The sequence below is a fragment of the Marmota monax genome, unplaced genomic scaffold, assembly GCF_021218885.2.
Source record: "Marmota monax isolate L192 unplaced genomic scaffold, Marmota_monax_Labrador192_F-V1.1 WCK01_AAM20220418_F8-fsc00052, whole genome shotgun sequence".
NCBI lineage: Eukaryota > Metazoa > Chordata > Mammalia > Rodentia > Sciuridae > Marmota > Marmota monax.
Genome location: NW_026693473.1, coordinates 7,951,195 through 8,095,373, shown reverse-complemented (window position 1 = coordinate 8,095,373; position 144,179 = coordinate 7,951,195). Strand labels below are relative to the sequence as shown.

General features: G+C 36.7%; 3 protein-coding genes and 2 non-coding genes across 8 annotated transcripts; 2 read left to right on the top strand and 3 right to left on the bottom strand.

The window, feature by feature from the left end:
- Nucleotides 1-23,935: 23,935 nt before the first annotated feature.
- LOC124101897 (U4atac minor spliceosomal RNA) lies at nt 23,936-24,061 on the top strand. The gene has a single exon (XR_006854737.1). It is a non-coding gene; the product is annotated as a U4atac minor spliceosomal RNA (small nuclear RNA).
- A 2,935-nt stretch (nt 24,062-26,996) lies between these two features.
- Pak2 (p21 (RAC1) activated kinase 2) lies at nt 26,997-101,443 on the bottom strand. The gene is made up of 15 exons (XM_046457932.2): nt 101,309-101,443; nt 67,197-67,404; nt 52,897-52,997; nt 52,383-52,530; nt 50,696-50,727; nt 50,239-50,346; nt 48,389-48,521; nt 46,258-46,321; nt 44,488-44,536; nt 43,888-44,000; nt 42,518-42,635; nt 39,416-39,515; nt 36,740-36,936; nt 31,257-31,394; nt 26,997-30,814 (listed from the first exon to the last, which is right to left on the bottom strand). The coding sequence occupies exons 2-15, from the start codon at nt 67,381-67,383 to the stop codon at nt 30,728-30,730; spliced, it is 1,575 nt and encodes a 524-aa protein (XP_046313888.1). The 5' UTR covers nt 67,384-67,404; nt 101,309-101,443; the 3' UTR covers nt 26,997-30,727.
- Nucleotides 101,444-106,570: 5,127 nt separating this feature from the next.
- On the bottom strand, nt 106,571-137,402 carry Pigx (phosphatidylinositol glycan anchor biosynthesis class X). The gene is made up of 8 exons (XM_046457846.2): nt 137,399-137,402; nt 136,850-137,151; nt 136,583-136,778; nt 132,364-132,427; nt 126,111-126,252; nt 118,904-119,117; nt 108,877-108,977; nt 106,571-106,864 (listed from the first exon to the last, which is right to left on the bottom strand). Exons 1-8 carry the CDS (start codon nt 137,400-137,402, stop codon nt 106,721-106,723), a joined length of 1,167 nt encoding a protein of 388 aa, XP_046313802.1. The 3' UTR covers nt 106,571-106,720.
- LOC124101899 (small nucleolar RNA U13) lies at nt 121,703-121,806 on the bottom strand. The gene has a single exon (XR_006854739.1). It is a non-coding gene; the product is annotated as a small nucleolar RNA U13 (small nucleolar RNA).
- Nucleotides 136,998-141,901, top strand: Cep19 (centrosomal protein 19). 4 transcript variants are annotated; one of them, XM_046457955.2, is made up of 4 exons: nt 136,998-137,345; nt 137,424-137,506; nt 139,800-139,939; nt 140,610-141,901. In XM_046457955.2, the coding sequence occupies exons 3-4, from the start codon at nt 139,810-139,812 to the stop codon at nt 140,966-140,968; spliced, it is 489 nt and encodes a 162-aa protein (XP_046313911.1). In that variant the 5' UTR covers nt 136,998-137,345; nt 137,424-137,506; nt 139,800-139,809; the 3' UTR covers nt 140,969-141,901. The 4 variants fall into 4 exon arrangements, with proteins under 4 accessions (XP_046313911.1, XP_046313910.1, XP_046313913.1 ...); XM_046457954.2 differs by having other exon boundaries at nt 136,999-137,345; nt 139,776-139,939; XM_046457957.2 differs by lacking the exon at nt 137,424-137,506 and having other exon boundaries at nt 137,206-137,345.
- The last annotated feature ends 2,278 nt before the right edge of the window (nt 141,902-144,179 follow it).

The following is a 144,179-nucleotide window of genomic DNA, read 5'->3' as shown; positions in this document are numbered from 1 at the left end:
CAGGTCTCCCAACTCTGGGTTTCTACACACATGGGCAGGGTTCCCCAGGGAGTGGCGAGGCTGCAGCTTTCCAGAAGGTGAGGAGTAGCAGGTGTGCACTGGGAGAGGGGTGTCTGGGGATTGCACATGTGTTAGGGGAAGCCCATGACATTGAGCTGGACCTGAGGCTGAAATACTTGGACCTGGAAGGTGCAGAGTCCAGGTCACAGGGCTTCAGAACACACCCAGGCATCCTAGGATAAACAAAAAGATGGCACTGCTAACTTGCTGGTTGGCCTTGGGCCAGTGCCTTACATTTCTGAGCCTCAGTTTCCTCAGCTATTAATGAGGACTGAGACTAGTCTAGTAGTTTATCATGTTTTAAAGGAGATTCATTTTTTAAAGGAAATTTTTACTTAAAGTTGCATGTGAAACATGGAGTGGATCATAGGAGTGCAGTGGGGGTGGGGAACCCACAGTGCCCCCACCAGGGGACCATGCAGTGACTTGTGGTGCCAGCCCTCTCCTTTGTCCTACCTGCAGGGGCCCAGGCAGGACAAAGGACTGGGAGCTGTGGGGTGGAGGTTAGGGCAAGCCCCAGTGTACTGACTCTGTATTTAACTTCCCATCAGCCCAGTGCTGCAGCAGGAGGCCCCCAGTGGAGGCTTGGCCTGGCATTTACCCCTTAACATCCCTCAATGCCAGGATGTGCACCTGAACTTCATTTCCTGAGCCCCATGTGGAGGCCTTTTGTGCCTGAGCCCTCATTCACTCCCCTATTGTGAGTGCCAAGACCCCCATGCCTGTTAAATCTTCATAAATGTTTTTTCCTGCTTCCTGTGGCTGCTCTGCATGTCTCTTCTAGGTTCAGAGAAGCGTGTTTCCTGGGAGTGTGGGGGAGGCTCTGAGGGGCTGGGACAAATCCCTCCTGAAAGGGAAGCTCTTTGGTCTCTGGAGACCTGCGTGGGCTCTCTCTTTTCCAGCGAGGAGGTCCATGGAACAGGGTAGAGGAGAGTGTGGCTGCGGAGTCACTAATCAAGACCTCTGGAGACCAAACAGGAAACAGGTCTGATTTTATGGCACAGTTACCATATATATATACTCAGGCAGTAGCTAAGCAGATTACAGGCAGCCACCAATGCAATGTCTGCTAACTGTCTTTGTAGCGACCAATCCAGGAGTGGAATATGGAGCAAGTGCAGGACTGCAACACATGGCCTCATGCCCAGGGCTGTGCCTACGGGGTAAGCAGCCTGACACTCCTAGCATGAGGGGAGTTGTTTGCCACTCAGATGCCCTTAATGTATGCCATGTATGCAGTACTCCATGCACTTGTCCCCACAGAGACCCAAGCTCAGAAACCAACACTACTGGGCTCTTTGACCTTGGGAAAGACACTTGTCTTTTTTCTCATCCTTAAAATGTGGCAACAGTAATAATCACAGTGACTGACCTGGCTGGCTTCCTGGCGAGGGATAGATATGAAAGGAGAGAAAACCCACCAGCCTGGATAATACCAAGTGCCCCTCAAACTATTCCATAAAATAGGAATGGAACTTATTTATTATTAGTTCTAATTTGTGTGTGCATATGCATGTATTCCTTAGGATTTTCTTGTGTGAGTGTGTGTGTGTTTGTTTTGGGAGGGGGGTTTGTTGTGTGTGTGTGTGGGTGGGTGGGTGTGTGCGCGCACGTGCATGTGTTAGACAGAAAGAGAGAGAGAAGGAGGGAGGGAGAGAAATAGAGGGGGAGATTGTGTGCAGTACTGGGGATCAAATCAAACCCAGAGCTTTATGATAGGCAAGTACTCTACCACTGAGCTACATCCCCAGCTCTTTTACATTTTCAGACTTGGTCTCACTAAATTGATCAGGCTCGCCTCCAACTTGTGATCCTCCTGTCTCAGCCTCCCACATAGCCTCCCAAGGTGTCCAGGAGTTCACTGCCATAATTGGCTTAGGGTTTTCTGTATGCAAGATCTTGCCATCTGCAAATAGATAGTTGTTTTTTTTTTAATTTTTATTGTTGGTTGTTCAAAACATTACATAGTTCTTGATATATCATATTTCACACTTTGATTCAAGTGGGTTATGAACTCCCATTCTTACCCCGTATACAGATTGCAGAATCACATCAGTTACACATCCATTGATTTACATATTGCCATACTAGTGTCTGTTGTATTCTGCTGCCTTTCCTATCCTCTACTATCCCCCCTCCCCTCCCCTCCCCTCCCCTCTTCTCTCTCTACCCCCTCTACTGTCATTCATTTCTCCCCCTTGTATTTTTTTCCCTTTCCCCTCACTTCCTCTTGTATGTACTTTTGTATAACCCTGAGGGTCTCCTTCCATTTCCATGCAATTTCCCTTCTCTCTCCCTTTCCCTCCCACCTCTCATCCCTGTTTAATGTTAATCTTCTTCTCATGCTCTTTGTCCCTACTCTGTTCTTAGTTACTCTCCTTATATCAAAGAAGACATTTGGCATTTGTTTTTTAGGGATTGGCTAGCTTCACTTAGCATAATCTGCTCTAATGCCATCCATTTCCCTGCAAATTCTATGATTTTGTCATTTTTTAATACAGAGTAATACTCCATTGTGTATAAATGCCACATTTTTTTTATCCATTCGTCTATTGAAGGGCATCTAGGTTGGTTCCACAGTCTTGCTATTGTGAATTGTGCTGCTATGAACATCGATGTAGCAGTGTCCCTGTAGCATGCTCTTTTTAGGTCTTTAGGGAATAGACCGAGAAGGGGAATAGCTGGGTCAAATGGTGGTTCCATTCCCAGCTTTCTAAGAAATCTCCATACTGCTTTCCAGATTGGCTGCACCAATTTGCAGTCCCACCAGCAATGTACAAGTGTACCCTTTTCCCCACATCCTCGCCAGCACTTGTTGTTGTTTGACTTCCTAATGGCTGCCAATCTTCCTGGAGTGAGATGGTATCTTAGGGTGGTTTTGATTTACATTTCTCTGACTGCTAGAGATGGTGAGCATTTTTTCATGTACTTGTTGATTGATTGTATGTCCTCCTCTGAGAAGTGTCTGTTCAGGTCCTTGGCCCATTTGTTGATTGGGTTATTTGTTATCTTATTGTCTAATTTTTTGAGTTCTTTGTATACTCTGGATATTAGGGCTCTATCTGAAGTGTGAGGAGTAAAGATTTGTTCCCAGGATGTAGGCTCCCTATTTACCTCTCTTATTGTTTCTTTTGCTGAGAAAAAACTTTTTAGTTTGAGTAAGTCCCATTTGTTGATTCTAGTTATTAACTCTTGTGCTATGGGTGTCCTATTGAGGAATTTGGAGCCCGACCCCACAGTATGTAGATCGTAGCCAACTTTTTCTTCTATCAGACGCCGTGTCTCTGATTTGATATCAAGCTCCTACTAGATAGTTTTTCTTTTTTTCTTTCTCAAGTGAATACTTTTAAATTTTTTTCTTGCCTAATTTCTATGACTGTAACTTTAATAAATATAATGTTAGATTTTTTTTATAAATACCCTTTATCAAGTTGAGGAAGTTTCATTTTATCTTTGTTTTTGTGTGTGGTATGTGTTTTTTTTTTAATCATGGAAAGGTATTAGATTTTGTCAAATGCCTCTTTTCATCAAATGATCATGTTGATTTTCTTCCTTTAATATTACTGTGTTGTACTTCATGATTGACATTATTCCAGGTTTTTGTGTTTAATAATTAATAGCATGACTGACCATGAAGACACGAGGATACCATGTTCAAGAAACTGCAGGGTGGGGGGACAGAGAGAATCACTCTATAAACTAACTACATAGTATGTGATAAGAATGCACATTATAATATAAAACACATAGTAGTTAGCTGCAAAAAACCATTCTTAGATTAGGAAAACAGTGTTCCAGATTTCAGTGTAAACTACTTGCAATCTTCATCTCTTTTGTGCGGCAAGTATCTTGGTCTGTTTTCAAATTCTTCCACTCAGCCTGAGTTATGAGGTCTGGAGTGTTTTTCTGCAATCACTGATTTGCTGCACAAATACTGTGTTCAATTCTGCATTAAACTTAGATACATACTGATTAATTCACCACTGAACTGAGGCAATTCCCATCCTTTCTCCTGGTCTTTGTTAAAAAGAGAAAGCATGCTTGTTGTGTATTTCCTTTATATAATGGCAGAATACTCCTCTTTCACACATATCCAGAACTTGCAGCTAAGAGAGGATCAATAAGCCTCATCATGAATATCTAATCAGGTGTCATTCCCAAAGTCCTTCATGCCTAAAAGTCACATTCTCAGGCTATGAACGATCATCTAGTCCTTCTCTGGTGTGCTCCTCTCTAACACATCTTTCATCCTTGGCCACAGGAATTAGATTACAAGCTTTCATCACCTACTGTCTGGCTCCTGAATTGTTTGAGGCACTTTTCCTCATCAGCCTGCAAATTATCCTGCTCTAAACTTTTTATTGATTTTTTAAGGTACCAGAGATTGAACTCAGGGCACTTGGCCACTGAGTCACATCCCCATCCCTATTTTGTATTTTGTTTAGAGACAGGGTCTCACTGAGTTGCTTAGTGCCTTGTCATTGCTGAGGCTGGCTTTGAACTCATGATCCTCCTGTCTCAGCCTCACAAGGCACTGGGATTACAGGCATGCACCACCATGACCAGCTATTGATTTGTTTTTTGAGACAGGGTCTCAATAAATTGCCCAAAATGGCTTTGAGCTTTCAATCTTCCTACTTTGGCCTCCTAAATAGCTGGGATTACAAGTACTTGCCATGCTGCTGGGCTCCAAACCTTTTTGAACAATTTTTCCTTCTTCTGTACTTGGACATCCTCTGTTTGCTTTATCCATTTAGAGCTGGTGACCTAATCTTGCATTTATTAGTTGGTTCCAACATCCCACTTCCTGAGATGTTGGTTTCAGGCACCACAAACCCAAGAGCAAACAACTGCTAGCCCAACCCCTGCCCAGCACTCAGCTCTCAGCCCATCTCCCCAAGAGTCTTCACACATGGACATGCTGGAACTACTTCGTAGATCCACCTGGCCTGTGTGACTGGGAGAGGCATATTATGTGAAACCCCCATAAAATTAATGTGAATATCTTGAACATCTTCTGGAGACCTGATGGTATCACATGCCAAACATTGGGGATTCAGAACAAAGACAATCAGATTCACTTTCTTAAAAATCCAATAATTATTGGATTATTATTATTGTATTTGGATCAGACCCTGAAACTGAAAGAGGACATTAGGGGACAATCTGGTCAAATCTGATCAGTCTATAATTAGTTATTATACAAATTTTTTTTGGTTTTCATAAATTCAACAATTAGGAAGATGCTACTATTGGGTGAAGCTATGTGAAGGGTAGATGAGATCTCTCTAGACTTTTTTTTTTAGTACTGACGATTGAATCCAGGGGCACTTAACCAGTGAGCCACATCTCCACCCCTATTTTTATATTTTTTTATAGAAACAGGGTCTCACTGAGTTGCTTAGGGCCTCACTAAATTGCGAAGGCTGGCTTTGAACTCAAGATCCTCCTGCCTTTGCCTCTTGAGCCCCTGGAATTACAGGTGTGTGCCACTGCACCCAGATGTTGCAGCTATATGAATTGGCTAATGTAATTTGAGATGCTGCAGGCTTTTGCATGAACAGCATGTAAGAAACCTAGTGAGGCCCGCAACTCAAACCCTTAGGAATGGTCCTCATCAATCCCTTCATGATCCAGGCTACTTTGGATCCAGCCACTGGTCAGGAAGATGTCTGGTTACATGATACCATCTTTAAGGGGAACAGAATCCTGGCCTCTGTAATGTTTCCTTCTCTGCCTCAAGTGAACTTTTCAGGGAAGGTTGTAGGCAGAACACTTCACAGGATCAAGAGCCCCAGATTATAGTGAGCTCCAGAACAGCTGGAGGAAAGCTTTCACTGCAATGTTTGCTAAACTCTCTTCTAGGTGTGTGATAGAATTTGGTCTGACACTTGCTCTCCTTGTAGTTGGTACTGAGGTTGTAAGTTATATACTAATGTTCATCTGCATGGGAAATACTCAAATTTGCACAAAATTATCCTGAACAAGATGGAGAGGAGTTATGAAGTGTCTGCTTGTGTCTTTGACTCTCTCTCTCTCTTTTTATTTTTTTCTCTTCCTCCCAGAAGCATGATGATAGGGCCTGAATTGGGGATTTAACTCACGGGTGCTTAACCACTGAGCTACATCCTCAGTCCTTTTTTATACTTTATTTTGATACAGGGTCTCTCTAAATTGCTCAAGGCCTGGCTAAATTGCTGAAGCTGGCTTTGAAATTGCTGATCCTCCTCCCTCATCCTTCAGAGTTCCTGAGATTACAGGTGTGTGCCACCAAGCCCAGCTTAAATGCAAATGGATTTTTTAAAAATATTTATTTTTTAGGTGTAGATGGACACAACACAATGTCTTTATTTTTATGTGGTGCTGAGGATGGAACCCAGATCCCGCCTGTGCTAGGTAAGTGCTCTACCGCTGAGCCACAATCCCATCCCTGTTTTTTCTTTTAATTTATTTTATTTTAATATTGTGGTAGTGGGGATTGAACCCAGGGCATCACATATGCTAGGCAACTATTCTACCACTACTTTATACTTTATCCAGTTTACAGGCAAGCTGTCAAGGTCCTCCTTACCTTAATTACCTTTCCTACTCTAAGCCACACTGCCAGGCCCCAACATTTTTTAACACTAATTGACACCAAAATCCTACCTAAGACTTAGGAAGCAGGCAATATCTGTCAAGACTATCACTTCTTTCAAAAATATTGCTCAGTAGCTGGGCATGGTGGTGCATTCCTGTAATCCCAGCTGCTTGGGGGTCCAAGGCAGGAAGATTGTGAGTTCAAAGCTGACCTCAGCAACTTAGCTGAGGCTCTAAGCAATTTAGTGGGACCCTGTCACAAAAAAAGGGGGGGGCCTGGAATTGTGGCCCAGTGGTTAGCTGTCCCTGGGTTCAATCCCTAGTACCTAATAATAATAATAATAATAATAAATTGCCCAATTTTCTGCCAGTTTACAGGCAAGCTGTCAAGGTCCTCCTTACCTTAATTACCTTTCCTACTCTACAACTCAATTCCAGCCTCAAACAAAACATTCATTCTCTGAAAGATAAACAATGTTTGCACTGTAATCTAGATTAACAGATTAATGACATTTACAACAAAAGAAGAGTGGTGGTGCTGTCTAAATCCCTGAGGGATGTTGGCAATGAAGAGAATCCTAGTTCAAACAAGTCTCCTGTTTGTAGAATTGAGACATAATTTCAACCAACACTTATATGCTAGAGGAAAATACCTGGAGTTGTTTTTCTATTTTAACTATTCTCTCATATCTCTTTAGCAAAAGGAGATCCCAGGGGCTCCAAATATAAGTGAGAAGAGGCTTCCAGAATTTAATCAAGTTTCTTGATTGGTAGTCTGGTTAGAAAGAAGCTAATAAGAAATATGTCTCCATAAGAAAGCAGATCTTCACAAACAACTGAGAGCAACAAATGGGTGGGTGCGTTCCATGCTGACTGAATGACATACTGTAAACCATGGTGCAAAGTAAAGACCACCAACTCCAATTTTAAATCAAATTAAAGCAAGCTTGTAATTCTGGCCAGGACTGTCTCTCCCAAAACACCTGGGCTAGAGAACAGTACCCCAGCTCTCTAGGAGCATAGTTTTATAGCACAAAAAGTTGCAAAAGGGGGGTGTCTTGAGAACTTACAGATAACAGGATTTTGACAAACATTATACAAAGGCAGATAGTAGGATAATGATCTAAATTGTTCAACATTTCAAGTTAGGGAGTAAATTTAGATCCCAACATCAGAATTTATGAGGCACCACTGAGGTTTCAGAGAGGGTTGTTATCTGGTCAGGGAAAGCCAGGCATGAGTGAGTTCAAGGCACGGGCAGGCATTCCAAGCAAGTTTAGAAATCCCAGTAATTTATAGTAAAACAAAAGTTAACTTTTCATGACTTTGTGATGAGATGGCTCCCAATCTTAAGATGGAATTAGGCTGGGTTTATCAATACACAAACCAAAACTGCTATCAAAAGGGGCTGGATTAGTACACATATCACTTTATGGCTTCTAGGAAGTTCTGCTACAGTTTCTAGGGACTACATGTTTCAACTTCAGTGTTTCATAAATACTTGATGGGCAAGTACTCTACCACCAAGCTACACCCCCAACCCCAAATGGTTTCATTTAAAATTTTATTTTTAACAAGTGCAACAATTTAAACTATCCCAAGCATAAATGGTTTCCAATTCAAAATTAAAATCTTTCAATAAAATCTTCAATGTTCTCCATAAAGCATTATACTATTTTGTCATTTATAAGTAGTTTATATTTTTGCTATAGCATAGATTCTTAAGATCACATTTTTTATTTGTTGTTAGCATTTAATGATATAATTAACTTTTGCACATTGATTTTTGTATCCAGTAAACTTGCTAAATTTCTTAGTAATTCTAATAATTTATCATGTGTCCTTTTGGGTTTCCTGTGTTCTCATCTGAAAATAATGATAGTGCTTTCTTCTTTCCCAATTCTTAAGTCTTTGATCTTCAATTTGAAATTTTAATTTAAGTGGTGATAGCAAGCACCCTTACCTTGTTCTGAGTCTCAAAGGAATACTTTCAGTACTTCACCACTGAGCATGATTTCTTGCTACAGTTTTTTTGTAGGTACACTTTATCAAATTAAAGAAGTTCCCTTCTAATTCCCTGTTTAAATATGTATTTTTAAATTAGAAATTGATGTTGAATTTTACTAAGTGCCTCTTCTTCATCTATTGGAATGCTCATTTAATCTACTAATATAATAATTTCTATTTTTAATTTGTGTGTATGTGTTGCTGAGAATGCAACCAGGACTTTGTGCATGCTAGGCAGGCACTCTATCACTGAGCCACATCCACAGAATGATGAATTACATTCTTAAATTTTTCTAACCTTGCATAATCCTATTTTACTATGATAAACTATACTATATTTTTATCATGTTTTTTGAAATAATGGGGTTTTGTTTGTTTTGTTTTGTTTTGTTTTTATAAAGAGCATTGAACTCAGGGGCACTTTAACACTGAGATACATCCCCAGCTGTTGAGAGCCACAGCCAAAGGGGCCCCAGCAAACTTCCAGCTGCCAGCAAACTTCCAGCTGCCAGCTGATGATTGACTCACAGCGGCCCCAGCAAGCTTCTAGCTGCCAACTGATTGGCTCCTCTGCAGTGATGTTCATTGGGCTGTTTCCCCGCCCTTTCAGACCACAGAGCTGCTCACTGGGGGACTTTTTTTGGCTCCGCCCACGCGACCCAGCCAATCTGCCTCAAGAGCAGGAGGAGTGGGGGGAGGATGAGAGGATTGTGGGAAGCCAGTGGTGGCAGTTGGGCTCTGAGGGAATTCCTGAAGAGCTGTGTGGTGCGGTGTGTGTGTTCTAAAAATAAAGTTCGTTTCTTTTGACAAGTGGCTCCTGAATTGTGCCCAGCCAGACTGTGGCATTTGGTGGCCCATATGGGGAATGACTGAGGGTAAGTGATAAGGTAAACTGCTCGCCCCTGAGGGCAGGGCGAGAGGATGGGTAGCCATTTTAAGATTCTTCTATTGTTTTGCTTCACATTTGTTTTAAGTTGCCTGTCTCTAGAGATGTGTAAGATGGAAGAAAACCGCTCACATATGAGGAACAGATAGGGAGAAAGGACAGATGGACATTTCAGGAGGCTATTATGATGATTTTTTGTTGTTCCAATTTTGTTTCACTCTGTTTCAGTTTTGTTTGGCGTTATCTTGTTGGATTGTATTATAGTTATAGTAGAAATATTCAAGTAAAAGAGAAGGTCTCTCAAGCTAGTCAGACAGAGGAAAAAAATTCAAGTAAAAAAGGTCTCTCGAACTAGTCAGACAGAGGAAGAAAGTTTAGAGCAGAAAAAACCATCAGGGGAAAAGGAGACTGCTACTAACACCTTTCTATCACCAGAGGACGTAAGTGTCCAACCAACAGTGCCACCTCCATATGCTGGGAGGCCTCCAACCCCCGCAGTTGATAGATGGGATCCTGAGACAAGACCTCAAATATTAACATGCCCTGTATTTGAGCAGGCAGGAGGGCAGCAAATTCACCATGCTTTAGATTTCAAAACAGTGAAACAGCTAAAAGAGGCTGTAACAACCTATGGTCCTCAAGCACCCTTCACTATAAGCATAGTCGAATCCATTAACAACTTGAACATGACGCCAGCAGATTGGGCTAGTATGTGTAAAGCTGTGCTAAATGGAGGACAATACCTGTTATGGAAGGTTGCCAATGAGGAATTTTGCAAGGAGACGGCTAGGCAAAATGCAGCAGCTGGTTATCCTCAGAGAAATCTAGATATGTTGTTAGGAAAGGGACCTTATGCGGATCAGCAGCAACAAATTGCATATGATCCTGGCGTATACTTACAAATTGCTGTTGATGTGGTTAGGGCATAGAAGACTTTACAAGGACATGGAGGTTTACAAGGTCTATTATCTAAGGTAATACAAGGAGTTAATGAACCTTACGCTGAATTTGTAGATAGGCTTATTCAAACAGCTACCAGAGTTTTGGGGAATACAGAACAAGCAATGCCATTAATAAAACAACTGGCTTATGAGCAAGCGAATTGTTGGTGCAGAGAAGTCATTAGACCATGGAAACATGAAGATTTAAACACATATATTAAATTATGTAGAGACATGAATGAACAAGGGCAAGTCGTGGCAGCTGCAGTACAACAGGCTTTAGATGCCAGGCCAAAAACATGCTACAATTGTGAACAAACTGGACATTTTTAAAGGAATTGCCCCATAGGAGGAGGGTTTTACAAAGCTAGGTATCAAAGGAGTAGAATACCGTGTATTTGCCCACAATGCCATAGAGGGAGACATTGGGCTAATAAATGCCGTTCTCAAACCACCATAGAGGGTACTCCATTATCAAAAAATGAACAAGGACCAGGTGTCAATCCACGATATCGTGGAGAAAGGCATTGGGCTCCATTGCCAAAAAATGGACAGGGGGGCCCAATGCTCTGGGGCCCAAGACCACAAATATACAGAGCACTGGAGGAACCCAGCAACCCCATCAGGGTAGTGCCCAGGACACATTGTCCATTAAATCCCTCACTAGACAAACCAGAGGAAGCGCAGGATTGGACATCTGCGCCTCCGCCAGAACAGTACTAACTCCAGAGTTGGGAATTCAAATCATTCCCACAGGGATAAAATGACCTCTTCCCAAAGGAACAGTAGGCTTATTATTGGGACACAGTTCTTCTACTCTAAAAGGACTTATGATAAGTCCTGGGATAATTAATCCCAATTATGAAGGTGAAATAAAAATTATAGCCAGTTCTCCAAAGGGTGTATCAGTAATTTCACCAGGAGATAGAATAGCACAGTTACTAATAATACCCAGCCTACATGATAAATTTTCCAGTCGTATTGTAGAAAGAGGTTCCAAGGGATTAGGCTCCACAGGTGTAGATTGGGCTATACTTTCTTTAAATTTAGATTCTCGCCCCATGCTAAAACTAAATATTCAAGGACATGAATTTAATGGGCTACTGGATACAGGTGCAGACCTTAGCATCATCCCTTGTCAAGAATGGCCAAAACATTGGCCGTTACAACAAGCCACTCAAACGCTTCAAGGCCTAGGAGTGGCAACTAATCCCCATAGAAGTGCAATGGTATTAGATTGGAAGGATCCTGAAGGATGTGAAGGAACTATACAGCCATATGTATTGGATCATCTTCCTATAAATTTATGGGGACGAGATGTCCTAGATCTTAGTTTTGACATTAACAAATAACATCAATTCAATTGCACCCACTATTAGAGCTAGACAAGGTTTTAGGAAAGAAAAAAGATTAGGAGAACAAAAACAAGGTATAGCAGCACCAATTCAAATAGATCAAGGAATAAATAGACATGGATTGGGTTTTCAGGAGGGGTCACTGAGACAATAAAAATTACTTGGAAATCAGAAAGACCAGTGTGGGTTCCTCAGTGGCCCCTGACTAAAGAAAAGATACAAGTAGAACATGACCTGGTCAAACAACAATTAGCGGAAGGACATATACAACATTCTGTATCTCCCCATAATACTCCCATTTTTGTCATCAAAAAGAAATCTGGTAAATGGAGATTATTGCAAGATTTAAGAGCCATTAATAATGAGATGGTTATTATGGGACCTGCTCAATCGGGGATTCCTCAATTGTCTGCTTTGCCAAAAACCTGGTATGTTTTAGTTATAGATATTAAAGATTGTTTTTTTTTCAATTCCAATTCATCCTGAGGATAGTCCACATTTTGCATTTATTATCCCTGCACTGAATCCTGATCAGAGATATGAATGGAAAGTACTCTCTCAAGGGATGGCTAACAGCCCAAATATGTGTCAAATTTATGTTAACAAAGTAATCCAGCCACTTAGATATCAAAATCCTGAACTACAAATATTTCACTATATGGATGATGTATTATTAGCACACAAAGATAAAAACACATTGCTAGAATGTTATGCCACACTTACAAACTTATTAAAAAATTATAATCTAGAGATAGCAATAGATAAAGTACAATTAAATTTTCCAATTAATTATTTAGGAGTTCTATTATCCTCAACCATGGTCCATCCACCAAAAATTCAAATATGAGTAGATCAACTCAAATCACTTCACGACTTTCAAAAGTTATTAGGAGACATAAATTGGATAAGGCCTTATCTAGGCATACCAACAGGAGAGTTGGGACCTTTATTTGATTTCCTAAAAGGTCCATCAGATCCAAATTCACCCTGAATGTTAACACCTGAAGCAAGAAAGGCATTAAAAATCATTGAAACATATATGGAAAACATGCTTTGGATAGAATTGATATAAGTTTGCCTTTATTATTTATTGTACTACCAACAAAAAATATTCCTACAGGAGTATTTTGGCAAGAAGGTCCATTATTATGGATACAGTTATCTTATTCTCCTAACACTATTCTTACTAGGTATCCTGAGGCTGTAGGACAATTAATACTCAAAGGAATAAAAGCAGCAAAGGGAGTGTTTGGAATTTCTCCCAATAAAATGATTACTCCATATACTATGGATCAAATTAATGAGTTAGCTAATGAGTTAAATACTTGGGCAATAATCATGTGCAAATCTAATGTTTCATTTGATAACCACTTACCATCTAATCATTTATTGTCTTTTTGGTCATTGCATCCTGTAATTTTTCCAAAAATGACAAGAAAAACACCTATCATGAATGCTCCAAATATATTCACTGATGGGTCAAATAATGGTACAGCAGCAATAGTTACCCCTGATCAAACTTTTACATTTTTAGTACCCAAACAATCAGCTCAAAAGGTAGAGCTTAATGCAGTATTACAAGCTTTGTGATGTTTAAAGATTCTGTATTTAATTTATTTTCCGATAGTCAGTTTATAGTTAATGCTATAGTATCCCTGAAGATGCTGGTAGGATTTCCCCTTCCTCTACTGTTTTCTCTTTGCTTTCCACTATACAAAGTCTAATCTGGGTCAGAAAAGATCCATTCTTTATAGGACATATCAGGGCACATACAGGGTTGCCTGGAGCCCTAAGTTTGGGCAATGATTTAGCAGATAAAACTACACATGACATACATATTTTCTCTACACTAGAAGAAGCTACAACTTTTAATAAAAAGTTCCATGTCAATGCTAATACTTTACAAAAGCATTTTAAAATAACTAAGGAACAAGCTAGACAAATAATAAAACAATGTCAAAATTGTGTGACCTTTTTACCACAAGTTAATCTTGGAGTCAATCCTAGAGGACTGATACCTAACCATATTTGGCAGATGGACGTCACACACTTGCCAGAATTTGGAAAACTAAAATATTTGCATGTTACAGTTGATACTTCTTCCGGATTTTTGATGGGCTCCCTTCATGCCGGAGAAAAAACTAAAGATATTATAGCTCATTGCTTACAAAATTTTGCCACCGTGGGCATTCCAAAACAGTTAAAAACAGATAATGCCCCTGGTTACACTTCTACCTCTTTTAAACAATTTTGCTCATCATTTGGCATTACTCATATAACAGGAACCCCATACAATCCACAGGGACAAGGCATAGTTGAAAGAGCTCATCAAACTATTAAAATGTACTTATTAAAGCAAAAAGAGGGAATTGGGAAGGGGTATATATTCCCCAAAGATAAACTTAAAATAACCCTTTTTCCTCTAAACTTTTTAAATTTGGATTCATCAGGGCTTAGTGCTGTGGAAAGGCATATGTGTCCAAAAAATGTACATAAGCCCAAGGTACTTTGGAAGGATATTCTAACAGGACAATGGAAAGGTCCTGACCCAGTGATTGTCTGGAGTCGGGGGTCTGTTTGTGTGTTTCCACAGGGAGAACAGCAGCCGATTTGGATTCCAGAAAGATTAACTAAAGCGATTTCTACAGACCAAAAAGAAGATGATTTGGCTCAAATCCATAACAGTTGATCTCCAAAACTCCAGTTTGGCTATTCTTACATTTGCGACAGAACCAGGATGCTTTTTTCAATATCTATTTTATTTTTACCCTTTCCCACATCATGAAGTTCTATTTTGTTTTTTGAGCTCATACAGACCTAGGTTAATGTTTTGATGATCAGTTCTATTTTTTGACTATAGAGTTTTTAATCATTGCAATGGAGATTTCACCTGTAAAAAGTTATAAGGCCTTTACTATTATTATGTGTTGTATGTATTATATTATGTGTGCACACTTGTGTTTTGTGTTGTATGTTTGTATGTACGTATGTCCATATATCATATATGATGAGCACGCATGAAAAAATGGATCCAAATATTTTTTTTTATTCACATGATTTAAATGGTTTAATTGGGTAAACAGCTGTTGAGGATTGTTTTAATATGTGAACAAAAAAGGAGGTTAACAGATCTGTTTGTTTACTTTCACCTTTCCTTTTCATTATATTTAATAATTCTGTTCAAGACAATATAAATTGTTCAGAAAATTGTTTTATTTTAGTGCCTTCTGGAATGTTACATAATTTTTTCTTTAGCCATTATTGCCAGAATTCCTATCTTCATCCCAGTGCCGGTGAAGACAAAGATAAAACCAATCTACAGTTTCTGCAATAGCTAACACTGAACTGCTTGCAGAACTTGCCTGGACTATGTATCACTTGTATGCATTGTGAACTCACTTGTATGCACTGTGAACTATCTGTTGGTGCAGCGACTTGTGGTAGTGTTGGGGTATTTTTGCTGATGGTGTCATCGGTGGTACAATTTTTCCAAAAGGAGCCGTCAATTGACTTGGTGTATCTTCCTCCCTTCTGCTTGTGATGCTCATTCAGCTAAAATTTGGGGGCCAACAGAGGTGAGGCAAAGAACCTCACCCCCAACCCCCCCGCTGGTACAAAGACCTATCCACAGGTGTGGCTGTATGCTGGACCAGTAGTCAATGACGGGTAAGATCCAATTGCAATGGTACCAACCTAAGACAGGAAGCTGACGCCTTGAGGTCAGCTCATCCCATGACGGGTAAGGACCATATGTAGTATTGGACAACCTAAGGCAGGCACGGTCCCTAAGCCACATGCTTGTTGTTTAAACAGAGAGGGGGAGATGTTGAGAGCCACAGCCGAAGGGGCCCCAGCAAACTTCCAGCTGCCAACAAACTTCCAGCTGCCAGCTGATGATTGACTCACAGCGGCCCCAGCAAACTTCTATCTGCCAACTGATTGGCTCCTCTGCAGTGATGCTCATTGGGCTGTTTCCCCGCCCTTTCAGACCACGGAGCTGCTCATTGGGGGACTTTTTTTTTGGCTCCACCCACACGACCCAGCCAATCGGCCTCAAGAGCAGGAGGAGTGGGGGGAGGTTGAGAGGATTGTGGGAAGCTGGTGGTGGCAGTTGGGCTCTGAGGGAATTCCTGAAGAGCTGTGTGGTGCAATGTGTGTGTTCTAAAAATAAAGTTTGTTTCTTTTGACAAGTGGCTCCTAAATTGTGCCCTGCCAGATTGCGGCACCCAGCCCTTTTTATTTTGAGACATGGTCTCACAAAGTTACTTAGGGCCTCACTAATTGGTGAAGCTGACATCAAACTTATGATCCTCCTGCCTCAGCCTCCCAAGTTTCTGGAATTTACAGTTATGTACTACCCTGCCTGACTTTTATACTATCTTTTTAAGAGATTGCAAGATTTGGTTTACTGGTGACCTGTTTATTAATTATTCATTTACAACAATGGATGAGATTACCCCATCAATTTCCCTTTCCCATGTAGTTCTGGGATCTTGGTTATGTTTTTATCATAATAGAATTTGGAGATTGTTTTCATATTATGGAATATTTTGTGCAGGACTGGAATTACTTTTCCTTTAATATTCGTACAACTCGCTGGCAAAACTGCTTGAAATTTTGCTGTAAATTTCATCCAGAATGGAGAACTATCCATATACCAAATGGTTATAACAGAGGGAGAGAAACAAAAATAAATTTTTTTTGTATCCTTTAACAACTGCTCCATCTGGGTGTGGTGGTACATGCCTGTAATCCCAGTGACTCAAAAGGCTGACCTAAGAGAATCACAAGTTTGAGGCCAGCCTTGGCAACTTAGTGAGACTTTATTTCAAAATTAAAAATAAAATAAAAATAAAAAGGTTTGGAGTTGTAGCTCATGATAGAGCACCCTGGGTTCAATCCCTAGTACAAACAAGAAAACAAAAAACTGCTCAGCCTATATAATTCACAACTGATCAATATCCAGAAGTTATGAACAGGGAATGGTCTGAAAAGATAGGAACCAGTAACGGTTTCCTTCCTGGATAGAATTGTATTTGGGTTGAAGAAAATTACTTTATTGCTGAAATTTTAAAAATGAGAATGTATTTCTATATTACTTAAGTACCTAAGCATTTTTTTTTCCATGCTGGTGAATCCAGGGCCTCATGCACACTAAGCAAATGTTCTACCACTGAGCTTTAGACTCCCAGTCACCCATTTTTAAAACATTTTTTTAAATAGTAAAAAATATTACATCAGCTAGGCACAATGACACATGCCTATAATCCCAGCAGCTTGGGAGGCTGAGGCAAGAGGATCACAAATTCAAAGTCAGCCTCAGCAACTTGATAAAGCCCTAAGTTAATTAGCAAGACCCTGTCTCAAAATTAAAAATTTAAAAAAGGGCTGGGATGTTGCTCAGTGGTTAAGCATCCCTGTGTTCCATCCCAGGACAAAAAAAAAAAAAGATTACAACAATATAAGATTTCTGGAGCACTGGGAAGTTGGTGCCCTGGGCCTATTTTTTATCCATGAAAGAATGTGGCTTACGATTCTTTTTTTTTTTTTTTTTTTTTAAATTTTTTTATTGTTGGTTGTTCAAAACATTACATAGTTCACGATTCTGAATTGACTCAAGAACCGAAGGCACCCCAGCTTCTGGACAGTCAGAGGGTACATTAACATTCTTGGTGTGAGTCTGAGTATGGTGGGCAATGCAAGCATTGGGTTTCTTTTTCACTTCTGATAGGATGGATCTATCTTACGAGAGAATGTCAATGTTACCAGCGCCCCCTAGAGGGATCTCAGGGGCCAGAAGCTGCCATGATGAACTAGCTCAAGGTCCCCTATGTCCTGTTTTGTGTGGCTGCCTCCATTTATTTCAGCTAAATCAATCAGGAGTTTTTAGTTGGGTCTCCTCCCACTAAATGTGCAACCCTGAAACTATTCAAATTGCATTATGGCTTCAGAGGTTATGGAAACAATCACATTCCTTCAAAATAAGTACACAACTGAGATGAGCTCTGGAGAGTTGAAAAGTGGTTTCCTGTTAACTCAGAGAGGCTTAAGGATAGTGGGAAGGTCAAAATGCTGGCTGAGAAATATTGAGCAAGTTCTTTAATCACTCTTTCCCTTTTCTTCATATCTAAGTGTGGGCATAACAATCCCTATCAACCATGTCTAATTATCAAAGGAGCCAATAGAAGTGGAAGAAAGTGCCTATGAAATGTTAAAGGAAGAACTATAAAAAGTTGAAATTAAACAGTTTTCATATACAAGCTACGGTGACCACTACTATGCATTATTTCCATTTCCTTTCTGCACTAACACTTCTGATTTGCCCAACTTTTTTCTTTTGAGACACGAGGATTGCAGTTTCAAAGCCAGCCTCAACAAAAGCAAGGTGCTAAGCAACTCAGTGAGACCCTGTCTCTAAATAAAATACAAAATAGGGCTGGGGATATGGCTTGGTGATCGAGTGTCCCTGAGTTCAATTCCCAGTAACCCCCCCCCGCCAAAAAAAAGAAGGTAATTCTATTTTTAGTTTTTAATTTTATTTGAGAGCGACTTGTCAGGTTGCCCAGGCTGACCTTGAATTTACAATCCTCCTGCCTCAGTCTCCTGAGTAGCTGAGGATACAGGGGTGCACCATAGCACCCAGCTGTACCCAGCTTTTATATATGTATGTATTTAGTTGCTGATGGACATTTATTTTATTTATTTATATGTGGTGCTGAGGATTGAACCCAGTGCCTCACACATGCTAGGCAAGTGCTCTACCACTGAGCTACAAACCCAGCCCTGTACTCAGCTTTTAAAAACACTCTTCCTCAGGATGTCTTGCTGCAGTGTGGTTCCAGGTGAAAATTCTGACCAGTGGGACTGCAAGTGAGGGTTTCTGGGAAAGTTTCTGCTTTTTTTTTTTTTTTTTTTGACATAAGTACTACTCTTTCCTTTTTGTCTCTTGCACATCCTTGCCCTTACACCTGAACTTGAGGCTGGAGGTATGGGTATGGTAACAGGCAGAAGGATACAGGCCTACATACTAAGTATGGACAGAGCCCACGTTCCTGGTGGCATTGCTGGACTATATGAAAATATTACACTGTCTACCACTGGACTTTCTTACATGTGAATTAAATAGAGTTTTGTGTGTGTCTGTGTGTGTGTGTTGCTGGGGATCGAATCCAGGCCCTTACACATGCTATGTACACACTTTACCACAAAGTTACATTCTCAATCAAGTCCTATTAGTTAAGGTCACTCTTGTGTACCTTTTACTTACAGTCATTTGTCTTTTTTTCTTTCTTTTTGTATTGGGGATTGAACTCTTGTTTACCACTGAGCTCCATCCCTAGGCCTTTTTTATTTTTTATTTTGAAACAGGATCTTGCTAAGTTACTGAGGCTGGCTTTGAACTTGAGATCCTCCTGCCTCAGCCTCCCGAGCCACTGGGTTTAAAAACGAGTACCACTGTGCTCAGCACAATATAATTTCTTAAGATAGAATATGAATACCCCGCTGGGCATGGTGGTGCACGCCTGTAATCCCAGCAGCTCCAGAGGCTGAGGATCATGAGTTCAGCAAAGGCGAGGCACTACGCAACTCAGTGAGACCCTGTCTCTAAATAAACTACAAAATAGGACTGGGGATGTGGCTCAGTGGTTGAGTGTCCCTGAGTTCAATCCCCAGTACCCACCCCCCACAAAAGAAGAAAGGAAAAGATAAAGTATGAATACAACTTTTTAACAGATGAGAGAAGGGAAAGGACACACAGCTCTGTGCAGTATTCTCAGTACATTTATTATCCTGCATTTATCATAAAGTGTTGTTCAAGGATAAAGTTTTTTAAAAATGGCAGGGGTATAGCTCAGCATCAGAACTCCTTACCTTCCATGTACAAGGCTGCAAGGGCCTGGGATTTGATCTCCAGCACTGGGAGAGAAAGAGAGAGAGAGAGGAGATACATAGAAAATCACATTTATCAAATCCTTACTGTGTGCTAGGTACCATTTTAAATATGTGAAATTACCTCATTTAATGTTTTAAAAAGCCCCTATGATGTAGGCCCTTGCATTATCACCCAAGACAAAATGAAACAAATAAGTAAAACCCCATCAATTTATGTACACATAAATTATGTATACATAATGTACACACAAATTATGTATATATAATATACACATAATGTACAACAGTATGTACACATTTTTAATGTACACACTATTAGAATAGTTACTAACTAAAAGTATCACTGGATCTCCCATTGGCAGCAAAATTTTAAATTACATTTTTATTTATCACTCTTAAGTTCAAACATGACTATATGATGAAACCAAGCAAAATTAAGCTGTAATCAAATTCTATATCTTGCAGTACTTGGTGATGAAAAAATATGTGGCCAGAATACTCAAATACCTCTACTCATGGGGGCCCGTGTGCAATGGCTACAAATAGCAGCATCTGTAGAAGTGTACAGAGTGGTTGCTTTTCTGATTTGCCATTCAGACCTTGGAAATGGCCCATCCCAGGGCTCTGATCCATGTATCTGATCTAGTGCTATTCCCAATCTAGGCTCCAGACAGGACTGTAGGTGCCTTTGGAAAGCCCCTGGGCACAGTGGCCAGCATTCACATTGGCCACATCATTATGTCCATCTGCACCAAGCCAAAGAACAAGCACACAAGGAGGCCGTAGCTGGGCCAAATTGAAGTTCCCTCGCAGCCAGAAAATCTACATCTCAGGTAGAGTTTTACCAAGCATAAGGAGGATGAATTTAAAGACATGGTGGCTGGGATACCAGATGGCTATGGGATCAATACATCCCAAATCACAGTGTTCCCTGGACAGGTGTTGGGCCCTGCACTCCTGAGGGCTTTCACTGCCCTCTCCTTAATTATACACCCACCAAAACTCTGAGATGAGCCCCGGAGAGTTGAAAAGTGGTTTCCAGTTAACTGTACTAACACATCTAATTTGCCCTTTCTAAAAAAAAGAGTCTTCTAATTAATTAATTAATTAGTAATAATACCTTGATGAGCTGTGCTGTCATAAAAAACAAATTCTGAAACAGGACAGAGAAGGACACATGAATATATCAGTAGCAAAACATGTATGGATGAAAGAAAGTAGAAAAATATTTGCTTTGCTGACAATGCAAATTATATAAAAGTGACCAACAGACACACACATTTTTCCCCCTGTGGTGCTGGGATGGAACTCAGTGCCCCCTTATGCATGCAAGGCCAGCACTCAACCACTGAATCCCACCCCTCATCCACCACTTCCATGGCCTAACCTTATTTTTCAGTGACACATCATTATCTTGGGACATGCCCCAATAGATCTACAGAGGAACAAAATGTCAAACACTTAAACTATTCTCATGTCACCAAGAGTGTGAACAAAATAGTGACGATATCTGTAGTAAGAACTCAGATGGTTGTTTTTAGTTTATTGAAAAAAAACTGTCCAACAAAGTTACTAGCAGCAAATACTAAAGGATCCTGACATATAAAGAATATTGAATGTAAGATGTCTTCTAGTTTCAAAACACCTCAAAGATTTTTTTAATATTTATTTTTTAGTTATAGTTGGACACAATATTTTATTTTACTTATTTATTTTTTTGTGGTACTGAAGATCAAACCCAGGGCCTTGCAGGTGCTGGTCAAGTGCTCTACCAATGAGCCACAACCCCAGCCCCACCTCAAAGAGTTTAATGACAGTATATTAAAGCAATCAGAACCAGATTTATTGTTAGACATTCTTTAATGTCATGACCCAGATCAAGTAAAATCTGGAAATAGTGAACTTTTATTTTTAAATATAGGAAAAGACAAAGTAGTTAAGAAACAGAAAAACTTTTTTTTTGCAATGCATTTAATGCTGTATATAACTACAAAGCTAAGAATAAAAGACAGGCATGTATGGCATCCTTAACTCTATTTTTGACTGTTAAAAAGACCCTGTCTCAAAATAAAAAATACGAAAAGGGCTGGGGATGAGGCTCAGTGGTAAAGTGGCCTTGAGTTCAAGTCCCAGAATCAAAAAAGAAACAAAACAACTATGAGTTAAGCATCCCTAATTTGAAGTTCCAAAATGTCCAAAATATGTGACATGATCCCACCAGTGGAAAATTCTACACTTGCTCTCATATGATATGTCAGTCAATGCAGTTGCATTAGAAATATTGTCTAAACCAAGCAGGGTGGCACACGCCTGTGAGCCCAGGAATTCAAGTGGAAGGGCAGAACATTCGCAAGTTAGAGGCCAGCCTCAGTAATTCAGCAAGACCTTGTCTGGAAATAAATTTTAAAAGGACTGGGCATGTAGCTGAGTTGGTAAAGCACCCCTGGGTTCAATCCCCCGTATAAACACATACACACACACACACAAAAAAAAAAAAAAAAAAAAAAACAAAAAACTACCTTCAGTTATATGTTACATGAAACATAAACTTTGTTTAGACTGGGATCTCATTCCCAAGATATTTCATTATAGATACGCAAATATTCTGAAATCTGAAAATGTCAGAAATCTGTAATACTTCTAGTCCCAAGCATTTTAGACAAGGGGTACTCAACTTGTTCACCAGAAATTATATATCTAAGTGTTGTTCCTTTCCAAATAATCAACTTTTAAGTTACAATATAAATGATGTCATTATTTACTGAACAAATTTTCTAGAAAGGCAACATTTAGTCTTTTCCTCTAACCTTAAACTAAAACATGTATAGGTAAAATAGCTATACTTGTTACTGAGATTAAAAACCTCTTACAAAGATATAGGCACCTATCAACTTTTATTTTCTGACCAGGAATACAAGCTGGGTTTGAAGGCTGGGCCACTTACCAAAATCCTAGGTAAGCCTCCCTCTTTGGGTGCCCACATTACTGTGCTCAGGAATGAAAACTTTGTGGGGCAGTTACCAGGGACTGAACCCAGGGGTGATTAACCCCTGAACCACACCCCCAGGGCTTTTTTTGTTTTTTGTTTTTTGAGACAGGGACTCACTATGTTGCTGGCCTTGAACTTGTGATCCTCCTGTTTCAACCTCCTGAGATGCTGGAGGTGTGCACCACCATGCCCAGTCTGAAGACACATTTAATATCAGACTATACAGAATTACCTGGAGGGCATATCTGCTATACAAGTAGTACACACTCTAAATTTGCAAAGAAAGTTTAAATAATTTTCTCTTTTTGATTGGGTGGGATGGTACACACCTGTAATCCTAGTGACTCAGGAGGATCACAGTTTGAGATCATTTTGAGCCACTTAGACCCTGTCTCAAAATAAAACAAACAAACAAAAAAGCTACAGACTTAGCTCAGTGGTAAAGCACCCCTGGGTTCACTTCCCATTGCTAAAAATAAATTTTAAAATTTTGCTTGTTTTAACCATCCTTACCACTGCATCCTCCCCATTGCTAAGATCACCAGGAGGGCTTGCATATTGTGTGTTCACAGTATATAATAAAGACAGTCCTTCTGAGGAAAGGCTTACCAAATCCATACTAATTTCATATCTTAGATCCTATCCCCAAATGTCTGGTCACAGTACCTAATGCCATGTGCAGCAGTGCACTGGAGGCAGCAACTCTGGAGGCTGAAGGAGGATTGTAAATTCAGGCCAACCTCAACAATATAGTGAGACTTCTCTCAAAATAATAAATAAGAAGGGATGGGGTTGTAGCTTAGTGGTAGAGTGCCCCCAGGGTACCATCCCCAGTATGGAATTGGGGGCTTAGCTAGAAATAAAGTCCTTTGTTTCACAAGAAAGTCTGATGAAAAGATTCAAAAACTTTGAAAAATCTCCATCAGTGATCACATCAGCTAACAGGTGGAGGGAGCCATTTTTTTTTTTTTTTTTTTTTTGTACTGGGGATTGAAACTGGAGGTGCCAAAACACTAAGCTACATACCCAGCCTTTTTATTTTGAGACAGGCTCTTGATAAATTGCCTCAAATCGACACTGGCCTCAAACTTGTGATTCTCCTACCTCAGCCTTCTAGTTGCTGGTATTAGAGGAATGTGCCACCATGCCAAGTGAGCCATCTTTCAATGAAAGAATCCTCTGGAAATGTAGTGAAAGTTTAACAACCTGAATCTCTAGAGGAAGAACCATCCTTTTCTTGGGGTTGCGTTACTGTCCAATGAACATCTAATGAGGGCAGTACTGCTAACGCCTACACAACACGCTTGCATCAATTAGAGCTTTGTTTTATTTTGGTGCAATTTTTGGAAAAAAGAAAAACCTCTTTTCCCTGAATCTCTAGAGGAAGAAAAAAAAAAATTGAAGCTGTTCAGCATTGCCAACATTACCCTCCCTTGAGCCCTTTCACAGTCTCCTCAAAGAGTCAAACATTTATACCAAAGCTCAGAGATTGATATGCAAATCTGTGCATACTATAAATCTATTTTAAAGTAATGAAATAGGGCTGGAGCTGGAGCTCAGTGGCAGAACACTGGCCTAGCATGTGTGAGGCACTGTGTTTTGACCCTTAGCACTATAAAAATTACAAAATAAAGGTATTCTGTCCATCTAAATACAAAAAAAAAAATCAAAACAATGAAATAAACTAAAAAATAAAAATCAAATGTTACTCCTTTCCTGAAATGGGGGGGGGGGCGGGGAATGCTATTTCACAAAAATGCCTTAGGTCTGACTGCAGGTGGTCACAAGCCCAGAGTAAGCCAGCCAACTTTTATTGAAAGTCTCTTGCAAGGCACACATTCAACATGAAAGTACTTTTGCCAGTGTGAAAACAGCAGACTCCCAGAATACCAAGAAGTTGAATCCATGCCAACTTGTACTTCAAGCTGCTTCATGGTCACATGGGATCTCGGAGACCACCGTCCTAAGCTCTCAGCCTCCCTGCGTCTCCCCTCCAAGGTAGGAAACTGTCTTGCTTACAACAGAATCAGACAACATCTGTATCAGATTTTTCTTTTCTTTAAAGGAGAGAAGGAGAGCTTGTTGTATCAAAGGCTTTCCTATTTCATTTTGAAATAACAAGTAACTCTTAAAAATTTTTTACTGGGACCAGAGATGACCCCGGCAGTGAAGACTTTTAGCCATGCTGAAGCAGGAGTTTTTATAACTTAGAAAGGTCACTCAACAGCAGTGTTGCCAGAATGCAGTGTGATGAAGAAAAAGTAGTTATAAAGCTGATGCAAAAATAATTCAGCCTACAATACCCAAGGGACAGAGAGCAGCAGCTTCAGGAATATTAAGGAGGTAGAATCCACAGGACTTGCGGTTTTCAGACATGATATCAGAGAAAGGGCACAGCCCCAGAGGAGTCCAAGGGCCGATGGCAGTGCCAGTCACTTGGTCTTCCCAAATAGGAATGACTGACACATGAAGCTGTGCATGGAGGTGTGAAAGGTCTGTGTGATGTCCAGTATTCATCTCAAGTGCAAGAGAGGTCTTTGAAAAGGTAGGCTTGGAAGTTAAGTGGTAGACAAAAATCACAAAAGTCAGAGGCACAAAAGTTCAATTGCCTGGGAACAGCAAATTGGGGGAATCCACAGAGGCAGGGGAGGAATGGCCAGAGGTGCAAAAGGAAAGTCCAGAGAAGGGTACCTCAGAAATGGAGGGACTCATTTGAAGGAGGCAGATTAACAGTGCCCCGTGTCACAGAAGTCATTCAAGAGTACTAAAAAGGGCCCAGTGAATTTAGTATGTGGGTGTTGAAAAAGGCAGTTATCAACATGTTGAAGAGGCAGACACATCATGACAATGAAAATAGTAAGTATAGTCTCCTCTTTCCAGAACTTAAGCTAAGAAAAGTCCAAGGAATTTTGTTTTAGATGCAAGATTTGTGAACATGCTTTGGTTTTGCTGAGGGTTAGAGAGAGCACAGGAACAGATGGCAGGTGCAGCAGAGCTAGGAAGACTGTGTGGCCTGAGAACCTGGGAGATTACAGAATATGGAGGGGCAGGTCCTTGGTGACTTAGCTGTTCAGAGGAAGAACATCTTTCACTAAGACCTGAAAATGGCTAAGATGGAAACTCAGAAAATTCTGGCAGTAGAGTAGAAGACATTAAGGGATGGGATGGAGGGATACAGGAGTTGGGAATCATGAGATAGCTTTGGAGAAAAGAGGGAGAGGAAGAAAGACCTAGAAGCAAAATCAACAATTGCTAGATAATATCAAGAGGCTAACATTTATCTGACTCAGGTGCAGTGGCTCAAGCCTGTAATTCCATCATTTTGGGAGGCTGATGCAGTAGGATTACAAATTCAAAGCCAGCCTCAGCAACTCATCAAGGCCTTAAGCAACTTAGTAAGACTGTCTCAAAATAAAAGAATAAAAAATGGGGTGTGGATATAGAACTCCCCAAGGTTCAATCCCTGGTACTCTGGTACCAAAAAAAAAAAAAAAAAGAAAGAAAAGAAAAAAAGTGTGCATGAGACTAGAACTAAACTGCTTGATAGTGACAAATATAAGAAGTTACTGCCTACACCTCTCACCCCAGCCTAAAAGTGTGTATATTGTATGCTTTTTAGTAATGAACCCTCAATAGTGCAGGTGTTACCATGTTAGAGAATCCGACCTCACAAACTAAATTTGTATGATTTCAAATAATTTTACCCTTTGTGCTTGTGGTACTGGGGGTCGAGGCCCCTGGGGTGCTCTGCAGCTGATCTACATTCCCAGCCCTTTTTCTTATTTTCAGAGAGTGTCTCACTAAGTGGTCCAAGCTATCCTCAAACTTGTGATCCTCCTACTTCAGCCTCCTGAGCTACTGGGACTATAGGTGTGTACTACCATAAAGTACTATATTCAGCCAGGCATGGTGGTGCATGCCTGTAATCCCTGTGGTTTGGAAGGCTGAGGAAGGAGTATTGCAAGTTTGAGGCTAGTCTTAGAGAACAGTAAGACACTGTCTCAAAATAAGATATTAAAAAGGGCTAGGAATGTAGCTCAGTGGTAAAGTGCCCCTAGAGCCCTGGTTTCAATTTGCAGTACACACACACACACACAAAAAAACCTCTTAAATGACTTCGTACACACATTCAAAATGGTGCCATTACACCATTAAAAGCTTTCAAATATTTATTGCTAAAAATACCTGTAATCCAAAATATACTCTTTGGAAAACTTTTAGACTTTTAAACATTTATTATTTTTATACTATTCTGACCAAAAGAAAAAATGGAAGTTTAGAAAAGGTAAAAATGGACATTAAAAATGTTTATTTCTAGCCCTGAAAGAACAAAATTAAATGAAGTCTCCAATACAGCAGTTAATGTCAATGTAACAATTAAATATTGAATGGGATTAAATTAAAATAGAATGTCATATAATATTTGAAGATAAAACAGAAAAGACAACTACTTTCATTGAATTCCATTTCTACCTACAAAACAAGGGGTGGGGGGGAAGCCAACACATTCCAACCAACAACGATGTAATTCTTTTTCTTATGAAAGTTTGTCAGGATTACCAGACATTTCTTTCTGCCTCTTGTCTTGGCAATGTTTTAAAATGGTGAATGATACAGACTTCAGTTCTTTCAAGGCCAGGCCACTGCTTCATTCTTCTTTCTAACACAAATACCCAACATAGCATCTGTGCCAATTTTCAATAAATGTGTTCAGTGAGAAAAATAGTGGGCATTTTGTACTCATGCTACGGAAAAGCTGATTTTAGCTGTTTAAGTATCCACTGACAGCATAGAGACAAGGAAGACAATTTTTTTATATTACTATGAAATCCCATTATAAAAGCCAAAAATTAGTATTCATCTGAATTTTAGATAGTCTATGATATTTGGAAATTTCACTGGATAGGCATCTCAGTATATTTAATAAGTTTTAGATTCCAAAAATTGATGTAAATTCCTTAAGCCTCTTCCCCCCCCCCCCAAACTATAGATATTGCCTAATCCCATCTAAAGTTATTCTGGCTAGAATACAGAATATACAAACAAACATGTATTTGAGTGAGCCCTACAGAGAAGTACTCATAGGTAGTTTAAACTCGTTTGTTAAAGGCACAGTTTGTTTAGGACTGGTGGTTACTAGATAAAACTGAAGCAGTTCAATATTTATGTTGAAAGGCAGAGCATTCCTGCTTTGTGCCAGACACTTAACAAAGACCACAAAGACCACCGTGCTATCCCTGGTTTCTTTACTTAACAATGAGAGTTGTTCATTATTTCTAGGTAGTGGGGAAAAATCAATATTTTTATAGTTTCCCAGTTTCAATTATCCCTAAAAGCAGCAAAAGGAACGAGAGAAGATAACTTTAGGACCAGAAAGTCTACAATGTAATAAATAAGTACTACAGTAATATTGTCCCAATAACACAAAAGGACTCCTACTGTACTTTTAGATTTAAATAGGAATTCTCATTTTAAAGTGATAACAAAAGGGTAAATACAAAAGGTAATGATTAAAAAACATGAATCTTGATTCATATATAATTGTTCTTTCACGAGATCTGAAAATTTTAATTTAACTAATAAATCACAATTTTGTATTGCTTTTTAAGATTATTTTGTTTCAAATGACACATTTCAGAAGTAACCAAAATATATTTCTATTACAGGTTAGTTTACCCAGGTAAGTAAAAGGAAAGAATAAACCACAGTGCAGCTCCCTTAACCTAGGAGGCAGGTTTTAATGACAAAGTCCGTTGCCAGCAATGGACATGCAGGTAACCATCAAAGAAGTTGTATACAAATCCCAAATTGCTTCTATCAACGGAAAAGCCCTTTGTTGAGTCACAGCATAAAATGGGGGTGCTGGCACATATCCCATGACTGAGGATGAAAGTGCCTTCTTGAGTGGTCATGATGAGCAGTCTTATTCAGTCAGGTTCATTTTCTATTCATTAGTAGCATCTTCTTTATCATAATCCATCCAACTGTTTACAAAGAAGGTTCAAATTTGGAACTCAAGATGCATTGTAGCTTTCCTCAAAAAATAAACCAGCTTCTTTCTGTAATTTAGTGACAGCTATAGAAGACCAAATACAGTCCAGAGAAAAATGAAATCAAGAATCATACTGAAAACAGAGGCCATTAAGTGCTTTAGATGAGTTTCATTAATTATTTTACTCATTTTTCTGAAAACCTTCCTGTACTATCGATAAAAAGCCATTTCTCTTTATACCTGAATTTAACACAGATACAGTGGAAATAAAATGAAACCCTGCTAATTTTCCCAATATATTCCAAAACAGCAAAATTACTTTTATTCATGATTTGTACTATTGCAGGATATCAAACAGGTGTGAAGAGTTCATTGGGAGAAGATGGTGGGAACAAAATGCCAGAACCAACCACAGATTTTTCTCTGTATGTGGTTCCAGGCATGTCAGGATGGCCAATACCTCCTCCAAAAGCAAAACGGCAACAATAATAACAACAATGAAAAGAAGAAGAAAAGAAGGGAAGAGGAAAGACGGGGAACTCTAATATAATGCTAAAGGTCACAGACCTTTTATTAAACCTTTTTAAAAAAGCATTACTATCATTAAGCACATTTTTCTTCCTTTCTCCACTTTTTTACACGAATAGTTTCTACTTATTTGAAAAACAAAAACTAAAGTAACTCAACATCTCAAGTGATCCATATTAACAACTACTTTGTTATTTAAGTTCTCATATATAATGAAACATTACTAATGGGTTGGGAGAACAGTGAACTTAATGACAAATCTTTACAGTTTACTGTTTGTTCATAAGTCTCATCTCTATAATATTGACATTTCTCTTTCATGATTTAAATTATTTTAGAACTCACTAAGGTTCAAGACTTTCACTTTTGTTTTTGCCCGCCCAAATGTAAGAGGGGAAAAAAGTTAACTTTTCAATTCTGAAAATTCGATGGTTATTATATTATTTGTTCCAGGGGTTGGGGGAGGGGTAAGTGTGGGGAGAGGTTAATTAAAAACAAAATAAAACAACTCCCCCAAACCCAAAATTGCAACATATACAGAAACTTATTTCCAAAATGAAGGGGAGAGAAGAGGGAAAGGAAAGGGGAAGGCAGCGGCACCAACCAAAGTCACGAGGCCCAAGTTGGAACAAGCACAAATCACTGTGGTTCCTAAAGCCAAGTCTAAAGAAGAAACAGGCAGAAAGGAAGACAAAACCGTAAGGAGGTACAGTTGATGGGATTCCTTTTTTTGTTTCAATGATTTTAGTTATAAATATAGATTAGTTTTCTTTCTATACATGTAACAAATGCCAAACTCACTACCATGAAATTTCTAAAACTGACTCTTTCACATTTGTTAAAAAAGGTAAAAATCACATACTTTTCTTCCTTGCTTCCTTCAGTTCAAGTTCTGAACTGAAATATTACATGTAACAGTAGCTGGTCGTAACTTCTACAAAAAGTTAAGCCATATCAGCCTCCTTTGCCAATATAAAGAGCTACATAATTTCTATCATACTTGCCTTCAATTTAGGCCTGAGAAGAACTTCTCAAAGCAACTCAGAAGGAGCAAGTCAAGGAAAGGAAAGGAAAAGTTATGAAGGAGAGAAATGAAGACCAGCAGATAAAACACTCTGAAAAACTCAAATCTGCCATTCAAGTATTGAAAATATCCCAAAGGAGACAACGAATGGGATCTATTATACCAAAGTCAGCAAAATAAAATGCAAATCTCAAGCATGATAAATGGCCTCAGTAGGCTGTCTGCTGAAAGATGTAAGGCTAGTGATTCAGTCCATTATTCCTTTTTGACCCTAAAAGAGGGATTCACTTGAAAGTCACAGTTCTCTTTTTGCATTTTCTTAGTTGTCTTCAGGGAATAGTAGTTTGTTTTTTTCCTTCCATGTTATGCAGACCATCCATCTCTTTAAACACACAAAAGAGAAATAACTTTCATATATTAAAAAATTTCTTTTTAGAAAATGGAAAAAAGAATATGAAGCCCCATCAATGATGTTAACGGTTACTCTTCATTGCTTCTTTAGCTGCCATGATCAATGGTGTCAAGCTAGATAATGGTTTGGCCAGTTTCAGGAAGGGGTGCTGCCAGAAAGAGGGGAGAGAAGTGCATAAATGTTATCAATTTAGAAACAAAATATTTTCCTTCAACTAAGCCCTGAAGAGTACTTATGAATGCAATTTACTTAACACATATTTTAATACCTGCCCAAACCCCTCATAATCAGTATGTAACTTTCTTAATTGAAAACAGAGTTGTTTTTCTAATTTCCAAAAATCTACAGTTAAACAGCCCATAAATACAATCATGCCAGCATTGAATGGGCAAGATATTTGATAATATACAAAAACTTACTATCATGATACTAAACTTTTATTCCTGGCAGACAAAAATCCTAAAATGTAGCAGCTGCCTTACTAGCAGTGACCAATGAATAGTGAAATGTTATTAACACTATGAAAATTTTCTGTTGATTATTCAAAAAGAGTCAACATTTTCCAAAAAGGGCATAATTTCCAAATTTACCTGTAACAATTCTTTGGCTGAACCCCTTTTCTCGACGTCCATTTCCAAACATCGATTTAAGAAATCTCGAAATATTGGGGAAAGTTTCTCTGGATTCTGAAGTTCTGGAGTTCCATTAGTTGCTATCAGGTATAAGGCCTAAAAATAGAACAACATCTGTGACATTCTACTTTTTTTATGGGAGGGGGTTGGTAACTGAGGAGTGTACCCAGGGTTGCTTTACCGGTAGGCTATATCCCTAAACCTTCTTTTTTATCTTTTTGGTACCAGGGATTGAATCCAGGGGCACTTAACCACTGAGCCATATCCCTTTTTATTTTTTTATTTTGAGAGAGGGTGTCTCACCAAATTGTTAAGCTGGCCTCAAACTTGTGATCCTTTTTTTTTTTTTTTTTTAGTTTTATTGATTTTATTTTTTTAAATGCACGACAGCAGAATGCATTACCATTCTTATTACACCCATAGAGTACAATTTTTCATATCTTTGTATATAGAGTATGTTCACACCAATTCATGCCTTTATACATGTACTTTTTTTTGCATTACAATTCTTATTACACATATATACCCCAATTTTTCATATCTCTGTTTATATATAAAGTATGTTGACACCAATTTGAATCTTCATACATGTACTTTGGATACTGATGTCCATCACATTCCACCTGTGATCCTCCTCCTCCAGCCTCCTGGGTCACTGGGATTACAGGTGTGCAATCATCGGATACAGTATTTGCAACATTCTGAAGAAGGCTCAACAAAATTATAGTTTACTATAACTGGAACTCTGTGTGTGTGTGTTGGGGGGTGGGGTAGTACATTGAAACCCAGGGACTGTGCATGCTGGGCAAGAACTTTACCACTGAACAACATCTCCAGCTCCTCTTTCTTTCTTTTTTTTTTTTTTTTTAAGTTTTCTTTTCAGTTGTTGATTTATTTTATTTATTTGTTTATATGTGGTGCTGAGAATTGAACCCAGTGCCTCATACATGCTAGGCAAGTCCTCTACCACTAAGCCACAAGTGCAGCCCTCCAGCTCCTCTTAATTCTTCAAAGACAATTACCATAAATACTAACATGAGGTTATCATTATCTCCACCTGTTTGGATTTTGCATCCTCCCTCTTTCCCTTCCTTTTTGTTTTTACTGGTGTAGGAATTGAACGCAGGCATATGCTGGACAAGTAAGTGCTCTACCACTGAACTATACCCAGCCCTCTTTTTATTTTATTTTGAGATAGGGTATCTCTAAGTTGCCCAAGCAGGTCTCAAACTTAGAATCCTCCTGCCTCAGCCTCTCCAGAAGCTGAGATTACAGGTGTGTGCCACCAGGCCTGGCAGCTTCATCTTTTCTGTGTCAAACTATAAACTGCTTAAAAAACAAACAAAAAAACCCAAAAAACAACCCAACAACAACAAAACTGACGAACACTTTCAGCCACTCACTATACTTGGACAGCATCTAGCCTTTTTAGACTGAATTTCTTTGCTAAGCAATATGCACTTAAAGATCTTTCAGTTTAATATACCTATGCCACAGGCATATAATAAATTTTCCACATTCCTTCCCTCTAATAAATAAATAAATAGATAAGATAAAATTCTCTCATGTCTTTTTGTGGTCTCATAGCTCAGTTTTTTTTTTTTTTTAAATCAACGAATAACATTCTATTGTATGGATGTAATACATATATATCTGATTTTCTTTTATTTATTTTGTAGTGCTGAGGATGGAACCCAGGGCATGCTAGGCTTGTGCTCTACCACAGAGATAATGCACAGCCCTTACATTCACTTTTTGAAAGACATCAGAGTTACAGATTTGGCAATTATGAATAAAGATGCTATAAACATTTGTGTATACATTTTTATGTGGACATGTTCCAGTGCATTTGGATAAATACCTAGGAACACATTGCTGGGTTAAGTGGTAAGGTCATGTTCAGTTTTGCAGGAAAATGAAAAACTGTCTTCTGGAGTAGAGCATCCCACTAGCAATGAATGAGTGTTCCTGTGGCTCCATATCCTCACTCAATATTTGGTATTGTCAGATTTTTTGGACTTGAGCATTCTAACAGGTGAGCATTCTAACAGGTGAGGTATCTCATTGTTATTTTAATTTACCAATTCCCTAACTACCCGAATGTTTAGCTCTTTTCATACGTTTATTTGCCGCCTGTGTATCTTATTTTGCGCTCCCCCCACCCCCACTTTTTTTTTTAAGTTCTTGGAAACTGAGGCCCTCACATATGTTAGGCAAAAGCTCTACCACTGAGCTACAATGTCGGCCCTAAAAATCTTCTAAAGGAAGTCCAATTTATTTCTTTCATGGATGGTCCTTTTAGTGTTGTACCTAAAAACACTGCCAAACCGAAGGTGAACCTAGATTTTTCTCCTGAATTAATTTTACTCTAAAATGTCATGCCTTGGATAGCAATTAATTTCAGGTTAAGATCAAAGACTGTTGGAAGCCTCCAAACCTCCAACAGAATGGATAGAGACAGAAGCCCATAAAACACTCTAGCTAAATATTACCACCCCCCCACCATCACCAGTACCCCACCCCTGCTCACAATCTTCTCACCATTTGAGATCAATCTCACTATATGCTTTAACTTCATTTATGTTAATGATCATAAGCAGCCCAGGACTCCCAGGCATCTCCCCAGTTTCTCCACTCTAATGCCCATGTGGCTCGGAATATTCTCTTTACTTTCACCAGCAGTGCTTTCTAGGGGTGATTTTTTTTCTCTCACAACTCTAGGTCTAGAGATGAAGCAAGTATCCTTTCAGCTTTTCGTTGCTCTTTGAAATCTTCATCATTCTTTTCCTCTACAACACAGGCTTTTGACTACAAATCTACCTTTCCCTGTTTTAAATACCCATAAACCTCAGGCCAGTCCCCCCTTATTCAACTTCAAGATGTTAGCTCTTTGCACTGTTATCTCTAACGTTATTTCTATCATGATTCATGGCGATTTCAATAGCTACACAGATGCATGTTATAGTTCCTCATCTTCTTCTCTTATGTGCTAGCCTTTCTCACCATATACATGTATGTCCTACCCTCCACAGGACAGATACCAGCAACTGCAACTCTTAATTGTTGTTGCACTCCACCTTCTATCTTTTGTATTCCTAGTACTCCAGGTCAGCAATCTTATGACTCCACTGGACCTTAAATCTCATAGGAATCTCAGTGTCCATCATTCCTTTCACATGTCACTTCCATGACCCTCTCCCACTCAACTTATAGCATTTATCTGATTAAATGTGGTTAAAACTGTGTATTCCTTTCTTGTATCCATGCAGCTGAATGTGGTGGGATAAACCACTTATCTACAATGATTGACATCACTTAAGATTGACATCCACTAAGCTCATATGGGCTCTTAGTGCTTTCAGCAATCATGCTAGATTTCCCTACTCCATTTTCTCTCCTACTCTCCTTTCCTGTTGTAAGACAAATACATTTAGTTGTCATGTCTCTTTAGATGCCCCTTGGCTGTGACAATTTCTCAGACTTTCCTTTTTTTGATGACTTTAGACAGTTTTGAGGAGTACTGATCAGGTGCTATATAATACTACTGAAATGTGTCTGACATTTTTTTCATGGTTATATCAAAATATGGATTTTTGAGGAAAATCACAGAATTAACAGTGCCATTTTCTTTTCTTTTGCAGTACTAGGGACTGAACCCAGAGATGCAGAGTTACAGCCCCAGCCCTTTTTAAAAACTTAAAAATTGTGAGACAAGGTCTCACTAAAATTGCTGAGGCTGGCCTCCAACTTGCAACCCACCTGCCTCAGCCCCCCAGATAGCCAGGCCACCATGTCTGGCAACAGTATCATTTTCTCTGCATCATATTTAAGGTACATACTAGCAATATGAATTATTACTGCTGATGTTGACCTTATCACCTGGCCAAGGGCTTGTTAACTTTTTCCACTGTGAAGTTTCATTTCCCTTTCCATACTGTATTCTCTGGAAGTCACTATGTGCAGTCCATACTTGAGTTATGGTCTACTTCCTGCAAAGTGGAGCATCCACATAAACTTTTAGGATTTGTCTGCAGGGATGATTGATCTGTCTCTTCTCCCACATTTATTTATTAAATCATTTATATCAGCATGGACTCACAGATGTTTATTTTAAATTTCAAGTTATAATTCTTTACTACTTTATTTTGCTGTTCAAATTCTCCCAGCTTTGGTTATTAGGAGCTCCTTCACTGCCCCCTATGATACATTTCTCTCAATGTGCCCCCACCTCTTTCTTTGATAGTAGGGATTAAACTCAAATAATACTGCTATGAACACATTTGTGCAAGTTTTTTGTGGACATATGATTTTGTTACCTTTTTTTTTTTGGCAGTGCTGTGGATTGAACCCAGGCCTTGTGCATGCTTGGCACTCTAGCATTGAGCTATATCTTCTACTCCATGGATATATGCTTTTAATTCTCTTGGATATATACCTAGTAGTGGAATTGCTGGGTCATATGGTAACTCAATATTAACTTCCTGAGGAACTGTCAAATTGTTTATAAAGCAGTATAACATTTTACATTGTCATCAGCAATATAAGAGGGTTCCAATCTTTTTTTTTCATTTTTATTTTTTGTAGTACTAGGAATTGAACTCAGGAGTGTTCTACCTCAAAGGTATATCCACAGCCTTTTTGATTTTATTTTGAGACAGGGTTTTGCTATTGCCCAGGCTGGCCTCAAAATAGAAATCCTCCTCCTTTAGCCTCCCAAGTCCCTGGGATTACAGACAGATGTGTACCACTGTGCCTGGCCAACAATTCCAATTTTTCCACATTCTCACCAGTACTGATTATTGTCTGACATTAGGTAGAAAAAGGTATCCTCTGGTTTTAATTTATATTTAAATTATATTTCTTAATTAAAATTTAATTAAAATTAAAATAATTTTAATTTATATTTCCTTAATTGGGCCACACATGGTAATTTAAAAGGAGATGGGAGGATGGTTGAAATTCTTCACCTCAACTGCTAGAATATTTACTTATTCAAAGTCTACTCTGTTTGAAAATGGGCTTGAACACTGTCAGTTATAGAGTTTTCTCAGAGATATGGTTCTATTTCCCGCTTTTCTGAACCTTGGTGTACAGAGGCTGAAGTTCAAAGTTGATAACTTGATTTCTATTCTATATCCAGAAATGTGTAGGAAAAATACTTTAACTGTGTAGAAAAAGGCATCTAACTAGGGTACTTCATATTCTTACTTATACCATACAGAAACCATACAGCTGACTAATAAATACCTATAGTTTTAGCTAACACTTTCAGCTCTGTAACTCAGAAGCAGTATGACTTGTAGATACAAAGTAAGGGCAGAGATTAGGTTTTGTCAAGTTTCAATTCTAAATTCTTAACCAATGAACATCACAAGAAGTTTTAACTACACTTTAAGGAACAGTATTTTCTTACACTAAAGCTGGTGTTAAACTGGTCTTACCCTCAAAGGATTTTCATTGAGGTATGGAGGCTCTCCTTCGACCATCTCAATAGCCATGATACCCAGTGACCATATGTCAACTTTGGGGCCATAAGCTTTCCGTGTAACCACTTCTGGTGCCATCCAATAAGGTGTTCCAACCATGGTACTGCGTTTACTCTGCTCAGGGGTGATCTGGGCACAAAAACCAAAGTCGGCTAAGAAACAAACAAACAAAAAAAAACAACTAGAGTTAATAGCTTCTAGTGATGGTTTTATAAAAGAGTTCACTTCAGATGACACAATTACATTTTGACTGTTCATGCTTCTTTAAATCTTTGTTAAAAAAAGAATAATAAAGTAATCCAGAATGGGATTAAAATATGTTGATGATGTTATATACTGCCACTTTTTGCTTTTTGTTCCTACAACAAAGTGTAAATTATTACAATGGCTTTTATTCTTAATAATAAATTCTATCCTAAAAAATTTAATAAAACTTAAAAAGTCCAAAGGGGAAGAGGGAATCACCAAAAGTGGACACCAAATCTAAATGCAGGCAATCAGGCAAGGGTCAACACTACTTTAGAATAAAATAAAGAGAAGCTAGAATCACTAAGCATACAACTTAGCAGACAGCTCAGAATTGAGGGCAATTGTATTGACAAGATACTCACTAGCATTAATCTACTCCAACTATCTCTACTATAACCAAGGAACAGAAAACTTACTTTAGTACCTGATGTTAATTTTGTAGAAAGGTCAGGATGAGAATTTATAATCTTTTCTTCCCTTCTACTGTTAAAGCCATTCAACTACTATGTAACTACTGGTATCAGGTCTGTAAACTTTAGACTGTTTTGTATTTGGATAAGAATGTATAATAGCTATGAATTGCTTGGTTTGCTTTTACTTAACTAGAATATTTTGTTAATTGTTTCTGTAAGAAATCCTTCCATACTGGAATATTTATCTGCCTCATTTTAAAAACCATAATATATTACAGTATACAAAAATACCAAATTACCATTCACTTACTGTTTGACACTTAAGATAGTTTTAGTTTTTCTTTACAATGTTGCAGGGAATATCCTTTTATTAATTGTAATGCATATATTTAGTAATTCTATAGGAGTTAGATAAAATAATTATAATGAAAATGAGTGTTTATAAAAGCCAGGTACTGTTCCAAGTACCTTATAAAAATATCTAATTCTCATGATAAAGATTTTTTTTTGTATTTGGTTCAGAGTAATTGATTTTTTTTTGGACCAGGGCTTAACCACTGAGCCACATCCCTAGCCTTTTTAAAAATTTTATTTAGAGACAGGGTCTCCCTAAATTAAGTTGTTAAATTGCTAAGGCTGGCTTTGAACTTGCAATCCTCCTGCCTCAGTCTCCAGAGCCACTGGGATTACAGATGTAGGCTGCTGCATCCAGCTTAAATAATTTATTTTAAAATTTATTTATTTTCTTGTGGTGCCAGGGAATTAGTCACTGGGGAAATTAAACCCAGGGTTTTGTGCATACTAGGTAAGTGCTTTACCATGATCTATAATCCCAGACCCAGTTTTCTTTCTTTCTTTCTTTCTTTTTTTTTTGTTTTGCATGCAGTTTGGGTGGGGGGAGTTTAACCAAGGATTGAACTTAGGGCTGGTTAACCACTGAGCCACATCCCAAGTGCTTGTTATTTTTTTATTTTCAGACAAGGTCTCACTAAGTTGCTTAGGGACTTACTAACTTATTGAGCTGGCTGTGAACTTTCGATTCTCCTGCCTCAACCTCCCATGCCAGTAGAATTACAGGCATGCACCACTGTGCACAGCCCCAGGTATATTTACTATTAAAATTATTCACATTTACAAATAGGGGAACCAAGACATATATATTTTTAGTTAATTTACCTAAGATCATTCATCTACTTAGTAGCAGTCACCACAAAACACTATCCAAAAAAGTCTAATTCCATTTTTATATGTCTCCACCAAAAATGTATGTGATTATCTACTTCTAATTTGTCCACTAAGATAATTTAAAGATAGAATCTTATATTTTGATGACCTAATTGAATAACCTTTAGAGGACACAGTTTAATAGCTCTGCTTGATTCCTCCAGAGGGCATGGCAGGAATTCCAAGATATAGACACAGAGAAAAAAAGTTTAGGATGTTTTTCATGACTCTACTGTGTCTCATACAGAAGAAAATTAGAAAAGTAGGATATTTTATTTGTCATCTCTGAGGTTACAGTCATATAGTTATATAGATTAGGCTATACTGTACAAAACTCAAGAGAATGCTGAAGAGTACAATGAGAAAAACCAGTCTAACAGATGGCAGAAACAAATACAAATTGATCTCTAAGACAGCATCAACACTAGGACAGGCTCAGGCACTGCTTCTTAGTCCTTTACATTTCTAACCTCCCAAAAAATCCTGAGATTGGTTCTATTATCTTCCTCAGTGAATAAATGAGAAAAGACACACAAAGAGATTAACTTGCCCAAATTATTAAGCAATTAGTAGCTAATCTGCTATTTAAACTCAGTCCAGTTCATAGTTCGTAATCTTTACCATTAAATTCCCCCCATATATTAATTATTTAAAATATTAACAGAAGAGATTTGTTTTAATTAAAAAAGCATAAAAGTATATTAAAAAATAATGAATGAATGTTTTTTCTTCATTTGTTACTCACTAAGTTTAACTGATCCTTCCATTCCCAAAAGTACATTGTCACTTTTGATGTCTCTGTGGATCACTTGATTGGCATGTAAAAACTCCAATGCCTGTAAACACTGAACAGAAGCAAACATATATCAATGAAATAGTCCCAAAAGGACTATCTTGCTAGTTCACATAGAGTAGTTATGTGTCTAGTATCCAGCTAAACACCCTGCAATACATTTACATTAACATTTATAAGAAAAAACATCCTCTCATATGCAAAGTTCTGAAAATAAAATACCTTAATTAGTAAGCAAGATCCCTTCCCACATTCTGATCTCTAGATATCTAGAGACATTATTAAATGATGTCTTATTAAGTCCTTTTTTTCCCAATGATTCTTTTTTTTTTTTTTTTTTTTAAGGAAAAGGCCTTTCTTTGATGCCCAGGTTGGCCTCAAACATTCCTCCTGCTTCAGCTTCCTGAGCAGCTAAGACTGCAGACATCTGCCATGTGCCCAGGTAGGTCATCCATCACTGATTTCTTCTTCTTCTTCTTTTTTTTTTTTTTTTTTGCAGTGCAGGAAATCAAACCTAGGGCATTGTGGATGCTACATAGATGCTACATATATAGTCTACTAATGAGCTACATTCCCAGTCTCTGACATGGATTTTTAAAACTTAGTCTTCAATGGTCTCTTTTATAAAATGATGGACGAGTCCATATAACTTCTAGGCCTTTTCAAGTTTAAATCCCTAGTAGTACACAGTACTTGGTCAATAAACATAAGTTCTTTAGAAATTATTTCCAGAGTAGAGAATAAACTTGTGATTATTTGCACTTGAAACCTGAGGTACTCAGAAGTCTAATCAATGCGAGCCACTAGGACAAGCAGGTAAGATTGAGGGTAGTCTGGTTGCATTCAGGGGTTCATTAAGGTAATGTACTATGTCTTCATCATTTCTTCTATGGTGGATTTTATGTCATGCTATATCCACAGCCTAATACTAACAATGAAGGAATATGGCTAGAGGTAGAGAGCTCAGTGGTAGAGCACTTGCCTAGCATGTCCGAGGCCCTAGGTCTGATCCCCAAAACTGAAATAAAACTAAACAAAACAAACACATAAACCAAAAACACTATTAAAAATAAATAATAAAACAAAGTTATTGTGTCCATCTACAACTAAATTTTTTTTTTTTAAATTAGGGTAAATTCCTCCCTTCCTTAAACACAAGAATGAAATTTTAAATATTTCTTTGTCCCATAGTTTTTCGTTGTTGTTTTGTTTTGGGTTTTTTGGGTACTGAGGATTGAACCCAGGGGTACTCAACCACTGAGTCACATCTCCAGCCCTTTTTTTTATATTTTATTTAGAGACAGTGTCTTGCTGAGTTGCTAAGTGCCTCACTAAGTTGCTGAGGCTGGCTTTCAACTCGCAATCCTCCTGCCTCAGTCTCCTCAGCCACTGGGATTACAGGCACATACCACCATGCATGGCACCGCCATAGTTTTTTAATATAAACTGAGACAATAAATTATATACTTGGGAAAAGTTAGATGTATTTTTATTCTTATTCCCATCAGAGTAGAACAACAAATAAAGTCTGCACATTATTTGTAACTATTAAAAGTCTCATTCAAAATATTCTACTATTATACAAAGAAAAAACAGATAATAATGGTCATGTTATTTTTTACTAGGCATTTAATTGGATTCTGGAAAAGAATAAAACCACAGAAAAATATTCATACAAATAAGTAGAAATTAACTTGTCATATTTTAAAAACTTTGATACATAAAAGAACACCCAAGTGAATGCAGTTAGAACAACTCCTAAAATTATTAACTATGAAAAAAATTGAGAAACAAATAAAGTATAAATAAATTCTTATTAAATTTTTATTAGTTTTTAAGTGATACTCTGTTAAGGGATATAACTATGTTCAGAACTATGAAAGAGTTCTTATTTCCTTAATCACTCAGGTGGGACACCACTCAGAATTAAATTTTCAAAGAATATTACCTTAATAAAAATAATTCTCCATATATTACACAAAGTTTATAATTCACTGTGTATTACACAATAGTCTCTCATAAACTTTTATAATTTTGTCATTTATGACAATGATCTCTGTGACATCAGGACAAAGTACTATCAGTTTCAATGACAATGAAACCATTAACCTAAGTCTTCTCTATTAAAAAAAAAAAAGGGACAGACAGATGAAACACTTGCTTTTGCTTAGACTTAGGCAATTTGGAAAATTCTACTAGCTTAAGCAAACAGTACATCTATAAATTCATTAATAAATATGAAGAAACAACCAATTTCTTCACCTTCAGTGAGCTCAATAAAGCTAGAAGCAGACTTAGTGATATTAAAGGTAATCACATTATCTTGTTTGGTCTGTGATAGTTCTAGTTCCCAATTTGGTGGGTGGGGAGCACAAGGAGGGATACCAGGGCACTTTACTACTTTACTTTAACCCAGAGGTACTTTACTACTAGGCTACAAACCTAGCCCTTTTTATTTTTTATTTTGAGACAGGGTCTCACTAAGTTGCTTAGAACTTGCTAAGTTGCTGAGCCTGACTTTGTACTTATGATCCTCCTGTCTCTGCCTCCTGAGTCACTGGGATTATAGGCATGCACCACCACACCTGACTGAGTGGCATATTTTTAATAGCACCTACCCTGTCTGGATGATAAACTATTGTGATGACTATAAAGAGATTTGAAGATGAACCTAGTTCTTCAAAGACCTTAACCAGGCATGTGTGTAACCCCAGCTACACCAGAAATGGAGTTACAAGGACCACAAATTTGAGGCCAGCCTAGGCAAGTTTTGAGACTGTCTCAATATAAAAAAATAAAAAGGGGATGCAGCTCAGTGATAAAGGGCCCCTGAGTTCAATCATCAGTACCCCCCCAAAATTAAAAAGGGCCTAAATTTCATTCCCAAGGTAACTTACACCTGAAGGGCTGAAACTCTCATTTGAGATGAAACAGTATGGGATAACTTGCAGAGAATGTGTACAATTAAAATTCCCGGTGCAGAAAAACTTTCCTTTAATTTATCTCTTGCTGACCACACATGACCCTTCTTTATCCCAAAGAAAGCAAACTCACCTCTCTGCACACAGCAGCAATCTGCGCCTCATCCATGCAGGTTTCTGTTACAACATCAGTAAGTGACCCACCAGCAAGGTACTCCATTACTACAAACAATTCATCTCCTACCAGGTAACTAAAAACAGAACATATAAAACATGTATTTTTATTTTTCTAAGCATATTACACTCTAGGTTCAAGATTTCAAGTGTTACGCACCATAATAATAAAACTAAAGAGCTGATAATTTGAGAGCTAAGAAGAAAACTGAAAAGTTACTATGTAAGAGCACAAAAAAATAACTGAGGGTCATTATGATTTTTAAGTCATAGTTTGCCCATAATAGTAGTCTAGGTGTATACATAACCAAAATAACCCTAACGTAAGGATTATTGATCTTGTTTTGCAGACACAGGGACAAAGGCTTGGAGAGGTTATGTAACTCAGACAGTAAGTGACAGAGTCAGCATCTAAAGTCAAGTTCTAATGATTTCAAAGCCTATGGCTTATCTTAACGAGCATTATATGATGACTTGAAATACTATTTTAAAAAGCAGAGAAATGTACCTGAAAAGTTTATTTTCACGAACACAGACCCCATAATTAAGGCTAAAGTCTCAAAATATATTATCATTTCTCCATCCTCAACAAACTTACATATGGAAGAAAATCACCTGTAACTCTAATACGACACTAGTATCATATTTTTACTAGTTGTCTTTCATTCATACAAGTGAATCACTTTTTAAAAAATTGAATAATATACCTAATTTTCCATTCTGTTTTGTTTTTTTGTTTTTGTTTTTGTTTTTTTAACATCAATGTCTGGGGCTGGGGTTGTAGCTCAGTGGTTGAGCACTTGCCTTGCGTGCCTGAGGTACTGGGTTCGATCCTCAGCACCACATTAAAAAAAAAAAAGTAAAACAAAGATATCATGTTCATCTACAACTAAAAAAATGTTTAAAAAAAAAACACATCAATATCTGAACTACATGCACTTTTCATAAACATACAATTTGCCCACAAAGAACAGCATTTGAAATAAAAACTGATCTAAAAGTTTAAGAATTGTGTGCTAGTCACCTCTGTGGGTTAAGACATGAATCCCAATTGACCATTCCTTAATGTTTCAGCTTCTGATCATTTGCATGAATATATACACCATCAGCAAAGTCCTTCATTTAGCTGCCTTCTCTCTCTTGCCAAGTAATATCCTTGTAGCAAAATGACCTTCTAACTTGGAATATGCTATTTTCACCTCTCCTCTTTCTCTCTTAAGTTTATTTCTCGGTATTGACACTTCAAAGTGGATAGCCTCCATCAAACCACGAGACTACAAATTTCCATATTTTTATCCCCATATTTAAAAGAACCTCAAACATATTTACCTGTCTAAGAAGTTAACTATGTTGGGATTCTTTAATTCTTTCATCACCAAAATCTCATTAATGATCAGTTCCTTCTTTGGCTGTTTCTGTAAATTAATCTGTTTGATAGCAACCTAGAAGGGAAATAGAATTGGAGGAAAAAAAAATCAATGGTTTCCCTAATTATCTTAGAAAGTAACAAACACCAACCAGTTAATAATTTATAGTAACACACAATATTACATAGTAAGATTTAACGGACAAACAAGTAGTATTTTCACTTGCACACTGCCTATGCACAGTGTTATACACTATATGGACCCTAAATATGTTCAGATTTATCCTGAAGTTGATTAACCAACCTAAGGTCAATACAGTGCCAGGAATTAACCCTCTTTTCACTCCAACCTGGGAAAATATTTTTTTAAATATTTGCTTATTCATGACATAATTCCTTCTCTGTTCCCCTTAATGTGAGAATGGCTATAAAATGACATAGATTCATTCTTACAACATATCTAACTTAAAAAATATATTCCTACTGATTATGCTTAGCTTTATCTAGTATTTCTCCTACACAAAAAGCTAATATAACATCTAGAAGTATGAAAAAGTTGCTACCTCCTGTCCCAGAGCCACATCAGTAGCCGTAAAAACTGTACCAGAAGCCCTAGGGGAGAAAAGACACAATTAGAATTAAGGTTTCGAATCACTGCCATTTATAATATCCAAAGACTAAAATTTTTTACCCTTCTTACAATTGAAAAAGGATGAAAGAACACTTAAGATTCAACATCTTAAGAACCAAAAGAAAAAAAAAAGAGGAAAAGAGGAGGCCATCTTTCTGGACAAAACTTTTACTTTGAAATATTTCAGGCCTACAAAAATATAGGGAAAAAAAGAAATAAAAAAAAAATAACAAATACTCATGAATACAATTCCCTGCTTAAGAAACAAAGAACTGCAAATAAACTTGAAAATTCTCAGTAAGCCTTTTCCTTCAGCATTCTCCCTCCACCCAATGGTAACCTGTCCTTTTTATTTATCCTGTATTAGATGAGCATCGTTTCCATGCATTTTTGTATACTATGACGTTTCAGTTTATGTATTTCTCTGCAATTTGCTTTTTTAAAATTCACCTGGCTGGGTGTGGTGGCACACACCTGTAAAAGGGCTAGGGATGTAGCTCAGTAGTAAAGTGCCTCTGGGCTCAATCCCCAGAACCATAAATAAATGAATAAACAAACAAACAAATATATTCAACTGGATTTGTGATACCTATCCATATACATAGGTATTAGTCTTATTCATTATTAATTATTCAATATATAACATCTATATGTTCAAAATATTAAGATGATTTTCAATTTTTTATTATTAAAATCAGTGCTGAATTGAATTTAGTTGTTAAAAAGAAATTCAAAAGGAAGTTTCCAAAAATTCTCATTCTAAATCCCACCAATTATTTCTAAATCCACAGAACATTTTGTAGAGATTAGTAACATTAAAAATTCAAGATGTTGGGGCTGGGGATGTGGCTCAAGCGGTAAAGCGCTTGCCTGGCATGCGCGGAGCACTGGGTTCAATCCTCAGCATCACATAAAAATAAAGATGTTGTGTCCACCGGGGGAAAAAAAAAATTCAAGATGTTCATTTGCTTTCAAGCAATAGAGGAAAGAGCTTAATTAGTACAGTTTAAAAACAAATTACTAAACAAAATCTGATTGGCAGACTCAAAGATCAATATTCAATGATATGATTCAAAAACATTCATTCATTCATTTATTTATTTATTTTTAATTTTATTTTTTAATTTTAGTACTGGGGATTGAACCCAGGGGTGCTTTACCACTGAGCTTACTCCCAGTTCTTTTTATCTTAGGATCTAACTAAATTGCTGAAACTGGCTAAAAACTTGAAATCCTCCTAACTCAGCCTTCTGAGTTAGATTATAGGTGTGCACCACCATGCCCAGATAAATGTGTGGGTTTTTGCTTTGCTTTGCTTTTGTTTTTGCATTGCCAGAAATCAAACCCAGGACCTCATGTATCCTAGACAAGCACTCTACATGGAACTACATACCCAGCCCCAAATGAATGTTTTTATGGCCTATAATCCTGCAATAAAATTGTCTTTTAAATAAGTTATGGACAACTTTTCCATCTAATACTCCCTTACCATCTATGAGAAATAATATTTAATAAGAAACAATAATGTAAAGTCATTGCTGACATGTAGGGTTTTTTAACAATTACATTATGTATTTACACAAATCCCCTAGGGTACCACTCATAGAATACAGTGAACGCTCAATGTCAGGGGGAAAAGAGAGATCATGCTGAATACCCAGTAAATAGTGAATATTATGACAATACAATCATAAACACTTACCCCTGTCCAATTTTTTCATATCTTGTATATTTTTTCTTAGGATCACCTATGCTCACAATAGTTCCTATTTTAAACAAAAACAACATTGAAAGCTCAGTTGAACATTTTAAACACAAATTAATTTTGGTATAATTATTTCTTTTAATAAACTCTGATTTTAAAACACTGGTTTTCAAACACATCAAATTTCAACAATAATTTTTTTCAAACAAAACACTGAAGAAACTTAGTAAAAAAAAAGCAAAAAGGTATTCGAAACAAGAAAACACATACTCTCCATTAGGTTAGGACTCCTAACTAAATACTTTCTCAAAAATCATGACATTCCAGAACAACCAATTGTTCTAGTCTGCCTGAGATTTAAGGGGATTCTCAGGATATACAGCTTTACAAATGGCAATTTCAGCTGAGGCAAAAGAATCATAAACTCGAGATCAGTCTTGGAAACTCAGTGAGACCCTGTCTCAAAACAAAAAATAAAAAGGTTGGGGTGTAGCTCGGTGGTAAAGCACCGCTGGGTTCAACCCCCAGGACCCAAAACAAACAAAAACTTGGTAATTCCTGGGAAATTGGTCACTCTACTTTTCTACCACACTGCATATATTACACACAGTGATAAGTTATGAAACTACTTACTATCAGTAATAATAAATGAATGATATCCAAATGAAATAACCCTAAATGGCTTTTCTGACTATTTCAGTATATCTTCTTTTAATATATTTAGGAAATCACCTACTACTAATATGAACTAATTATGTATGTATTTTAGGAATGTTCAAAGTCATAATTAAGAAAAGATCAAAACTTAAATTCTATGACCAGTAAGTCAAAACATAAGAAAATCACATTAAATTTTCACTTAGTTAAAATAAAAGAAGACAGGGACATATCAGGAAACTCACATACATAATCTTATATAGGTACTCAATTTCAAGTTAGCCACTTAAGTTCAAGCCAAGAAGCTAAGGGCAAAAAGATAGGGGATGTGATAACTAAAGGTCACAAATGAATAGCCACAACTATTATTCTAGTTCATTTTTTTAAAGCAGCAGCCCTCCTAAGTAAGATAAGGTCTATTATATACATAAATATCTATAGGATACCACAGTCAAAGCAGTTTTATATTGGAAAGTACTAAGGAATCGAGAACAAATTAATGTAGAACATGTGATTATAACAACCTGTCTTTACAGTATTTTTCCTTGATCCTTCTATGTCACATGTTCTTTCTAACTATAGTTACTGGAGCCTTGTAATCTCCTTCCTGGAACTGTTACATTATTTGTAATGCTTGATTCAGGCCACTGATAGTTATTAAAATTAAAAGGGAAAAGTGTTTTTCCCTTGAATATATTTTATGACTACACATTCTATTTTGAAAAGCTATAGGTTTGGACAAATATATACAACCTCTTTTGATAAGGTTTGCAACTGTGTCCATGTTCATATCCTTCAGATTTGGCCCACAGAAAAGAAGTACTGCTCTCAAAGGGACTGACTTCACTATCAATACATAATATGTTTCAACAAACAAACTGAATATTACTTTGCCTTCACTTTTTTTTTTTTTTTTTTTTTTTGGGCAGGGAAGTACTGAGGGTTGAATCCTGGGGCACTTCTTATATTTTATTTTGAGACAGGGTCTCACTAAGTTACTCAGACTGGTCTTGAACTTGAAATCCTCTGCAATCTCCTGCTAGGATTATAGTCATGTGCCACCATGCCCAGCTCACTACATTTTAATTGAAGCATCTATTTCTGTAAAAAAACAATTTTTCTTTCTGCCTTGAGGCAAAATAATAAGCATATATTACAATCCAACTGGGTCTTTTTTTTTTTTTTTTTTTTGCAGTGATAGGGATAGAATCCAGGACCTTACTTACACTAGGCTAGTGCTCTACTACTGAGCTATATCCCCAGACTTGGGTCATATGTTTTAAGAAAATTAATAAATTAATTACATAATAACATAAGGTGGGGGTTGTGGTTCAATGGTAGAGCACTTGCCTAGCATGTATGAGGCACTGGGTTCAATCCTTAGCACTACAAAAAAATAAATAAAATGAAGTTACTGTCCATCTACAAAATATTTGTTTTTATAAAATAATGTAAAATATAGGTAACATACTTAATTTCTCCATAATCTCTTCATCTGTCATCTTTGTCTTCTTTTTCTGTTTGTCTGAAGATTTGGCACCACTGTCGACATTGGAATCACCAACAGGTGCAGGAATGGGGTCAATTACAGACCGTGTATAAATCTGCAGAGATATAGTTCATTACTGAGATTTGAAAAAAAAATATTTTCAGATATTCTTACTGGAACACTAATTTTTTACACAAAACTGTTATCTCTTTTTGTTCTAAAGAATGCAATATTTTCAGACTATAAAAAAACATGTATTGAAAAAAAGTGTGAAACATTTTTCTTTGCCATAGAATAAATTTATTTAAAAGTATATCTAGCAGCCAGGCACAGTGGCACAAGCCTGTAATACTAAGGACTTACGAGGCTGAGACAGAAGGATTCCAAGTTCAAAGTTAGCCTCAGCAACTCAGTGAGGCACTAAGCAACTTAATGAGACCCTGTCTCAAAATAAAAAGTTAAAAAAGGGGCTGGGAATGTGACTCAGTGGTCAGATGTCCCTGAGTTCAATCCACAACACCAAAAAACTATAACTAGCAAAACAGTAGGTCCATGAATAAAATTTATGTGTACCTAGATCTAAAATAGTAAAATGGGCTGGGGGTGTAGCTCAGTGGTACAGTGAGTGCTTGCCTAGCACTTGTGAGGTACTGTGTTTGATCTTCAGCACCACATAAAAATAAATAAATAAAGGCATCTACAACTAAAAATATTTTTTAAAGTTAAAAAAAATAAAATAGTATAACAACATAGTAAAAAAAGCAGCTCAGTTTAAAAATGTTTTTAATAAAAAAGATGAATAAAATGCAAAAGAATAAAACTTTGTTGTTGAAATAACTATTACTAATTTCTATAAAACACTTTACACAAATATAATACTTACTCTCCCTTTCATTTCAAAGAGCCAGTTGTAAGGATTATTGAAAACTCAGCCATCTGTCATGAGATGGGATCCAATGGCAGTTCTCGGAGCCACCACATCACAGTCCAGCCCCCTTAGTAGTTCTTTCCCTGGCTCCATCTGAGCTCATTACTGCTGAAATTCTCCCTCAGCTGGGGAGGAATTTCACTCTCAACTGTCTTTAGAATGCCATCAAGGCTTTGAGAGAAATGTCAAAATGAGAAATAAAGTACATAATCCGGGGAAGAGGAAAGATCTAAGTTTTAGATAGAAGAGTCACCCACATTATGAAACAGAGAAAAAAACAGATAAATGGATGACCTCTCTGGGAAAGAGGGCAAAACATGGAAAGAAAAAACCCAGGGGCTGGGGCTGGGGGGCTCAGTGGTAGAGCACCTGCCTCACATGAGTGAGGTATTGGGTTCGATCATCAGCACCACATAAAAATAAAAAAATAAATGAAGATATTGTGTTCATTTACAACTAAAAAAATTAAACAATAATTAATTTAAAAACCCAGTGAAGGGGCTGGGGATGTGGCTCAAGCGGTAACGCGCTCGCCTGGCATGCGCAGGGCGCTGGGTTTGATCCTTAGCACCATATAAAAATAAAATAAAAGATGTTGTATCCACTGAAAAACTGAAAAATAAATATTAAAAACATTCTCTCTCTAAAAAAAAGATAAAACCCAGTGAATTAAATATTCTAATTTTAAAGCAGCCATTAGATTTTTATTTTTCAAAAAAGTAGTTTTTGATGAGTACTCTTTAAGTAAAACTCTTAATTCAATATTAAATTAATTTTCTCATACTAAAATATTTTAAACTTGAAGGCTTTTTGAAATAATTACTGAAAGTCAAATGCAAATAGCTGTTTTTAGAAACACATACATACACAGATGCACACACCAGGTCATTAGCCAATCACTCACTGATTTCGTATGATCTGGTCGTGGGGCAATGACAGGAGGCGCGGCCTCTTCATCATCATCATCTTCCTCTGTTACTACTGCTGATGTTTCTGACCCCTTGGTGTTAAGCTGTGTTCATCACAGGAGCAAAGGAACACAAGCCAGTATAATAAAAAGGTTAAAATGTGACCATCTCTCTTTTTTTAAACATACTTCAAGAAGTTGTTTTTTCAATAGCTAATTTTTAAATTTTTAAACCTTACTGCTTCCAATATAATCAATTAAAGAGTAAAGGTGATTTCATGAAATATGGAAAAATAAGTATATGAAATAAACATATGATAAATATTCTTGAGTACTATTTACAAACATAGTAGTTATTTACCTCTGATGGCTGAATTTATTTTAAAAAGCAAAATAAAAATTTGGTTTTGGTAACCTAAATTAGAATAAGAACAATAAGAAATCATGAACTTACTGCTGGTGTTCCAGAAGGGAAGCCATCCTTCTCTGAATATGAAAAAAGAAAAGTATGTTAGCAATTCAAGAAAGAAAACTTTTATATGACAAAAAGAAAAATAATATAAAAGAGGAGCAAGTGAAATTTCTTAACCTGATTTCATTTTAAGTTGAATTACCTCCTGAGAAAAATGACAATAACAGTAATATAAATAATAATTTTTACAGAACTCAGCTAATAACTCTCAAATCTTAATGAAACCTCAAAAATACTTTTTTAAAACACATGAATTGATACTTAAAATGGGTGAATTTTATTGTAAGCAAATTATACTTTTTAAGTAAAGTTATTAAAATGTAAGGAAAACTATGACTATCAATCTATTTTAAAAATAAAACATTTAGGGGCTGAAGCTGAGGCTATGGCTCAGTGGTAGAGTGTTCGCCTGGTGTGTGTACGTCACTGAGTTCAATTCTCAGCACCGCATAAATAAAACAACAGGCTATCGACAACTAAAAAAAATAAAATAAAACATTTCTTGTTTAAGATAGTTTCTCCAAAGAATAGCCTACAAGGGATATAAAACCATCATTCAAACATGGCAACTGCGAAAAGCAGATTTTTTTATATAAGTTTTGTTTCTTTTTAAAAATGCAACTTACTTACTGTTTGACACAAAAGTTCTAGGTAAAAGTCTGAACTTTTAGTAAGGATATACCAGATTAAAGTAAAACAGATCAAGACTAATATTACTTGCAAAGAAGTCTACTTCTTTTTTGAACATAGCCTTTATCTCTGTGATGATATAAACATATTAAATACAGTTAACTCAAACCACATATGATTTTTACATAATTACATTATTTTTAAAAACTAGATATATGACTTTAGAGACAGAGAAACATATTAAATAAAAATAATATCCTGGGGGGTGTAAATGGCAAAATCTACACGAGAGAAACAGGACAAATGATTTGCATCTTCTAAAGTACAATGCAAGGAAGAGAAAGCAGGAGAACCAGCATGGGGAAGGGGAGTCTAACTAAATCCCAAAAGACATTCTAGGGACCACTCAACCAACTGCACCATGTGGACTTGATTCTGATGCTGATTTAAACAAACTATTTTTAAAAATCCAGTATATTCCAATTCTTACCCACTGATATTCTAATTCTGAGGTATAAACCTTTTAGTTATAATGTTTATTTTTATGTATTTACATTTTTTATTTATTTCAATTTTTGAGTAGAAAACCATTTTTTACTTCAAGGTCTATGCATTTATATAGCAAAACTTCTTTCCATGCCACTGACAATAAACATATCTCTAGCATAAAGATGTCTATAAATCTACATCTTTTCCTTCTAAACTGAAAATCATTTAAAGCAGCGAGGAGGAAAAAACCCCAAGTACATGTAACAACAAATAACACTATCACATTTAATTATAATGTATAAAAAAATCTGGAAAAAATTTAAAACATCCAGTTCCATTTCTAACAAACTATGACAGTAATGTAATCCTCAGACTCCAGATGATGTTCAAGAGCCACCGGATAGTTAACAAAAAGCAGATTCAATACAGAAGAAAGCAGGGACAAGAAATACAGCTTAGCCTTTTATTTTTCCAGAAATAATCTTTTTATCTAGCAGTGCTTTACAATTTTCCATGTGATTCAGTCTTTTACCACCATCTGATGTCTTACCAGGAGGAGTAAAACTGAGATATTTCTGCTTTACTGTGTTGGAGTCATAGAACTTTAAGACATCTAGCACAGCTTGAGGATTCTTCTTTTGCTCTAGTTTGGTGATATTGGAGGTCTGTAACAATCGAGCCCACTGCTCTGGCATGCCCTAACAAAAAGAGATTCAGAAATGAGTTGTGGTTTGAATTGCTCTAATAAAATTAATTTTCAAAGATAAATATCAAAATACATAAAACAAACCAATACACATACTTTTAGATTTGAGTAAATTCTAACTGGTCTAGTTTTCTAAAGGTCTACTTTTCCTATATTTATTCTGCATAATTATAACTAATAGGCTCAGCTCCCCTAGGGGAAAAAACACACACTACTGCTAACACTTATAAGAAAAAGCAATAAGAACTAATAATTAACTTGTGGGCAGAAAAGTTAACTTCGAAGTTAATACCACAGGAAAAAGTTTGAATGATGTTCTAGTGTTATAATAAACAAAGTCTAACGAGGTAAAACTTACAGTAAATTCTCCAGTAACAGCATCAAAGCCAACATGGATGGTGTGCTCAAAATCAGATGGAGGCGAAATCTCTGGCCGTTCCTTTTCTTTCTTTTTACTTCCTAGAAGGCATTCAGAAAAAAGAAAAAAAGTATTTAAACAAGGTTAATAAAGGCACTTATAATCATATGTTGACATTTTTCCTAAAACAGATTAGGAATAAAGTTATTCAAGGAAAGACAATTTCCTTAAAATACTGTCTGAGCAGAAACCAGTAAATGAGGTAAAGTAACCTATACTGTTGTAAAGATGTAGGGACCTGACAAACAGTTTGGAGACCACTTCTTTATAGCACAAACTTAATCCCTCCTTCTTACTTAACAACTGCTGTATTTTAAAACTAGCCAGTTTTGGAATGATCCTACTCTTGTACTTTATGTAACATTTATACCCCACACCTATCAATTACATTCTCTGTAAATTCAAACACATTAGTTCCCTTTCTCCCTCCCCAAATTCCTCTGCTTGAATCTGCAGCTGATATATGTGTAGGTCTATTTCTGAATGTCCTGCTCTGTTACAATGACCTGCTTATCCACACCTTTATGTCAACACCAGTCTGCCTCAATTTCTGTCATTTTTAATAAGCACTTTACGTACACAGTGTATTCATCATCCTGTCTTTGTTCTCCTCTTATTCTTCTTCTAATTCAAAACTACTTGGATATTTCAGGTCTGCCTCATTTCCATATGAATTTTAGAATAATCTTGTTAAATTTCTATAAGAAGCCTGCTGGGATTTTGATTGAAACTGTCTGAATCTATAGAACAATTTAGAAAGAATTGATTTCTTAACATTGAGTTTTCTCATCCATGACAACAGCGAATCTCTCCATTAGTCGGGACTTTTTGAATTTCTCTCAGAAATGTTTTACAGCGTCACAGTTTACAGAGTACAGATCTATCACAGCTTTTGTCACATTTCTGCCACGGTACTTCTTACTAAGTTGCCCAATCTGGCCTCAAACTTTGGGATCCTCCTACCTCAGCCTCCCCAGTAGCTGGGATTATAAGCATGTGAAACTGTACCTAACTATACCTTCACTTTTTAATATCCATAAAATCTGCAGAGATGGGATCTACTTCTTTCATTCTCTCTCAATTTGGTAATTTTTATCTTCTCTCTTCCTCCACCAGTCTGGCTAGAAATGTATTCATTTTATTGGTATTATAAATTAATCAGTTTTTAGTTTCATGATTTTACTACTTTTTCTTTCATTTCACTGATTTCTGCTTTGACTCTTATCATTTCCTTTCTTCTGCTTATTTTGGATTACATTTGCTATTCCCTTCTAGTTTATGAAGATGGCTTAGCTGGCCAGGTGCAGTGGGCTGAGCGCAGCTCGGGAGGCTGAGGCAGGAGGACTGCAAGTTCAAAGCCAGCATCAGCAAAAGAGAGGCACTAAGCAACTCAGTGAGACCCTATCTCTAAATAGGACTGGGGGTATAGGTCAGGGGTCAAGTGCCCCTGAGTTCAATCCCCAGTATCCAAAAAAAAAAAAAAAAAAAAGATGGCTTAGCTAAAGTCATTGATTTGAAATTTCTTTCTTTTCCAATACTGTAAAACTTCCTCCAAGTGGGCTTTAGAGATCTCTTATTTTAAAATTATTTTCAGTTGTAGATGACACAATATCTTTGTTTTATTCATTTATTTTTAATGTAGTGCTAAGGATGGAACCCAGTGCCTCACACATACTAGGGAAGCACTTTACCACTGAGCCATAACAACAGACCAGCTTTAGATATTTTACAAATATTGATGTTTTTTAATTTTCACTTTCATTCAGTATGTTTTCTAAATATCCTTTCTTTATTTGGAAGTGTTTTATCTACTTTCCAAATATTTTCAGAGGGTTTCCTGTTACTAATTTCTAATTAAATTACATGTGTTCACATAATACACTTTATATTGTTTAAATCCTTCTAAATTTATTGAGAATTTTTTTTAAATTTCCTCAAATATGATTTATCTTGGTGTATGTTCCATGTACACTTAAAAGAATTATGGATTCTAACTGTTACTGCATGGAATGTTCTATAAATATCCATTAGGTCAAGTTCGTTGTTATGTTCAAATATTCTAAATCCTTACCAATTTTCTATCTAGTTGTTCTATCAATTACTGAAAGAAGTGTATTAAAATCTCAGGTTATAACTGGATTTGTCAATTTTTTCTTGAAATCCTTTCAATTTTTATGTCATGTTTTTTGAAACTGTTAGCAGTACATGTTTAGCTGCTATTTATCTAAATGATCTATCATGAAATAATTTTCTTAATCTGACAATATTTTTTGAGCTCTAGAATCTAATTTGTCTGATACAGAGTCAGGCCAAGTTTATGATGCTAACATAAGTAGCCCTTAATTTTTTGTGGTACTGGAGATCAAACCCAGGGCTTTGAACATGCTAGGCATTCTACCACTGAGCTATACCCCCAGTTTTAGCATACTTTTTATTTTAACCTATCTTATGGCTGGATGTAAAAAAGCGAATTTCCTGTAGAGAGCATGTAGTAGGACTACTTTATCAATCTTTTCTGCCTTCTTTTGGATTAACCAAATTTTTAAAAATTTTTGTCCTTTACTGTTATTTTTTAATATGTGGTGCTGAGAATTGAACTCATTGCCTCACACATGCTAGGCAAGCACTCCTACAGAGCTACCACTCCAGCCCTAACCGAGTATTTTTTTTATCATCTCCTTTCATCACCTTTGTTGTTATGTTAGCTTTTTAAACTACATAATATAATTATGTAGTTTATAATTCAATGGCTTCAGTACATTTTTTAATTTTGCAACCATCATCACACTCTAACTAGAATATTTACATCATGAGCAGAAGAAATCTTGTACCCATCAGTGATCATTACTCCCCATTCCATCGCCTATGTCACCACAAATCTTAGGGATATCACTAATCTATTTCCTGTCTCCAAAGATTTGCCTATTCTATCTAATCATATAAATGGGATCATATAATACATGGTCTTTTGCAAATAGCTTTTTTTTTACTTAATATTTTTGAAATTCATCCATGTTATAGGATGTATCAGTACTTCATTAAGAATATGATTATTTTTAAAAAATATTTAGGTAAGAGAAAAATATAAGCACCAGGCACAGTGGCGCATGCCTGTAATCCCAGCAGCTCATAATGCTGAAGAAGGAGGATCTCAAGTTCAAAGCCAGCCTCAGCAAAAAAAGCGAGGCATTAAGCAACTCAGTGAGACCCTGTCTCTAAATAAAATGCAAAATAGGGCTGGGATGTGGCTCAGTGGTTAAGTGCACCTGAGTTCAATCCCTGGGATGAAAACAAACAAACTAACCTATTCCAATGCTTTTCATTTCTTAGTATAGACCCACATTTCACCTGACATCATTTTCCTTCTGTCTGAAGGACCTGGTTAAACATTTTTTGTAATAAAGTACAGTGTGCTGGTGGTAATTTTTTTTTTTTAGTTTTCATAATCCCACTTCCCATTTTTTTTTTTTTTTTCTGATGCTGGGAGACAGAACTCAGGGCCTCACATATGGTAGTCAAGTGCTGTACCACTTACACCACCAGCTTTATTTTTTTTTAAAATGTATATTTTTAGTTGTAGGTGAACACATACCTTTATTTTATTTTTATGTAGTGCTGAGTATCAAACCCAGTGCCTCATGCATGCTAGGCAAGCGCTCTACCTCTGAGCCACAAACCCAGCCCCACCACCAGCTTTCTGCCATTATTTTTAAAGTATTCTTCAAGTATTTCACCCCTCCCTCCAAGACTTCAATTATACATATGTCACTCTTCCAGAGGTTGTCCCACAATGCTGTTTTGTTTTGCAGGGTTTCTATTGCCCTATCTTCAAATTCACTCATCTTTTCTTCTTTAATGCCTACTCTGCTATAAATCCAATTATTTAATTGCGTTGTTCCTCATCTCAAAGAGATCACCAATTTCCCTCTCCCTGTGCTGCAGTCTAGAAACTCTCCAGGCAGAAAGCTCAATCAATGGTAGGGCTTACCTCATTTGTTTCTTTTTAATCATTTTTCTTCATTGCCTGATGTTCACTGTCTTGAAAAACATTGTTTTGTATATTTTTTCCATTACTTTAATTCTTTTAGGTGGGAGTATAAATCCAGTCCCTGTTGCTCCACCTTGACTAGAAGTACAATATTTCACTGTCCTATCTGTAGTATTATAAAATTTGAGGATGCTGTGATCTTCATTCATTAACTGAGCTGAGTTCACAGTGCGTCACATTCATCTGGAAATAATATTCTTCAGATCTGGGACATTTTTTTTCCATTATTTCTTTGATATTTTCTTCACTCTAATTTGTTTATTATCAGTAATTTGAAACTCTCATCTTTTCCATGCTTTTGCTTTTTTGGTACCCTGTCTCTAAATAAAATGTAAAGTAGGGCTGGGGATGTGGCTCTATTGAACCCTGTACCCGACAACCCCATTTTATTTTTTATTTTGAGACAGGGACTCGCTGAGCTGCTGAGGCTGGCTTCAAACTTGTGATCCTCCTGCCTCAGCCTCCTGAGTCACTGGGATTATTACTGGTATGTGCCACCATCATCTGACCCCATTGACATATTTTTGTTTAACTCTTTGGGAACATTTTCTTGATTATCTTCCACTCATCCTCCTGTTGATATCTCTTGTATGTTTTGGTAATCTTTTTAAAAATATTTTTATTTGTAGATGGACACAATGCCTTTATTTTATTTTTTTTAATATTGTTTTTAGTTGCCAATGGACCTTTATTTTATTTATTAATACGTGGTGCTGAGAATCAAACCCAGTGCCTCATACATAGCTAGGCAAGAGCTCTATCACTGAGCTACAACCCTAGCTCCTGTTCTGGTAATCTTATATATTGAATTGCTAATAATTATTTCTCATTATTTTCTAAGTATTCTTTTCTTGTTTCATGGGTTTAATTTATCTTCTTTGAAGATTATACAGTATATGTGTATGTATAGTCTGAGTTTTGAGATTTGTTTTCTCTCTACATTGTCTGTTTTTCTAAATGCCCTTATAATTTTTTTCTTTCTTCCTTTTATTTTTTGGTAGTACTGGGGATTGAATGCAGACAATCACTACCACTGAGTCACACCCCAGTTCTTTTTTGAGATAGGAGGATCACAAGTTCAAGTTCAGCCTCAGTAACTTTTATCAAGAGCCTGCCTCAGCCTCCTAAGTCTCTGACATTATTGACATGGGTAGCTAAATGCCTTTTAAAAATTTCCCCAATTATTTTGGACTCTTATATATAAGAGTTTTCCTTAAATGTCTGGTGATCTTTTGTTATCTAATAATATAGAAAAGTATTAAAGAACTAACTGGGAAATAAGCTAGCCTTTTCACTAAATTTAGGATCAGGGTACAGAATACCTAGAGTATATTTTCCCCAAGAACACTGTTTATCTGATGGGGAAAAAAATCCTCAAATCTCTGTGAGAACTATGAGTCAAGCTATAAGTATTCTGAAAACAGGGCAGAGAAAGGAGTTTTATATGCTGGCTTTTATTGAATCCATGTTTTTTATTCTAACCTTTAACTTCCTGTGAAAAGAATAGGGCCCTCTCTGGTTTAATTTGTCCTGAACTAAATGCAAATATCCTCCCTCCATCCCCAGGATGGGGCTATATTTGTATGGCTGGAGAGGTAAAACAGGAATGAGTCCTGGGGAGTCTTTGACACTTTATATGAAAATTTTCAATTAATTCCCAGTCCTTTCATCCTGGATATCCCCTCCTCCCCTCCCCTTTTCCTACAGTACTGTGTGCCTCTAAATCTTGAGTCTCTGAGGTTTTTAGAGGGAAATTCACTTCCCACAGACATTACCTTCTGCAAATGTTTAGGTGATGTCTCTCTGTTCCATTTAGTCAGGTGTCATTTCTCACCACTCCACTCTCCAAACATATACTGAGAGCTCCTGTATACTACTGTCTCTCTCCTATTCTCATTGTCCTTATTATTATTTTTAATGTTTCTACTGTCATTTTAGTTGGGCCTTGGGAGGGAAAGTAAGAAGAATAATGTGGTCAATAGCTATGTTTAACCTGAGTATTCTCCCATTATAAAAAAGTTTAAAATGGTGATGTTTGATAGTTCTGCACATACAAAGCTGGAATTGTTACTGCTATTCTTTGTTTACAAAGGTAGTAATGATCTAGCATTAATAGGAACCAGGATACCTTTTGAACATGATGAGACTTGTGTTCAAATGTCTACCTCTTCTCTAGGTTTTCTACGCACATATGTGGCCATGGTAAGAAAGCAGGGCACAATTGTGGAAAGGAACAGAGGGAAACACAACTCTCAGAAAATTTTGCTGTCTTTAATGAAACATACATCCATCATAACCAACCTCTCATTTTTCTCTAGACCGACTTTGAGTAAACTGAGCTCATACCCTCTACTTCTCTTTATGTCCTATGGCTTCTAACTCAGTATATTGCATTCAGAAATAAGTATTTGTTAACTATAAATTAATAGTTTAATTTGTACACTGTTCTTGTATGGCTGACAGAAAAAACAGAATTTGATGAACCATGGAAACTGGGAAATAAGCTAGCCTTTTCACTAAAGATAGGATCAGGGTACAGGATACCTAGAGTATACTATTTTCCCCAAGAATATTGTTTACCTGATGGGGAAAAAAATCCTCAAATCTCTGTGAGAACTATGAGTCAAGCTATAAGTATTCTCAAAATAGAGTAGTTTTTCTTCTATCTTTTTGTTTGTTTGTTTTAACTGTTTGGCATCCCACTTTTGGGAACATTCCTCATGCTTTCCTTGTACATGGCTGGGAAAACGCCATTTTCTTATATAATCCTAACCACAGACAATTGGTCCAAGGCAGGCATCTCATTCAAACCAGGCCAGCCCCAGCTGCTCCTCCTCACTCCCAGTCAACTGCTTAAGGAGTGATATCTGACCTAAGTCAGACTTGGCACCCTGAAAATCAGTCTATCTCCAGTGATTACATTTATAAGAAATAAAGCCCAGTTACTGTTGAGGGCTATATTTCCTTACATACAGAGAAACTCCAGACTGAAATATAAAAGAAACAGGAAACAGGTACACAGAAAGGAGAAAGATAACATACAGAGCAAGAGAATTCCTGGTTCCTGTTGTGTCTAAGGCCCAATAATGTTCTTCAACTTGGGAGTGTTTAGTTTAGAGAAACAAACATATTAAAGAAAGTTTCAGACCTTAGGGATATAGAACGAAAAGTTAAAGCTACAGAAGGACATGAAAATGATTAAGCAGAACTTGAGATATACTTACATGTTAAAATCTGTTCAAAATAAAATGACACAATATACTAAAAAAATCTGTTTAATTCCATTTATTTTTCACAAATACCTCCCATATTTTAGTAGTCCCCGCAGGAAGGGAAAAGGATATCAGAAAAAGCATTAAAACAAAAGTGCTAAACCAAGTCTCAAGCTGAACAATGTGCTGAAAGGACCCAGCTATATAAACTGACCACATAACTCTAGAAGCCAAGAAATAAAAGATAAGTAAAAACAATTTATTTGGACACCTTAGTTTTGGAAGGAAATCTGTTAATGTTTAAAAAAAAAAAAGTATATCAACTTCCCATTTTGCCTATCAATCATCTACAGTGTGTCTACAGGAATTAGATCACCTGATAGGAAGTAATGGACCACAGAAAGAAGCTTCTCTTAATAAAACTTATTAGTGTCCCAGGAGAAAACGAGATTCTTGGAATCATTTCCCAGCTTTACATTAGACAACAAAATGAGCAGCAGGCAGGCAGCAAACTTTAGCCACGAGGTAAAGATCCTGAGACAGTGCTGACAACAGGTACTTCAAGAATTCTAAATAGGCTATTGTCACATCCTCTTAGGGCCTCAGCCTTTCAGGCTACATTTGAGTTACAGTCTAGGGTTAAGAAAATCTAAATCTGTTTAAAAGGAAGACTCTTCTTTTTCTAGTCTAACAACCAGTTGTTACACACACACATCCTTATTATTTTGACTTAGAAAAACTTCAAACTGAAGAAACTAAATTTGTTCCACTATACAGAAAAGCATTCTCTAGGAAACGGGTAGGGAAGTATAGGCTAACTTTATTACTACTAATACCAGCATTCGATTTTTGGACAAGAAAGAATGTTCACCATCTATCATCTCCATAATCAGAAGTGAAGGTGCATGTTGGTTAAATAATTAGAGGTAAAAATTGCTTTAGTTAATAAATATTATGTACTCAACACAAGCTATCTGAACAGAGCTTAGAAAAATACACCAAAACAATGGCTCACTGCTATTTTCCTTATTACAACTACTAAACTAGCTAAGCCATTTCTCACCTGGACTTAGGCAAAAGCCTTCTAACTAGTTTCCAACTTCAGTCCTAGACCTCCAACAAAACCTATTTTCTACACAACTACCTACCTAAAATAAAAATGTGACCAGGACTTTCCCCTGTTTAAATTCTCTCGTGGTTCCCCAGGAAACAAGATAAAAACCTGAGCTCAAAACTACAGAATACAAGGCATTTTTGTGACCTGGTCTCTGCCTACCTCTCTGTTGTCCATAGTCCCCTCCATACATCACACTGTAATTCTCACCTACCCTCTGTGCTTTCAAGTGACTCTGGACTACACTCAGCTCCATGCTATACTGTGATGCCTCCTGTGGCTGGCTCTTTCCAAGGCATTGAACTCACTTTTTAACTGTTTTCTTACTTATCATCATTTATTCTTCAGCTCTATTTTCATTTCCTTGCTTTCCCAAATACTTCAGATTAGACGAACATTTTCCATTAACCCTGTGTCACTTTAATAGTTTATAATTACATGCTACAGTAGTTTTTGGTTGGTGTCATGAGAGTAAGGATATCTGCTTTGCTTATTACTGTATCTCTGATGATTCACACAGTGCATGTGATACATATTATCAGGAAAGTAAAAAAGATTTCTTCAATTGGGTTGTCACGAAAAGTTATATAAACTTTAAAAAAAAAGCCTCCAGACAATCAATGGGGTAAGGAAACAACCTGCAGATTAGGAGAAAATACTTGCAAACCATTCATCCAACAAAGACTGAATGCCCTGAATATACAAGGAACAGAAAAAAAAAAAATACCATATGTAAGGAACAGGAAATAAAAATCATAATCTGATTTAAATATGGGTAAAATGATCTCAACAGACATTTCTCAAAAGAATACAAACATATAGCCAACATGCATATGAAAAATTACTCACCATCACAAATCATCAGGGAAATGCAAATCAAAATCACAATCAGATATCATTTCATTCCAATTAAAATGGCTATTAATAAAAAGCCAAAAAATAATAAATGCTGGAGGATGTAGAGAAAAGGGAAGTCTTATACATTATACACTGTTAGTGGAAATATAAACTTGTACAGCCATTATAGAGAACAATATAGAGGTGTCTCAAAAAGCTAAAACTGGAACTACCATCTGATCCAGCAATCCCACCACCGGGCATATATATCCAAAGGACATGAAATCGTTATGTCAAAGAGTAATCTACAGTCGCATATTGCAGCTATATTCATAAAGCAAAAGAATGGAAACAACCAAAGTGCCCGTATACATGAATTGATAGAGAAAATGTGGAATATATGCACAATGCAGTATTATCCATCCATAAAAAAGAATGAAGTCGTGTTCCTGTGGCAACAAAGATGGGCCTGAAGGATACTATGAATTAAGCCAGGCACAGGAAGACAAATACTGCATGTTCTAATTCATGTGGGAAAAAAAAAAAAAGTTGATCTCACAGATGTCAAGAGCAGTGGTTACCAAATGCTGGGGAAGATGAGGGGGAGAGAAAAGGTTACATGGAAGTATTAATTATAATTAACTTTGGTACAAAATTACAATTAGGAATAAGTTCTACCATTAGATAGCACAGGAGAGTGACAGTAGTTAATGCTAATTTATTACATATTTAAAATAAAATAGCTTGCATGCACAAAGCCTGGGTTGAGTCCCCAGGATCAAAAAAAAAAAAAAGCTAAAAGGGAGGACTTTACATGTTCCCAACACAAAGAAATCATAAATATTGAAGATGAAGGATATGCCAACTATATTGATTTCATCACTATACAATGAATACATGTACCAAAATACCACACAATAGCCCATAAATATGTACAATTATATATCAATTTTTTAAAGTTATTTCTGATGTTTTAAATTTTTCCAGTGACACCAATTAAAACCAGTAATCATTGAAGACACCTTAAAGTATTTTTTGTGGAATCATTGTGATTTTTTTAAAATGAAAATGTAATTCTTTCCCTTCTAGACCTCTGTAAAGATGGTATATTGTTACACATTGCAGTACTCCTCTTCTACACCAAATCACTATATGTAAAAGAACACAATATATGAGGAATGTTCAAAGATGAAAAGCAACTAGGAAACAGCGGCTCAAGATGTAGGTAGAACACTAATGCAGAAATGTTGCAGGCGGTTGAAGAAAGAAGCCAAGCAGGTAGGGATGGGGGAACTAGTAATATAGTAGGAACAGCCTAGGGTGAATGCGCACACACACACACACACACACACACACAGATTCTCCCTCATCTTGATGGTAGCTCCCAGGTAGGAACAATAAGAACAGGAACATGAGTTGGAAAGAAGGGTCAAAAGGAGGCAAAATGATGGTAATGACTGAAGCTGGGAAGGAAGTTCATTATACTATTCTCTTTACTTTGTATGTGGCTAATAACGTCTGTGTTTTTTGTGTTTTGTTTTCCCCAGTGCTAGGGATCAAATCCTGGGCCTCATTCATGCTAGGCAAACATTCTGTCTGAGCTATATCCTCAGCTCAGAAACTTCTATTTAAGATGAAGAAGAAAGACCCGGGGCTAGTTGCAGCTCCTAGGTAATTCTGTGAGAAAGGAAGGGAAAGAGAAGTTTTGGTAATGGAGAGCAAAAAAGGAGGATTCTCAAAATGATCAGAGATGGAAAAAAAAAATGATCAGAGACGGGTATGTTGTTTTACATTTATGCAAATGCATGTTCGGTTTGTTCATAAACCCTAACCATTATCCAAAGTCAGGTATTAGATTGTTCACATTTTCTATTTTGTTTTGTTTCATTTTATAGTATTCTTTTACCAGCTACAAGGTTGTCCCCAACTATGTACGTGTGTGTGTGTGTGTGTGTGTATCCAGCCCCCAGATTGAACCCAAGGGTATTCTACCACTGAAGCTATATCTCCAATTCCGTTTTAAAATTTCTTTATTTAGAGACAGGGTCTTGATGAGATGCCAAGGCTGGCCTCAGACTTGTAATCCTCCTGTCTCGGCCTTCCAAGTTGCTGGAATTGCAAGCATACACTACTACACCCAACATATATGCACGTACGTGTGCACGGGTGTGTGTATTTCCAACATACTTTCAATCTTGTACCCAACATATTTTTTACCCTATCTTGAACATTCCCTTACTCTGCTCTGGATTCTGGTTCCCCACAGGCAAGTAATTTCAATTCTGCAATTTGTTCTGGTACTAACCACCATAATTTTACTTTTAATTTCCATAATTTCAAATGCTGTGTTTACACTGACATTTTCAGATTTTCCCACTTTAAACATACTGACCCTCTACTATGGAAGATGAGGATTTGGTGCTAACCCATGCTTTTTCACCTTCTTCCCATGCACAGTTTTTGGTTCACTGCTCTGTCTTCTTCCCCTTTATCCTTTACTTAATCCAGCCTAATTTTTATCTTCAAACATACCACATACACAGCTGATCCCTTGTTACATAAATTTAAAAGCCATACTTGTGCTAGGCTCTTCAGTTTATAGCCTCATGGAAAAAGTTTTTCAGGTGGTAATGGGGATCAAACCCAGGACCTCATGCAGCATTCACTCTACCACTGAACTACATATCCAGTCCCAAATCTTTTTTTTTTTTTTTTAAATGGTGCTGGAGATTCACCCCAGAGTCTTGTGCATTTGAGGCAAGCACTGAGCTATATCCCCAGCTCTTGCATAAAATCTTAATAAAAGCAAAATTAGAAATAAGTGATATATGTGACAAAATGAACAAGTTTGCAATTGTCTAATGATTATGTCGTGTTTGTAAATCAAAATTCTCCAAGATTTGATTCTTTATTAATGTTAACTCAAATTTTCATTATTTTAAAATCTCAAATGTGGGGCAGGAGTTGTGGCTCAGTGGTAGGGTGCTTGCCTAGCATGTGCGAGGCACTGGGTTTGATTCTTAGCACTGCATATAAATAAATAAAAATAAAGGTCCATTGACAATTAAAAAAAAAAAAAACTCAAATGTGTCTCAAACCAGGCATGGTGGCACATGCCTGTAATCCTAGCAGCTCAGAAGCCTGAGGTAGGAGGATCTTGAGTTTAGTTTAGCTAGGCCCTAAGCAACTTAGCAAGACCCTGTCTTTAAATAAAATATAAAAGACTTAGAGGTGTGGTTTAGTGGGTAAGCACCTCTGGATTCAGCCTTGGTACAAAAAAAAAGTGTATTATTATTTTATACAAAGCATCATTCTTCCAATTGGGTTTACCTCTCCATGTAGACTTAGGACCTGTATCTTTATCTTTGCTAATATCGACTATCATCTATCAGAGCCAAATTAGCATGCTCAATGTGTTTAAATAAATAATTCCCCTACCCTTATTTGAAAAAGCTCTGAAAACCAAGTTTCTTCCTTGACTTCTCATATAAATATATACAATTTTTCATATATAGAGATATGTATATCTATCTATATCTATCTATCTATCTATATATATATATATATATATATATATATATATATATAAAATATATATATGGGATTATTTACAGCCTTTGTCCCACAATGTGTGACAAGGTCAATGGTTCTTAACTGGGAGTGCTTTTGTCCCTCAGGGAATATTTGGCAATGTCTAGAGACATTTTTGGTTGTCACAAATGGGAGAGGGTTGCTGAAATCTAGTGGGTAAAAACCAGGAATGTTGCTAAACATCCTATAATGCATGGGAACAGACTGCTACAACCACACCTTATTTGGCACCAAAATATCAGTAGTGCTGAGGCTGAGAACCCCTGGACTAGACATGTTTTACTGAAGACACACTGCTAATCACTAAGGCTACCTCAGATCCTTCTGAGGAACTACTCAAAAATCAGAAAAACTCTTTATTCCAAAACACAGCTGACTCCAGGAAATCAGAAAGGGGATTACGGTCCCTATGTTACCATTCTGTTAATAGTAGGTTTCTGGGCTGGGGGACATAGCTTGGTAGATTGCTTGCCTGGTATGTGTGAGACCTTGGGTTTAATCCCCAGCACAGGGTGTGTGTGTATGTGTGTGTGTGTGTAGGTGTGTTTGCATGTGGAAAGTCAGGTTTCCTCAAAATATCACTGCTATGGATAGATATGGTTTGTCCCTCAAAGGTTCATGTTTAAAGGACTGATCCCCAGTTACAGCATTGAAAGGTGTCTGGATCTTTAAGAGGCGGGGCCTAGTGGGAAGCAACTGGATCCTACCATCTCAGAATACATTAATGCCTGTCTCAAGAAGTGCATTGGTTCCTGAGGGAGAAGGTGGTAAATAATAAAAAAACAAGTCTAGCTCCTCCCCACTCTCTTACATTCTGGCCCACACACGTCCCCTTCTGCAAGCAACTGGTTCCCATTTTGTTTCTCTGTCATGTTGTCAAGATGTCAAGGGCCCTAACCTGACATAAGGGCCACATTCTCTGGACTTTTCAGCCACCAGAATTATTAAGCCAAATGAATCTCTTTTCTTATAAAGTACCCAGACATAGATATTTTGTTAAAGCAACACAAAGACAATCACAAATCCCCACTAATGTGAGAAAGCCTTTAACTATAGCCCAAAGTCTCAGAAAATGGAAATGAGTATAGAAATTCATGGGCTGTAATAAGTAGGATGAAAACAACTTTATAATTTTCTATTACAGTTTCAAATAAACTAGTTTTCTTGTTTATTTTGTTTTATAGACAGGGTGCCACCATGTTGTCCAGGCCTGCAATGAACAGGGCTCAAGCAATCCTCCTGCCTTGGTTCCCCAAGGAGCTATGGCTGCAGGCACAAATCACCATGGCCACCTAAAGTAGTGTTTTCATTAGTGCCTATATATCAGCACCAACTGTTTTCTTGGATCTGTTCGTTGTTCATACAGTAAAGGACAAACACAGGTAATATCAAATAATAAACTAATGCTGAGACTCTTAAAACCACAACAGCTATTTACCTTTTTCTGTGCTTGAGAATATAGAGATGATTTTATTCCTGGGCTTTTTTTCCTCTGGAACAGAAGGTAAAGGTTTCAAACTATGATTGGCTGACAAAGGATCTTTGCCTCCAGTGCTAAAAATGGTACTGCTCATTCGCACAGGAGGTGCTGGAGGCTTGTCTTCCAGTTCTCCGTTGTCAGACATGATTCAGAATTATGAAATGGCCTGAAACAGATAAGCAAACCCCCCAAAAAACAATTAATAAACAACATTAAAAAAAGCAGTATGCACAAGCAGAAGACAGTAGTAACTAATTCCCACACACTCCAAATTAGAAAATGTTATCCATTTAAAGTGACATCTGTGAAATTTGGGGGGTGGGGGAGAATCAATAAATCATGAGGGAGACATTTAAGAGTAAAATTGATCAAATTATGTTCTTACATATGCCCAAGTATGCCACAATGAAACACACCATCCTGTATAATTAATATGTACTAATTTTTTTTTTAGAGAGAGAGAGAGAATTTTTTAATATTTATTTTTTAGTTTTTGGTGGACACAACATCTTTATTTTATTTTTATGTGGTGCTGAGGATCGAACCCAGTGTCCCGCACATGCCAGGCGAGCACGCTACCTGCTTGAGCCACATCCCCAGCCCATGTACTAATTTTTTAAGAGACAAAAATCAGTAACATATATAATATTGTGATTCTTACAAAGGTAATCTCCCCTAACAAAATTAGCAAATGTTTAGTTTTAAAATGTTACTAAATATTTAAAAAGCCAAGTGGAAATCATGATAACACTAACATATCAAAAGCAATGCCTGGGCTGGGATTATAGCCCAGTGGTAGGGTACTTGCCTAACACATGTGAGGCACTGGGTTGTGTCCATCAGCACCAAGGTATTGTGTCCATCTACAACTTATTAAAAAAAAAAAAAAAAGGCAATTCCCCTAATCAACTGATTGTGAGACAGTTCCAATGGACAGACAACATGGAGTCTCAGAAAATTCCAAAGAGGAGACCAGACCAGACAATTAGAATATCTCTGGTTGGTCCCTCTTTAGAAATAGAGATGGATGCTTAGATCTTAAACCCATGAACTAACACCCCCCTGTTAGGATTCCACACAAATCAATCTTGTGATTAATAACTTACCTTCACCTAAATTTCCCAAAAGAACATGCCACTGATGCAATGTTTGATGTCTCTGGAAATCTGATATTCTGATCTATACACATTATGTCTCTTTTGTAAGACAGTCACATGAAGCTTGACCAATTCAGGTACACTGTCAAAATTAAATCTAGAGCATAGAACCAAGGGTGTGGCCACAACCCCAAGGTTCTGTCACCCTGTCCAGGCAATCAGGTGACCTCACTTATAGATATGGCCATTTTGGTAGAAATATCAATTTTGCTTACATATGCTTATATTTTATCTTTTAAAAAGGTGGGTCAAACACATTTAAAATCAGGAGTAAAGGGAAGAGGATTCCTAATTTATACAAGTTCTGATGCAAAAGTTTATTTAGGAAACAACATATTTCCCCATTAAACAAGGTTTTTATTGGTATCTGATCTTGATTTGATTTGATTATAGTATGTAATATATTTAAGTAAACAAAATTGTGTATGTGTATTGAAAAAAATAATAATAGCACTTAGAAAATTGAGGGATGAAGAGATTATACCAAATTCTACTCCAAATCTTACAGCTTTTGATTCCCTTGTTAGAGTGTGTCACAAGCACTACCTGTGCTAGTGAACTACTTTAGCACACTACTATCTGCTAAAATGACAATTATTTTTCAGCCTACAAGAAGAAGCATAAGAGAAGTTAAGGAGAAAAAGTACACATTTGGGGGGATAACCAGATAGAGAAAGGCTGGGGAAAGGAAATAAAAAACACCTGCATATATATATGGAAGACTGCCTGCCTAAGGAAGCAGTAGGGTGGAAACTTAGGTAGCACCAAAGACATGCCTCAGATGATTCTTCCAAACCAGCTGCTTGCAGGCGGTGGGGAGCATGCTGGTTGTTTTCTTAAGGGGACAGGGGGGAAGGCAAGCAGATTCAACTGGCTATTCCTAAGTGTGGACTGCTACCAATGTGTACACTACCACAGGGGATCTATTTTGCTACAGATGGAAGAAAGATAAGGCTTAGTATCAAGTATTGCAAGGATTACTTGACGAATAGATAAACCAAGATGGATGTTTAGGTCTTAACGTTCTTATAACACTAAGGCACACATAGTACTCCTAGAATGGTTCACTTTCCAGTTACAACAGAAATGGCACATAAAGCTACAATATCTGGTTTTTGTATCTTGTAATTCCATATTTATGCACACTGTTTAAAAATCAGAAGAAAATAAAAAATTTAAACGCATTTATATGTACTGACAGAAGGAAATGCACCAAAATTTAACAGTGATAATCTGTGGCTAATTACTAGCTTTTAAACTCAATTACTATCATCAGAGCTTTGGTTAACAAAGTAATATAAAACAGAAGAGTACTGGGGTACAGCTTGGTTGCAGAGCATGCATTCAGAATGCAAGAGGCCCTGGGTTCAATCCCTAGAATAAAGAAAGAAAGAAAGAGCCAGAGGGAGAGAGGGAGGGAGGGAGGGAGAAAAGGGGGGCAGGGAAGGAGAAAGAGAAAAAGGAAACACAAACACAGGGCACAATAATTACTTGATGTAAACTGATTTTAAGGCTTGTCCACAAACAAAACATAACTAGAAACTCAAAAGCAACTGAACAAAAGCAAATTAATTTATTAATTAATTACATAGAACAATACCAGGAGCACATTGTCCAGTTTTGTGGCTAACAGCATAGGATCTAGAATCTGCTTTGGTTGGAATCCTAGTTCTACCATTTGCTTAAATGTGTGACCTTGGGCAAATGACTTAACTGTGCTTCAGGATTTCTTGAAGACATGGCTGGTTATAGGCCTGAAACAGGGAAAATGTGAAGTGAGCCTAGAGCATCTTGTAGTTTTCAGAAGATAAGGAAGTACTTTAGAAGGATAAATGTGTGGGGCATGGTAGCACATGTATGCGATTTTAGCTACTCAGGAACAGAAATATCACAAATTTGAGGTCAGACTGGGCAACTTAGCAGGCACTTGTCTCAAAATGAAATTTTTAAAAAGGGCCAAGGCAGAAGAATGAGAAGTTTTGCTCCATTTGCATACAAAATGTCAAATGCATTCTACTGTCATGTGTAACTAATTAGAATTTTAAAAAACCTAATAGCTATGGAGAACTAAACATATGTATAATGCCACCCCTCCATAAAGCAGAAATGAAGACCATGTCAGTCAAAGAAAAAAATAAATGAAAGTAGATGGACTACAGACAATAGGACATATAACTTCAATAGAACGCAATTGACTATTCACATTGATCTCTAATTTTGTTGCAATCACAATAAGTGACAACTCTCTTATGGGTGCATATTAAAAATAATTAAAATAAGTAATTTTTTAAAAGGCCCAGGGATGTAGCTTAGCAGCAAAATGCTTGCCTAGCATGTGTTAGACTCTGTGAGTTCAATCCCCAGAATCGCCAGCACCAGTACCAAAATGAAAAAAAGTGTGGAGTGATGAGGACATGTCAAAGAGACAAGGGACATAGGAAAAAACCAATGCTGGAATGATACAAACAATAAAATTAATATAGTATTAGATTACAACTCAAAGTACACAATAAATATACATCATTTCACATAGGTACAAATAAATGAATGGAGGACAAATCTGTATAGTAGAGTTCCAAATTTATATATGTAGATACATCTCTCTGTAGGAAGTTGAGATTAATTTTCTCTCTTGAGTATGGGCTGGATTTAACAATTCATTTGCAAAGGATGAAAAGGGAAAAATAACTTTGCAGTTAAACCTGGCAAATACAGCCAAGCAAATACAACTGGCAAACAGTGACCACGGTTAGCAGTTACCAGTTTTAGATTAATAAAACTTAATCCCTGATGTAATGTAATGAGAAGCCACTTCACCTGTGTGCATTCATCCCCAAAACCCATAACCCTAGTGTAGTCATAATGAAAACACCAGATGAACCAAATTGAGGGGCCCACTACAAAATTCCTGACCAGCATACTTCTCAAAACTTTCAAGGACATGAAAAACAAAGAAGAATTTTTAAAAAATAGTAATAGTAATAGTATTTTAGGCTATGTAAATTACACCTCAGTGAAAAAGAAATAATACCTATCTCACAGAATAAAGATTAAATGAGCTAATAAAGACTAAAAGCTGCTATTATTATCATTTTTTTTAAAAAAAAAGACTCTATGATAGACACTGAGGAAATAAAAGATGACCTAGGTCTTCTCTAAGAGTCCACAAGCCAGAGAAAAAGACCAATACGTATCTGCTTAAATTAGGGTAGGCATGCCCTTTATCACTGCCTGTTCTCAATACATGCTTATTAAGTCACTCAGTTTCTTCAAAACAGCGATTTTCAAATAGCAATAACAGCAATAACAATTCTTCAAAACATTTCAGTTTCAAGGCCTGCACACATGCATAGCAAGCACTCTACCACTGAGTTATATTCCCACCCTTTTTTTTACATCTTTAAAAAATTTTCAAACAGGATCTTATGTTGGACTCAAACTTGTAATCCTCCTGCCTCTATTTTCCAAGTAACTGAGATTACAAGCATGCACCAATGTACCTGGCCACTTTATATTTTAAGTATTGAGGATTCTATTATGGTTTGGATTTTAAATTTCCCCCCAAAGCTGGTGTGTTAAATAGGCTTGGTCTTAGGCTGATGGTGTTACTAGGAAGTAGTGGAAGCTTTAAAAGGTTGGGCCAAGTTGGAAGAAACAGTTCTTTCTTTCTCCCTCTGGCTTTACTGGCCGGCCACGAAACAAGCAGCTCTGCTCCACCATGATGTTCTACCTCGCTTTATAAGCCCAGAGTAAAGGGACCACGCAACTATGGGCTGAAACTTATGAAACCATGAATCAAAATAAATCTTTCCTCTTTTTGGTTGATTTCCTCAGGTATTTTATTGCAACGAAGGAAGCTAATATATTCCAAAGAGTTTTTGTTTATGAGGGTTACACTTATATTTACTTTGTAAGAAATTAAAATAAGTTATTTAAAATTTAATTCACTTATAATAACAATAAATCCATTATATATTAAATAAATAAGATTTTTATGAAAGACATTTTTTAAAACAAAATAATCTTAGATGATTCGCATTATTTTACAACCTTTAAAAGTTTCTTTTGATACTGAGAACTGAACCCATGAAGACTTTACCTCTGAGCTATATCCCCAGTCTTTTTCATTTTTTATTTTGAGGCAGAGTCTTGCTAAATTGCTTAGGCAGGCCTTGAACTTTCAATCCTCCTGCCTCAGCCTCCAGAGCTGCTGGGATTACAGGCATGTGCCCAGCTCCTGAAAATCTTTTTAATGCCTGGTTTAGCAGAAGACAGGTGGATAGAATCTGTGTGCTGTGTTGGTTTAGTTGAAGTCTATGGAAAAAAAAATCTGGTCTTAACCAGGTATGTAGCTAAAAAGCAAGCAATATTTAAGAACTTTTAGAAAACCTGGACTTCCTAAAGATTAGTTGTAGAGTCTGAAATAGCAATGAACTTTCCTTACTGTTACATTAAAACCACTGATTTTTCTTGTACTTTGATCTTTTACCAAACATGCATAAAGTTTATGATGGTTCTTTGGGTGCGATGGGTTTTGAAGATATCCCAAATGTTGACACATAACATTATGTAATAAAAATGAAATCACATTCATTAGTTTCCCCACAAGCCCCCATTTTTTTGTTGTTGTTGTTATAAGATCCATATTTATTGCATCCTCTACTCTACCAAACACATTTTACATAGGAAAATACAATCATTAGCAGGGTTTCCATGCTAGGATAGAAAAACCCATCTAATCCCAACATGGTTGAAAGTTTATACACATGCAACATCATGTAACATATTGCTTTTCATGACAATATCAGGCTTTTGTGAATTAGCCAAAGTGACTAAATGACATTTATATGAGGAGCAACACTAAATTCTAAGCAAATGACTTACACAGCAACTTTCACAACATAGCCTTTCTTTATACCCTAACACAACATAGCCTTTCTTTATACCCTAATACTTTCATTATCCTAAATTGTTTCTCTTCTGCTTAATTTTAATATGCAGTAACTTTTAAATTGTCCTCACAGATTAAGTCTAACAGAACTAAAGAGGAGCTAAGGCATTTTTTTGTCTATTTCACAACTATCTTTCTGGGGACTGTACACTATAAAGTTGAATTTAGCCATGTGTTAAGGAAATCCTAATGAACATGACTCTTAAGCAATATTTGCCTAAACAAAACTCAAATTTCGTATTTAACACGAGTCAGAGATATCCCTAACAAAATTACTCAAGATAATAAATGTGACAGCAACAATTCTAATAACTAATAAATTATATAAATGAATATAAATATAAGCACAACCCTTGATATAGGGTTGATGTAATATCAACATTTATTCCATCAGCTTAGCTGAGAATTTTATTTCAGGATTTCTCTAGTTTGTCTCTACATCTTTAACTGTGGTCAGAGGAATTTAGATGCTTGAACTAGCTGGGCCCAGTAGCACATGCCTGTAATCTAGGAGACTCAGGAGGCTGAGGCAGGAGGATCTTGAATTCCAAAGCAGCATCAGCAACTTAGCAAGGCCCTAAGCAACTCAGTGGGACCCTGTCTCTAAATAAAATACAAAATAGGGCAGAGGATGTGGCTTAGTAGCCAAGTGCCCCTGAGTTCAATCCCAGGTACCAAAAAAATAAATAAATAACACATGATATCAATCTCCCTGGCTACGCTTTCCCTCAGTAGCTGCCTAAAATCTACAGCCTGAGGAGGACTCTAAATGCCTATACTCTGGCATTCAGGGTCATTTAACTACAAATTACTGAGTCAATCTTACTTCAAATGAATGCACCACACCAGTCCTATGCTTCACGTTCCCCAAATATATGAAAGATCTTCCTTCCTAAACCATTTTCATGGATATTGCTACATCATTTAGATAGTCTAATCTTCCAAGCTCAATAAAAATGATTTCCTAGATAAGGTCATTCCTGTCTCTCCCTGCTCAAAATGATCCCTCACATGCTCCAAACTTGAGTTACACAGGAAAATTAATTCAGGATATATTAAAATTATAAAGGATTAGGATTCGTCTGTTCTATCGCCCTTATATGTGAAAGAACAAACCCACCGAACAGTAAGTGGTTTGCCTCAACTCACGCTAAACTAATTGCTAAGGTTAAGATTCAAATTCCTAACAACTCAATCTCATGCTCTTTTTTCTTACTTACGCTAATACAGCATATTGGAGCATTCTTTGGCAATGAATTATAATTGCATCATTAGTTAACATTTTATGTGTTTTTCCAGACCAAAATTTCAAGCAATTCAAAGGCAGAGACTTTCTATATATTAGACAATGAAGACGACTGACTCATGGTATCATGTTCCGTCCCCAAAGGAAATACTATTCTTCTTGAATTTATTAAATCTTTTATAAAACAGCTTTTTACTAGATAATATATAAACTATCCTATATTAATAAAACTTATCTTCAGAAATATTTGTACTTTTCCCCTTATAGCTGATTTATGGCCTTAGTCTTGTCTTTTCCATAAAGCAGATTTTGGGGGTTTTGTTTGTGTACTGCTTCTACTGACAGTGTCAAATGCCTAAAAAATGTCAAATGAGGTTATAATAAGGTTCTTTACATTCTTCTTACATTTTATCCAGAAAAAATAATTTGTGATAAAATACTTATTTACCTTATGCTTTGTTCCACCATTACTCAAATATGTCTTTTAAAAAGAAACCAGCAAATAAATAGTGCCCTTCTTCCAGTCTGTTCAAACACTTTTTGCTACTTTTCAGTGACAAACAAGTAGGCGAAACAAAAAGTGTGCCCAAAACACACTGTACTCTTCTAATAGGCCCATTGTTTAACTGTGACACAACTCAAGCGAAAACAATCCCTCAATTGTCTGATGAAGGAGACTAGGGGTAGTTAAATATATGGCAGAAAAGAAAAAAGTAATGGTGTCTGGAACCAGTCAGTCCAACTTTACTGTAATTCATGGAGATCAAGTACAAGTCATATAAGTTGAAAAGCATAATTTGGGAAGCACAATTCTGGTTTTTATCTTTAATTACAGTTTATATAAATAACAAAATTTATGAATGTAATAACAATCAGACTTCTGACAATCTTTCAATAAGCTGTAAAACCTTCAATACCAATGGCCCTTCCTCTACCCTAATAAAGTCTCAAAAATTTCTGAGCACACAAGCAGTAGTGAAAATATACCCATATCACCTGAAAATGGCAACACATATTATAAACAGCAGGTTCACAAATCAGAGGAAAAGAGTGTTTTCATTTGGTGCTAATAACCATAACATCAGGCCAACTAGTAGCCAGGCTAGGAAGAAAAAAGCAAAAGGAAGACACAGAAAACACAATCAGGAGACTGGGAGGAGGGAAGGTAGGTGTAGGGGTGGGGGCGACTTTGCTTCAAAATCAAATAAATGTAGAGCTGGATAAAATACAGAACTGATAATTTATCAAATCTTTTTAAATGCATGGACGGAGCTAGTAATAGGGATGATTCCTTGGAGATCCAAAGCAAAGAGAAATCAGAAACTAAAATGAGCAAGCAATTTATTAATCCATTTCCTCTCAAGGGATTTGACTACACCCTGGAGACCTTAAGCTTCCATTCCAATGACTACCACAGGAAATAAAACTTGGTCTACTTAAGGTAAAAAATTTAAAAGGAATTCCTCTCTCATAAGGCTAGGACCTAAAAGGCTTTTTATATGTAGGATAAATCAGAAATAAATTCCTCTGGATGAAGGAAACAAGAAAACCTTAAGCACGAAGTCTGGTGATGGTAAGAGGGAAAAAGTAAATCTGCAAAACTTAATTTAAAAATACATTTTGATGGTCTGAATTCATTCCATATAGAAGGTCCAAAAAAATCTTTTATCTAAAAAGTTTTTTTTTTTAATCTTTTTTAGTTGTCAATGGATCTTTTATTTTACTTATTTATATGTGGTGTTGAGGATTGAACACAGGGCCTCACACATGCTGGGCAAGTGCTCTACCACTGAGCCACAACCCCAGCCTCCCCTAAACAGGTTTTAACTGCATATGGTTTCATGTTGGTAGCATTCTCTAGTAAGTGTCAGAAGTCTTTATTATATAAAGCCTCCCTGGAAAAAATGAACTTCAGTTCAGGTATCAAATAATACCTGAAGATAAAAGTTCTAAGGGAAAGGAGTAGCCCTCAGTGAAAACTCAGAACACAAGCAAGGCAGGCAAGACCCTGAGACTGGGAACTAGCCATACAGACTGATTACAGAGAGATGATCGGCAGAATAAATATACAAACTTAAAAATAAAGGCAGAAAACAACTACTGTGAAAAACCCATACAAAGCTTTCAGTAAAAAAAAGTAACAATATCAGAAAATTAAAAACTCAGCATTTAAAGTTAAAAGGCAGAACAGACAAGCATAAGTAAAACGTAGTGAACTGGGAATCTGTCTGAAGAGCGAGCCTAGAAATGTAGCACAGAGAACCAAAGAGAAAATATAAAAGAGAAGATACGTAGGTTAGACAGTGTAATCTACATTTATTTGAGTTCCAGGCAATGACAGATTGTTTGAGGGGGTTGGCCCCTGGATAAATTAATAGCTGAAAATTCTCAGAACTGATAGTGATCATAAATCCATTAAGTTGAAGAAATGAATTAAAAGCAGGATAAAAAATAATTTATGGGCTGGGGACGTGGCTCAGTGGTAGAGTGTGCCTAGCACGTGCAAGGCACTGGGTTCAATCCTCAGCACCATATAAAAATAAATAAATATAATATTGTGTCCAACTATAACTAAAAACTATTTTTTTAAAAAAATAATAATTTACATGTAGCCACATTATAGCAAAATAACATCAAAGACAAAGAATTGTTAAAAGTTAGCCAAAAGCGGAAAAAAAAGACAAACTTTATGGACACAGCAATTGAAGTGTCAGCCTACTTCTTGCTATCGAAAATGAAAGCAAGAAAACAGTGGAACATCTTCAGTACTGTAAGGGGGAAAGCTGCCAAAAGAAACTGAAGATCCAACTCAACTATCTCAAGAATGAGGTAAGACAGAAACAAAGAAAAAATTTAACAAGGCATCACTCTGCACACATTTTTATATGAAAAAGAATTAAGTGAAATCAACTGATTTGGAAATAAATACCAAAAAGATAACTGGAGGGGGAAATCCCTTAAGTTTATATAAATAAAACACCTCCAATAAACTATTAGAACACACTTAGAATTGAATAAGAAATTTTAGAACTGTATTAAAGTACAAAAGAGATTACCAGAGGCTACGGAAAGGATGAAATGAGGAGTTACTGCTTAGTGCATACAAAGTTTGTTTGGGATCATGAAAAAATTCTTGGACATGGATAGTGCTGATGGATATGTAATACTGTAAATGTACTTATCATCACTAAATTGTACCCCTAAAATGGTTAGAATGGTATAGTTTATGTTCTAAATTATTTTACCATAATCTCAAAAAATATATAGGATATGAGGTTCTTAAAGATAATTAAAACTCTGAATTTTTATATGAAAAAGCATTAAAATTAATGAGTTAAGTATCCAGTCTAAGAAGTCCAAATAATAGAAAAAATAAACCCTACGAGGGTGGGAAGGAAATAATTGGGATAAAAGCAAAAATTGCTGCATAAAAGACTAATATACAATAGAAAAAAATCAGTAAAGTTAAAAGTTGAGTCTTAGACAAAACTAGTAAAATATGTCTGGTGGCATTAATCTAAACAAAGAGAGAAAGCACAGATAAACAGTATTAGAGAAAAAAAGTGATTCTACTGGGATTCAAGGAGCAAAGGTCATAGATGTCAAATGTTCTACAATGTACTTAAAACTCCTAAATGTTCTACCATACATAATTTATATCTTTTTTAAAAAACAAATCACAATTCTCTGAACCTGATATACAGGTTTTGTTTTGTTTTTTACATTTAAAAGACTGTTTTGAAAATTTGTATTTTTAACATACTCGAATTTTCCAGCTATGTAACTTCTATCAAAAATAAGTCAGTTCGAAGAGCTTATACTTTGTTTTGTTCGGATTTTACCAAGAGGCCTAATCACCATTTGGAAAATCATATCACCAAGAGTACTGTGCTCATTCTAAGTCACCAAACTAGTCCACATGTGTGAGACCGCCCTGCAGCCATGCCCACATATACATACAAGCCTCTGAATACTTCAGAATGACTTTTTTGTGTGGTAGTGATCAAGTATTTACAAAGAGAAATATATATATATATTTGTTTTCTTTTATTTTTTCTATTACAGTTAGGGCATTCATTGTTTTTTTTTTCCCCTGAAATTCTGTGGGGTGGGTTTAATAAAATACGGTTTCCATTTAATATGAAAGCAGTGTAACAGAGAGTTTAAGTTACAGACCCAGATACCCTATTTCTGGGAGTCTATTCCAAAGATTTCACTGGCAAAAATACAAAAAGACATATATTAGGCTATAATTGTAGCATTATATGAAACAACAAAAGACTGAAAGCAATTCCAATGGCCATAATAGTGGATTGCCTGAATTAACTATATCACAAACTAAGGGATTATGAAGCTACAAAACAAATCCCTGACACCAATCTCTAATACCAAAAAAAAAAAAAAAAATCCATGAAAGAAATAAAAAAGGACAGCAAGAGGGAAAAATCACTCCATATATTGTTATATTCACCAAAGCATATTAGATGAAAATGCAAGATGGTGTTGGGGGGAATATATATGTATATGTGGTACACACACACAGCTTGTATATAACTATATATATATATATATATATATATATATATATATATATATATAGTATATATATATATAATATATATAGTGTATATATAATGCTAATCATTTACTGAAGGGAGTGAGGAAGGATGAAATTGGCATATCAATGTATACGATTATATTTTTTTAAAAAATGGAAGAACGCACCATAGTTTTCCCAGCTTTGAGACGTAACTGACAAAAATTATACATATCACATGATGTGATATACACTGTATAATGATTACTAACACATCTGTTACCACCTATAGCTATCATTTGTGTGGAATTGTGCATTTAAGACATATATATATATATATATATATATATATATATATTAATGATTACTTTAGGAGTGGAAGGGAACAAAAACAGGGCACTGAGTTAAAAATCTGATTTTTTTCTTGTTTTGCATACTTGATACTCTTTTGTAAACTATATAAAATTGCCAGCATAAGCAAAACAAATAGTGCCTGTAATATCAGAAACCCAATATAACAATCTATTTTTTACCAAAACAGTCCTTGTAATTTTCAGTTCTCAGACAACACAGGAACCTTGCTTAGCTTTACAATTACATGAAACAAGGATCAAATATTGAATAGAATTGGATGTAAATTAGCAGTGCTGAAGATTCTCATTTCTTCTGTTTTTTACATGTTCAGAGAATGACACCAACAATGGGATCTTCACTATCATGACACATTTAGCAAATACCAAATTATGATACTGCCCCTATTATCATCTATTGTTATGTATCAGATTTCCTTTCCTGAATTCTCTGAGAGGACACTAAATCTATAAGTCTTTTTAAATTCCTCCAAGGCACCGGGTAAATTATTAAATACATCATAAAAATTCAAAATGTGTTTTTCAAATAAATAATGTTAATCATTTTAGGCAAAAAATTATATATATATCCACTATTTAAGCTGTCTATTGAAAGCTAATTCAACTTTTCCTTTTAGTTCCTTCCTTCAGTCACTAAATAATCTATATTATCTATTGTTTCACATTGAATGGGGATGGGAGATTCCAGGATGTGAAAAGTGCTTTGAAGAGTTTTTATCTAAATTTATTTTTATCATTAATTCTTTTGTCTCTCTTGGTATGTTATATTAGAAGAAACAAATGTCATTAGTTGCAAATGATTGCCTACAAAATGCAGGCTAAGTGTTATGGTTAGGATGTGAGGTATCCCCCAAAAGCTCACGTGTGAGACAATGCAAGAAGGCTCAGAGGAGAAATGACTGGGTTATAAGAGTCTTAACCCAATCAGTGAATGAATCCTCTGATAGGAATTAGCTGAGTGGTAACTGAAGTGGTAGGGTGTGGCTGGACGAGGTGGGAATTAGGGCATGGCTTTGGTGTATATATTTGTGTTTGAAGTGGAATCTGTCTCTTTCTGCTTCCTGATGTAAGCTGCTTCCCTCTGCCACACTCTCCAGCCATGATGCTCTACATCACCTCGAGCCCTGAGGAATGGAGCCCGCCTTCTATGGACTAAGCCCTCTGAAACTTCGAACCTTCAAATAAACTTTTCCTTCCCTACAGTTGTGCTGGTCAGATCCTTTAGTCACAGCAGTGAAAAAAAACTGACTAGAACACTAAGTGATAAATTATTAGGATAAATGCAAATTTGTAAGACAAAGAGGAATACACACAAATTCAACTGAATTTTTGTATGTTGAACAGAAAATGAAATGGAGAAAAGATACCATTTACAATACCATATAAAAATGTGAATTTCCTAGAACAGAAATTCCCAAACATTCTTGGTTCCTAGTACATTTAACATCCCAGTAATTATTTCATATTGCCTCTAGGCCCCAAAAAATTCCAGTTTCATTTATTTAGGAGTCAGGTTGAAAAATTTACTCTTAAAAACTTACTATTAAAAAAATAGACATAAATTGAAAGAAAATGATTACTTCATTCTCAATCATAAGTATTTCTGAAATTCCTTATAAGGTAAAGTTACATAAGCCCTCTGTCCAAGCTCTGAGTTGTGGGAATCCAGGTAAAGAGAGACTACTATCTTATATCAGACCAAAAAAATTTTAGACAAAGATTTGATATTAAAGTTAAAATTCTCTTAGATGATTATATAGAAGTATACCTTTATATAGGAAAATATCTTCATGTTTAGAAAGCATTGTGAGGAAACAGACTATTAAATATGACTACATTCTGGATTGTAGAATACAAAGCTACAAACCAGGACTACAACAAAAGTAACTGATAAAAATGTCATATCTTGGATAAAGGATTCCCAGAAGGAAGATAAGTGATCCAATAAATAATGAACAAAGGATAAGAGCAAGCATTTCACAGAAGAGGACAAAGAGTAAACACATATGTGAGAATATGCCCAATCTCAGAAATTGTGGAAATAAATTAAGGCTACTAGCAGATACCATTTTATATCTCCCATGATGACAACCATTAAGAATTCTGACCAAATATAAAAGTGTTAACAGGTATGTGGCTCAAGGAGAATTTTCTATATAGCTGGCAAGAGTCAGCTAGAACCCTGATCTTTTTCTTTTTCTTTTTTTATTTTTTCTTTTTAGTTCTACATGACAGCAGAATGTATTTTGACATATTATACATACATAGAGTATAACTTCCCGTTCTTTAGGTTGTACATGATATGGAGTTTCACCGCTCGTGTACAGAAACCTGTTCTTAAGAAGAGCAATCGTGAAAATTTGGGGTCAAGGAAGAGATAAATTCAAAGATGCAATGTTCCATCAGAAAATCTCTTCTAGCCGGATGCAGTGGTGCATGCCTGTAATCCCAGCGCCTCAGGAGGCTGAGGCAGGAAGATCGCTGAATTCAAAGCTAGCCTCAGCAACTTTACAAGGCACTTAGAAACTCAGTGAGACCCTGTCTCTAAATAAAAATACAGAAAAAGGCTGGGGGATGTGGCTCAGTGGTTAAGTGCCCCTGGATTCAATCCCTGGGAAAGAAAAAGAAAAGAAAATCTCTTCTTAATGATCACCTGAAAAACACCAAAACAATACTTATTTTCTATTTGACAAATTTGTTAGAAAAATTCTGCAAATAAACTTCATATAGTTTCAAAAGCAAAAGACAGAAAGCTCCTCAGAGTATTCCTTTATGAAATTTAGCATCTCAATAACATTTTTTTTTATGTAAACAAAGACACAAAAGCAGCAGTAAGCACCATCGTAGAAAGCTTTCCCACCACACCATACCCACTAACTGGCCACATTTTATTGAGTGATTAACACTGGATATCTCCCTGTAGACAATGGAGCGGAATGCTTTTCCTTTTTTGAGGAAAAACAGTAAGTTATCTTTAATTTCAAAAAACCAATCTATTCATCTTACAAGTTCTCTCAAACACTGCTTATTCCTTTATTGCCATAACCTGACATGATCTCTACGCCTCTGAGATCCTACAGCACTTAATGCCATTCCTATGCTGATTACTAATCTAATGCCTCTCAATTCCACATCATCCTTTTGGCCTACTCTGAAAATGGAAAAGGGCCTGTATTTTTCTTTGGCCAGATAGCACAATAATAAGTTTTGTCAGTAGAGGGCGCTGGAGACATTTCAGGGAAAAAAGAATTTTACTTCCTGGTTCCACCAAACTCCTCAGAGACAAGTGGTTCCTCCAGTGTCAGACTCCAATAGAACAAGGTGGCCAGCAGCACCCAGTTCAGGTGGAGCCCCATTCCAGCAGCCTATTCCCACCTACCCCTCTTGTGCAGTTTTGTAGCAGAGTTAACTGTGAACAGCTTTCCATGACATCCTACAGGCAAATGTCCAGCAACTATGGCCAACACAAAACCACTAAATGGCAGAGATTTCTCTGCTATTACAGTGATCCACAACCATAAGCTCTCCCACAAGGTTCAGAGCTTAGCACTAGAAGGAGGGAGGGCTTGTCTCTGGGTGCTCTATCTCAACCCTGGTGGTGGTAGCCACTGCTTTTGTCATTCCTGAGTTCTTTTATTTCTTACTTCTTAATTTCTTATGTTCTATTTACATTTTACTAGCTAATTCTTCATAATCCTCCCATTCCCCTGTTAAAAGTCAGTCAATCGTTCTTTTCATGTTCAAATCGCTTTGGACTAGACCTGGAATGATACAGTCCCATCCATCAATATGATAGTTACACACTTCCTTTAATGTTGATCATCTGCTTTCTAACTTTACTTCTTTCTTTCTACAAAATTATTAACTGCCAGGTGAGGCAGAACACACCAGTAATTCTAATAACTTGGAAGGCTGAGGCAGGAGGATCCAAGTTCAAGGTCAGCCTCATAACTTGGCAAGACCCTGTCTCAAAATGGAATTTTTTAAAAAAGAATACTAACTGGCTGGCAAGGAACACCTTCCATACTTCTCTGCATCTATATACAACATAATACTTTCAACAAATGTTTATAAACTTTTAATTCAAATAATGATGCAAAAATAGCCCACAGACCTTCATTAGTTTAAAGGCACTATAAACAAATAATAACCCACTTTGTTTCAGAATCTTCACCAGAAAATAAATTGACAATGCTAAACCTCATAAATGGAATAGTATGAGAAGCTTTCTACTTTTGGTTTTAAAATATACGAATTTTAGCTGTATAACTTATCTAACAAACTTTTCAGAAAGATAATACCTGTACATAAATGTTCGTAGCAATATTGTTCATAACGGTTAAAAAAAGAAAGAAAAAAAAACAACCTTAATATCCAATAACTGATGAAAAGATCCATGAAATGCAATGTTATTCATACTATGGAAATATTATTTGGATAATAAAAGGAATGAAAGCTGGGCATGGTTGTAATTACAGTTACTCAAGAGGCTGAGGTAGGATTATGACAAGTCTGAGGTCTTTTGGGCAACTTAGGAAGACTGTCTCAAAATAAAAATTGAAAATGGCTTAGGGTATAGCTCAATGGCAGAGTGCTTACCTAATACGTGGGAGGCCCAAGGTTCCATCCCTAGCACTAAAAGGGGGAAAAAAGAAAGGAAGTATTGATTCATGCTACAAGAAGGATGGCCCTTGGAAACATTGTACTAAGTGAAAGAAACCAGTCACAAAAGACCACATATTGAATATATATGTCCAAATAGGTAAATTTAAAGATAAAAACAGATTAGTGCTTGTTTAGGGGTATTCTTGAATACCCCTAAACTCCCTATTCTTGAATGGGAGTTTCTCTTTGAGGTGATTCAAATATTCTGGAATTAGTGGTGATGATTGTACAATCTTGTGAATATATACACACACGCACAAAAATTCACCTTAAATGGTGAACTTTATCACATATGAATTATATCTCAGTCCTGTTTATAACCATACCACCCTGAATGTGCCTGATCTCCTCTGAATTATATCTCAAGTCTTAAAATTTTTAAGTGAGTTTTTGAGGAAAAGAAAGCAAGTATTGGGAGGCAGACACATCAAAGTTAAGATGGACACTGAGGCAGAGATGATGAGTTTGTCTCTGGTGAAGTAGATACTCTAACAGGGCCAGGCATAGTGGTGCCCTCCTATAATCCCAGAGACTCGGGAGGCTGAGGCAGGAGGATCCCAGGTTCAAAGCCAGCTTCAGCAAATTAGTGAGACCCTGTCTCAAAATAAAATATAAAAAGGGCTGGAAATGTGGCTCAGTGCTTAAGCGCCCTTGGGTCCAATCTCTGCTACCAAAAAAAGAAAACAAAATTACGGTCCAAGAGCAATTCAAAGAGTTTTTTTAAATGATTTGAAGAAATGGAAGCATCACTGGAATAACCACATGGCTTTTCAATGGGATTACTTTTGAAGGTGACAAAACCACTTATAGTTTTTACTATGTTCAGAAATAGAATCACTTTCATGATATCTTAGCTGTGTCTCCTACATTCTATGCTATTATACTTCATGTGAAAAGAAGGCTGACAGCAGTCATCATTTTAAAAAACAAAAACTGCTGTCTGGATTATTTATTTTTGCTAGTAACTTTCGTTCTTTTTTAATATTTATTTTTTAGTTGTAGTTGGACACAATATCTTTATTTATCTATTTATATGTGATGCTGAGGATCGAATCCAGGGCTTCGCATGCTAGGCGAGTGCTCTACCACTGAGCCACAAACCCCAGCCCTTGTTCTTCTTCTTAAAGGGGACTGCATGCAGGGGCACTCAACCTTTGACATCTCCAGTCCCTTTTTTTTTTAATTTATTTTTTGGTACTGGGGATTGAACACAGGGATGCTTAACCACTAAGCCACATCCCCAGCCTTGTTTGTTTTTTATTTTGAGGCAGGTTCTCACTAAGTTGCTTAGGACCTTGCTAACTTGCTGAGGCTGGCTTTGAACTTGCAATCCTCCTGCCTCAACCTCCCAAGCCTCTTACAGGCTTATATCACCTTGCCTAGCTATTTCCTTTATCTTAACATTCATCTCGATGAACAAATGTGTCTTCTCTAATTATGGTATAAACTCTGAGAGCACAGACTCAGTGAATTATCTGGTTGACCATTCTATTAATACACAGCATTGTGCCCAGGCCAGAGTAAGCAATGAGTTATTATTTGTTGAACAAATAAATTGGTGAATTAACAGATTTTGTTTGTGAAGGCATAAGTATTAAAGGGTTTCTTCTTCTTTAGAGTAATGAAGGTCCAGAAAACAAGAAGACACACACATTCACTATCTTCTTGAAGGTCACTATTCTAGAAAGTGAGGACAATTAAATGGAAATGGGACATTTAATTAATTGTTCTAACTTTTGATAAAACAGATCCAGAAACCTCACACCTTAATAATCATATGTTCAAGAAGAGACCAGGACATTAAATAGTCTAAATTCTCACTATTCAATTTCAACACAAGTATCCCTTGGTATTTATAAGAGATCATATTCCTAACCAGAAGATAGGATTCCAGGTAGGAGGAACAATAAGTATAACCTAGCTTGTGAGACAGTAAGGATAATCTTGCATATGGTAGCAAATAGTAGCAAATAAAGACTATGCTGAATGGGCCCAGAAAATTGTAGGTACTGGGCAACTGGGAGCACCTAGAAGTTGAGGAATGTTGTTTATATTCTTTTTGTTTGCTTGTTTTTGGTATCAGGGATTGAACCCAGGGTCGCTTACCCACTGAGCCACATCCTCAGCCCATTTTATTTTGAGACAGGTCTTGCTAAGTTACTTAGGGCCTCACTAATTTGCTGAGGCTGCTTTGAACTCACAATACTCCTGCCTCAGCCTCCTGAGCTGCTAGGATTACAGGTGTGTGCCACTGTGCCCAGCTTGTTTTTGTTCTGAAAAAGTAGTATGTGATCATTATAAAAACCTCAAACAGAGAGTCCTGCTTTCTTCCCATTTCCACACTAGAATAAGAAACAATAAAATTAAAAAAAAAACATATTTAGGGGGAAATAATAAGAATTCTTAAGTTTTTCCTAATTCATTCATTCATTCAAATATTTTGTGTGTGTGTGTATGTGTGTGTGTGTGTGTGTGTGTGTGTGGTGCTGGGAATTTGAACCCAGGGCCTTGTGCATGAGAGGCAAGCACTCTACCAACTGAGCTATATCCCCAGCCCTCAAATATTTCTCTGGTGCCTAAAATGTAACAGGTATGAGAGATCAAAGACTTGAATCTTAGTTGGACATTATAGTGTAAACCTATAATCTTAGCTATTCCAGAGGCTGAGGCAGGAGGATCACAAGGTTAAGGGCAGCCATGGCAACTTAGGGAGACACTGTCTCCACATAAAATTTAAAAAAAGAGAGAGAGAAAAAAGTCTCACAGTAGAGTGGGTAAAGAGAGGTGATGGGAGGGGAGGGCAGGGGAGGGGGGTTAGAAAGGGTAGCAGAATACAATAGTCGCTAGTATGGCTGTATGTATAAACGACGCTGTAAAACCAATGTGATACTGCAATCTGTACACGTGGAAAAATAAGAATTCACACCCCACTTTGAATCAAATGTATGATATGTCAAGATAATTGTAATGTTTTGAGCAACTAATAAAAAATAAATAAATAAAAAATTTAAAAAAAGAAAAAAGGAAATAAAGGGTTGATAGTTCAGGGGTGTTGTTCACAAGGTACAAGGCCTCATACTACAAAATAAAATAAAAAGTTAGTCTTGGTTTTGAGGTCAGTCAGGGGGAAAAGAGCAACATATAACACTCAGCAATGAAGTAAGAGCTGAAAGAGATCAAAGAAATCCAATGGAAGAAAACCCATAGGGCTGGGGATGTCGCTCAGTGGTAGAGTTCTTGCCTAGCATGCCTGAAGCCCTGGGTTCAATCCCCAGTACAAAAAAGAAAAAGAAAATAAGTAAATAAATAGATAGATAGATAAATAGGTAAGTAAGTAAATAAATAAGTAAATAGACAAAGAAATCAGATTGGCTTTTGAAAGATGGGAAGGAATCTGCCAGGCAAAGAGAGGTCTCTGTATATAGAGAAAATGCAGGAGTAAAGAAATTGTGTAATTCAGATGTGATCTTTATTTTTTATTTATTTTTTGCTTCTTTCCTTTGGCCTCTGCTCCATCACCACACTAAAAAGTGAAACATGACCAAGCATGATGAAACTAAATTGATGAGGCTCAGAAAATGCTTTAGTACTATCTGTACAGTAGAGAATGGGGAGAGAACAGGCAAATAACAACAAAGACTACTAAAAAATGTAGAAAGAAGAAATGCGTTAAACACTATTAAGTCTAGCTTGTCTAAGTTTAGCCACAAACTCCCGAATGGCAATTCAAAATGGAAAAATGTGGGCTGGGTTGTAGCTGAGAGTGGTAGTCTCACCTTGCATGTAGAAAGCACTGAATTTGATCCTCAGCACCCCATAAATAAATTAATTAATTAAATAAAGGTATTGTGTCCATCTATCTACAACTAAAAAATGAAAAAGGGCCAGGAGTGGTGGTGCATGTTTGTGATCCCAGCAACTCACAAGGCTGAAACAGGAGAATCACAAGTTCAAGGTCAGCCTCAGCAACTTAGCAAGGCCCTGCAACTTAATGAGACCCTGTCTCAAAACAGGAGTAGGATATATAGGTCAGTGGTAAAGGGTACACTGGGTTAAATCTCCAATATAAAAAAAAGAAAAATGGGTGAGGGCACAGGAAGAGCAATAAATACATGAAGTGAATATCAAATATACACAAATTGGGACAAGATAACTTTTCCCTGTTAAAGTGATAATTTTCAATCTCAGGTGAAATCTTTTAGTGAAAGATGAAGGTCAAGATTGATTTGAGAGGCTGGGGCTGTAGCTCAGCAGGAGCACTTGCCTGGCATGTGTGAGGCACTGGGTTGATTCTCAGCACTGCATATAAATAAATAAACTAAAAGTCTATCAACAACTAAAAATATATTTTAAAAAAAGACTGATTTGATTACTTAAGTGGTAATCTATGTCTTAAAAAAATAAAGAACAATTTGTTTACTTAAGTGGTAATCTAAGTCTTAAAAACTGGAACAGAGTTGCAGGTGTAGTTCAGTGGTAGAGTATGTGCTTACATGTGCAAGAAAAAAAGGAACAGACTCATTCTAGTGAACAATGGTATCAAATCAAAGTCACTCATTTAGTCTGTCCCAGATTTCAATGAACACAATTTATACCAGACCTCTGAGTATTCCCACTAGCTATAAGGTCATTAAAACTTAACTGAAAAAGACTCATGAACCAACCATGTTCTGCCTCATAAAATGAAGTTCAACCCTCTGCCTAAAAGAAGATAGGAAGATACCTTGTCCCTCTGCACTAGCCATCCCTTTATTTAGAGACTCAATGTCACTCTCAAAGGAACAAACTAGTCAAAACATCCACCATTATGCAGAGGCAGTTCTTGTAGCAACCAGAGTTCCTTATCTTCTCTGATTTTTCTACATACTTTAGAATGGCATGCATGTTCCAGAAAACAAATAAGAAATATCTAAGTGTTTGTGTATATGTAAGGTTCAGGCAGAGCTGTATAAGAGCAGAAACCTGGACTGACAAACACATCGCTTCCTCAGAGGCATAATCAAAAAAGTAAAGTGTAACACAATTGCTTTGATTCTAACCTTACACCAGCTAGAACCAGGAAGAACTCTTAGTGTAGCACATTCTAGAAACCAAAGATTTTTATGTATTATGTCAGTTCAGAGTTACCCGGATAGAAACACTTTGATAAGATCCCATTACCCTAACTAGAACTGCATATTAGACGAATGCCCATTATTCATTGGGAATCAGGCGATAGGTTGTGTTTTTAACTCTCAACATACACATAAGCAAAAGTTTCATCCAGAACCACAGTCAACTGCAAAGGCAAGAAGAACCCACAAACATTTCTAACAAATGCACAATTATTATTCAGTGATGAATAGGCAGGAAAAAAAATACAATGATCCCAACAAAAAAATAAATCAGCACAAGGAAGAAGAAAGATTACTCTTCACATGGAAGCAGGGCCCCAAACCAACTAACTTCCCAACATTAGGCAAACTTTATAAAACAGGTGTATATTGAAATAAAAGACCAAGATGAAATGAAAATAATTTAAGAAGAAAAGGGGGCCATGTGCATACACCTATAATCCCAGCTACCAGGGATGCTGAGGCAGAAAAGGACTACAAACTCATGAGGCAAAACATGAGGAAGGAGGAGGAGAAGGAAAAAGAGAGGATAAATTTTAAAAGGATGCAAAAAATTAAAACTGCAATAGCAGAAATAAAATCAATACTGAAGATAAAAAATGAAAATCAAAGGTGATAATAAGGGCAAACATTTGAGTAGCTCACAAAGAGGACAGAAATGATGAGCCAACTTAACAATTACAATGTTTTCTTTAAAAAAAAAACAACATTTTTATTATTTATTGATGGAACTTTATTTGTTTATATGTGGTGCTCAGAATCGAACCCAGTGCCTCACACATGCTAGGCAAGTACTCTACCAGTGAGCCACAGCCATAGCCCACAATTACAATGATTTCAAGGAAGAAAAAGAACAACTGAAACAAAAGTAACAACCAAAGGTATTTCTGGAAATTTAAAAAAAAAAAAGTATGTCAATCAGGAGAAAACTAGTATTTCAGGCAACAATAGTGAACATTTACAAGACATGATCTGTTGAAATACTTCAATAAAAAGAAAAAGGAAAATTCCTACCACCATCATGGCACAGGAAAAAGAACGAATGGGGGAAGGGACAGCCTGAAACAAATGATTAATGCAAGTTGACACAGAACAACACTGACAGAATTTCTGAGGAAGTCAATGACTTGATAATTTTATGCATGGCTTCCAAGTATTCCTACTATAATATTAGTTGAAAATATATAACATATGAAAATGTACAACATACAGTGAATCCTATCAGCATGCACATCCACACGACTGGGGCCCTAATTAGAGTAAGATATAGTCCATGTACATATAATTCTAAAAAAATGGATTTTCTGTCATGTGTAACTAAAAAAAAAACAATTTTTTAAAATGTATGATAGGTGATATATATGATCAATCAATTTAAATTTGAAACCTAGAAAACTGACAATCCACCTAAATACAGTTTAAATAATGTGTTAGCACTGACTGTAATTACTAAGACAAAAGTCCTGAAAGAAGATGAAGTTAAAAATACTAAATACAAAAAATATTTTAACGATATCCTGGGTCCCAAGCTCATCCTGGAAGGCATAAGAGGATGAAATGAAGAGGGTCTAGGGAAAAAAACTAGTCTTCAAATAAAGGGAGAATCAAAATAATTCTTTTTCAGACAAATCAGAAATGTTTAATTTTTTTCAATTTAGAACAAATTTGAATTCACTTAAACTAGTATACTTTAAATACAGAATTTATGCATTCCAAATATTTTAAATAAAAGCAAACCAAGAATAACTCACATAGTTTTGTAAATAGAACAAAGTTATGAAAACAGAAAACACCAACAGATGAACGGATAAACAAAATGTGGCATATACACACAACGGAATATATATTACTCAGCCTCAAAAAGGAATGAAGTACAAACATATACTATGACATGGATGAGCCCTGAAAACATGCTACCCAAAATAAACCAGACAGAAAGGGACAATTAATGTATGATGCCACTTTTATGAAAATCATAAAGACAGAAAATAGATTAGAGGTAGGACACTACAGGTTAGCAGTAGGAAGGAATGGGCAGTGTTTAGTAAGCACAAAGTTTCAGCTGAGGAAGATGAAAAACATTTGAGAGATGAATAATGGTGATGGCTGCATTACAATGTAAAAGTACTTCACACCAAAGACTTGAAAATGGCAGAGATGATAATTTTATTACATATATTCAACATAAATTTAAAAATAAAAACAAAGCAACAGCAAAAATAATAACAAAAAAGAAAACATTAAGTAAACATCAGAAAGCCAGCAATCATTATGACAATAAGCATGAATGTCTTAAGTATCCATTTTGGACTAAAATAAAGATAGTCCACATGTAATTTAAAAAGAGACACAACAAAAACAAAATTGCAAGAAAAGATAAACTTTAGTAGCATGCAGGACAAAGAAAGTAGATGGGAATTTAAGACAAAATATAAGATGCAAAAATATTAAGCAACACAATTTTTGTTGATAAAGTATAATCCATAACAAAGATCTTAAGCGGCATAGAACTTATACCTGCACCAAATACTGCCATCAAAATGTATGAAAAACTCATCAGAGTCAAAGGACGAGAAGATAAGCCACACGTGGAGAAAAAAATACACAAAAAAGGACTATTTCCCAAAATTTACAAAGAACTCTTCAGCAACAGGAAAACGAGAACTCAATTTTAAAAAATGGGCAAAAGATCTGATTAGATAAACTCACCAAAGATGATAGCTGGTGCAAGCGGTACATGCCTATAATCCCAGCAATTTGAGAAGGTGAGGCAGGAGAATCACAAGTTCAAGACCAGTCTCAGCAAATTAGTGAGACTCTGTCTCCAAATATAAATGAATGAATAAAAGGGACTTGGGATGTAGCTCAGAGATAAAGTGCCCCTGGGTTCAATCCCCAGTACAAAAAAAAAAAAAAGAACAATGACACAAATAATAGATCGGTACACTTATAAAGAAATAGAAAAAAAGAAAAGAAAAATATATAGATGGCAAAGCATATGAAAAGATACTGAACATCATAAATCATTGGGGAACTGAAAATTTAAGAACTAATGTTATTACTTCACATACACCTGAATGGCTAAAATCTAAACCACTGGTAACAGCATGCTGGCAAGAAGATGGGGAAACAGGAATTCTCATTCATTGCTGGTAGGAATGCAAAATGGTGTATAGCTGCTTTGGATTTCTTACGAAACTAAAAGTATTCTTACTATACAATCCAGTAATCATGTTCCTTGATATTTACCCAAATCAGTTGAAAACTTATGTCCACACAAAAACCTATATGCAAGAACCTGAACAAACATTACTCTGAAGAATACATACATACGGCAATAAGCACATGAAAAGATGTTGAATGCCACTAATCATTAGGGCACTGCAAATCAAAACTACCATGAGACAACATATACCCATCAGAATAGCTACTATTTAAAATTGGAAGGGGCGAATAAAAAGTGTAGCAAGGATATAGAGAAACCAGAACTTTCCTGTATTGTTGGTGGAAATGTAAGTATAGCCAGTGTGGAAAACAATTTGGTGGTTCCTCAAAAAACTTAAAAATAGATTTACCATACGCCCAAGCAATTCCACTTTGGAAAATATAGTATCAAAGAGATACTTGTACATCTATGTTCATAGCAGCATTATTAACAACAGGTAAAATGTAGAAGCAATCCAAGTTTCCACTGATAGATAAATGGGTAATTAAAATATGGTATACACATACAATGAAATATTATTCAGCCTCAGAAAAAGAAATGATTTTTAAACATGCTATAAGCCAGTCACAAAAAGGCAAATACTAGATGATTCCAGTTATATGAATAGTCAAAATTATAAGAGACAGGAAGTAGAATGGAGAGTTTATGTTTAGTGGATATGGTTAGTTTTACAATATGAAAAGAGTTATAGAGATCAATGGTGGTAATAGTCACCCATTATTATGAACATATTTAATACCACTGTATTATACACTTAAAAATGGTTAAAAAGGTAAATTTTCTGAAGTGTATTTTATGCCACATTGAAAAACTGAGGGAAAAAAACCATAGAAATGGATATTGTATAGCAGCCTCATTCCTAATTGCACAACTTGGAAGCAACCAAAATGTCCTTCAATAATTAATTGCATGAATAAATAGACAGTGGTAAGGGCGGGGTTGGGGCTCAGCAGTAGAGCACTCGCCTCGCGCATGTAAGGCCGTGGGCTCAATCCTCAGCACCACATAAAAATGTATATAAATAAAATAAATGTAGTTGTGTCCAACTATAACTAAAAAAATTTTTTTTTAAATAATAATAATAGGGGCTGGGGTTGTGGCTCAGTGGTAGAGTGCTCGCCTAACACAGACAAGGCCCTGGGTTCGATCCCCAAGACCACATAAAAATAAATAAATAAAGATATTAAAAATTATAATAATATAAAATAAATAAATAGACTGTGGTAAACCCAGACAATGGATGTGTTAGAAAGAAATGAGCAATCAAGTCATGAAAAGACATAGAGAAACTTAAAATGCATATCGCAAAGGAAAGAAACCAAGTTGAAAATTACACAATGTGTGATTCCAACTATATGGCATTCCGGAAAAGGAAAAACAATAGAAACAGTAAAATGATTACTGGCTGCCAAGGGTTTGGGGAAAGGAGAGATGAACAGAGAATTTTGAGGAAGGGAAATTATTCTGTATGATACTATAAGGGTGAATAAGTGTCATTATACATATGTCAAAACCCATAGAATGCACAACACAAACAGTGAACCCTAATGTAAATTATGGACTTTGGATGATAATGACATGTCAATGTTGATTCAAAGAACTACTCTGGTACATGAGGCTAATGTTGAGGAGGCTTGAGGGAAGGGAGCATGAGATATATGGGAACTCTGATCTGTATTCAGTTTTGCTGTGAACCTAAAACTGCTGTTATATATAACAAAGTCTATTGGTTAACATACACCCAGAATTTTAAAAATTAGAATTAAAAGAAATACACTCGATAAACACATACTTATTGCATAGCAACTTGTTTGGAGCTTTGCAGAACAGAACATACCAAACACATAAAAACAAGCAAAGAACAACAACAACAACAACAAAAAAAAAAAAAAAAAAAAAAAAAAAACTGGAACTATCAACTGTTTGGAATGTACTGAATAGAACATCATTTATATAAAATTACAGAGTGCAGCCAAAGCTGTACTCAAGAGGCAAATTAAGAGTTTTAAAACTTTTTATTTTTAAAAGGAACTGAAAATTCATTAGATTAGAAAAAATATAACAAAAAGAAAGAACAACTGTAAATAAAGAGAAAAGCAGAAATCAAGGATCAAATAAAAAAATAATGAAATTGCTAATAAAAGATCTTAATGACAAAAAATATTACAAAAACTTATACAATAATAAATGTGAAAATCTAAAAACACTGACCAGGGAAAATTAAATTTTCAAAAATAACTCATTTGTAGTGACTCCTAAATAATATAAGTAACACCAGAAGTACTAGGGATTAAATCCAAGGTGCTCTACCACCAGTGCTTTTTTTTTTTTTTTTTGGGGGGGGGGGGGGGACAGGGTCTTGCTAAATTGCCCAGGCTGGCCTCAGACTCAAACTTGTGATTCTACTGCCTGAGTCTCCCAAATTGCTGGTATTACAAATGACAGCCACCATGCCCAGCTTTTGCCTACTCTTAATAAAACTAAATTTGTATAAGATTCTCATCCATCCTTTCAATAAATTATTTATTCATGACTAACATGAGTAGAATTTTGGATCCTCACAATCTATGACCTACGGGATACCTATAGTTAACAGAAATTTTTAGTATAAAATACTCCTATCAATAGTTAAAAAGAAGCTAGGCATGGTAGCACAAACCTGTAACCCCAGCAACTGAGGAGATTAAAGTGAAAGAAATCTAAATTTCAAGACTAGCCTGGGCAACTTAACAAGACCTTGTATCAAAATAAAAAAGGATGGGAATATTGCTCAGTGGTAAATCACCCCTAAATTCAATCTCCAGTACCAGAAAAAAAAAAAAGTTAAAAGAAAAACTATCACCTAGTGAAATTAAGGTACAACCCCACAATGAAAAGTCAGGTAAACCAAAATAATTTTTAAACAGTTTTTAAAGGAGAACAGAGTGAAATGTTCAAGATCCATCATTAAGTAAAAAAGAAAGTCAATTATTCAAAATTATTCTGATTTTATAAAAATAAAGTATAATACACGCATAAATAAAAGGAGGAAAAACTACTGGCAAGAAACACACCTAAGTATCAACAGTAGTTATCTACAGGTAATATAAGAGGTAATTTCTTTTAAACCTTACTTTTTCCAAATCTTTAACAAGAAGACTACAAGGTTTGAAAAGAATTTACAATACAGAAACTTTATCAAAAATTTAGCTGATTGCCACTATTATATCTGTCAATCTAACTGCCAACTCTTTAGTAATTTGCTCTTTAGAGCACCTAAGATTTTGTCTAAATGCTTTCCCCATCTCTATTGCTTGCTTTTATTATAGAACAATTTGCTCATTCATAAGATTAAAATTTTTATATAATCTCAGAATTTAAAGAAATAGGAATTTTTTAAAGCTAAATTATACTTTAATTTGTATTTTGAGTGTAAAACCTTCTATCTTTTGAGAAACTTTTAAATGTTTACATGAAAAAACAAATTACCAATGTAATAGCTTGATCAGAAAGAAGTTAAGGAAGAATTCAAAAGTGCACCAAACTGGGCTGGGATTATAATAGCTCAGAGGTAGTGTGCTTGCCCTGCACACATGAAGCACCGAGTTCGATCCTCAATACCACATAAAAATAAATTAATTAAATAAAGGTATTGTGTCCATCTACAACTAAAAAAATGCCCCAAATGAGAAATAACTCTTATTTCTAAATGAGTAACTCATGCTTTCAACACAGAGAACATAAAGATTATGTGTTAACATGTTAAGATAAAATATATAATATCTAAATCATGGTGAGATCAGAAATATTCTCAAAGCTACACACAAAAATTGAGACTTGAAAGGTGAGGATTAATCAGGTAGATGAGAAGCAGGGGTCAAAAAGGGGCATTTTCCCTTTTAGCAAATGTGATGTTTACAATAAAAAATATATATTTCCTCCTCCAATCCCTATAATAATACTAATTTTCACACCACAGTCCTAAAACACTTTTACACCTATATTTTATTTCTGTAAAAAACTATTTTAAGCTCTCTTATCCCTACCATGAACAACAACAACATAACAGAAGGACGAGGATTCAAACAATTACTGTGGGCATGGTGACATAGGCCTATAATCCCAGCAACTGTGGAGTCTTGAGGCAGGAGGATTGAAAGTTCAAGACCAATTTCAGCAATTTAGTGAGATCTTATCTCAAAAAGGAGGGGGGGATGGATGTTGCTCAAAGATAAACAAAGCACCTCTGGGCTCGATCCCCAGTACCAAAAATAAATAAATAAATAAATAACCAACAACAATTATTAAAAGTACCATAATATAGAAGAATGTGCTTTATAAAGGTGGATGGGGAAGAATTTTTTGTTTGCAGCGCTGGTGATGGAATCCAGGATCTTGAGCATGCTAGGCAAGTGCTCCTACCAATACTAAACTACACCCCCACCCCAACAATCTTAGTAACGAATTAATACCTATTACGTAAAGGACTAATACAATACCTATTGTGTGTAAAGAACTACAATTCAATAAGGAAATATGAATAAGAAAGTATTGGTAAAGTCTTTTGGGAAGGCAATTTAGAATCTACCAAATCTTAAAATGCACGTTTAAAAAATTATCTTTATGGAAATGCACAAATGTGTATGCACAAAGACATGAGGAAGTGCATTAAGGCTCTAGTTTTAGTTGTTCAAAACAAACAAATGATTATGAATAATTAAAGTAACTACCAGATGCTGGTATGGTGGCACACGTCTGTCAATTCCAGCTACTTGGGAAGCTGAGGCAGCAGGATTGCAAGTTCCAGGCCAGCTTGGTAATTAGTGAGACACTGTCTCACAATTTTAAAAAATAATAAAAAGGGTTGAGGATGTATATAGCCCAGTGATAGAATGTTCCTGGGATCGACCGCTCTAGTACTGCAAATAAAATTAATTAATTACTACCATATAATGGAGCATCTATTTCCTGATTATCAAAAACAAAAAGATGAAGTGCAACTATTCATATTAATATGGAAAATAATACACAATGATCAGGTTTTTTTTTAATTTTAAAATAGATGTAAAAAATATACAACATGTGACACCAATGCTTAAATAATATTTTTAATAGTGGGTGGATACCTCTAAAGAATATGACTAGAAAGTGAGGAAGGAATAATTTTAACTGTTTAATTAATCAACTTGTTTGAACTTTTCATAATGAGCATGTACTACTTTTGAATTTATTTTAAAAATAAGAGAAAAATACACATTTCTAGTCTATTATTAAGGTTATCTCTGACAGCTGAGATTAAGATGATTTTGTCCTGTTAATTGTTTTCACTATTTCCAAATTTTTCATAAGAAATATGCATCCTTTTACGTTAGAAAAACTATTTTCAAAAAAAACTGTATTTTATTTCAAAAGTAGAAGTATTTTATTTTTTCTCATGTAAAATTAACTTTATTCTCCTGAAAGATAATTTTTAAATTTAATTATGACTGCTGGGCCCAGTGGTGCACACCTTAATCCCTGCAATTGCTAAGTATTTTATCTTCATTGTCTAAACTGGCATAAACAGCTCTATGAAATTAATATTATATTATTATATTATTATCCCCATATTATAAATAAGAAAACGAAGTTTTGAAAAGAAAGTGTATCTTGGGAGGAAGAGCATGAGAAGATCACCATTAAACAGGGTCGAGAGGGGGGAGGGAAAGAGAGAGAGAAGGGAAATTGCATGGTAAAGGAAGGAGACCCTCATTGTTATACAAAATTACATATAAGAGAAAGTGAGGGGAAAGGGGGGAAAAAAACAAGAGAGAGAAATGAATTACAGTAGATGGGGTAGAGAGAGAAGATGGGAGGAGAGGGGAGGGGAGGGGAGGGGGGATAGTAGAGGATAGGAAGGGCAGCAGAACACAACAGACACTACTAGTATGGCAGTATGTAAAAAAGTGGATGTGGAACCGATGTAAATCTGCAATATGTATACGGGGTAAAAATGGGAGTTCATAATCTGCTTGAATCAAATGTATGAAATATGATATGTCAAGAGCTTTGTAATGTTTTGAACAACTAATAATAAAAAAAAAAAAAAGAAACAAACAAAAAAAGGTGTATCTTACCCAGTATCAAGAAGAGGAGGAGCCAAGATTCAAATCCAGGCCTCCAATTCGTAAGTGCTTAGGATATAAGGAGTACATACCAGTATGAGATACCACACAGATAAAAGACTTGAACTCTAGAATCTTGAATGAATGATCAGACTATAATCAGCTAGTGATCTAAGAATCAGTAGTGAAACTATTTTGATTGGAAGAAAACTATTAGTATTTGAGGCAATGGGGGTTATTTCCCTCCTCCCTACTTATGGAAAGGAAAAAGGATACAAGTAAGAACTCATAAGAACAAATTCCAAGTAACTTAACACCCTCCCTCTGATTAGTCTGTATTTAATTAACCCTCTAACTGGAAAGGGTTTTGATAAAATGATCAGATCCCTGAGGACTTGATTCTTGCACATGGCCCAGTTTAATCAAAAACAGAAAATTCAGGAAGCCAAAAGAAATGTATACATGAACACCATTATTGAAATAACCAATACTGACAGATTAAAGACAGGAAAAATTTATCAGTACCTGTTTATTTTATCCTTGGCTACTTATACAAGTTCTCTCATTTTTTAAAAAAGTAAAATTGAAAGTTTATGCTCAGCTATCAGAACAAATTCTAAGTTCCCTCTTTTAAAACATAATTGAAAAGAAATACAAACTAAACTGTTAGCCATGTCTACATGGAAACCTATCATGAAGATCAAAGCACCACATGTTTTAGTAGACATATACCACTACAAACTCAACAGTCACTTTATGAGTCTGAGTTTGCAACACTGGCATTAAGTGTCACCAAGGCCAAAATAATAACACTCTTTCTGAATGATGGCAAACCTGGAATCAAGACTCTAATGGAAGTGAAATAACCATGGAAGTCTTAATACAAATTATCTGTTTTTGTGGCTGGAGAGCAGGGTGAGTTTTGCCTGTAGTTTCAGTGCACCAAAGGCTGAGGCAGCAGGATGGCTCCAGCCCAGAGTTAAGAGGCCAGTCTGAACAACACAGTGAGACATCAGCTCAAAACAAATATAAAACAAACAAAACAGTTTATAGAAATAAGTGGCAGAGAAGTTGGTATCAACAGAACAAGTTTCACACTGCTACATTTCTACACCTCAATCCCTCAGGCCAACAAGGCATCCGATAAATTACAGACAACTAATCATTTGGTATAAATGATGACAGTATTGAAGCTAGTACTAAGCTATTTTTCCAGAGCCTGTTGGAGAGAAAGGTAACAGTGGGCTATTTAGTGAAAACAAAACACACTGAATTTAGGTCAACCTCTTTCACCAAAATCTGAAAGTCAGATTAAGACCTACATATATTATAGGCGAACACCCAGGTTCAGTTTCCATAATGTAAATCAGTGTTCTTAGCTAATTAATAGCTAGAAAGACTTAAAAGCCAAGGGTGAAAGAATAAGAATTGCCTTAAATCAATATCTCTAACATGAAAAAGTCTTTCACTCATGGAGGAGCGAACATGAATGTTTTACATAGCCATACAAACTTCTGGCAAAGCTGACAAGTTTTAACCTGCTTTAAAAATTACTGTTCACCGCCTTCATCCCGACCTAACTTATTTAATGCTATTCTTTTGGACAACCCTACAAAAGCAAAACCCCCAGAGCAAATTCTTGTACATTTCAATATCCTGCCTACTTATAAGAGCGGAAGAGTCAACACAGCAGGGGAAAAAACGTGACGTGCACAACCTTGATCCAAAATACAGTTCGTCGTAGTCTAATTTTAGGCCTAACCATTTTGATTGTCTTTTTATAAAGTTTAAAAAATAAAACAGAAAAATTACAGATCACTTGCACTAAGATTATATTAATGGGAGTTGGTTATTATCAAAGGGGCAACAAATCATGCTCACACTACTCAGTTATTCCCATTAAAAATATTTGGATGGGGGCAAACTTACACCAACTGACAATGGCAATTACTCTAGACACTTCAGTTCTTCGGGTGACTATATCTTTAAACAATCAGTCAAAAGGTTGAGTACACCGAGGAATTTGTGGCAACGTCTTATGCGTGCATGCGCGTCTGTTTCAAAGAAAGCCAAACATGGTGAAAAGCCAATCTCGACTTCACCTAAGTTACCTAAAGAAGCAAATATTCACCTCCTGGCAGAAGATCAAACAACACTGTGAGAAGATCCGAAAATTCTATTCTTAAGCAGAGGCCCTCAACTCCCGGGTAAACTGTTTCTACTAATGTGGACTAGAGCAAAAAGAGCTTACAGTTGAGAAGAGTTAAGAACTGGGACAACAATCCTGAGCAGTGAAACTGCAGCGATCAGAGATAGCAAGGTGGAGCTGAGATAAAGAGGGGGAAAAAAATCAAGGAACGAACCCCGAGAGGTCCCGTCCAGCGATAGTAAACCGAAAAAAAAGGAGAGGGTGAAACGCGAGGGAAGGCAAGACCAAGGGTAGAGCCACAATCAGAACAGGGCTGGGTCCAGGAAGAGCGAGCCCTGGCAGCCCAGCAAGCTTCCCATTTCGGGCTAAAGCCGAGAAGAAAACAGCCCCAGGGAGCAGACAATGAGCCACCGCCCCAGGAGTCGGGGCCCCCAGCTCGCAGGTGGCAACTTCCCGGACCTCGCGGGGCAGGTCCGAGTCCCAGGCCGCTCCCATCAGCCAGGCCGCGGAGAAGGGAGGGAAGAGGGCGACGGCCCGCGTCCGGGACCAGCGGGCCTGTCTGCACACTTACCCCAGGGGAGGAAAGGTCCCCGCCCCGGCGAGGCGCCTCGGTCCGAGCTCCTGGCGGGCTGCGGAGCTGCCCCGGGCGAGCGCGCGGTGCTAGGAGTGGAGAGCCGGGCAGGACAGCGCGGCGGGGCGGGAGGAGCCGCGCGGGAGCACAGACACTGGTAAACTTGGCCGGGCTGCTACCGAGCCCGGCGGCGCCAGGGAGTGGAGGTTGGGAGCCTTCGGCAATGGCGACGGCCCGGGCCGGAGGGGAAGCGGAACAACCGCCGCCGCTGCGCGTGGCCACAACCCTCGGGGAGGGCGAGGGCGATGGGCGGGGGGCGGGGCAAGAGCACGGCCCCGCCCTAACCGCAGCCTGGGCTCGGGGGACGGAGTTGTGCACAACCTCCCAATGGGCGGGCTCGCGCGGGGATCCTGGGAGTTGTAGTTTAATCATGATTACTGCTCCCCCCCCCCCCAACACACACCCTGCCTTTTTTGGGTGGGTGGAGTGGGGATGATCTTTGTATTGAGAAGGACAGCCATTTCCTCATTTAATTCAGCATTGCACTGTCTCCAGTCAGGTTGTGCATACTGATGATCCTGTCAGAGCTGCCAGAGGATTGCTGACATATTTGATCCAATACATTTCTGGAAATTCATCCATTCTCCATTTTGCTTTTTATTTCTTTTTTTAACCTACAAATTCTTACTACATTTTGCTGCTGATTTAAACCCAACTCTTCGCAGATTAAGGCTTCTTTATTTTTTCCACAGAGTCAATGAATGTATTCATGTATTCAACACACATTTCAGTGTCTAATATATGGGATACCCATTAGTCATCAGGGATACAGGTGAACATGACTCACCTTGTCTTTGTGAAACTTACAAATATGAAAAGAGTAATTAAAGTACTAATATCTGGTATGAGGAAAAAACTGAGGGAGATTACTTTGGATAGAGTGGCCAAAGAAGCCCTCTTTTCAGAGTTGACCTTTAAGCCATGAGAAACATCCAAGGGAAAGCATTACAGGCCGGAGGAGAAAATAGGTTTCCATTGTCAGTTAAGAAAGCCTATGTAGCCAAGTGTGGTGGTACATGCCTGTTATCCCAAAGGTTCAGGAGGCTGAGGTGGGAGGATCCCAAGTTTGAGGACAGCCTCAGCAACTCAGCAAGGCCCTAAGCAATACAGTAAGACCCTGTCTCAAAATTAAAAAAAAAAAAAAAAATTAATAAAGGCTCAGTGGTTAAGTGCCACAGGGTTAAATCCCCAGTACCAAAACACCAAAAACCAAACAAATGAACAATAAACAAAATTTGAATGCCATAGTAGGAAGTCTGCAATTCATTCCAAGAATCCACTAAAAGGTTTTAAGTGAAGCAGTGATATTATCTGGCTTATACTTCAAGATCACTAGACTGCTAATTGGAGAACAGAGTATAGGGATGCAAGAGGAGAAGGCAAGTGAATGAGAGAGGCAGTAATCATGATGGACACTAGGCAGACAACAGTGGAAAAGGAGAGAGGTAATCTCAGGAGGCAGAGCAAAAAACTCAATTGATATATCATATTTAGAGAAAAGAACCAAGAAGCAACATGGCAACTGAAAAATGTTCCCATTATTAAACACACCAAAAACTGGATTAAAAAGGGCATCCTTACAAAGGCATAACTAATCCTGCAGAAAAAAAAAAAAAAAAAAAAAAGAAGAAGAAGAATGTTTTTGGTAGTCTTCCAAACTTCACACTAACCCAAACAAGAAGGAAACCAGAGTGGTATGCAGGGCAGAAAAACCATGGTTGTTCAGATTGAGAGTACCTACTTATCAAAGAAATCTGTATGGTTTTAAAGGCTGTAAAGGAGACAAGAGAGCAAAGATAAGGCCTTGGACCTATTCAGGAAGATGGGTCTGTGATCTTGGTAACTCAAAGGGGTTATACCCTCAAGAACATACTGGGAACATGCAGAATATTTACTTTATCCTTGGCTTGGCATAGACAGAAAAATAAAAATTAGTCTGTAGAATTCTTAACTAAATTTTCCCTTAAAAGTTTAAAAGTTCCACTTTATAGCAAAATTCAGGAAACTTCATGTCAGGAAAGTAACTGATAATGCTTAATTAAGGATCTGGAAGAAACAAATACAAATCCTCACTGCATAGATGCACCTTCAACCCAGCTCTCAAAGAATTCCACAGATGAGAGGATTTCAAAAGCTAAACATAAGTACCCAAAATATGCTTATAATACACCCAAGGAAATAACCCACCATGAGCAGATCAAGAGAAATTAAAACAGACACGAAGTCCATATAGATGTTGGAATGACTGGTTAGAGAATATAAAATAAGTTTATTTAAATGATTAAATAAGACAGGAACTAAAAAACACAAGAAACAAAACTAATTTTTTAAAAAATGACTAAGCAACTTTGTAAAGAAACCAAGTAGAATTTTCAGAAATAAAGAGTAACTGAAACTAAATCCAATGTTTGGGTTAAAAAGCAGATTGCACACAATTGAAAAGAAAATTAGTAAACTGGAAGACAGATCTAAAGAAATTACTGAGAACAGGATGTGCCCCTGGTTTCAATCTACAGTGGGTTGAGAGGCTGAAAACAGTTCAGAGACAGAGAAAAAAATGAAAAAAAATTTAAGAGACATGGAGATAGACTAAAAATGTCTATCATATCCCTAATGAGAATTCATGGAGAGAAAAAAACAAAAGGTCTCTGTTGTTAGTAACATCAAACAACAGTTCATGATGAAATAAAGGCTCCTCATGATGAGAATGTTGAGAATCTTCCAGAACTTATTAAAGATAAGAATCTTCAGATTCAGGAAGCAAACTGAATTCCAAGCAGTGAAAAAAGAAATCTCAAACATATCAAAGTAAAATTGCAGAACCCCTGAGATATAACAACCAAAAGTAAAAGACATTGCCTACGAAGAAACAACTTATTAAATTCATAGCATATTTTTCCAAAGCATCAAAGGGATGTTAGTCTATAATGAAATAAAATTTTCAAAGTACCAAGAGAAAACAACTAAGTGTCCACCTAACTAAATTATCAATCAGATGAATGAGGCTGAAATAAAGATATCATAAAAATTTAAAAAAGATATTACTAATAACAGAGACATATTAACACAACCCCTAAAAAGACATAATTTAGAGCTGGGTGTGGTTGTGCTTACCTATAATCTCAACAACTCAGGATGTTGAAGCAGAAGGATCAAAAGTTCAGAGGCCAATCTCAGCAACATAGCAAGGCCTAAGCAACTTAGCAAGACCCTGTCTCAAGTTTAAAAACCAACAAAATTTTTTTTTTCTAAATGGTCTGGGGATATGGCTCCGTGGTTAAGTGGCCCTGGGTTCAATTCCCGGTACCAAAAAAAAAATAGATAATTTAGATTATATAACTAGATTTAGATCTTAAAAAGAAGGTGAAAGATACAAGGTATCAAATCAATAGCTATTTACCTGCCATCCTATATCATTAATTAGGACAATTGTGAAGAATATACTTAGTGCATACTATTTCATTCTCTCATGGTCTACCAAACCCTACATTTGGCCTTGAGGCTAGAGCTTGTGTCTGGAAATCCTGTCAGAGGTCGCTGTGGAACCAGCAGGGAGGGAGGCCCTAGGGCTCCCAAGCCAGAAATGTGAGCTCAGAAATGTGAGCTCAGATTCTGCTCCTCCAGGGCCTTAGTTTCCCACTTCCATAGGAAGCCACGGGAGGTTGACTGAGGACCCGCTGTGCAGCCTCCTTAGTCCCTCCTCTCATGGGATGCTGTGGACTCTCCGTGTGCTCAGAGGAGCAAGGAAGGACAGGTTATGGCATAGGGACATCATCATCTGGATAAAATGACAAACATGGTCATTGTTCGACACAGTACTTGTGGATGAGAAAATACAATCCAAACAGTACATGAGGGTGAAAAGCTCATGAGCAACAAGATGGTCCAGGTGGCCCTTTCTCTATAGGGTATAGTTTTGGAGATAGGTTGTGAAGGTGCTAGAAGTGCCTCTTATGCCTGCACAAGAGACATACCATGTACCCACTAGAGAGGGCCATGAGCCCTATAAGAATGACATCCCGGAATATACCCAATATGGAAAATAAATGCCTGAGGAAGTAACTAATTGGTAAAATAATACAGGATTCAGCAATAAATACAAGAACACGTGAGGTTACACTGGGGATGTTAGTAGTAAGATTGAGAAGTGAGCAATCAAGGAAATGTAGAAGACCCACAGAAACACAATGAAGCACAGGGTCGGATGTAAGGATTTATCTTTGAACTATGCCAAGCAGGAGCTTCTGGGGCTGAGGGTGATGGCCTGGAGGACACTCAACAGGCAAGTGGCACAAATGGAGAACCCCTCAAAAACCTGTATGAGTAAAAGTGATTTACAGTTTGTGTCATTCCAAAAATCATGAGACACATAAACATTTGTAGCTATGTACCCCATAATTATCAGCATCCCCAGGTGGATTAAAGCCAAGAGACCAATGATGAGGTCGATGGTCTTAAGCCTGAGTGGAGAAGGAATGTGAAGATGTGGAAGAGAAGAAGGAGGGTTTTGGCTGAGATCCCAAGGCCAACTTCAAAGAAAACAGCATTTCTTACACTAATATATAGTTGTTTGGTCTTTTTCATTTTGGGGGCAAGGAATCACATGATATATATCTTAAAAGAAAATGAAGAAAATGTCTTTATTTCAAATAGTAACACTTTCATCAATTTCAATGTATATTCTTATCATCAGGAAGTATGTGGATTCACCCCAACACATCCTTTTCCCACTTCAGCACTCAAGTCTCTCTGACACCCTCCAGATGCCATTTTCCTAATCTTCCTAAAATAGGTCTTGATTATGTAATGATTGTTGGGCTCCACTGTACATTAGCTTTTCTAAATGTTCATAATTACCATATATTATTGAAAATAGTTTTTGATTATAATCTCATCCCAAGGTTTTCTGGAGTAGTGTCTTGTTTTTCATCTTTCTCTTCTTGAGTAAGCTGTTCAAATTGTTTGAATTTGCATCCATGATTTTCCATTGAGTTCAAGTGTGACCTTGGGCAGTCTATATGGTGAACTCTGATCATGTTACCTATAAAATATAGGCAGTCATAGTACCTGAATTCTAGAGCTATTATGAGTGAAAGAAGATGAAGTACCTAATACAGAAGTGTTTTTGACATATAATGACCTCTAGAAATATTGGCCATTATTTTTTAATTATGCAGTTCCTCAGATATATGACTTGGGAGATTTATTTCAGTTCTTTTAATAATGACTACCTCTGTTGTTGCCTCAAAAAAAGAAAAAAATAACAAAGCAATGAGTTAATTCTGGAAGAACACCTCTAGTCACATTAACATATCTTTTTTGGTTTATAGAAAACATTAAACTGCATAAAATTTACAAAGAAAAATGACCATATTTGAAAACAGCTACAAGAATCAAAGTAGAACACAGGATTGTAATGAGCAGAGTCACAGAACATACTAAAGAGGTATGTATAGTCAGTCCCACTGGAACTTGTAGAGTCACATTCTTATATATCTGTGGAGAGAGGATAAAAAATAAGAAACATTTCAAATGTATGTCCTAAAGGGAGACTGCTATTTCTTGGATTTTTTTTAATTTGATCTTTTTCTCTTTTCTTTTAAATATTTTTTAGCCAATGCTATATTACATACAACATTAGTGTTTGAATGACTTTCAGATCCACCATTTCATTTAATGTTATAGATTCAAATTCCCATAATAATTGATTTCACATTAGTTTGAACTTTTTCTACTTGTTATATAGAATTCAGTGTATTATTTTTTAAAAAAAACTATATCCCAGCATCACCTCTATAATCAATATAAACAATTACTTCCTTTGGCTATGTTTTACCTTTGAATATAGAATTATAATTTGAGCTCTAGAGAAAAAACAATAAAATAAAGTATCTGTTTAGTTGTTTTGTAGTATCTCTCCTCAGATAGCTTTTTCCAGTTTGTTATTCACAAATCACAAAACTGAATATATCCTTTCCTATGGCTAGCAATGAAAAATTCTCCTATGTTCAATTTACTTTCTATGTTCTGTTTGGTTTTGAAGATAAAGGGGTTTAATTAGGAACCTTGGGAAATTTTATGTTTAAAAATAAGTTTTTAAACAAGTTTTTTTTTTTTAATTAAAATTTAGGTAACCTGGGAATACTTTCCTTTTCTGTTTATACACACCTGGATTTTAATTTCACATTAAAAAAAAAGCCAGTTATCAATAAAATCTATAACAAACACTATCTGAAAATCAACTTTAAAAAAAAGGCATCTTAAATCTTAGTTTAGAATACCACCTAATTAATGGCCTAATACCTATTTTCCTGGTACATATAAAGAATAAATAAAAGGAAAACAATCTATAAACTCTTAAGCATACTCTTCACTCATATAAAAAAATCAAATGCAATTCTCCAGATTTTTTCAGGTACAAAATGGCAATGGCAGTCTACTGAAAATGGTAATCGATATTGTGTAAGAGATTAGCTGCCATCCATCTTCCTAAAAGTTGATACAAAGAATGTCCTCCAATAAAAAACAGCAGTGCTTTACAGTAGGTCTTCACTGTAAGCAGTAGTTTCCTGAGCTAGCTGGTGGACAGATTTCTAAGCAACCATAAGAATATTACTCTAAATTTAAATATCCACAACAGTACACATGAATAAACCTGCCCTCTGGTTATCTAACTGACAGTTTTTGTTGCAAGTTCACTTGGCTCCTTGTAAAAATATACTAAAAATTAAAATACAGATTGTACCATTCAACCAAACAAAGCAGGCCTTAAGGAGAATTAGAAACAAAGAAACTAACAGTAATACAAGCACCAATTAAAAGGCAGCTCATAAAAGGGGAACAAAAGGATAGTGGGAAAAAAAAAAGGAAAAGAGGTACTTTGTAAAGAGACTTATCATGATGAAGAGAGGAAAGAAGTAGACTTCTGTTAACAAAGAAAGGGGAGGGGGGTAAGTAGAAACTGTAGATTCCTAAGACAAAGCTGGTGCTTAGAAAGTATTAATGACCAATTTAATAATATCTGAAAACAAGCTGGGGAAGTCAAAACTACAAATGGCCCAAAGTGGCCCAGACTAGATAAAAAAAAAAAAAAAAAAAATAGCAACTGTCTAGAAGCTTTATGGTAAGTTTAAATGATAGCACTGGGTTTTAGTTTCCTTTTTCTACTTCCTCTATGTAATATAATTATTTTCTTGTTAAAAACTAATAAAAAGTTCTAAATAAAAATAAAGTTTTATTGATAAAGGAAAACAAAATGAACTTTACACTATTTTTCCTCAGCATTTCACACCTTTAAAAAGTGTATCAGCTATACTTATGTTCTAACCCAATGAGGCACAGGATTAACAGCCCTTAAATGATTGTATAACTTTACCCAAATAAGGAAACACTGTTACCATCAGTAGCAAAGAAACAACATTAAAAACTAACAAAAACTCACATTCTATGACAAAATACAAGACTTAAAAGAGGCAGCACTATCTAAAAACATTAAAATATTAGCTTACTGATTTATACTTCATGTTGTTCCACTGGCATATATCCTTACTCTTCAAAGCACAAGGAGCTGCCACTTGTGACTGAGCCCAGCACCTCAAAATCGGGAACTCTGAGAAAAGTAGTAGAACACAATGTCAGAAAATCTGAATTTGGACTCAAGGTTAGTCCTATATTGAACATGAACAAAAGTCATGGGATATGAGTCTCCAAACATTTTAATACACTATATATATGATTTGGACCCATCTATCACATACTGTTATTTTAGCATCTTTTTTTTAATATTTATTGTTTAATTGTAGATGAATACAATACTTATTTTATTTATTTATTTTTTATGTGGTGCTTAGGATCAAACCCAGGACCTCACACACGCTGGGCGAGCGCTGTACTGCTGAGCCACAACCCCAGCCCAAGCATCTTTTTTTTATGTGGATGGATGGCTAAGAAATTACAAAATTATAAAGAAATCAAATTTGACTTAACAAATCCCCCCCGCCTTTTTTTTTTTTTTTTTTTTGTGGTACTGAGGGGGACTCTTAGTCAAGCTACATCCTCAACCCTTTTAAGACAGCGTTTCACTAAATTGCCCAGGTTGCCCTTGAAGTTACTATTCTCCTGCCTCAGTCTCCTGAGTTACTGGTATTACAATGCATGCATCACTATGCCTGGCTCCATTAAAAATTTAACACAAAAGATTTTTAAGGTATAACATTTTTAAAGTGAACACATCCTAAGCATATAACTTGATAAATTTCCACATGAAAAACACCCATATAAAGAGCACTCTGGCTGGGTGCAGTGGCACATGCTTATAATCCCACCAGCTAAGGAAGCTGAAGCAGGAGGATTGTGAGTTCAAAGCCAGCCTCAGCAACTTAATAAGGCCCTAAGCAACTCATTGAGACCTGTCTCTAAATAAGATACAAACAAGGGCTGAGGATGTGGCTCAGTGGTTGACCACCCCTGGGTTGACTCCCTCGTACCATAAATAAATAAATACATACATACATACATACATACATACATACTCTGATCAAATCCAAAACAGCACTAGAACCACCACCACTGTTGCCTCAGAAGAGGCACTTTTCAAACTTTATTTAGAGTAAGTAAAAGATACTATTACTAGAAACAGAAAATTAGACTAGATGAGAAAAGTTATGATAGCTGAAATTTTTTTGAATTTCTCATTGTAAAAGGTATGATGGTGGCAGATGTAAAATTAAAAACATCCTATCTGCCAGTTTTCAGACACAGTGCTATTAATTTTATAAACATTCTAGTAAGCCAGCCCAAATTCAAGGATACATGTTGAGAGCCACAGCCTGAGGGGCCCCAGCAAACTTCCAGCTGCCAGCAAACTTCCAGCTGCCGGCTGATGATTGGCTCACAGCAGCCCCAGCAACATCTAGCTGATTGGCTCCTCGGCCCCAGCAACATCTAGCTGATTGGCTCCTCTGCGGTGATGCTCATTGGACTGTTTCCCTGCCCTTTCAGACCACGGAGCTGCTCATTGGGGGACTTTTTTGGCTCCGCCCACGTGACCCAGCCAATCGGCCTCAAGAGCAGGAGGATTGTGGGAGGTGGAGAGAAGCTTGTGTGGGAGAGAGAGGCTTGTGGAAAGCCGGTGGTGGCAGTTGAGGCTCTGAGGGTTTTTCCTGAGAGACTATTTTGTTTGTCGTGTGTGGTTCTAAAAATAAAGTTAGTTTCTTTTGACAAGTGGCTCCTGATTGTGCCCAGCCAGACTGCGGCATTTGGTGGCTCGCACGGGGAGCGACTGAGGGTAAGTGAACTGCTCGCCCCTGAGGGCAGGGCGAGAGGATGGGTAGCCATTTTAAGATTCTTCTTTTGTTATTTTGTTTCACTTTTGTTTTAAGTTGCCTGTCCCTGGAGATGAGTGAGACGGAAGAAAAACCGCTCACATCTGAGGAAAAACTATTTACGTCTGAGGAACAGATAGGGAGAAAGGACGGATGCCCATGTCAGGAGGATAGAAAGGCTATAATGACTTTTTGTTGTTCCCTTTTTATTTCATTCTGTCTCGGTTTTGTTTGGCGTCATCTTGTTGGGTTGTATTATAGTAGAAATATGGGATCAGAAATTAGTAAAAAACAAACTGAAAGAGTGTTAAGTAAATTGTTAGAGGAAGGAGGCATCTCAGTAAAATCAAGAACAATCAGGGCATACGTTGATACAATACAAAAATGTAGCCCATGGCTTTTTAAGGAGGACTTGTTAAATATATCACAATGGAACCATCATGGTGAAGATTTAAAAAGAATAGAAAAGAAAAGCCCAGGGACTCTGCCAGTTGGCACATTGCCATTGTGGACGTTCATATCTTGTTTGCTTAGTCCAAAGCCTTCAGTTCAGACAATGGTAGAGGAAGAAGAAGACATAATGATTCAAGTAAAAGAGAAGGTCTCTCAAGTTAGTCAGACAGAGGAAAAGATTCAAGTAAAAGAGAAGGTCTCTCAAGTTAGTCAGACAGAGAAAGAAAGTGTAAAACAGAAAAAGCCATCAGGGGGAAAGGTACAACAGGAGACTGCTACTAACACCTTTCTATCACCAGAGGGTGTAAGTGTCCAACCAACAGCACCACCTCTACAGGAGACTGCTACTAACACCTTTCTATCACCAGAGGGCGAAAGTGTCCAACCAACAGCGCCACCTCCATATGCTGGGAGGCCCCCAACCCCCACAGTTGATAGTTGGGATCCTGAGACAAGGTCTCAAATATTAACATGCCCTGTATTTGAGGCAGGAGGGCAGCGATTTTACCAAGTTTTAAATTTCAAAACAGTGAAGCAGCTAAAAGAGGCTGTAACAACCTATGGTCCTCAAGCACCCTTCACTGTAAGCTTGGTCGAATCCATTAACAACTTGAACATGACGCCAGCAGATTGGGCTAATATGTGTAAAGCTGTGCTAAATGGAGGACAATACCTGTTATGGAAGGTTGCCAATGAGGAATTTTGCAAGGAGACGGCTAGGCGAAATGCAGCAGCTGGTTATCCTCAGAGAAATCTAGATATGTTGTTAGGAAAGGGACCTTATGAGGATCAGCAGCAACAAATTGCATATGATCCTGGCGTATACGCACAAATTGCTGCAGATGCAATTAAGGCATGGAAGACTTTACAAGGACATGGAGGTTTACAAGGTCAATTATCTAAGGTAATACAAGGAGCTAATGAAACTTATGCTGAATTTGTAGATAGGCTTATTCAAACAGCTACCAGAGTTTTTGGGAATACAGAACAAGCAATGCCATTACTAAAACACCTGGCTTATGAGCAAGCAAATCGTTGGTGCAGAGATATCATTAGACCATGGAAACATGAAGATTTAAACACATATATTAAATTATGTAGAGACATTAATGAACAAGAGCAAGTCGTGGCAGCTGCAGTAAAACAGGCTTTAGATGCCAGAGACATTAATGAACAAGGGCAAATTGTGGCAGCTGCAGTAAAACAGGCTTTAGATGCCAGGCCAAGAACATGCTACAATTGTGAACAAACAGGACATTTTAAAAGGAATTGCCCCATTGGAGGAGGGTTTAACAAAACTAGGTATCAAAGGAGTAGAATACCAGGTATTTGCCCACGATGCCGTAGAGGGAGACATTGGGCTAATGAATGCCGTTCTCAAACCACCATAGAGGGTACTCCATTATCAAAAAACGAACAAGGACCAGGTGTTTATCCACGATATCGTGGAGAAAGGCATCGGGCTCCATTGCCAAAAAACGGACAGGGGGGCCCAATGCTCCGGGGCCCAAAACCACAAATATACGGAGCACTGGAGGAACCCAGCAACCCCATCAGGGTAGTGCCCAGGACACATTGTCCATCAGATCCCTCATCAGACAAACCAGAGGGAGCGCAGGGTTGGACATCTGCGCCTCCGCCAGAGCAGTACTAACTCCAGAGATGGGAGTTCAAATCATTCCCACAGGGGTGAAAGGACCTCTTCCCAAAGGAACAGTAGGCTTATTATTGGGACGCAGCTCTTCTACTCTAAAAGGACTTATGATAAGTCCTGGGGTAATTGATCCCGATTATGAAGGTGAAATAAAAATTATAGCCAGTTCTCCAAAGGGTATATCAGTAATTTCACCAGGAGATAGAATAGCACAGTTACTAATAATACCCAGCCTACATGATAAATTTTCCAGTCGTACTGTAGAAAGAGGTTCCAAGGGATTAGGCTCCACAGGTGTAGATTGGGCTATGCTTTCTTTAAATTTAGATTCTCGCCCCATGCTAAAACTAAATATTCAAGGACATGAATTTAATGGGCTACTGGATACAGGTGCAGACCTTAGCATCATCTCTCGTCAAGAATGGCCAAAACATTGGCCATTACAACAAGCCACTCAAACGCTTCGAGGCCTAGGAGTGGCGACTAATCCCCATAGAAGTGCAATGGTATTAGATTGGAAGGATCCTGAAGGATGTGAAGGAACTATACAGCCATATGTATTGGATCATCTTCCCGTAAATTTATGGGGACGAGATGTCCTAGATCAATTAGGTTTGACATTAACAAATAACATCAACCAAAATGCACCCACTATTATGACTAGACAAGGTTTTAGGAAAGGAAAAAGATTAGAAAAACAAGAACAAGGTATAGCAGCACCAATACAAATAGATCAAGGAACAGACAGACATGGGTTGGATTTTCAGAAAGGGCCACTGAGACAATAAAAATTACTTGGAAATCAGAAAGACCAGTATGGGTTCCTCAGTGGCCCCTGACTAAAGAAAAGATACAAGCAGCCCATGACCTGGTCAAACAACAATTAGCAGAAGGACATATACAACCTTCTGTATCTCCCCATAATACTCCCATTTTTGTCATCAAAAAGAAATCTGGTAAATGGAGATTATTGCAAGATTTAAGAGCCATTAATAATGAGATGGTTATTATGGGACCTGCTCAATCAGGGATTCCTCAGTTGTCTGCTTTGCCAAAAACCTGGTATGTTTTAGTTATAGATATTAAAGATTGTTTTTTTTCAATTCCAATTCATCCTGAGGATAGTCCACGTTTTGCATTTACTATCCCTGCACTGAATCATGAAGGTCCTGATCAGAGATATGAATGGAAAGTACTCCCTCAAGGGATGGCTAACAGCCCAACTATGTGTCAAATTTATGTTAACAAAGTAATCCAGCCACTTAGAAATCAAAATCCTGAACTACAAATATTTCACTATATGGATGATGTATTATTAGCACACAAAGATAAAAACACATTGCTAGAATGTTATGCCACACTTACAAACTTATTAAAAAATTATAATCTAGAGATAGCAATAGATAAAGTACAATTAAATTTTCCAATTAATTATTTAGGAGTTCTATTATCCTCAACCATGGTCCGTCCACCAAAAATTCAAATACGAGTAGATCAACTCAAATCACTTAATGACTTTCAAAAGTTATTAGGAGACATAAATTGGATAAGGCCTTATTTAGGTATACCAACAGGAGAGTTGGGACCTTTATTTGATATCCTAAAAGGTCCATCAGATCCAAATTCACCCCGAATGTTAACGCCTGAAGCAAGAAAGGCATTAAAAATCATTGAAACATATATGGAAAATATGCATTTGGATAGAATTGATATAAGTTTGCCTTTATTATTTATTGTACTACCAACAAAAAATATTCCTACAGGAGTATTTTGGCAAGAAGGTCCATTATTATGGATACATTTATCTTATTCTCCTAACACTATTCTTACTAGGTATCCTGAGGCTGTAGGACAATTAATACTCAAAGGAATAAAAGCAGCAAAGGGAGTGTTTGGAATTTCTCCCAATAAAATTATTACTCCATATACTATGAATCAAATTGATGAGTTAGCTAATGAGTTAAATACTTGGGCAATAATCATGTGTAAATCTAATGTTTCATTTGATAACCACTTACCATCTAATCCTTTATTGTCTTTTTGGTCATTGCATCCTGTAATTTTTCCAAAAATGACAAGAAAACACCTATCATGAATGCTCCAAATATATTCACTGATGGGTCAAATAATGGTACAGCAGCAGTAGTTACCCCTGATCAAACTTTTACATTTTTAGTACCCAAACAATCAGCTCAAAAGGTAGAGCTTAATGCAGTTTTACAAGCTTTTGTGATGTTTAAAGATTCTGTATTTAATTTATTTTCTGATAGTCAGTATGTAGTTAATGCTATAGTATCTCTTGAAGATGCTGGTAGGATTTCCCCTTCTTCTACTGTTTTCTCTTTGCTTTCCACTATACAAAGTCTAATCTGGGACAGAAAAGATCCATTCTTTATAGGACATATCAGGGCACATACAGGATTGCCTGGAGCCCTTAGTTTGGGCAATGATTTAGCAGATAAAACTACACATGACATACATATTTTCTCTACACTAGAAGAAGCTATAAATTTTCATAAAAAGTTCCATGTCAATGCTAATACTTTACAAAAGCGTTTTAAAATAACTAAGGAACAAGCTAGACAAATAATAAAACAATGTCAAAATTGTGTGACCTTTTTACCACAAGTTAATCTTGGAGTCAATCCTAGAGGATTGATACCTAACCATATTTGGCAGATGGACGTCACACACTTGCCAGAATTTGGAAAATTAAAATATTTGCATGTTACAGTTGATACTTCTTCTGGATTTTTGATGAGCTCCCTTCATGCCGGAGAAAAAACTAAAGATGTTATAGCTCATTGCTTACAAAATTTTGCCACTGTGGGTGTTCCAAAACAGTTAAAAACAGATAATGCCCCTGGTTATACTTCTACCTCTTTTAAACAATTTTGCTCAACATTTGGCATTACTCATATAACAGGAATCCCATACAATCCACAGGGACAAGGCATAGTTGAAAGAGCTCATCAAACTATTAAAATGTACTTATTAAAGCAAAAAGAAGGAATTGGGAAGGGGTATATATTCCCCAAAGATAAACTTAAAATAACCCTTTTTACTCTAAACTTTTTAAATTTGGATTCATCAGGACTTAGTGCTGCAGAAAGGCATATGTGTCCAAAAAATGTACATAAGCCCAAGGTACTTTGGAAGGATATTCTAACAGGACAATGGAAAGGTCCTGACCCAGTAATTGTCTGGAGTCGGGGGTCTGTTTGTGTGTTTCCACAGGGAGAACAGCAGCCGATTTGGATTCCAGAGAGATTAACCAAGGTCCTGACCCAGTGATTGTCTGGAGTCGGGGGTCTGTTTATGTGTTTCCACAGGGAGAACAGCAGCCGATTTGGATTCCAGAAAGATTAACTAAAGCGATTTCTACAGACCAAAAAGAAGATGATTTGGCTCAAATCCATAACAACTGATATCCAAAACTCCAGTTTGGCTATTCTTACATCTGCAACAGAACCAGGATGCTTTTTTCAATATCTATTTTATTATTGCCGTTTGCCATATCATGAAGTTCTATTTTGTTTTTTGAGCTCATACAGACCTAGGTTAATGTTTTGCTGATCAGTTCTATTTTTTGACTATAGAGTTTTTAAGCATTGCAATGGAGATTTCACCTGTAAAAAGTTATAAGGCCTTTACTATAATGTTATGTGTTGTATGTATTATATTATGTGTGCACACTTGTGTTTTGTGTTATATGTTTGAATGCACGTATGTCCATATATCATATATGATGAGCGCTCATGATAAAATGGATCCAAATATTTTTTTTTCACGTGATTTATATGGTTTAATTTAAATTGGGTAAACAACTGTTGAGGATTGTTTTAATATGTAAACAAAAAAGAAGGTTAACAGATCTGTTTGTTTACTTTCACCTTTCCTTTTCATTATATTTAATAATTCTCTTAAAGACAATGTAAATTGTTAAGAAAATTGTTTTCTTTTAGTGCCTTCTGTAATGTTACATAATTTTTTCTTTAGCCATTATTGCCAGAATTCCTATCTTCATCCCAGTGCCGGTGAAGACAATGTAAATTGTTAAGAAAATTGTTTTCTTTTAGTGCCTTCTGTAATGTTACATAATTTTTTCTTTAGCCATTATTGCCAGAATTCCTATCTTCATCCCAGTGCTGGTGAAGTCAAAGATAAAACCAATCTACAGCTTCTACAATAGCCATCACTGAACTGCTTGCAGAACTTGCCTGGACACATTGTGAGCTCACCTGTATGCATTGTGAAATATCTGTTGGTGCAGCGACTTATGGTAGTGTTGGGGTATTTTTGCTGATGATGTCACCGGTGGTACAATTTTTCAAAGGAGCCCTCAATTGGCTTAATGTCATGGCATTTTGCATCCTCCTCTACTAGTGATGGTCTAAAATTTGGGGGCCAACAGAGGTGAGGCAAAGAACCTCACCCCCCCACAGGTGCAAAGGCCTATCCACAAGTATGGCTGTATGCTGGACCGGTAGTCAGTGACGGGTATGATCCAATTGCAGTGGTACCAACCTAAGACAGGAGGCTGACGCCTAGAGGTCAGTTCATCCGATGACGGGTAAGGACCATATGTTGAATTGGACTGCCTAACAGGCACGGTCCCTAAGCCACATGCTTGTTGTTTAAACAGAGAGGGGGAGATGTTGAGAGCCACAGCCTGAGGGGCCCCAGCAAACTTCCAGCTGCCAGCAAACTTCCAGCTGCCGGCTGATGATTGGCTCACAGCAGCCCCAGCAACATCTAGCTGATTGGCTCCTCGGCCCCAGCAACATCTAGCTGATTGGCTCCTCTGCGGTGATGCTCATTGGACTGTTTCCCTGCCCTTTCAGACCACGGAGCTGCTCATTGGGGGACTTTTTTGGCTCCGCCCACGTGACCCAGCCAATCGGCCTCAAGAGCAGGAGGATTGTGGGAGGTGGAGAGAAGCTTGTGTGGGAGAGAGAGGCTTGTGGAAAGCCGGTGGTGGCAGTTGAGGCTCTGAGGGTTTTTCCTGAGAGACTATTTTGTTTGTCGTGTGTGGTTCTAAAAATAAAGTTAGTTTCTTTTGACAAGTGGCTCCTGATTGTGCCCAGCCAGACTGCGGCAGATACAAGGATCCAAAATCTGAAAGGGGCTTCTTTAAAAAAAAAAAACTCAATTCAAAGACTGTAAGACTGTGAAGAAGAAAAAGCAAAAGAATAATTTTTTTTTCTTACTTTACCCAAATCTCCACAAAAAGAACAATTACAGAGCAAAACCAAAAGCTCATGAACAAAGTTTACAACAAAAGAGGTGACAGCTAGGCACAGTGGTACACACCTATAACACAGTGACTCAGGAGGGTGAGGTAGGAGAATGACAAGTTCAAGGCCAGGCTCAGTAACTTAGCAAGAATGTCTCAAAAAAAATTGGGGGGGGGAGGGACTGGGGAAGAGCTTAGTGATAGAGAACCCCGGGGTTCAATCCCCAGTACTGAGAAAAAAAAAAAAAAAAAAAGCAAGTGATCTAACCATACCTCTGGAGTCAGCTGCCAATTTCTGGGAATTAAAGGAGTCAGAGGAACATGATGAACTGCATCATGGGTACAATTAGGAAAACACCAATCATGAGAAACCCTACAGGTCAAATGGCCCAGGTCCTCTCAATACATTAGTTTTGAAGAAAAGAAGGAATGAGGAAAAACTGAACTAACAGGCATAATGGAAATAACAGATTTCTTTTAATGGACAAGATTAAATGATAGGGTCTGAGAATCTTGCCCATTATGGTAGTAAAAGTATTGAGAAACAAGGGAATGATTAAATCAGTAGAGTGAGTTAGTGTTAAAGAGAAGGAATAGACTATGAGTGGGAAAGAATATGTTCCCACTAGGTGGCTGGCAAAGTTCTATTTCTTGAACTGGGTGGTAGTTACAAGGGTATTTGCCTTATAATAATTCTCTAAATTATATATATATATATAGTTTTTTTCTATACCTGGCTTCATTTTACAATCAAAAAAGTTTAAAAGAAAAAGGAAACATGCTTTTGCCATCCCTGTCCTTGACTGAAGACTTGGAATCATACCCTCAATTCTTATTTTCAACCCTCAGAAAAGACTTGAAATACGCACCTTGGTCACAATACATCAATAAATCTGGGTTGTTGACTATAACAAATGTTTCTTCATCTTTACTATGTGGCCGGTGATAACGATAGTGCACAGGCAAAAAGGCTTGGAAACAATCAATGCACTGTGCATCTTGTCTGGCGTAAATGAGAATTTCAGATTCCTTGGACAAATAGTTTGGGGCTTCTATATTAAAGTTTTCTGAAATCATCACTGCCTGTTGAAGAGAAAACAGACATTAATCAAGAAAAAGAAAAGAGGCTGGAGTTGTGGGCTCAGTGGTAGAGCACTTGCCTGGCATGTGCAAGGCACTGGGTTCGATTCTCAGCACCACATAAAAATTAATTAATTAATTAATTAAATATTGTATCCATCCACAGCTAAAAATATTAAAAAAAAAAAAAAAGAAGAAGAAGAAGAAGAAATGGATGAAGAAAAATAAAGACACAAGTAAAACCAGAAGACTGCAGTGCAAATATACAGAAGTGTCAAATTTACCCCCATTATCAACCTTTTTCATTTCCCTTCCATCCTCAAGTTTAAGTAGAAAACACAGGATGTGATCTGTGTTTATTATAATAAAAGTAAACTGGGGAAATTATACTCTGGGATGCCAAATTTACCCATAAAAAGTTATTTCTGTGAAATTTCCTTATTAACCTCTGTTTAGGTGACAAAACAGGTACCAAGAAGAGACTGTGTGAATAAAAACAGCATTATTTAATAAGTATAAAAGCTACTATGACAAAATCTATTAAACCTATATTAGGCTATAAATTATTAATATCATTCTGGTAATCTTCTGTTCTTTAGTGAAGTAACTAGAGTGGTAGTAAGGTAGTACAATGTTGTCAGGCAAAGGTCAGCAACTCTTTCTACAATGTGTATAAAAGGTTAATGGAAAAAATGGCAAATGATTGTGTGTGTACAGTGCTGGAGATGGAATCTCACATGTTAGGTAAGCCCTCTATTGCTAAGTCCCAGGCCCTGTAAATATTTTATTCATTCATTCATTCCTCTGAAATAGGGTATTGCTATATTGCCCAAGCTGACCTCAAACTTGTAATCCTCCTGCTTCAGCCTCCCAATTAGCTGAAATTACAAGAGTGTCACTTTGCATGGTTTGCTTCATGCATTTTGAAGCTCTTTTATTAGGTGCATAAATATTTAGGATTGTTACTTCTTTCTCATGCACTGAACTCATTAACCAAAGGACTTGGTGACAGTCTTTGCTTGCTCCAAAATCTATTTCCTAATTTTAATATTGACAACTTTCTTTTGATTTTACTTTTAGCTTGTCTTTAAATTTAAAATACATTTCATATAAGCAACATAACAGTTGAGGAATATTGCTTTCTTATCTGAAGATCTTTATCTTTTAATAGGGATATTTAGAAATTTGCCCTTAATATAGCTATTAATATGGTTAAGTTTAAGTACATCATCTTGTTACTTGCTCTCTACTTATAACATGGTCTTTGTTCGGATTAACTGAATATTTTTTTTCTTTTGGTACCAGAGATTGAACCCAGGGGTGCTTAATCACTGAGCCACCAGAAGTTTGTATATTTTACTTTGAAACAGGGTTTCACAAAATTGCTTAGGGCCTCAGTTACTAAGGCTGGCTTTGAACTTGAGATCCTCAGCTTCCAGAGCCACTGGGATTATATGTGTAATCCACCAAACCCAGCTACCTGAATACTTTTTATAATTCCATTGCATCTGCTTTGTCACAAATTAGCTACGACCTTTGTTTTCGTGATAGCTTCAGGATTTACATGTTTAACAAATTACAGTCTACCTTCAAGTGACATTAAATGACTTCATGTTTCATTTCACAACTTAATAAAATTATACCTCTAATTTTCCCCATTCAACCTCTGTAATATTTGTCACACATTTTACTTTTATATATAGTACTAATACTACACTACACTGATGTTTTTGTCAGTAAGTCTCATACAGAGTTAAATTGTAAGAGAAAAAAGTTACCCTTTTAAGCATTCTCTTTCCCTTGTATAAATCTAGATTTTACTTGGTATCATTTTCCTCCCGCCTAAAGGACTTGCTTTAACATTTCTTGTAGTGGAGGTCTGATGATGAGTTCTTTCAGCTTCGTATATCTGAAAGCCTTCATTTCCCCTTCACTTTGAGACATTTTCAATAAGTACAGAATTCGAATTTCACAGGTTTTTCTTTCAATATTTTATAGATGTTATCACAGTCTTGTTTACATTATTTCTGACAAATCTGCTGTCATTGTTGTTTTTGTTTCTCTGTATATGCAAGGTTTTTTTTCCTGTTTTTTTTTTCTTAGTTGTAGATGGACACAATATCTTTATTTTATTTATTTAGTTTTCATGTGGTACCACTGAGCCACAATCCTAGCCCCCTCTCACTGCTTTTAAGAGTTTTTTTTCTCATTGTAGAAAAAATTGGTTGACATGTGACTTGTAGTTTTCTTCATGCTTCTTGGACTTAAGCATCTTAACCATATGTCAGTTTACAACTTTCATCAAATTCAGATAGTCCTCAGTCATTATTTTTCAAAACTTTTTCCATTTTCACCTCTTTTTATTCAATGGAGATTCCAATTACTTGTATACCAGGTCACTTGAAGTTGTCGCACAAGTTCTCTTATGTTCCAGTCACCTTCTAAATTGGATCTTTTATCTTTTTATATTTTTGGTAGATTCTATTGCTATGCCTTCAAATTCATTAATTTTTTCTTGTGCAGTATTTGATCTGCCATTTATCCCATCCAGAGTTATTTTTGTCTCACACACTGTAGTCTTTTTTCCACATCAGGTGGGTAATGTGATCAAAACATCATAAGAAGGTTTAGAGGGAAGCACATCTCACCCAGCATTGTGATCACCCCATCATCATACTTGGGAACTGAGGATGGTCACACACTGTAATCTTAAATGTTAGTTCAGTGCTGTTTTTTTACAGTATCTTCCATGTCTCAACTTTCTGAACATACTGAATATAGTTACAGCAACTGTTTTAATGACCTGCTTCCTAATGCTAACATCTATGCCAGTTCTGGATTGGTTTCAATCAATTAAATCATCTCCTCAATATAGGTTTTATTTTCATATACACTTAAATAACTGCTAGATTTTGTGTGAGTCTGTGTAGTGCTAGGGATGGAACCCAGGGATTCGTCCATGCTCAGCAAGTTCTCTACCACTATGCAAACCCCTCAGGTCTCTGCTACTTTTTTCAAAGAAGTCATAATATTGTGAACCTGATCTCATTTGATGCTAGGTATTTCTGTATTCCTATATTCTTTTTTTCATTCAAAATGCTTTATTTACTCATTTTTGATTGTATATATTCTTTCCTATAAATAATATTCTTGAGCTTCGTTTAAGATGCAATTAGGTTAAGGGCTAGGGATATAGCTCAGTTGGTAAAGTTCTTGTCTTGTATGTGGAAGGTCCTGGGTTCAATCCCCAGTACCACACACACACACACAAAAAAAAAAAGATGCAATTAGGTTATCTGGAAATGATTTTTTGTTTTTGTTTTTGTTTTGGGGGGGGGGGGGTTACCGGAGATTGAACTCAGGGGCACTTGACCACTGAGCCACATCTCCAGCCCTATTTTGTATTTTATTTAGAGACAAGGTCTCACTGAGGTGCTTAGCACCTCACTTTTGCCAAGGCTGGCTTTGAACTCACAATCCTCCTGCCTTAACCTCCCCAGCCACTGGGATTACAGGCGTGCGCCACTACGCCAGGCTGGAAACAGTTTGGTTTTTTGAGGGTCTTACTTTTAAGATTTGTTATGCAGGACTGAGGCAATGCTCAGTTTTAGGCTAAGTGCTCCCCACTAATGAATAAAAGCTGTTCTGTTTACTCTATCCATTGTCCAGTAAACTATGAAGCTTTTCTCAGGCTGCTCAGTGGAAAGAGACACTATACTCTTGGTGCTGTGTGAGACCAAGCACTGTTACCTCTCATTTTGTCAGATGGTTCTCCCCCTGGCATCAGGTGGTTTCCTCACATACATGCACTAATGAATACTCAGCTACATATTTGAGGGCAACCTTGTACGGATCTCTGGAGTTCTGCCTCTATGCAATTCTCTCTCCTCAAATATACTGTCCTGTGAATTCTAATGACCTTCCTTTCCCCAGATTCCTAACTTTATCTCAAGAAGTCCATCAGGCTCTGTTTGAGTTCCTCCTCCCTGCACTACAACCAGAAACCTCTCTCAAGGAAGTAAGCCAGGACAACCATAGAGCTCACCTTGATTATTTCCCTTCTCAGATATCATTGCCTGATAGTCAGTGACTTTTTTTTCATTATTTCATGTATTCTAGTTATTTCAGGTGGGAGACTAAATCTGTTCCTTGTTCTCCAACTTATCCAGAGGCATAAGTATTAATGCCACATATTTTGATTTGGCAAAACATATGGTTTCAAAAACACTATTTTCACTTGGATCTATAAAATAGGAATTTAATATTATACTGTTCTTAAAATATATGACAAATTTGATTAAAAATATCTAGAGGGAGTAGGGACATAGATCAATGGTAGAGTACTGCCTACCATGGATGAGGCCTTAAGTTGGATCCAGTCACACTGTCTAATAGCCCTACCTAAAAATGAGGTGAGTATTTATTAGGTGTGTATCTTATCCTTAGTGAACCTATTTAAAGGCTTGCAATTATTTCCAAATTGCTCACAAGCTACTTAAAAAGCATTTTGTTATCATACCACCCATGTGCTTTGAGAGCCCAATTCTATTTATCTATAGGAAAAGAATTTAAAATCTCACTGTAGCCAGATGCAGTGGCACATGCCTGTAATCCCAGCAGCTTGGGAGGCCAGGGCAGAGGACTGTGAGTTCAAAGCCACACTCAGCAAATTAGTAATGCTCTAAGCAACTCACTCAGATCTTGTCTCTAAATAAAATACCAAAAAGGACTGGGATGTGGCTTAAGCACCCTCAGTTAAGCACCCCAAATTCAACCCCTAGACCAAAAAAAAAAAAAATCAGTCTAGGTATATAGGCATCAATTAATCCCTTTATATAAATTCCCCTTTATCCTCATCATAAAATACCACTTTTCATGACAAAATCTCTCTGCATAAGGAATTAGGCCACAGTCTCTCAGCTAGGAAAAGGAAAAGCATCTGATACATCAAGAAATAAACTTCTAATTACCTATCACAAATTTGGCATCTATTTTTGTAGAAATTTTTTAAATAAATATACTTAGAACATTATAATTAGGGATTCGAAAGATGGTTAGAAGATCAGTTAAAGAGAAACTTGTCAATCAATGTATAGGGGCATCCTTTCCCTTCCACCTTTTCTTATAACATTCAAACTAATCAACCAAATCTCATCCCAATCAAAAGTGTGGGTGCTTTCACTTCCTTTTGGATAACCCTATCCAAACACTTTCATTTTCTTAGAACATGATAAGTGATTTTATTAAGTATGTTTAAATAAAATTCCAATTCACATAATTACAAGCCAAGAACCATGTTTAAATTTGAAACCTATTATTTTAAATTCTAAAAGCTTCACTTAAAAGTCATAACTTGGCAAAGAAAATAATGAGGTCCTCCCATATAGGAACACGTATCTAAACTGACATGCATACACACAAAAAAAACTTAGAACAAAGGAAGAAATATGGTAACTGAGGATTCAGAGTCAGAAACTTAGCATTACAGACCTTTCTTTATCTCCTGAATTTTAAGCCATGAGAATATATTTCTCTGTTAGAGAAAGTTAAAATAAATGAAAAAGGTGAAGAAATTGTCTTAAAACCACAATTAGAAATAAACTGCCATCGTGAATGACTACAAAATTCTTATGTGAAGCCAGGTGCAGTGGCATACGCCTGTAATCCCAGCAGCTCGGGAGGTTGAAGCAGGACTGGGAGTCAAAAACAGCCTCAGCAACTTAGTGATGCACTTGGCAACTTAGTGAGACCCTGTCTCTAAATAAAATATTTTAAAAAGGCTGGGGATGTGGCTTAGTGGTTAAGTGCCCTGAGTTCAATCCCTGATACCAAAAAAATATTATTAACTAAGACAATTTCCCAAAATTTGTTTTTCCCCACTTTGGTGGTACTAGGAATTTAACCCAAGGGTACTCTCCTCTAAGCTACACTCCCAATTTTTTTTTTAATATTTATTCTTAAGTTTTAGGGGAACACAATATCTTTATCTTACATTTTTGTGGTGCTGAAGATTGAACCCAGTGCCTCGTGCATGCTAGGTGAGCACTCTACCACTGAGCCACAACCCCAGCCCCTATACCCCCAATTTTGAGACAAAGTCTTGCTAAATTGCCCAGGCTAGCCTCAAACTTGCAATCCTCCTGCCTCAACCTTCTAAGTAGATGGCATTACAGGCATGTGCCACTATCTGGCCCAAAATTTCTTAATAGGAACCACCTGGGTTATTAAAAAAGGTGTTTGAAACCAAGCTAGATATACTAAATTGGGATTTCCCAGGAACACAATAATCTGTATAAAAAGTACCCATTATTTTTGTTCTTATCAAAGTTGGGTAAACTCTTGACTATGTGAGATTCATGTCAGGAAAGTGCAACAACTTTACAACCAGACAACCTTAGATTCATTTCTTGGCTCTACCATTTATCTATATGATCTTTTATAAGTTACTTGGCCTCCTTGTGCTTCAGTTTTCTTATTTATAAAACGGAGATAATACCTTCAGGAATGTTATAAAGATTAATTTTACCTTGCTTCCTTTAGAAACAAATATACAAAAATTAAATAAATATTAAATATTAGTTTCTTTTCCGAATTATACAGATAGCAGGGCACATGTCTATCTACTTTAACATATAGGCTATTGAAGCACTATTTATTAAGCATTCTTTTCAAGATACACACACACACACACACACATACACATATACATATATATATGTATGTTTATATACACACGTTTTGTGTGTATGAATACACATGAACATAATTTTCCTAAGTCACTAAACTATGAATCATTCTGCTGAAAAGCATTTAACTGGCTCAGTTTAGGTGGCTTAGTCCTAACAAATATTATTTATTGAAGAATATTCCCGTCTCTGAAGATATCACTTTATACACTTCAATAACAATTTTAAAATACTATAAAATTGTCTTATCTACTATTTTATCTTAATCCAAATTATATCATTCCCTAAAAAAATTTATTAATGGCTGTACCTCTGTTATGTTTCTCTCTCGTAATGAAGCCAACTCATAAGGATCCACAAAAAGTCCTGTTGGGATATAGTGTTTAATTAAGAGTCTGCAGGTCTGTAAGTCCTCAATGCTTTCTCCAAATTTCACTTTTATTAAAAGGTCTCTGAAAAACAAGTGCATTTAAAATAAATTTCTTCATTTGATTGTTAAATGAACTAGCATAACATCATATCCATAAAAGTAAAAACAATCCCCAGTACAATCATCAATGAATCAATCAATTAATAGAAATCCCTTGAGTTTTTGCCAAATACCAAGATAAGCACAAGTGAGATATAACTCCACAAAACTGGGCAAAAAAAGACCAGGGAACTGAAAAGTGAAAAACTCCAAAATTTCACACAGGACTAACTGGATGACATTCAAGTTCCAACCAACCAATACTTACAGAAACTGAAGCACTCACTACAGACCCTAGTCTGGTAAGGCTTAGTAGAAAAATTAGCCTTAGAGTAAATGTCACTTTAGCTTTAAGAATATACATTTAGGGGAAAAAAATGGTTAAGAAAGGATTAAACAGATTGGGAGGCAGACGGATTACAAGTTCAAGGCTAGCCTCAAGCAACTTACTAAGTCTTAAAAATTTTTTTTAAATTTAATTTAAAAACAAGAAGGAATGAAGGAATGAAGATATAGCTCAATGATAAAGTGCCCCTGGGATCAATACCAGTATCAATAAAAGAAAAGGATCAAGCTGATAAGCAACAACTGCCAAAAGAAGAAAACTCCTAAAAAAAGTCACAACTGCCAAAAGAAGAAAAGCTCTAAAAAGTCTCTAAAAGAAGACAATCCAACTCAATAATGTTTGTATCAAAAACATTCCATGTTCAGCATCCTATAAAATGTTACTAACATGCAATTAAGCAGGGAAACATGACCAGGAAAATATTAGTCCATAGACACAGACCTAGAAACGACAAAAGTAACAAAATGGACATTAAAACAGTATTTGTACATACACCATATAGGTTCAGGGATTTAAAGACAAGCATGGACATTCTGAAAGAAAAAAAGGGTAATTTTTTAAAAAACTGAATGCAATTTTAAGAGATAAAAAATAAGACTCTTGAAATAAAGTTACCCAGATGTGATTAAAAACAATTAGATACTGAAGAATAAAAAGATCACTGACTTGGTGACAGAGCAGCATAACTATCCAAACTGAAGCATAGAGAATAAAGAAGAATGGGAAGAAAAAATAAATAGTTTCGGTGATCTTTAAATAGCAATAGCAAGTGGTCTAGTATATGTACAACTGGAGTCCTAGAAAAAGAGGAGAGAATGTGACAGAAAAATTAAAGGCTGAAAATGTTCCAAGTTTCATGAAAACTATAAGCCCATCAGTCTGAGATGTCCAACAAAACTTAAGCAGGATCAACATAAACAAACCACACCAAAGTATATTATTCTCCAATCAAAAAAATAAAGAAAAACAGTCAAAGGCTATCAAGAAAAAGTTCACTTTGTAGAAAGTAACTACAATAAGCCTAAGCCATAAGACATAGCATAAGTAGGCTGCAACTGTACAAGACTGGGCATATTTATAGTAATAAAACAAAAAAAGCTGTCAGTCTATAATTATTCATCCTGGAGAAAATCCTTCCAAAATGAAGGCAAAATAAAGACTAAGACAAACACAAACTAAGTGAATTTCTCACTGCAAGAAGAGTAAAAGATATTCCTCAGGTAGAAAATGATAAACAGATGGAAACATCCACAAGAAAAACTCTTGAAGAACATCAGAAATGGTAAATATGCGGGTAAATACAAAAGACTTTTTTGGCCAGGTCTGGTGGTGTGAACCTCTAGTCCTTGCTACTTCAGCAATTCCACTTCTAGGAATTAAAAGAATCAAAAGTAAGAATTTGGAAAGATATTTGTACATATATACTCCTAGCAACATCATTTGTAATAGCCAAAAGAGAAAAACAATCCAAGTGTCCATCAACATTCAATGAAATATTATTCAGCTTTAAAAAGGAAGAAATTTTCTGATATATGCTCCAACATGAATGAACTTTAAGAATATTATGCAAAGGAAAATGAGTAAGTCACAAATATTGTATGATTCCACTTATATGAGGTACCTAGGGAAGTCAAATTCATAGAGACATGAAGCAAAATGGTGGCCAGGAGCCAGAGGAAAGGGGAGTTATTACTTAATGAGTACAGAATTTCAGTTTTGTAAAATGAAAAAAGTAATATGGAAGAATAGCAGTGATGGTAGCAGAACGATATGAATGTACTTAAGGCCACTGAAGTGTACACTTAAAAACTGTTAAGATGACTTTTTATGTTATGGGTATTGTATCACAATTAAAATAAATAATATAAAAAATATAATTGAAGCAAAAATAACAACAATGTAATTAGGAGTTTATAACAGAAGTAAAACATATGACAACAAAAGCATAAAGAAGTTAATCTATTCTAAGATTTATAATCAATTTATTCCAAATAAGATGAGAGAGAAAAAACTAGAGAACAAACAGAAAAAGAAAGAGAAAAAAAGTAGCAAGGTGGATAAATTTAAACCAAAATAACTATATCAATATTTACATAAAAGTTGGGGCTGCTGTTGTAGCTCAGGGGTAGAGCACTTACCTAGCATGTGTGAGGCACTGGGTTTGATCCTCAGTACCACATAAAAATAAATAAATAAATAAATAAAACAAAGGTTAAAAAAAAAAAACTCTACATAAAAGTTAATGGTGTGGGCAGGCACACTTACATACACCTGTAATCCCAGCAACTTGAGAGTCTGAGACAGAGGATTGCAAGTTTGAGGCCAGCCTTGGTAACTTGATGTGACTGGCTTGGAACAAAAAAATAAATAAAAGAAATGAAACAAAAAATAACTTGAAATAAACTCAATTTTAAAAAGGGCTGTGGATGTAGCTCAGTGCTAAAGCACCCTGGTACCCAGTACCATAAACAAATTCAAAAAAAAAAAAGAAATGGTCTGGCCAGGCACAGTAGCATATACTTATAATCCCAGCAACTTAGAGATTGAGGCAGGAAGACTGCAAGCTCCAGGCCAGCCTCAGCAACTTAGCAAGACCCTATCTCAAAATGAAAAAATAAAAAGGGCTGAAGATGTAGTTCAGTAGTGGAGAACACCTGAGTTCAGTCCCTAGTATCACAAAACCAATTATAAAAAATAATAAAGTAAATGGTCTAATCATTCCAATTAGAATATGGAGACTGACAGACTACATGAAATAGAAACACTTGACTACATGCTATCTACAAAAAACATTAAACAAAAGACATAGATTAAAAGGATTAAAAGTACATTCAAATATTAATAATAAATAGGGGTGGCTATTTATTAGAACTTTTTATTTTTTATTTTGATACAGAGTCTCACTAAAGTGCCAAGGCTGGCCTCAAACCTGCGATCCACCTGTATCAGCCTCCTGAGTCACTGGGATTACTGGCATTTACCAACACACCTAGAGTATTTTTAAATTTTTATAAAGAAATTTGTCTTAATTATCTTTCAGGCAACATTTCTTCATCTTGTTCACAGACACCATATAAAACTTTATTTAAAAAAAAAAAAAACTTCCAGCTGGGTGCAGTGGCGCATGCCTATAATCCCAGAAGCTCAGGAGGCTGAGGCAGGATAGCGAGTTCAAAGCCAGCCTCAGCAAAAAGCAAGGGGCTAAACAACTCAGTGAGACCTGTCTCTAAATAAAATACAAAAAAAGGCTGGGGATGTGGCTCAGTAATCAAGTGCCCCTGAGTTAAATCTCCAGTACACACACACACACACACACACAAAAAAAAAAATTCAAGAAAATCAGATACACCATGACTATAGCACTTCCCTGATCCACCTATCTACCAACTTTATAAAGGAAATATTTGTAATAAATTCATGATAACTTCCAGCGACCACCTCTTCCTGTTCTGTGTTCATAAACCAACCTTTTAATAATCTGATCTAGAATTCTGCCCAGAATCTACACCAACACCAAGCTCACAATTTTGTAGTTCTAACTTCCAGATTATCCAAAGGTTATAAACATTAGTTCAGCAATCTTTTCTTTTTTTAAAGAGAGAGAGAGAGAATTTTTTAATATTTATTTTTTAGTTTTTGGTGGACACAACATCTTTATTTTATTTTTTATGTGGTGCTGAGGATTGAACCCAATGCCCCACGAGCGTGCTACGGCTTGAGCCACATCCCCAGCCCTAGTTCAGCAATCTTTTAAGCAAATTCTCCTACTGCAATGAGAGTTCATCAAGGAAGGGAGACTCTGAACTTATTTACAATAGTAGGCCCTTTTGTATGATTCCCTTATGTATTCTGCACTTTAGTTCTCTACTGTGAATATTTGTTTGGCCCTTTCCAGAGTAGAAGTAAATCTTTGTGACCAAGAAGAAAAGGAGCAAAAAAGTTCTAATGTTCTATAACTTGTTAATCCTTCCTCATTCATTCTAGCAGCAAGACATCTGCTTTAAACATAACTAATAAGCCTTCTGGGAAAAAAAAAGGATTACTGACATTTTCTATCTTAAACAACTCAGATTTCTACTTTCTGAATCTATTATGGGTGCTGCCATTCTTTATCCTTCGTTGGTTTTATGTCCCGTTTTCATTCTGTGTAATTGGAAAACTACATTTCTTATCACAATAGCCTCTACAAGTAATTCTTTTTTCCTTATTAGAATCATTTTGATGTCACTGTCAAATTTACATTATTTAGTAGCCCCATTCCTCTTGAAATTCAGACCATAACAATAGTTTTATATATGCTAATAGAGAGAAGCTATGTACCTAGTCTAACTACCTGGACATTGCTTAAAATGTGTCTCTGGAACTCCATTAAAAACTTTCAGAAGTGCCCTCTCACCATCTTCTCTCCCAAATTAATCTTACTACTTTACCATCACATCTCCTCTTTGACTAAAACTGGCTTGCTTAGCTTGATCACCTACCTCATTATAATAATGGCTAACATTTCCCTAGTATATCAAGGAACTTTCTATATATTCTCTGACTTAAACCTCACAACACCAATGAGGAAATACTAACATTACCCAGTTTTACTGATAACAAAGAAAAGACTTAAGTAACTTGCTTGCCTAAGGACACATAGATAATGAGTACCTACATCTTGAGGCCAAATCTATCCAAGTAACAGCAGCCCAGGTTTTTTTTTTTTTTTTTCTCTCTCTCCTGGCCCTGCATATGCTATACTAACTTGGAAGAGAGGGGAAAGAGGAATTTCATGTAAGGTGACTATGAAATGAAATTATTTTAAAATCACAGGTATCATAATGTATAGAACAAATAAAGTTTGGGGAAGTTTTCTTATGGAACTGTTTCATAGCTTTTTACCAGTCCAAAGATCTTTAATACTGCAAACACTCATCTTCGTTCATCTTTTTTTCCCCTCCCAGTGCTGGAGACTGAACTCAGGGTCTTGTATGTGCTAAAAGAGGATCCTACCACTAAGCTACACCAAAAGTCTTATTCATCTTTTTCAAACAATTTTATTTGAAACCAAGTCTAGTAAATAAGAAATAGTGATTCAGAGTGTTGTATCAGACAGTATTTAAGAGCGTGCATAGCTTTGAATAATGGGATAATAGTATTAAATCTGAGTCAGAGCTTTATCACCCTAACTTCTACCAAATGATTTAACTTCTCTGAACCCTAGTTTCCACATCTGAAAAGCAAGAAAAAGTTCATGTGTCTCATAGCCATTTGTGATTTAATGGAGCACTGCATATGTAGCTATTGTCTATATATATAGATATATATATATATATCTATATATATATATAAATTAAAGTACGCATGGTAAACAATGTTTTCTTCTTTTCTCCACTGTTATTAAAACCATTATTTCTGGCTGGGCATGGTAGTGCACACCTGTAATCCCAGCAGCGGGGGAGACTAAAGCAGGAGGATTGTGAGTTCAAAGCTGGCCTCAGCAAAAAGTGAGGCACTAAGCAACTCAGTGAGACCTTGTCTTTAAATAAAATACAAAATAAGGTTGAGGATGTGGCTTAGTGGGTGCATGCCCCTGAATTCAATCCTGAGTACAAAAAAAGAAACATTATTTTTAAGTATGAACCACACGTGATAAATCTCTCACTGATAAACTTTAAAAGTGATTTTTCAATTTATCTGTTTCAACTATCAACTTTTTAATCTAAATTATAAGATAGTATTTTAATATAAATATGGGCAACTTACCTGTGGAAACCATCTTTCAAAACTTCTTGCCTTAAAATAATTTCAGAACAAGTGGCCCTTATGCCTATAAGAATGAAAAGATTTTTTAAAATAAGCACTCAATGAAAGAATACTTAAATAATCAGAAAATAATTATTTCAATAGGTTTTACTTGCCAGAAAAGTAGTCAATCTAAAAGCAAACAAAAACAAGTTTGAGCTACCTCTAAATCTATTTCTAGTACAACATAGTGGTTAAGAATACTGACTATGGAGCCACAACTGTAACCCCAAAGACTCAGGAGTCTGATATAGAAGGAAGCCAGCCTCAGCAACACAGTGATGCCCTAAACAACTTACTGAGACCCTGTCTCAAATAAAAAATAAAAAGGGCCAAGAATGTGGCTCAGTGATCAAGTGCCTCTGAGTTCAATCCCCAGTACTAAAAAAAAAAAAGGAGGGGGGCAGATATTGACTTTGGAGTTAGATTGTCTGATTTCAAATTCCAGTCTGTCACTTAATAGTGATGTGTCTAGGCAAGATAGTTTCTCTCTCTATGGTTACCGTAAGAATTTAGGATATGGAGAAACACTTAGAACAGAGCCTACCATATGGTAAGTGCTCTATATAAGTGTTTGTTATTAATAGTACATTAGGGTTGGGAGTATAACTCAGTGGTATAGTGCTTATCTAGCATGCCCGAGGCCCTGGATTCAATCTCCAGCCCACCACCAAAAATACTTTAGTTAGGTGATTCCAGGACACCAAAACAGAAGAAAATGGCTAAAGAGCCAGGAAATCTATTTTAATTCTAGCTCAATGAAACTATGCACATATGAGAGACATAATAGAAACTTCTGTATTCTAACATCCATGCCTATAAAACTGGGACAATTGTACATTTATGCCTTGTGGAGATGTTGGGTTAAATAAAAAGGCAAGAAAACTGGAGTCACTTAAAGACTAAATGGGTTCCTTTGTAAACTTAGAATAATTAGAAATCTTACTATACTGACACCATGCAAAATTCAGACACTAAAAATTACTTAACACTCAATGTAAGTGTCATAAAACTAAAGATTCAGTTTCTATCACCACCAATACTACCAGCACCTATCTTGCTATAGAACTTTGCCCCATCTCAAGTTAGAACTATATAGAAAGAATATTAAAACAAACACACAGAAAACTACATATTATGGAATATTACTGAACACATTAGATATAATCCTGAAAGGATGTATTAAGAAATATGATTTGAAGAAACCATTTGAAATTAGGAAAAAATATTAGAAAATGTTACTTTTACATTCAATCTTCCACCTGGGGCTTTCATGTTTTCTTTTAAATTTCACAACCAGCAAATAGGCAAGCAAAATTACTTTCATTAGTACATACAGGAAACTCAGACTTATAGTTAGCAACTGGCTCTGGGCATAAAACTAAGTGACTGATTGGAAGCAAGTTTTACCATTTATTGATTGATTGATTATTTGTGGTACTGAGGATTGAACCCAGAGGTTCCCTATCAATGAGTTCATCCTCAGCCCTTTTTTAGACAGGGTATCCTGAAATTTCGAGGATGGCCTTGAACTTACAATGTTCTTGCCTCAGCTTCCCAAACTGTTCATTACAAGTGTGGACTTGCCTGACTTTATTTCGTACTGGGGATTGAACACAGGGGCACTCAACTCCAGCCATTTTTTGTATTTTATTGAAATACACGGTCTCACTGGGTTGCCTAGGGCCTTGCTAAATTACTGAGGCTGACTTTGAACTCATGATCCTCCCGCCTCAGCCTCCCAAGCCAGTGGGATTACAGGTGCACACCACTACCTTGCTTGCCTGACTTTTTTATAAAAGCCTATGATATTTTCACTCTTGGCTACTTAAAGAAATCTTATTTGATTTGGAGAAGCATATAATTTTTCTCCAAATAAACAGATACCATCTATCTCTCAAATTAATAGGCTTTTTAATTCTTTTTAGATATACATGAACATAGGGTGTATTTGGATCTATTATACACATATGGAGTATAACTTCCCATTCTGGGTTATTCAGACGTGGAGTTTGACTGTTCATGTATTCATATATGAACACAGGAAAGTTATGTTCAATTCATTTTGTGTCTTTCCTATTCCCATCCCGCCTCCTTTCCCTTCATTCCCCTTTGTCTAATCCAATGAACTTCTATTCTGTTCACCACCACCACCAATATTGTGTGTTAGCATCTGCATATCAGAGAGAACATTCCACCTTTGGTGTTTTTTGGGTTTTTTTGCAATTGGCTTATTTAACTTAGCATGATAATCTCCAGTACCATCCATTTACCAGCAAACATTATAATTTAATTCTTTATTGCTGAGTAATATCCCATTGTTTATATACCACGTTTTCTTTATCCATTCCTCTGTTGAAGGGCACCTATGTTGGTTCCAGCGTAACTATTGTGAATTGAGCTGCTATAAACATTGATATGGCGGCATCACTGTAGTATTCTGATTTTAAGTCCTCTGGGTATATGCTGAGGAGTAGGATAACTGGGTCAAATGATGCTTCAATTCCAATTTTTCTGAGGAATCTCCATGCTGCTTTCCAGAGTGGTTGACAATATGCAGTCCCACCAGCAATGTATGAGTGTATCTTTTCCCCACATCCCCGCCAACATTTATTATTTCTTGTATTCTTGATTATTGCCATTCTGACTAGAGTAAGATGAAATTTCTGTGTAGTTTTAATTTGCATTTCTCTAATTGCTGGAAATGTTGAACATTTTTTTATGTTTGTTAACTGATCATATTTCTTCTGTGAAGTGCCTATTCAGTTTCTTTGCCTACTTATTGATTGGGTTGTTTTTTTGTTTTGTTTTGTTTTGTTGGTGTTAAGTTTTTTGAGATTTTTATATATCCTGGAGATCAATGCTCTGAGGTACAGGTGGCAAAGATTTTCTCCCCTTCTGTAGGCTTTCTCTTCATATTCTTGTTTCCTTTGCTGGGAATAAGCTTTTTAGTTTGATATCATCATATTTATTGATTCTTGATTTTACTTCTAAAGGAGTGTCACGGAAGAACAGTTCCTAAGCTGACATGATGGAGAGCTGGGCCTACATTTTCTTCTAATAGGCACAAGGTCTCTGGTCTAATGAATAGGTTTAAATTCTATTGGGATGAACTCTAGAGTAGTAAACCATTCATCCTGGGGTGGTAGAAAAGCCAATTCACAAATAGGCAAGCAAATATTAGTTACTTATGATATTTAAGACAAAAGTATCATTTCAAATTGAAGATCAAGCATCTGGATTCACTTTCAAGATTTTTTCCCTTTTAAATATTATTCGGTTGAGGTGGCCTAAATGGTCTCTGTCAAGTGACCCCTTTTCAATTATAAAATGCAAAGCTAGAGAAATCTTTACAGATGTCAAGTCCAGCTGCTTGAAAATTCTCTTTGTTCTGATAATCCTTTTTAAAAATAAATTTGGAAGTGTAATTCTGTAAACACACAAAAGCAGAACTGTGCTGATTGACACACATTAGTCTAACACCCTTATTTTACAGGCGGAGAAACTCACACGGTTTGTGCTAACTTTCCCTCCCCATCCAAACACGGTCATTGCATTGTAATTTCTCTGGCAAGTGTCTCTCTCCCACTATCCTGCAAGCTCCATGATTGGCTCAAGGCTGGATCCACAGCAATTGGCAGAACATTAAGGCTCACGGACTCGGGTCCAAAGATATGCATCAACTCCTGACCCACCCCCGAATCATAAAGAAAACCTAACCCAAACCAGTCAATCACCAAAGAAGTTTGTAAACAAAACTAGTTTCCTCCGCACACGCACAACCCAAGTCTTTGCTCTTCTGGGATTCTCACACCTCTCAGGGCACGGAGGTTTTTCTAGCCCGTTAGTCGCTGGAAGTTTCATGCAATGCAAAATGCTTCCCCGCTGTACTTCTTTTACCATATTTTAAAACAGCGCTCCAGTCCCACTTCGGACGGACTAAGCCCGGACTAAATCTCTCCAAACTCCCGGAATCGGCCAGACAACAACGAGCAAGGGGAGGGAAGAGGGGAGGAGAAAGGCACGCGGCCTTTGTTTTAACCTCCTCCACCTCGCCCTACCCTTCCAGAGTGCCGCGCAGAGTACGCGAGGCACTTCAGCAAACCGCGGCGCGGAGATGACCCTGCAGCCTGGAGTTTCTGCCAAGCCCCACCTCACTCCCGAGCCCCGCCCCCTTTACCAGCACCGAAGGGGGCGTCAGAGGAGTTGGCGGCAAGCGTTTGGGTGAGCCCAGCCGCCCCGAGGAGCAGCCAGGCCACGACCCGGACAGCCACGGCCCGGGCAGCCAGGACGCCGGCGGGCGGGCGGACGCCCGAGAGGAGCGCGGGGACCAGATGCAGACGCAAAAAGGAGCCTACACACGCCTCACGCAGCTCCTAGAGTGCGCAGTCACCGAGTTAAGGGACTAGGACCGAGGGCTAAGTGCAACGCACGCCCGCGGCCTTGCAATTTCCCAGTTCTCCACAGCACCGGCACCACAAAGCTCCCGCGAAACGTAAAGCGGCGGGGCCGGCTCCAAAATGCGCTCTCGTGCCGCCCCGCCTCCCGCGGCCCCGGTAGGAGGCGGGGCAAGGAGCGACGCAAGCGTCGTGACGTGCACCCGAGCTGTTGCTGTGGGAACGGTTCGAGGGGTTCGGGAGGGCGGGCCGCCCAGCGGGCCCTGGACCAGGCTCTCAAGCCTGAGAGCTGGCGGTTTTCGCTCGGAGCGGGCCTCCTCCGCCCGTGCTTGGTCCTGGAGTGCTCCGGCCTCTTACATAGGAGTTCACCCCGCGGTGACGTCAGCGATCTGTGGCTATGGCCTCTTCCTGCAGCGCCAGGCTCCGCCCGGCCTCAAAGTCGACCCAAGTGCGCTCTGGTGCTCTGCGGTTGGGTGGAAACAACCCTCTCCCAGCGGTTTAGACGTTGGCCTGCAGGAGAAAAACATTTTCTGTACTTCTCTAAGGGTAAGAAGTCATCCTTACACTGGTAGGGACGTGAGTAGGGAGAGGTTATTTACCCATTGGGAAATCGTATCTCTTTAGGTTCTGTGGGGGACAATTATCAAGACCTTCGCAGTCACTTATGCCTGGGCAGAAAAGTATTCATGTCTAAGAAGAATAATTAGGTAATGTGCCGTCCCTTGTCCTGAACTGAACGAAATCTGTAAGCAGCCTAGAGAACACCTACTGCAGATGGGAGTGCTTTTGTGCTTTGCAGTTGGGTGGAAACAACCCTCTCCTGGTGGTAGGACAGAAGGCTCTAGGGCGGATGTCTCTAAGAGTAGCGTGTGTGTCTATCTTAAACTGAAAATAGCAGAATAATCATGTTATTTAGAAATGTGGGGATAAATTTTGGGGGGGGAAAAGTGCCTAAAAGAATTGACTCTTGTTGACTATGGAGATGGGTAGAGCAGAGGACAGTAATTTTTTTGTTATAATCCTCCTGGGATTTATGTTATATTCCAAGCAGAATACAAACATTTTTTAGTAAAAATGAAAGTTAAACTTGAAAGAGAAAATAAAGTCTTATAGTATCAATTGCATACATCATTCCCAAGTACATCATCCATCTGCTGTAGTGTGTGCAGTTTATATTGTGCTCAGTAGAATCTCCTAGAAAGTTTAGTAACATCAAATTTTAGTGAACTGGGAGTAGTATTTGATCATTGGATCGTATCAGAGGCAGAGCACAAACTCTCACATCCAACAATAAGAAGTAATAATATAGATTATAAGACAAATCCACATAGCAGCTATAAAAATTGCCTTTTAGTAAAATATGTATTAATGACATAATCACATAGGTTAATAAAAGGAAATAGTATATATGATGTAAAAATATATGACAGTTTAAAAAATAAAACCGTATGCATAGGGAAAAAAAGGATGAAGTAATCAAGGGAGATTAATTCATGTTTTCTTCCTCCCCTTTCCCCAGTTTTCTACAATGAGCATGTATAAATACTTTTAAAATATTTAAAAACTACACTCTTATAGTGAATTTCTAATAAAACTAAGTTTTTCCTCCCACTCTACCTCAGTTTTTGACAATTTTCAAATCTTCCTGGGAATGTCATAGCCACATCTAAAGCAGTTTTTATAATTAAATGTATTTGACACTGAGCGTGAAGAAGGGAAGAAAAAACAGAAAGTGCTAATCTGGAAATAGCTCCATTTTTTATAGCTGGAAGAATATCACATAGTGAGAAAAATAAGCTGAAATAAAGGCCATGTAAACATTATTGACCTGTATGTGAGAGACAGATTCTCTATCAGGCCTCTTTGGTCAGGTTTCTGGACTATAAATACTTGGATGACATACAGGAGCTATGTGTTATATTAATAGATAGCATTAAGAAGTATGTATAGAATGCCAACTACATTCCAGATATTGTGAGATGTTGTGGTGAAAATGGAATGCACCTTCATGAAGCATATAAACTGGAAGGGAAGATGAATGATTAAATGAACAATTTCAGAAACACTCTCTGTGAGTAAACTAATTGAGCAAGTATACAGGAGTCAGATTTGGTCTGACAAACCTTGTAGGACAATTTTTTTTTTTTTCTTAAGAGTACTAAGGATTGAACCCAAGGGCACTCAGAGCAATATCTACAACCCTTTTTATTTTTTATTTTGAGGCAGCATCTTGACAAGTTGCCCAGGTGCCTGGCCTCCAACTTGGGAGCTTCCTGCCTCAGCCTTGTAAATAGGCAAGATTACAGGGTTTGCACCATTTGCCAGCCTGACAAAATGTCAAAAGTTAAAATAACCATATACCTTGATATAAAAAGTGCCTGATACACAGTTTCTTAATTGATAAATAGGAAAGACTCCATAAGTCAGTTCTTGGGTTCACTCAGGGGTTCATATATAGTCTTCAGTAAGAGTGTCATATTCTAAGAACTCCATCTGAATTGTACTCCCAGCTCATATGTGAACATACCTACATCTTTCAATGAACCAGAGAATCTTTTTCTTTTTCTTTCTTTTTTTTTTTGTCCAAGGGACTGAACCCAGGGGCACTTTACCACTGAGCTACATTCCCAATCCTATTTTTATTTTGAGATAGTGTCTCACTAAGTTGCTGAGGCTAGCTTCAAACTTGCAGTCTTCCTGCCTTAGCCTCCTGAGCCATTGGGATTACAGGTGTGTACCACCATACCTGGCCCACCCAGAGAAACTAAGGGATACAGACTAAGAGCCAAAATGAATTTCAGGCTAGGCCTCTAAGTATTGAGCTTCATAGGCTAAGCATGCATAGAACTGGACTACAGCTGCCTATGCTGGGAAGGTGGGGCCAAAGAAAGAAGATTTATCTATCCAACACCTAGTTGTTTTGTTCCCCTACCCCTGTCTGCAGAAATTATTATGCAACTAACACATTTTCATCAGGTTTCCTCTGATTTACCCTGAAAGTTATGTGAGAATGATGTGCACTGCCAAGAAATGTGGAGTTAGATTCCAGCCTCCAGCTATTATCTTAATCTATGAGAATGAAATCAAAGGAAAGAGTCGCCAGCGCATCATGCCAGTCCGAAATTTTTCAAAGTTTTCAGGTACCTCATATTTTATCTTGCCTTCTAAAATGTTCTCTAAGTCGCTTAATAAGTACAGTTTGAGTCTCTTACAATGACGTGACATGGACTTCAGAGTCAACAGATGTAGATTCAAATCATGACTTTATCGGGGACTAGATGTGTGACCTTTGGATAAATTGACAGTGAGCTTCAGTTTCCATATCTATAAGAGGAAATTGATAATTTTTTTTCGAGTTCTTTAACTGATAATTTAATCCTTTTCAGAATGTTGTGGACTAAATGAGATAATATTATTCAGTAATATTAATTCACTTCTCTTCCTCCAAATGTTTTTAATTTATAATCTTAACATTTTATTACTACCACTACTGCTGCCTAAAAGCTATAATGCCATTTTTTTCTTCTTAGATGTGCTCTTCAGTTGAAATTTTTTACATCTCCACAAAGTGATTTTAAGTTAAGTAAAAAATACATCCATCCTTCCCCCTTCACACTCAATTTATTATAAAAGAATAATTTTATAAATAGTTAATTCCAATAAAGCCATTTAGCCACTTGTCTATAATGTGGATAATGATTTCAGGGTTCTGAGTTTTTTGTTGCATTTTTGTTCTTGGAACAGTTTGTGGTGCATTAATTGCTTGTGGTGTATATTATATATGTAGTATATGTTTTCCCCCTTTCCTAGACTGCACCAGAGCTGCTGAACAGTTAAAGAATAATCCACGACACAAGAGTTACCTGGAACAAGTATCCCTGAAGCAGCTAAAGAAGTTATTCACTTTTTTACGAGGTTACTTATGGGGACAGAGTTTGGCAGAAACGATGGAACAAATTCAACGGGAAACAACCATTGATCCTGAGGAAGACCTGAACAAACTAGATGACAAGGAGCTTGCCAAAAGGAAGAGCATCATGGATGAACTTTTTGAGAAAAATCAGAAGAAGAAAGATGATCCAAATTTTGTGTATGACATTGTGGTAGAGTTCCCACAGGATGAACTGCAGTCCTGTGGCTGGGACACAGAGTCAGCTGATGAGTTCTGACACCAAACACTCAATTTATTGGGGTAGAAACATAGATGTATTCTAGAAATATCTGTAAAGAACACCAATTATATATATTGGGTCATAAATCGAGGACATTTATATCTACTATGTAGGTGCATGAGGAATAGAGGAAAAACAATATAGGAATCTGCCTTTAAGGAACTTGCAATCTAATTGGGAGATAACTCAAAAACTTATGAAAAGCTAGTTAACAGTATTAAGCAGCAAAATATTAGAGCCAGATAACAGAGGCTTAGATTATTATAGGTTAAAATAGTCAGCAAAGACTTTTCCTTTAATGGAGAGATAGGAGTTTGCCTAGATCTTGAAATGGTAGTATTTATATAGATGCATATGTAGGATTCCAATTGAGGGCAGTGGATAAAAGGTGAAAGGATGTTAAAGAGACAAGAAATAGAAATTTTTATTTGAGGAACAGTGAGCAAATTATGGTTTGATGAGATTAAGGGGCATATATGGTTACCAAGAAATTATCCTTTATGCATTATGCTTTTACATATATGAACATTCTTTTGTATGTATACAGCCCTGGAGTAGAAAAGTACCTCTGCAAAATTCCCTGCTGCTGCAAGTGGATGTTATGTGATGGATATGAGGGGAATTCTGCTCCTCTGGGATAAGGAAATGTATACTAAAGACATTTCTAAATGTATACTAAAGAAACCAGGAACCTCTTCCCATAAGTGAGAGAGGTTTGTTTGTAAAATGGGAAATCCACCCATAATAAATGAACAATAGGTACTGCCAGTTTAAACCTATTCATGAATTTGAATGTACAAAGAAAGGATTTTTATTTAATAAGGTTATCTGTATTCAGATACATTTGTTTTTACTCAAATATTATTTAATTGGTAAAAGTCCTATACTTTCTATAAGGAAATTTAGTATTAAGTAAAACTGTAAAAACAATTACTCATTCTTTCTATCTGTTTATTCCTACCCTCTTTACTATTAAATGCCCTATTAAAAGGGATCATTTGCAAAGTGATGTCATCAAGGTCTTAACATAGTCACATCTTAGACATATATTTACCAAAGATAGCAAAAGAATTTTCGGAATTAGAGATTCTTCTATATCTATGCAGTATTCATTTATTCTATTGTATAGATGTAGGTAATTTATTTTTAAAATTGACCTTAGGTACACTTCTATTTTCACTATTACAAACAACGCTATAGCAAATAACTGTATACATTCTCTTTTTGTATACACACAAGAATATCCATAGGGTAGCAGACATAGAGGTACATGCCTGTAATTCCAGTGACTTAGAAGGCTGAGGCAGGAGGATCACAAGTTTAAGGCCAGCCTCAGCAACTTACTGAGGCCCTGTGTCAAATTTTTAAAAATAAAAAGAGCTGGGGATGCAGGTTAGTGTAAAGCACTCTTTTAAAAAAAAAAAAAAAAAAAAAGAATTGCCTTTTTTAAAAAATAACTTTATTTTGTTTGTTTATTTATGTGGTGCTGATGATTTAACCCAGTGTTTCACACATTTGAGGCAAGCTCTGTACCACTGAGCCACAACCCCAGCCTAGTAAAGCACTCTTGATTCGATCCCCAATACAAAACAAAACCAAAAAAAAAAGGATATCTATTATCTATAGGGTAAATGCCTTCAGGGAATTTCAGAGTATATATACATTCTAATTTTTTTTTTTTTTTAGTTGTAGATGGACACAATACCTTTATTTATTTTTATATGGTGCTGAGGATCAAACCCAGTGCCTCACACAAGCTAGGCAAGTGCCATACCACTTAGCTACAACCCCAACTCTACATTCTAAATTTTAATAAATGTTAAGTTGTCCTCTATAAATGTTCATTCAGTATGTACCTTTAATGAACAGCTACTGTATATTAAGCCTGTAGGGTCTGGGATACAGCAATATACACAACAAAGACCTTGTCTTTACTGGGTGTAGAGTCTAGCTAGGGAGGAGAGACAAACATAAAACACAGATGATAAGTTCTTTGTATTAAAATTAGGGTGGCAAGAATGATGAAGAGGGGTGGGAGCCACTGTTTTAAATAAGGTAATGAGAGAAAGCCTCACTGAAGAGGTGATATTTGAGCAAAAGCCTGATAGAGGTAAAGAAAAATTGATGTGCTTTTCAGGATTAGTAGGGAAAGTTAAATGCATAGGCCCTGGAGCTGGAATGTAATTGGCATATTTGAGGAAAAGCAGGAGGGCAACTGAGCAAGAGAGAAAATGGTAAATGAGGTTGGAATGTATTTACCAACGCATAGCATTTATAGTGAAGGTCATTTATGCCAGCTTGAGCTGGGGATGTGGCTCGCTGGTAGAGCACTTACCTAGCATGCGGAGGCCCTGGGTTTCATTCCCGGTACCACACACATTTTCTGCAAGAAAGGTTGGGTCTACTTAAAACTATCAATACTTTCAGAGTACCTGTTTTCCCCACATTCTCAACAGCAAGTGTAATCAAACTTGTTGAATTTTTCCAATTTTATAATTTAAAAATGATATCTCACATTTGAATTTTCATTTCTCTTATTTGAGTAGGATTGAGTATATTTAAGAGCCATGTCTCCCTCATTTTTATATTGGGTCACTGGTCTTTTTCTCACAGAATGATAAGTTTTTTATTAAGGAAATTAGTTCTTATTCTACAATATGAACTGTAAATATTTCCACCTCATCTTTTCTTTCCTTCTTCCTTCCTTTTTACCTTTTCTTCCCTTTTTCTTTATTTTCTGCCCAAGATTCTACTCCAAATAACTGTAGTCAAAATATTAATGGTGGCTGCTTTGGGTCCTATGGATTTTCTTCTCTTTTTCAAACTACCTCAACAGTTTTTGTTATAGTCATTTCTTCTACCGACAGAGAATCCTGAGAGGATTCAGGTTTTTTTATTTCATAAATTCAGAAACTGAGTAAGTTGATAAATACCAAATTTATTATATTATCTCCCTTTTCTTATTATTCTTCTATAACCAAATAGGTTAGACTTATGAAACAATTCAATTCAGAGGCAGTTCATCATAAACAGACTGAATTCATAATTCCACATTTTTGATAAGATGAATTCTCAAAGTAATTGGGCCTAATAATAATCATCTTTTCCTTTTTAATAGGGAAGGGAAGCTGGAGATAATAAACTGGTGCCCAGATACCTACTAGTTTCAGTTTGAAAATCCTAGAAACTATCGAATATTGAAAGGGCA

Excerpts from the sequence above, each read along its gene's own strand:
- Pak2 (XM_046457932.2), bottom strand. The coding sequence starts at position 67,383 with ATGTCTGACAACGGAGAACTGGAAGACAAGCCTCCAGCACCTCCTGTG. Across the intron at positions 52,531-52,896 it reads CTGTTACTGGAGAATTTACT|GGCATGCCAGAGCAGTGGGC; the intron begins GTAAGTTTTACC and ends TCTTTTTGTTAG. Across the intron at positions 30,815-31,256 it reads CAGCCAAAGAATTGTTACAG|CACCCCTTCCTGAAACTGGC; the intron begins GTAAATTTGGAA and ends TCTTTCTGGCAG.
- Pigx (XM_046457846.2), bottom strand. Across the intron at positions 132,428-136,582 it reads TGACGCCCCCTTCGGTGCTG|GCATAAGGGCCACTTGTTCT; the intron begins GTAAAGGGGGCG and ends TCATTCTTATAG. Across the intron at positions 119,118-126,110 it reads GAGAGAGAAACATAACAGAG|GCAGTGATGATTTCAGAAAA; the intron begins GTACAGCCATTA and ends TCTCTTCAACAG.
- Cep19 (XM_046457955.2), top strand. The coding sequence starts at position 139,810 with ATGATGTGCACTGCCAAGAAATGTGGAGTTAGATTCCAGCCTCCAGCT. Across the intron at positions 139,940-140,609 it reads AAATTTTTCAAAGTTTTCAG|ACTGCACCAGAGCTGCTGAA; the intron begins GTACCTCATATT and ends CCCCTTTCCTAG.